Here is a 144179-nt window from a genome sequence, read left to right on the forward strand (position 1 = left end):
TGTTTGATCACCTAGGAAAATTTAATAAAGTGTCATTGTTAGAGAGGAGAACACTTAGTCTAGAAACCCTCTAACAGAATTCTGAGATGAATTAAAAGTTTCTAGAATGTATAAATGAGATCCTATTTTTTTTTATAGACATACATGTTATAAGAAATACAATAGAACAGATATAAGGGTTTGGAGTTCTCTGAATGTCCACTTCACCTTTTCCTGTATCTCTGCGCTTGCTACTTCCTTTCTCTTTTCTCCCCACTTTTCTATCTGTGGTTAAGTCCTTCTCATCAAGACTGTTCTCCAAACCCACTTCATTTTTCAAACTCTTAGGATTGGGTTTGGTTCTGCCTCATGTGTCCTGTCATAGGGCCCAATTCCCACGTCATAGTATGAATCCAATTATAATTTAATCTTCTCTTTACTTGGTTCTTTCCCTTACTCTGTTTTTAAATTCTTCTAGAGCAGGGGCAAAGGTCTTTAATTCTATGCCCTTCTTACATACTCATAGCATTCTGTTGTTCTTCACTAACCATTATTTGTACTTAGATACTTATATGTGTGTTCGTTTGACTAACGTCTCCCGGTCCCTAGACTAAAACTTGTGAAGACTAGGACACATGTGTTTTACTTTCATTTTATTTCAATGTTTAGTAGAATATTTGACATTTATAGTTGATCCAACAAGAAATGCTGCCAGGACCTAACTGAAGACCTGGGGTTGAGTTTATATTCAATACTTATCTGATGAATAATTACATGTAGATTTCAATTATAGCCTGAGCTCTTCAACTTACTATTGATACTTAATCATTCTTCATTGAACTGCTAACAGTGTTTCCTTATTTTTATAGAGTAGTGATTATAATATAATCAATACATACTATACAGGGTATCCCTAGGATAAAATTGATAGATGGATGGTAAAGAATGTATGAATTTTGAAGGACTTGGTATATGATAGTCATTATAATTAATACTAAGAGATGGGCTATACCTGTAGAGGTATTGAAGTGGACATACGTCAACCTGGAAAAGGTTTTTGATAACAGGGCTGATTCCCTTCAGGAATTTAGAGTAGATTGCTTTTCCCTTCGATAGTGAGAGAACGGCAAACATCAGATAATTAGTAGTACACTGGGCCAAAAGAGCTTCAATTTCACTTTTCCTGAAGACAAGTTTACTAGTTTCCTGTGGCTTCTGTAACAAAACATCCCAGATTTGGTGACTTAAAACAATAAACATTTATTCTCACAGTTTCAGAGTCCAGTAGTCTGAAACCAAGGTGTTAACAGGGCTGCACTTCTGGAGGCTCAGGGTGAGCATCTGAGCCATGACTCTTTCAGTATCTGGTAATTTCCAGCTTTCTTAGCTTGTGTCCACCTTCCTCCTATCCCTGCACCCATCTTCGTGGTGCCTTCTCTTACCTGTGCATCTAAGGACACTTGCTGTATTAGATAGAAGTCTCCTAAAAAAAAAAAAAAAAAAAAGCAGAACCAATAGGAGATATATATGACTTATTGCAAAGTACTGGATGGAGGCTGAGCAGTCCCAGGATCTACCATCTGCATGATGGAGAACCAGGAAAGCATGTGGTGTATTTTGAAGGCTTGAGAGCCAGAGAGCCAAGGGCACAGATTCTAGTTTGAGACGGAAATCTTGAGAACTTGGAGTGCCGAGTGTGACAGAAGGCTGATGGTCTAACTCAAACAGTTGGGCAGGGTGCAAATCCAACCTGCCTCTGCCTTTTTGTTCTATTTAGGCCCTGAAAGGATCATTTAGGCCCTGAAAGGATCAGATGGTGACTGTCCACACTGGGGAAGCTCATCCGCTTTAATCAGTCCACTAATTCAAATGCTCATCTCTTTCAGAAACACTGTCACAGACATGTGCATGCGTCTGTGTCCAACTTCTTTGTGACTTCAGTCATGTCTGACTCTTTGTGACCCTGTAGACTATAGCCCACCAGGCTCCTCTGTCCGTGGGATTTCCCAGCCAAAATTACTGGAATGTGTTGCCATGCCCTCCTCCAGGGAATCTTCCTGACCCAGGGATCAAACACACATCTCTTAGGTCTCCTGCATTGGCAGGTGGGTTCTTTACCAGTACTGCCACCTGGGTAAACCCAAGTAATGTAGGCATCCTTTGACTTAGTCAAGTTGACACCTAAAAGTGAGTATCACATTTGCTGTTGACATGAGGGCCAACATTGATGATCCAGGATGATCTCTTAATTGCAGAATACTTAATTGTGTCTGCAAAGACCCTTTAACCAAATGATGTATCATGCACAGGCTCTGGGAATTAGAATGTAGACATATCTTTTTAGGGGCCAGTACTAGCAGACTACAACAGTCTATACGAGAATGAGTAAGAAAACATGGCTTCATATAAATGGGCTGTTATAACCAAAGTGTTCTGGTGTTGCTGACTTTTAACACAGATAAATTAGGTAGTTATCTCTGTAGTGATTTTAGTTATATATCTAAGACACCTCTTTCAATATATACCCTAGAACATGGTCATTTCTTGTTATTTTATTACATTGCCTGATAATGAGACTTGCTTGAATTTTTATTTAGTAGATTATTATTACTGCTATTTATTTATAATTCATTTATTAATTATTGGCAGTAATAGTTGTCATGGGTTTGGACCTCTAGAGCAAGGAGTTGAGTTTGTCAGCACCTTAGCTTATGGCACATTATCATGGCCTGTGCAAGTCCCCTTTCTTGTGTGTGCGCTCGTCTGTTTGTATTTATGTGTTCTCTCTGATTCCTAGTCTTCACTCCTTTCCTTCCCCTCGTTACCATTCTAAGATGTTTATGGAAATCTTTATTCTTGGATGTATTGTTATAAACTGTGCTCTATTGTTTTGTGTGTGCATGCTCAGTTGCTAAGTTGTGTCTAGTGTTCCGCAGCCCCATGGACTAGCCCATAAGGCTCCTCTGTCCATGGGATTCTCCAGGCAAGAATACTGGAGTGGGTTGCCATGCCCTCCTCCAGAGAATATTCCCGACCCAGGGATCAAACCCAGATCTCCTGCATTGCAGGCATATTCTTTACCACTGAGCCACTGGGGAAGCCCCTGTTTTGTGTATACATACTTTTAATTATTAATTGGTGCCACACTAAAATTACCTTCTTACTTTTTTTGCTAAATACGATGTCTTAAAGATCCATTTAGTTGCTAACATGTGCGTATATACCTGTTTCTTCTAATAACTCATGTTCTGCATCCACTCTGTAAACTTCCTGTTCTCCTAGGGATGACTGCCCAGGGGGACTCCAACTCTTTGCCACCTAAATAACATGGCCACAAATAACCCAGTTCCCCTTGTGGGCCTGGATACATTTCAGAGGGATTGAAAACATGGAAACAGGCTTGCTGCTCCTAAATTAGGATGACCATGAGTTATTATTATCTTTGTGTTTAAGGCTGGAAACCTGGGGTAACAAGAGAATCCAAGTGCTTGAGGAGGAGGGACTGTTCAAACTGGGAGAGAAAACAATAATCGGAGGTGCAAGAATATTCAGCAAAACTTTGCCTTTTTCCCAAAGTGAATTAAAGGTCTGAGGATTGAATGGAAAATATAATTGATCTGCAATCCTGCATTTTTTATTTAGTGTCTATTTCTTAATAGAAAATTGGAGAAATATAGGCATTGATTTAAATCCCAGAGTCAAAAGTTCCTCTCTTCACCTGAGGCTATAAATGAATTTAGGGGCCGTGGTGACAAAAAGAAATACTCATCTTCTCCATTATTTCACATATCTTTGTCAGAGTCATCATGCTAAAGTTATCCCTAATTGCAGTCCTAGCATATCTGTCATCATTTTCGAGGGCCTCTTGTGTTTACTACTTTTCCACAGTATCTGGTATATCCAGGTTCACTGTCTATGTACCTTATTGTCTGCTGCATATGATAAAAAACACATCTTCATTTCTGCCTTCACTCCACTTGTTCTTATCTGACATGTGTCACTGTCTCCCTTAACCTCTCGGTCCAGTCCTTCACAATGCAAGCTGGAAAGTACCCTGACAGCAAGGAAATACCCGAAGGCCAATGCCCCAGGCCAGAGGAGTCAGATAACTGAAAGGGACACTAACTGAGAGCTCAGAGGGAAGGACAAGTCAAGCTAATTCAGCAACAGGAGATTCTGTGCCACATCCTTTGGTCACACATTTACTGCAGAAAACCTTTGGAACTCTTGAATAGAGGATCAGATATGCCCTAGCTTCGCCATCACTTAGAAGTGATGGATTCATTTACACAGCTTATCCAGATAATCAATCAGAACAAGAAGCCTGGGTGTTTAGAAGCTGAGTCATTTTTAACTTCTCTGGGGCTTTCACATTTCTGTGCCTTGTGGGCGTTATCTCTTTAGTCTGGAATTCCCTAAGCTGTTTGACAGGCAGACTTTTACTCATCAGCAGTACTCAGCTTGGTATCATGTTTCTGAAAGGACCCCTGGCTCTCCCCACCCACGCCCAAGAAGTTAGGTGCTGCTACCTCGTGTTCCTGCTGCGCAGTGAATTACTGATTTACTGCCTCTCCCACTCTGCTCCCTGCCCCTGTCTCTTCCCTTACACATGCTGAGCTTTGGGTCTTTCCTCTGTCTTTGAAATTCTGATGCCCAGCATATGATTTGACATATAGTAAACTCTCAGTATATGTTTGTTGAACTTAATGAACTTTATGTCTTGTGTTTTTTTTTTCTTTCTATTCTTTGGCATGCGGGATCTTAGTTCCCTAACCAGGAAATTGAACCTGTGCCTACGTTGAAAACACGGTGTGTTAACCACTGGACTACCAGGGAAATCCTGAACTTTATGTCTTTATATTTCTTTATATGTTAAATGAAGGAGTTGGGCCTGTGGGTATTTTTCAGATGTTCAAATGTTTCAAATGTGGGTAGTTTTAAAGTGGAAGAACCAGTTTTCTCAGTTAAAAATTTAAGGGAAGAACCCATGTGTTCTGGGGGAGTGGCAAGGGGAAAGAAAGTACTCTATTTGAAGTAAGGATGGGATTCCAGAAACCTGTCCACTTGACCTCTCCTCTTCAAACAGCACCAGGAGATGGAGAAATACAGTTACAACAAATTGGCCTAGAATCATGATTGCTCATTTCCCTGGCAGCTTTAAAAAAATGTAATTCTGTGAAAGTTATTCTTTCAAGTAGCAACATTTTTTTTTTTTATGTGAAATTTCTTTTTTCGGTGGAATTTTTCCTAAAACGTAAAAATACTGACCTGCCTCCTTAAAAAACAGAATGCAGCACTAACGTAACCGAACCTTTCCTTAATGACTCAGGCCCTCATTAGGAGCCGTCCCTGTTTCAGTGAGCTGAATTCACAAAGGCGTTGTTATGACGTATTTATTTCCCTGTATCTTCCCTGTCTGTCAGCTGTCATTTCGTCTGCTGTCACTTTTTCTGACCTAATAGCTCCCTGAGCTAAGCTCTTTTTCTCAAAGCCCCTGTGCTCTAAATTTTCTGTGAGGTAAAACAATAGAAAACAAAGTTTGTTGAAAAGTATGTGTGCACCAAAAAAAAAAAAATTAATAGAATTTGAGAAAGTCAGTGGCCGTTGTGTTGGCACTATGTGAACGTCATGGGGTTTACTTGAGGTACTAAGAGACTCGGGATTAATTTCTGGTTTCTCTGTCCTGGGTTTGGGGATTACTGAAGTCATGCTTCCACCTAAATGAGGTAGTTATATATGTTTTCTAGAGAAAATTAACCTTGGTACAATTTGAGTGAATGTACTGTTGAATGTACAAATCATTTTTAAATCAAGTAAAAATGTGGTGCAGTGGTAAAGAATCTGCCTGCCAAGCAGCCAAGCAGGAGACCAGGGTTCAACTCCTGGTTTGGGAAGATGCCCTGGAGTAGGCTATGGCAACCTGCTCCAGTATTCTTACCTGTAACTTCCCACGGACAGAGGAGCCTGGCAGGCAACAGTCCTTGGGGTAACAAAGAGTTGGACACAACTAAACAAGTCGGAGAAGGCAATGGTAACCCACTCCAGTACCCTTGCCTGGAAAATCCCATGGATGGAGGAACCTGGTGGGTTGCAGTCTATGGGGTCGCTAAGAGTTGGACACGACTGAGCAACTTCACTTTCACTTTTCACTTTCATGCATTGGAGAAGGAAATGGCAACCCACTCCAGTGTTCTTGCCTGGAGAATCCCAGGGGCGGGGGAACCTGGTGGGCTGCCGTCCATGGGGTCGCACAGAGTCGGACACGACTAAAGCGACTTAGCAGCAGCAGCAGCAAACAAGTAGGCACACACACAACAAAATACTTTTAAGCATAAACCCCTGATTTGTATTTATTTATAAATTATACATACTTCTGTTCTAATACATATATAAGCTTTAAAACATACTTGAGAATTGAAGTTACAAATGATGACATAAGAGCAAATATGAATTCTCATTCTACTGTTTCCTCCTCACATTCCAGAGAATTGTCCTGTGTCCCCCCCGGGAAGCACAATTGCACATCCAGTTGTAGACCTTTGGCTAAGGTAGCTATGCAAAAGCATTGACTTTGCTAGGCAGATAGGCCTCTAGCCAGCTGAAAAGTAATTTAAGTAATAAAGCTTTTCAAGACATTAAATAACATTTAAAAAAAATCTCCAGAACCTAACTTGTTGCCTGGAATATAATAGTTGCACAAGAAATGTCTGAATGTTGACTGGGTGATGAAGCTCAGGCAGTCCATTAGAATGCTTTATAAACTCTTTTAAGTAGTTCATTTCATTCGCTTAGCTCATGTCGGATATCTTTCACAATGTGTTTACATATCATCACATCATCATGAGTGTGTACATCACTAGACAGGAGTGGTTGTAAGGCACCATTGGAATGCACAATGGTTGTAAGGCACTTTGGGATTTCAGTGGCTTTGAGTCAGGGCTAGGGTATTTAATTCCAGTGGAAGGCCAGTCCCCAGGGAACCAGGATGTATCAGGATGACTATAGTGTGTGTGCATGTGTGTGCTAAGTTGCTTCAGCCATGTCTGACACTGTGTGACCTTCTGGACTGTAGCCCACCAGGCTCTTCTGTCCATGGGACTCTCCAGGCAAGAATACTGGAGTGAATTGCCATGCCCTCCTCCAGGGGATCTTCCCAACCCAAGGGTCGAACCCATGTCTCTTAAATCTCCTGCGTTGGCAGGCAGGTTCTTTACCACTAGCACCACCTGGGAAGCCCATGACCATAGTATGAGACATGATAAAATCTGTTTAATAAAGACATTATGTGATACTCCCTGAGGCATTTGGGCTGGTGGAGGGGCACAGGCAGTAATAGTACTAAATAAAGTGATGATTCTCAAAGCTCATCAGGTAACAGTCTTGTGGCATTGGGAAGAGGGTGGAGAATGGGGGAGGGGTTAGTAAGGACCCATGTGGATTGAGTTTCAGGGCTTAGCTGTGGTGTGGGCCTTCTGTTCTTACAGCATGCTTACCTTGGGTGCTTATGACCTTCTTGCTGGTAAAGTACCATCTGTGTGCTTGTATTCCAGACACCTATCCAGCAACCTACTGCATGGTTCCAATTAGCCATTTCACAGGTTTCTCAGACACTACATCATCTACATGACTAATTTAGCAGCTTTTCCTCCAAACATGCTTCTCCTGAATGTTTCCATCTCTGTAGGTAATATTGTCCCCCATCCACCAAGATGCAGAAGACTGCCAAGTTACTCTTGATTCCTTTAGTTTCTGTATCCTTTATCTCAGCCTTTTTGGGTTCCATTCCTACTGCTATCATCATCCCTCATATCTTACTTGGACTTCTGAGCCACAATCTCAGTGCCTCCAAATCATTTTACTTATTCCAGAGTGGCTTTTATAAGTAGGAATTTGGAAAGCATGTCCTCCTTTTTCAAAGTTGATTAAGACCTCTGTTCTTCCTTCAGCTCCATGCCCCATTTCTCTCCCTTGCGTTGGGTTATCCTCTTCCATTGAACTTCTTTCAGATTTTCAGTGATGCTAGGCTGTCCTCAGACCTCTGCATGTCCATACACACTGCATGGAGCAATCGTTTCTCTTGTTGGTTTCTTCTGGTAGCAGCAGAGACATAGCTTTTCCAGAATCATTTTCCTGATCCTAGACTAGACTGTATTTCCCTGCAAAGAAGTACTATCATGGTATTCCAGAACTTCCTTGTTGTCCCAATCGGCAGCTGTTATTAAGTGGTTGTATCTCCATATTTCCTTCTAGACTGTGAGCTTCATTGAAGGCAGTGGCCGCATTGATTATCTTCACCCATGACAGTGCCCCCTGCCCCCAGTACACATTACTGAATAAAAGAGTGAGAGGATACGGGCACTGTAGTGCTCATTAGGAACTAAGCTAAGTATGGAGACAGATGACTGAACAAATAGAGCAAGGGACTGGGTAAACGGACAGTCTGATGAACACTGAGGAGTCCACACTCAATTCCTGGGTGTCAAATACAAGGCTTATGGAGGAATACCTGAGGTTACCTAAAGACACGAGATAGACTTTCAGTTAGACTTGAACTGTAAATCCTAGCAGTGTAAGCCTGGCAAGGTACTGAAAGGGCTGATGTAAGAAGTCTTTGAGATAGTTTGTGTATAGACTGCACATGCATACCAGGCATGGTTACCTGTTATTTTGATGTGGCCCTTGTGACATCATTATGCCAAGTTCAACATTACTCATTAACGTGCTTCTGCTAATAATAATAGCTAATATTTTGAGTATTTTCCTCATATCTGATAATCTCCCGAAAATTATCTTATTTAGTCTTTATGGGACCTATGAAGAGGTACTCTTATCATTCTCATTTATGAGGCAACCAAGACATAGAGAGGTTGACTGACTTACTCAAAGTCTTACTGAGCAAGATACAGTATTTGACTGTTTTGGTGATTCTACCACACAGAGTCTCCTTTGTTCCTAATATTTTTATTTGAATTTCTTTCCCATTAAAGAGTAAGGTGTTTAAATTTAATTCAAGGAGTTTTTATTGAAACACCTACCGTGTGTGTGACATTAAGTATTGTGTGAAATTAAATTAACAAATATTTATCACTGACTATGACTTTCTAGAAGAGTGCTATAATTTCGTAAGTATTCACGGAGTTTAATACCTTAATGAGGATATTTTTTTAAAGGCAGAGAAATATATAAAATAGGGATAGAATAGAATCTAGATACCAAGTTTCCTCAGTGTTTGCTCTCCAATGGTAATGCAGTTGTCCTCAGAATTTATCTGTTTTCATCAAGTGGATTTCAAGCAGTCCAGGCCCCCAGACAAATTTTCAGAGAGTTAAGGCACTTTTACACACACCATTCCTAAAATCTCTAAACTTAAAAATAAAAAAAAAGCATTTATTAGTCATAGGTTATTGGACAGAATGTCATCTGCCTTTTGGGGCAGAATATGGTCTCAATAACTGTCATCAGAAATTTCAAAGACAGTTTTTCAGGTTTAATTGAAAGTAAGTTTGGCTATCCAGATTGTTTATAGGCAAGAAAGACGTCTTCTTAATCAATTGGAACCAATTCCAGTTGGTTTCTTGAAGAGATGAAATTCCTGGGATATTATTGCTACCCCTAGAAGGAATATGCGTCCAATGTACATCTTCTCCAATTTTGATAACATTAATGTGAATTACTCTTGTCCTAAAGAGTCAGGGAATGAGTTTATTCTAGCTTTCTACAAATTTTGCATTTCACTCTCAATGAATAAAGAGCAAAAGTTATCTGAAGTACACTGTATCTTCAAATTATTTTATAGATGTTATTCTTGGTTCATCAGATTAAACTGCAATCAGAACATCTCCTTTATAAATGGAGAGTTGTCAGTTTTTTGCTTCTGACCACAAGGTTATCTCCCCACAGAAGCCATCTGTGGAGATATTTGCCCTGATATAGCTGGGGCTTGAGACCAGGGCCAGAGCATCCTCAAGGGTGTCACCCTTTTCCTGGATGCCTCTTGAGTCTTCAAGCAGCTGCAACAGGTTTTTCCTGTCTGGGATCCTGTTTGACCAACATAAACAAAGAACTGGAAAACAGATAAAGACTTCTTCAGAGCCAGAGATGAAGAGATTAACCGCTCAGCTAGGGGTCAGGGTTTCAAAAATTCTCTTTCTGTAGTCTATCGGAAAGTGATACTTTTTCATTTTGCATTGTCCACCCTGAAGGCTTCTACTTCCTTCGAGGCATTCCCATAATGTCAGTGGGTCTGGGGCAGGAGTGGGAGAGGGATGGGGTGACTCTCTGAGTGGGGGGCACTCTTGGGCAGCCAGGGAATAGCCAGCTCCCTCCTTCCCCTGGGAGGACACTCCCACCCCACCCCGCCCAGCATCAACCCTGTAGGGCTTTGGCCTCCTGACCCAGACAGAGCCAGGCGAGGCACCCGGAGGCCGAGCCCGGGTCGCACCGCCCCCAGCCTCGGGGCAGAGAGCCAAGAGTTCGAGGCCTCTCTGATCCGGATATGATGAAAAGGCGCCACAGAGCGAGAAGTGTTTCTGGAGTGCAGGAGTGGTGGAAGGGGGAAAGAGAGGCACAGGGGCAAGAGTCCCCTCGGAGGGGAACCAGCCGGGCTGAGCTGACTGGAAAGAGGGGGCGGAGAGCACGGAGTCAGAGGAGCGGCTGCTGCCATTGCCGCCACTGAGGTGTCTGCTGAGCGGGACGGAGAGGCTGGGAGGGACACCCAGAGGCGGCTGCCTGCCGCCGTCAAGCCACCGCGACCTGCGGCCCCTGCCGGAGCCTCGCTAACTTTCCGAGGCGGAAGAGGAGGAGGAGGAGGAAAGGGCTTTGAGTGTGTTGGGGGGATGCCGAGGTAGGTGGTGGTGCTCTTGGCGGGAGGAGGAGGGGTCTGATCCCCTCCCCGAGCTGCTCCCAAATCCGATCTCCCTTCCAGCGCCTCCCCCTTGAGTGCCCCTCTTCTATCTGCTAGGACTTACTGCTGTCAACTTGCTGGGTAACAGTTTTCCTCCCGGGTTTCAAATCAAAACTTCCCCGGGGTGGGGTTTGGGGAAGGGAAGCAGAGGGGGAGGGAATGTCCCGCAGGGGTGGTGTGCTCTTCTCTCAAAACACTTTTTTTTTTTTTTTTTCCAATCCTCGCCAGAAGCATTCAGTTCCCTGCACCCAACACCTCCCAGCCCCTGGTGCATCGACCCCGAAGGGCGGCGAGCTAGGCGGAGGCGCGGCGAGGGCTCAGTGGAGCGGCCCATGTCCGGCGCGGGCGAAGCCCTGGCTCCCGGGCCCCAGCGCGGGGCTGAGGCTGGCGGTGGCCGGCTGGGCGCCCCAGCCCAGGGTGAGTGCCGCTTGCAAGTTGCAAGTTCCTTTGTCACTGTTGCATTTTAAAATGTGTTCGCACATTTACTGCTTGGAATCTGTGTATGGGGAATTGGTGCAAGGACTGAGCCTACCTCGTCGTAGTGAACTTTTGCATAGTTAGCATTATTCAATCAAGTTCTCCAGGATCACAGCCTCAGATCAACAACCGGATAAGAGGGCGGGATCCACTGATCTCTCCACTCCCCCTTCCTTTGGCTGCCGAGAAACTGGATGTGTACAGGATCACTTCTTTCTTAAACATATGCATTTCAGGGCCTAAGACCCAACAGTGTGGGCTCCTAAGCGCTTCCCCACCACTTAAGTTCTGTGTCTTCAGCAGATCCAGGACTGCCGCTGCTTTTTGAGAAACCTGCACTCTCCCTTCTTCATCTTTCTATTTCTTGTGGGCTCCTCTGCAGCTTTGATAATTCAGGTTTCTGTGACCAATTGCTTTGGAATGGCTCAGGCATATGCTTTCAATAACTGTTTTTGTTTTGAAATAAACAGGCTTCAAAAGAAATGTTTTCCAAGAATGAATTAGCTCTTTGTGTTCATCCAAGTTGTAAACAAATACAGTCTGTGAAAAAAAAAAAAAAAGTACTCCTGTTCCTGGGAAACTTCTATAAGAAGCTTATACACACACAAGTCAGACAGGATCTTCTCTTGAAGGTAACATACTTCAGGTTGGTGACAGAAAGGATCTTAATCTGATGTATCTTCCTCTTAGTGTGACTCTGCTTTAAAGGGTTCTGACTCATTTAAACTAAATAATTTTCCAGGGTTCAGAAACCTATTTTTAAATCTTGATTTCAAGCCTGATATCCTCCCAGCCCCCCAGCCTTAAGAATAATGTCATGAGCTTCTTGGGATTCTTTTTGTTAAAGCAGTAAAAAGGGGAAGAGAAGTTAATGTTGAACCCACAGTAGGTAAAAGCAGAAAACATCCATGGCTAAATTAAAATGTTCTGGCATTCAAAGGCTGTTAAATTGAATTATGTTTATCGTTGTTTTTTTGCTTCTAAACAGTGAGTCATTTTTTCTAAATACAGAAAATCAGAACTAGAGTGATAAACACGTTTTCCCAGAAGCAGCGCATGTTCTGCACATTATATTGCCAAGGCAGTTGTTTTCTTGTCATGAGGCATGTCCTCAGTAGTCATATGGGCTCCTTGATGGGTTGTTCAGGTTCACACTTGAGCTGTTAATCACTAGTGTTAACAAATGCTTATGTCAAAAATCAAGCTCAAACACACTAGAAAAACAGTTGACTTAGAACTAACAATATCTGCAATGTCCAACTTTAAAAATATGCATTTTAAAGTCAGTAGGAGTTGCAGTGATACCTAATCCATCTGTGCAGATGTAATGATTTAAGGTATCGCATGATATGTTTTTAGGAAGCCAACCTCTAGAATGTTCTGAAGAAAACTGTGGACTGCATGTAACACATTATCAGTGTGGAAACTCTTGGGTTATGTTTTACCTGAAAATTGACTCAGTCTCAGCAGCATTTTTGTTTGTTTGGTTTTTTAAATTAGTCTACTTTGACTTGCTGCATCCTTTAAATAGGCATCAATTTAATTGTGAATGTAATATAAAGTTAAGTTTTTTACAAAAGAAAATCTTCAGAATCTTGTTAAAAGTTTGTATCTCAAACAAGCAGATCTCATAAGTTGAAGGAAAAAAGTTTTGGATCAAGTGGGCAGGGAGAAAATTGTATGTAGCTGCCATGGTTAGGGTGGTTTTGTTGGTAAAGATGCTAGTGAAGAAACTTCGCCTGCAGGCCACACTTCTCTAAACTCTTTCTCGAGTTCTTTCATCCTCGTCCTTCTGTCCTTGGATTCTTGATCATCTTTTCAGAAGAATAATTGAATAATACTTTGGTAAGATATGGCTGCTTACTTAATAGAAACCTAATTTTAAAGCTTTATATATTAAAATCTGTGAGAAAAATGGAATATTATATGAAAGTTAGTAGAAAATGTCTTTTCATGAAGGAGAAGGATAAAATCAAGTCTTCCCCTGCAAACAAAATTAAATATATATGTGTGTTAATAGCATATATATGTGTGTTAATATGCATATGCATATATATGTGTATGTATGTAAAGACATATAACCTGTTCATGTATTACTGTGTTGTGAGGAGCTATGTGTACTACTAACTGAAGGCATAAAAAGTTAAAGTTGAAAGTAAATTTGGGTGGTCTCTAGTCTGAACTTCCCATCAAATCTAGGATTTCTTTCTGCATTTTTTCAGGTGGTTAAATGCCTACAGTGTAGCACATTCTGCTTATCAGCATTCATATTGATAGCTATGCAAGTTTTTCATGTTGAGAGCAAGGTCTCTTTCTTTGCAACTTCTCCCCTTTGGCTGTGATTCTTCTCCAAGCACAGTTCTGTTGCTCTGAAAGCATTAAAAATCTTATTTGTGCATTTTGAAAATTGTTACGGATAAGGATATAAGCGCATATGCCCCATGCTGGCAGAAGGAACCAGGATGGGTGTGGGAAGATGGGGAGCAGTGGGGACTGAGGGCCCCTGGAGAGCTCTGGGCCCAGGAGGCAGTGCTTCTCAGTCCAGCTCACTGTTGCCACTTGGGTTTAATATCTTCCAGTATTTCAAGAGATACTGGAAATATGGATTTTTATGTATCATCACTCCCTTTTAAAAGTTGGCAGCTAATTAAATCCAATTTTTATCCAGGCCAAATAAAACAACCACACCTGCAGGCTGGAAATGGCTCCAAAGAAGCTGATTTGTGATTTCTGTTATAGAAACTAGAAAGTAAATGTGTGATTTAAAACTATTTCCCTATTTATGGTGAACTTCTGAAAGACTGACTTGATTGACCTTCTCATGCGTGAAGGGTAGTTTGGGCCAAACTTCTTTTTGTTTTAAAAAAGACTGGATCTTGTATGCATGGTTCATCTAATTGTCATTTTTTTCTTTTTTGGGTCAAGCATCTTAAAATTCATTGTGCTATCAACCTTGATAGGCATTTGCTTTTTTGTGCACAGTTATTAGAATCCATATGGTTAAAGGGAAGTCGTTCAGTCGTGTCCGACTCTTTGCGACCCCATGGACTGTAGCCCACCAGGCTCCTCCATTCATGGAATTCTCCAGGCAAGAGTACTGGAGTGGGTTGCCGTTTCCTTCTCCGTGGTTAAAAGAGCCTTTTAATTAAATGCTTCCCTGTTTGCTACTTATAACTAGAAGGATCTTTAGAAATAACTTAGTCCAGTTGACTCACTTTCTAGAAGGGATGTCCGGAGAACTTAAGTGACTTGTCCAGGGTTTCATACATAGTCAGTAGAATCCAGTATAGAAGCACAAATTGTAAAATATATGTCATTGTGATAAATGTGGGTTAAAGTAGACAATCAGTAGAACTTTTTTTCCTACAGATGGGTGAATTGAGAATAATCAGCTTTGGATACTGTGAATCACTTTGCCTGTTCTGGTCCTTGCATCCTCCTCCCTCCCCCATTGCATTTGCCAAGATTTAGACTATTGGACTATGTGCTGGAATATTCTTTAATGTGATAATGTGTGATTTAATGCACTCTTCTCTCTTGGGAGAGTCCTCTGAGACTATTAGGCGGACTTTTCATAGCAGGATGCAAAATGCCAGTAAAGTTAATTAAAAATAATTTAAAATAGAAGCTAGGGAGAAAATCTTCAAGTTGAAATTACATAAGAAGAGCTTTGACTTAGAAGCTTAGCTGACTTGTCAGGAATTTATAGTGGCTAATCAGATTTCCTTTATGGGAAGCCTGTTTATTTCAATTTATACCACGTATGCTCGTAATATCCATATTCTTTGACTTTTACCATATCGTTTTATCCTTTAAGAATGGCATTTCTCAAGAGTGTGTCATCTTTGGGCACCTTCTGTCTCTGGTCCTCAATCAGGGATGATGTGCCTTGCAAGAGACATTTGGTAACTTCTGGAAACATGTTTGGTATGGTGGGGTGGGTGCTCCTGGGATGCAGTGGGTAGAGGCCAGGGAGAACACTATACACATCTTACCATGCACATAATACGGTAGCCCCTCAGAACAAAGGATTATCTGGCCTGGAATAACAGTGGTGTTGAGATGCTATTCTAGTCTCTCAAGGCTACCGACATCTTTGGCTCCACTCTAGACTTACAGAATCAGAATCTGGAGAGTAAGACTCAAGAATCTGCACTTTTGACAATCTCCAGGTACTCTTTGGGCTTCCCCGGTAGCTCAGACGGTAAAGCGTCTGCCTACAATGTGAGAGACCCAGGTTTGATCCCTGGGTCGGGGAGATCCCCTGGAGAAGAAAATGGCAACCCACTCCAGTACTCTTGCCTGGAAAATTCCATGGGCAGAGGAGCCAGGTAGGCTGCAGTCCATGGGGTCGCAAAGAGTTGGACATGACTGAGCAACTTCATTTCATACTTCATACTTCACTTAGGTGCTCTTTAATCTCTAGTTGAGAATCATTGTTTCTACAGGCTTTTGATTTTTAAAAAGTCTTTTTTTTTTTTTTTTTCTAGAAAGCCTTAAAAAAAATCTTGAGAAACGTCTCCTTTTCAAGTTCCAAACTTTAAATCATATCACTCCATGTGTACTGTCTCTTAGAGCTCGCCAGCATTTTTATCCCATATCCCAGTTAGTGAACTGAACTGAACTGAGGCCTGAGTCTTCATCCTCAAAAAAGTTTCCTGTCAAGATTATGTATACTATTGTACAAATATATATGAATATTAGATAATAAATACATAAATACACATTGAAAAGAATGAGATAAAAATAAGCCAATAAATAGATCTTTTAATACTTTGTTCTACTGCCTCAGTAGATATTTTTGTCCCGTCATCCTGGACTTCTCTCTAGGGATCTCAGCATTTTTATGGAATAATAAGGAAAGAAGTCCCTAATTTTCACATGATCTGTATTCACTTATAAGTTGGATTTTTGAAATCTGGATTATCCTTTCTCATAGAAACAGAATGATAAATTATATTTAGCTCAATAATCTCAAAAAGATGGTTGAAAATTTTATTAAATGTTATTATAGAGAACATACTCTTAATGATACTGGCAACCACATACAGGTAATTAAGAAAAAGGTAAGTGAAACATTTTCAATACAGGTGCTTTAGAGAATAGGCTTAACTGGAAAACTATAAGAAACTTTGTCTAGATTTGGAAGAGGATTGGGGGCATTTCAAGCACTGTAGACTTTATGCTCCAAATCCTTTTTCGCTTAAAGGAACTAATGTTCATTTTGTAAGTTTAGAGAAATGCAAGCCTTATCAGCTTGACATAGTCATGTTCCCTCTGCTTAAAAAAAAAATCAAATGTATAAGAGAAGGAGTAACTGGGAGAAACCTAAGAAGGGAGGGAGGAAGGAAGTGGTTAAATGATTATGACGATAAATTTAAGAAAATGTTTGGAGAGCTTAAATTATTTGAGCTGAGAACTGCAAATAAAGTTCTAAGGGACACTGCGGTATGAACTGAGCTGGATGGGACTGTGTTAAGGAAGGAGATGACAGCACAAAATCTTGAGATAGGCAGGAAGCACTGTTGACTTTGAAGTAGGCTCTAGTACATATTTGTGGAATAAATGATTGGGTAAATGGAGGGCTTGGTTGCTGTCCAGAACAAGTGTGAGTCATGGCAGCAGATGGCAAAGAATAGAAATAGTTTGGGGGTCAGGATGGAGGATGGGAATAGGGAAAGCATTTATTAACATATGTTTGTGTTTGTAATTCAGGGGAATTTCATAGCAATTTTCATCCGTTCCATACCCTTTTTGTTTGTTCTCACGTTGTTTATTTCTGCCTTACTCAGGTGCTCTGTGAATGTTCTGTTATATATATATATGCATATATATATGCACACACAATATATATAAACAGAGGTGATGCTTTGTGACAGATACAGAGAGGAAAATATTGATGAATGAAATCTGGGGCTTGCAGTATATTTGAGAAATACATTTATACATACTTATAAAGAAGATGGAAAGGTGCTATCAGATCAGATCAGATCAGTCGCTCAGTCATGTCCGACTCTTTGTGACCCATGAATCGCAGCACACCAGGCCTCCCTGTCCATCACCAACTCCCGGAGTTCACTCAGACTCACGTCCATTGAGTCAGTGATGCCATCCAGCCATCTCATCCTCTGTCATCCCCTTCTCCTCCTGTCCCCAATCCCTCCCAGCATCAGAATCTTTTCCAATGAGTCAATTCTTCGCATGAGGTATAGAGAGACACAAAGAAAGTGATGGCAAACAACATGGGAGAGAGGTAGCATCTCTATCTGGGGCATATTGGAAGAATCAAAAAAAGCTTATGATTTGAGTTGGACCAAGAATCATGGTCAAACTCCACACGATTTGTGGAGATAGATGTGAAGAGCAAGGTCTGTTACAGAATATGGAGGACTTCACTAAGAGCATTGTATGAGCTCTATTAAGGAGTTGAAAATAAGGTTACGTTGTAAAGATAAGCTAAAGTAATTTTGAGGAGGTCCTTGATCCTCCTGAGAGGAATCTGTATATCCTTTCTGTAGGCAGTAGTGCGCTATTGAAAGTTCTTGATAAGGGTAAGGATAGGACCAAATTGGTGTTCTTAGAAAATAAATCTGGTGGCAGTTCAGAGGATGATTTTGAAGGGAGAGGCAAGAGTGACGGTCGTGACTTTGCGGAAGGATTTTACAAAAGCCTGACAAAAGATGAGAGGAGTACCAGTGGGAGTGGAATTGAGACTGTGGATTTAAAACAATAGCAAAAGCAGGACAGTGCTCTACCTTGCTGTGAGAGAATGTTGAGGGCATTGATTTTTACTTACTCATTTTTGAATCTCCTAAAACTAGGCACAGTGACCAATTTTGTTCAATGGCATTTATGTGGTTCGGCATAATACTTAATATGGGAGATGGTGGAAAGATAGAAATTTAAGGTAATTCATAGGTTTGCTTTGTAACCTGAGTGGAAACATAGGAGGAGTTGAGTCTTCTTTTGATCATGTTGCTTCTATGCTAAGCCAGGATCACCAGTAGGCCACTGAAAAAGAGAATCTGTCACTAGGAGAGTGGTGAGGGTCAGGCTTACAGATTGAGTTTACCACCAAGTAGCTGATGGATGGGCCCAAGAGTGAGAGAGGATACTTGAGGACCAGATTTAGGGGAATGGCTAGCCTTTTGGGAGAAGAAGGAAAAGAATACAGAGAGAGAGTTTATAGGATTGGTCACAGAAATGTTAGATATTTAGGGGCCATGGAAGATGAGAAGAGCTGTAGTTTGTTAGAAGCAGGGTATAGAGAGGGCTGCTTTTGGGTGGGGAATTTTGAGCATGTCCATCACACACTAATGGAAAGAAAGCCATGGGACAGAAAGAAAAAAGATGAAAGAGCCTGTGGTGGAACCGTGGTGCAGTGGGAGTTTGTAATTGAAAGAGTAAAATCTTGGGAAGGAAGGGGATGATGATAAGACGAGTCTTTGGAAAGTTGGGAATGTTCCTCTTTGAGATGGGGATTGGAGAAAAGGATGATTGATCATCTAGAGAAAATTTCATATGAGTAAGAGATTATTGAAGGCCTCGATGTTCTCAGAAAAATAGATGTAACATTTGCTGAGAGCAAGTTAGGGTTAGGATGAGTCAAGAAATTTGAGATGTGTGGAAAAGATTGGGAAGGATTCAAGAGGGAGTCCATCTGGGGCAAACAAAAGGATTGCTCGGTAACACTGAGGGCTTAACAAAGAATGAATGGCATGAATTTTTAGTGGACACGGTCAGCATGGTTGATTGCTTTTCTCAGCAAGAAGCATTCAGGACCTTGGGAATAGAAGCAGATAGAATGGATTTTTGGAATTGGCTTAGGGTTGGAGATTGGCAGAATGAAAGCAGTGGGAGTGGGGGCAAGGGAGGAGTATCAGGCATGTGTGGGAAGAGTGTGTTTGTACCAACTGGTCTTGTGTTCCAGGCTATATGGGGAGCTGGAGAGACCAGAAGTACAATTAACAGGCTATGATTTCTGGTCAGCAAGAGTCATGCCTGTTGGCCTTGTTTGGTCAGTTCACATACAAGGATTTAACATATATAATTGAGTGACCTTTACAGGGCTAGTGGGGAAGCTGTGGAATTTTTGGGTGTGTAAGAGCCTTTCCTGTTTCTTTGAACCTTGTTTCCTGGATCATGTTGGGTTGATTTCATGGAAAGGTCTAATAACAGTGTGCAATGACTTTACTAGCATTATATTTTTGTAATAAAAGATTTGGGGGGAAAGGAAACATAAATTGCCACAATCTAAAAGGCCATTTGCAAGTGGAAAATTAGTTAGAACAACAGCAAACAGAAGAGGGAAACAATTCAGCCAAATTGTTTTTCTGAGTTAATGTAAGTATTCCATCCTATAAAGGCATGGGATATGATTTTTATGTTTCTATTCCTAAAAGTTTTTATTCAGTTTTTATTAAGGGGAGATTGATTCTGCCCTGGCTAGAGTCTAGATGTTTGCATAGTTGAATTCTGCTGCAGCCCTTCCTCCTGCCTTGATCAGTCCTGTGTTTTGGATGATTCTCTCTCATAACCTTTTTCTCTCTCATCTTTTCCCCCCTCCTCTCTCTTGCCATTAACACTGAAGTTTCTTAAGCTATTAGTATTTTCTTTTTATGTTAGCCTACACATCCTGAAGGAGCTAAGGTTTCTACTGTAACTTTTGGAAATTGAGTTGTATTTTATAGATTCTAATTGCTTAGAGTTCACTAAGCAGGAACTATGAAAAGAGTTATTTTAACATTAATTTCGTTTGTGGTTTCTGCTTGCAGTCCACTTCTGTTTTCAGATTCACACCCACATGATCTGAAGTAAGATGATTCATATGCATGTGCTTTTATGCCTGATTTTTACGTAGTTTCAGGAATAAAGTCTGAAATACATTTTCTTGCTAGCACAATATATCTTACCAAATATATCAACATATTTAAACTGGGAAACTTATGAACAACTATTTCCTTTGTGCCTACTATGTACAAAATCCTGTGACAATTGAAAATGTGTAACACACGTTCTGCCCAGAGAGAACCTGTAAGCTAAGTGAGAAAGAGGATAAGGTGTGTGTGTGCGCCAAATCCCTTGTCTGAATATCAGTTCAAGATAAGAGCCCTGTGACAGATTAGTTTACGGCCAGTTGCAGGGTGACTGGTTCAGTTCTGGAGCTTCTGGAGGTTAAGAGAATCTCAGGATACCAAGGGGTCAGTCTTGTCTGAGTTAGGCTGTGAGTGATCCGAGCTGAAGAAGACACAGTCTGTAGGTCTTTTTGGTTTGGACTGTGCAGAGTTGAGCTCTAAAAATGAGGCACCTTGTGGTTGGGCAGGTGACACCCCCTGAAGGCAGATGGCAGAGGACAAGGGAACCAGTTTCCTGTCCTCACTTTCTCTACTCATAGAAATAGTTCGCCTGCTTTTTTCATGGTGAATCAGCCTTTAATCTTTTGGGTCTTTATAAATATAGACCTACTTTGTTCTTATTTTTCTCGTCACATCACCCAAGCAGCGTGCAGGATTTTAGGATGATTTTCTGAGATTTTACTCTCTATTTCCTACTGAGATACAAGCTGAAATTATTGAACATGGGAAAGGTGTAGGAATTTGCAACATGAATATATGTACAATGTTACAATAACTCTATCAGGTTTTTACCCATATGCAAAATGAATTTAATTCTTACTGAGCCAAAGGTCCGTCTAGTCAAGGCCATGGTTTTTCCAGTGGTCATGTATGGATGTGAGAATTGGACTGTGAAGAAAGCTGAGCGCTGAAGAATTAATGCTTTTGAACTGTGGTGTTGGAGGAAACTCTTGAGAATCCCTTGAACTGAAAGGAGATCCAGCCAGTCCATCCTAAAGATGAGTCCTAGGTGTTCTTTGGTAGGACTGATGCTAAAGCTGAAACTCCAGTACTTTGGCCACCTCATGTGAAGAGTTGACTCATTGGAAAAGACTCTGATGCTAGGAGGGGTTGGGGGCAGGAGGAGAAGGGGATGACAGAGGATGAGATGGCTGGATGGCTACACCGACTCGATGGACATGAGTTTGGGTGAACTCTGGGAGTTGGTGATGGACAGGGAGGCCTGGTGTGCTGCAGTTCATGGGGTCGCAAAGAGTTGGACACAACTGAGCGACTGAACTGAACTGAAACTGAGCCAAGGAGTAACATATTCAATCTTTATTTTAGAAAAGCATTTCTATTTGTAAGAGAAAGTGAGGATAGGCCCTAGTGGTGGATATAGGCGAGGAAGTATAGATTTAAGAGAAATTGAGAGCTATAACTTACTAGCAGGTTCTAGCAATTGATTGTTGGGAAAGGGACAATAAGGAGAAAATAGAGAACTAACAGTGATTCTGTGAATACCATTGACCAATGTACAAACTACAGTTGGAGAAACAGGCAGGGACAGAAGAAAAGTGGAAATGTTAAGTTTAAATTGCTAAAGGTATATTGGTGTAGAGTTAAAACTTCAAATCTATAGGTAAAGCTAGGAACTGGGGTGAAGATAATGGATCTATAAGTTATCCTCTTGGAGGTGACTAAAACTGGAAGTTAATGAGATTGCAGAAATTGTAAAGCCAGAATGGGTTGGTGGTCTTAAAGGAGAATTCCAAGTAGGCACTGCCCCAAAGAAATGATCCAGAAGGCCAGAGAATGTATTGTTGAATTAAATAAGAGGCTTCTGGTTTTCTCCTTCAGGAGAATTACCAGAGAGGAAGCATCTCCCAACTTCTAATTCATATCCATCATTCTGAAGTCTAAGAAATCAATTTCAGTATACTGCAGAGTCTCTCATTATTGTCGTATTTGTGGCTTCACCACTATTTGTAATGCTCTTCTCCATCGTCTCTCACTTATTTATTTCAAGATCGGACTCAAATCATAGCTTAGAAATGCCTTTACAGATTAAAAAACTTCTTTGGTTAAGTTTTGACTTCCATTGGCCTTCACATTTGTAAATAGTGCTCAATATGGGTTGATACCTTAACCAGAGAGCTTGAGTTAGAATGTTCTTGATAAAATCTGTTGGTATAACTGAGAGGTAACAAAAGTTTTAAAAACTATGGCACTTAGAATAATGATGATGCTAAAGCACTAAAGATGGGTGTATAACCTTATTTTTAAAAGAGGGGAAGAAGGTAAAGTCCTCAATTTCTTTTATAATAGAGTTAATTGCTAAGTAGGGCGACTACTGTAGATGAGGTGTCTCTGGATTTCAGCAGTCATTAAGGTAAATTCTTTCAGGATAACTTTTTTAGATAAGAGTAAAAAGATTAAAAAGTAAAAAGATGGTGACTGCAGCTGTGAAATTAAAAGACACTTAACTCCTTAGAAGAAAAGTTATGACCAACCTAGACAGCATATTAAAAAGCAGGAACATTACTCCGCCAACAAAGGTCTGTCTAGTCAAGGCTATGGTTTTTGCAATAGTCATGTATGGATGTTAGAGTTGGACTATCAAGAAAGCTGAATGCCGAAGAATTGATGCTTTTGAACTGTGGTGTTGGAGAAGACTCTTGAGAGTCCCTTGGACTGCAAGGAGATCCAACCAGTCCATCCTAAAGGAAATAAGTCCTGAATATTCATTGGAAGGACTGATGCTGAAGCTGAAACTCCAATACTTTACCCACCTGATACAAAGAACTGACTCATTTGAAAAGACCTTGATGCTGGGAAAGATTGAGGGTGGGAGGAGAAGGGGATGACAGAGGATGAGATGATTGGATGGCATCACCTACTCAATGGACATGAGTTTGAGTAAACTCCAGGAGTTGGTGATGGACAGGGAGGCCTGGTGTGCTGCAGTCATGGGATCACAAAAAGTCGGACACAACTGAGTGACTGAACTGAACTGAAAAAGATTATCATGCTTATAAAAGTAAATTGAATGTGGAGGCTCTGTCACATGGAGGAAGGATTAGACTGATGGCAAAGAACAAAATTCTATAAATCAGTGAAAATTATAAGTCAATTTTAGACGATTTGGGGGAAGTCTTTGAATCCTTAAGAAGTCCTGACTTGAAGTAAGCTATTTTCTGAGGCGGTTTCCCTGTCTCTGGAATTATTCATGCCTGCTCTCCTTGCCTTCGTTCTGGGATGCTGGATGTTGATATTTTGAACTGAATTTATGTTATCAGGTTGGGTTAAGAGATCTTTATGAGCCCGTGTAACTCAAAATTCTATGAGCCTTATGAATGTTTGGCTTTAATATGAGTGAATTTGCTGGCAGGAAGAACATTATTGAACTTGTGTTTGAAGATGCAGGGGTCTGGGGTCAGTTATCCTGAAAATACATTTTTAGGCTGAGGAACTTTAGATTCTGATGTAAAAGGTGCAGGAGAGTAAGATGACTGAGGTCTCGTGCCCTGGTTCCCTGTGTCAGCTTGCGTTTTTCTAACCTCCCCACTACTTTTTTTTTTTGATGGAAAGTGCCTAATTCTTCTTACCCCTCATTTATTTAGAGCCCTGATTGTTGAGATATTAATTTGCACTATTGCTGCAGTTTGCACCCATCTGTTTGCATATTTGTATTCAATTGTGTATTCATATAATTTTAAAATTGTTCTCTGATTTGCTGTGTATAAAACCTATTGTTCTCTACCCACCCCAACTAAACTAGTTGAGTCAGTGTCATTTTTCTCATTCTTTCAAATCTAAACACATCATAAGCTTCTAACTGCATAAGAAGCCCTTTGAAGGAATGAATTTAGCTTTTTCCCAGAATTCTTACTATTTTTCAAAATAATGGCAATAACAATTAGTTGATTGAATTGATTTAAGCATTTAATTAATTCAACAAACATAGTATGTCTGATTATATGATAAGTTTTGTATATATATATAAAACTAAGAAATTTTGTAATATGCTCATTTCTGCTAAAAATGCTTTGGTTTTAATCTTAAAATGTTTTGGACTATGAAATTTTAATCTGTTTTAGAACATCAGGCAAAGCAGGCGGGTTTTGCAATGTTTCTTAAAGGTCATTAAGCTTAAGGGATTATTTTTTCTTTTTTCTTTATTTGGATCAGCGAGGAAGTGAAATTCCAGAGCCTCAGGTCTTCCTGAAAGCTGCCTTATCTTTGGTTTTTAAAGGTTACATTTGTAAAATATTTGTAGATTTCCACATTTCTTAGCCTCTGGGAAATAGAGACCCAGATTAAAAAAAAATTTTTTTTACTTTTCCCAAACATTTTAGTTTCAAATTATTTAAGATTTCATAATCCAGAATACACATAGATAATCTGAAATAATGTTGGTATTTGAATGGAAGAGTAAAAATGAAATTGTTTACAGATAAAGGAGATGTGAATATAGGTTTCATGGCAGTAAGAATATACATATTATATAGATTATAAGTGATCTCTCATAGGTTAAAATAAAATATTTAATTGATGTAGATCAGCATGCAGCAGCCCCAAATTTTATGCATAAAGAAAGCTACTAATACTGCTTGCTTTAAGAAATAAGTAAATTGTATACTGATTAAGTTTTATGCAGTTTTATAAGGATATCTGCCAAGCACCATCATTTATACTAGTCTTCCACAAAATATACATATTAAGTACAGATAAGTAGATTTGATGATTGGTTTGTGCATTTGAACTATGCCTAGTTCAAGAGAATATTTAATGTAACCTGTAAAAGTACTTTAAAATACATATATATATATATATATATATATATATCTCAAATATATAAATATATAAAATACGCATATATATACACACACAGAATAATGGAAACTAGGAGATCCAAGCCTGAGGGAAAATTGAAATGTATTGGTATAACTGCAGGGTCAAACCCAATGATTCAATTTTATCTGCAAATGTGAGGCAAAAAGAAAGCATTTTCTCTAATATAATTTTCATTGTCCATAAGGAAAAATATATATATAGCTTTTCAAAGGAAGAAATAGTTTTCCTTATATTCAGTCTGTAAACAGATTTCTAGCTTGGTTTTTATATAGGGATTACTGAGTAGATAGATACTGTCCTCAACACCTCCCTAAGGTTTTAAAAAGGTGCTTATTGTAATGACACTTAATATAGTATTAGTAGCAAGTATGAATGAGCCCTTACTATATACCAGACATTCTACTTTCCAGGCATGGTTCCATTTCTTTCCACATCCACCTTCTGATATAGGGACTGGTGTTACTACCATTTTAAAGACAAAGATTACGGAAATTGCCCAGGATCCATGTAGTTAGTGGTGGATCCAGGTCCCTTGATTTCAGATTCTGTGCTCTTAAACATTTTTCCAGTAAAATGCACAGTGTAAGGATAGTATTTCTGTCCCTGAGAGCCTGAGTCTTTTTATTTATCATTTGTTCTTATTCATTGAGTTGTGCATGCGTGCTTAGTCCAGTCTGACTCTTTGTGGCACCTCAGACTATAGTCCTCCAGGCTCCTCTGTTCATGGGATTTTCCAGGCAAGAGTATTGGATTGGGTTGCCATTTCCTCCTCCAGGGAATCTTCCTGACCCAGGAATCAAACCCATGTCTCCTGCATATCCTGCATTGGCAGGCAGATTCTGTTTATCAAGAAAGATTCAAATGTCTGGACTTTTAGACAATATTGTCTCTTTCTTGGAAAACGATGAGGCATGAACAGTATTGTACATGTTTTAAAAGTTCGTTAGGTAACTTTGGCAAGCTCATTTCATCCTGGAAACAGATTACAACATTATTAGATTCTTTTCTTACTCTTATTTGTTAAAACCATGTATCTGTTCAGATAATAAATATGCTTGACTACAAACTAATGAAAAAAAAAAAAAAAACCCTCATGAATACTTTGAATGATTGTCTTATAGACGTGAGTTTATTATTTCTATCTACAACGGGCAGAACTAGAAGTAGCTAAAGATCACTTGATGGCATATTTATACTTAAAGAACAATTTACTACTGAATCAGACTGACAAAGAGTAGAATATGATCCCTTATGAGGTACCATTCCTTGGAATTTTGGAGAAAGGCTGAGTATTGCAATGGGCTTTCTACCCTGGAAGAGATATGAAATTAGCTAATGGGTTCTGAAGATGAAATAAATAAAACATATTAATGTCCTTTGAAAGTTGCTAATACTGTAAGTATAAAATTCATTAATTTATTCTTTCAACAAAAGGAAGCATTTTCTTCTTCTTTACTTACCAACTACATATCAGCTGAATGGTTGTTAATATGGCATATATAATATTTTACATGTATTATTATCCAGTGTACTCTTTTATACATTTAGATTGTTCTCTCTTGTTAATCACTATTAAGTTATTTTATTCCCCAACTGTCTGAGATAAGTAAAACTCTCAAGTTTTAAAAATTAGATAATGCCAACTAGGCAAAATATTATAAAATTTTAAATCAAATGGAAATTCTATTTACCTGAATCTCATATCCTTTAGCAAGAATAATCAAGATTGGAGAGAGATTGCTTCTCACCATTCACGCCTTTCTTTAGAAAAATAATAAAAAATAGAGTATTGATCCTGTCAGATAGTCATTTCTGAGTATGACATATTATATTTAAATTGATCCTTTAGAATTCTTACCTTTTTCCTTTGACTGTTAGGTATAATTTATGCTTGTCATTTTCTTTGAAAATTAATTCAAACCCAGGGCTTTACAGAATTTTTCTATGATTTTTCTCTTCTCCATTCTAAACACCCTACAGTGTGTGTGTGTGTATGAAGTTTTGGCTCAATTGTTTAGCCTTTGTGCAGACTCGGATTTACAGAATTTTACAGACAACAAAGCCATCTCTGCAGCCATCCAGCTCAATGCCCTCATTTCTGGATAAAGAGAATGAGGCCGAGCCCCAGACACACAGCTGGTCAGTCTTTGACCCAGAATTAGGACCCAGGGCAGTTTTCATTTCCTTCTGTTTTGTAGTTGCTTGATTATTTTGTGTGTGTGTTTGGTCTCCCCAGCTAGAGGATTCATTATCAGGGAGCAAGCTTTTCCCCCTCATCCACTGATTCTTCTGCGTTTCCCTCCTTCGTGTGGGCAAAGGAGAATGTGTGGGAGCTAGCCTCTTGGCAGCAGATGCCAGTGGTATATGACTGTCCTTTGCTCTAGTGATATTTTTAAAGTGTCTTCAACTGTTGTATTAACATCTAACACATACTTCTTAATGTTCATCTATTAGTAGGACTGTTTAGTGTTATGTGTAGTAATTTAGGTTTTAGTGTTGTCCTAACATAGGGATAGAACTAAATCCCTCTATTTTAATCAGTGATTTGATAAAATTATATTTTCTGATAACTTGGACTACTGTGACAAAGGGATGAGAAGCAAGGCCTATATCTCAGTATTTGATGGGCTTTTCTAAATTTTCTCTAAATTTTACAGTACAGAAGGGCTTCCCTGGTGGCTCAGATGGTAAAGAATCTGCCTGCAATTCAGGAGACCTGTGTTCAATCCTTGAATTGGGAAGCTCCCCTGGAGAAGGATTCCCTCTTCTGGCAACACACTCTAGTATTCTTGCCTGGAGAATTCCATGGACTGAAGAGCCTGGGTAGGCTAAGTTCATGGAGTCATGAAGAGGTGGACACAGCTGAGCAATTAACGCTTCCTAAGTTTTCTCTAAATTGTATAGTACCAAAGAGCTTACCTAAAACAGTCCTCTTCAAATCTGGCCGTATATGATGGTGACACCCTCCTTTCTCTGTATCACCCAAATTGGGACCCTAAAGTTGGGACTTGTGCATCTTTATGTTAAATGTGGTCTACAGTAGAGAGCCAGTGGCTTGGAAGAACAGCATGATTGACATCGTGAAGATCCCCTTTTAAGAGAAATTTACTAAGTTGGGAAAGAGTGCTTGTATATATATAGTTGAGGAGGAAAGGATGAATATACAGAAACCTGTAGAAAGATAGATTGATTTTATGCTTCATTGAAATTATTTGATCGCCTTTGAGATCTTTGTGGTCCTGTCATATCTTTCAGGCCCAAATAGCAGTTGAATTGCACCTACAAACCTTCATAAAGCTAGAAAGGAATCAGTTAAACCAGGACCATGGCTTCTGCTGCTGTAATTCAGAAGTGATAGACAACGTAAACAGATAACAGAAATCCATTATTAGAAACTGCTATTTTCTCCTCTTAATGAGTAGTGGCTGACCCAAACCTATTGAAAGTTGTAATAAGATTGGCTGGACATCATGGTGCCCGTTTTGCAGTAATCAGTTAAATCTCATTCTCTCTGAGTGCATTTATTCAATATTAGATATAACTGCACACCATTTATGAGGCTGCCATTTTCATTAAATGTTAAAGATGTGTTAATAAAATAAAAATAGATATGTTAAAAAAAACACAAACTAGTCAAGTAGTCACAGAAGTTTATGAGTGAAGAATTGGTGAGTCAGTTTAAATTTGGAGTTTTTTCTGAGCCTTGCTCTGGTTCTGAGTGTTAAGGATCATAGCAAAAGCCTGAGAACAACTCTTAAGGACGTTTAGTTTTCAAAGGAGGCAATGCTGGGTAGATTGACGATTGTGATTTAATAGTAGTTACATAGTTATCATTTCTTGAATGTAATGAGACAGAGAATGATAATTTTTCTTTTACAACTTGAGAAGGACTCTAGAGATCATCTAATTCTAGAATTTCCCAGATAAGGAAACTTAAAAAAAAAAAAAAAAGCTAATTGTCTCAGTAAATATTCAGAGCAGGAGGAGCATTGTTTTCTTCTTAGCAGTGGGTCACTACTAAAATTGTGTGTGTACGAGCCACATAACATTTTCATTTAGTCAATGGAGAGTTGAGAGGGTCTGTGTTTAGCACTTGAATATTGGACATGATTCAAATGTGAGTCAAGTGTGTCTAGAGGCTTTATTCATACCTATTTTCTTTTAGTCAGCATTGCTTCATAATGCCCTGGTTTCATGAATTAATTTTAATGGAATTAAACTTGAACAGCTCAAAATTATATAATTAATTTCATTCAGCTTCAATTAGAGTTACTAATTGAATCAAGCCTACTAGCATGACACCTGGCGGCAGTCAGCTACATAACAGTAGCAGCAAGAAAGTAGGACTCTGCTGAGGAGAGAGTCCCTGTGTAGAGCTACTAGAAAAATCTTTTCTATTGATCATCTCAGAAAGGCCTTGGGTTGACTGTGGCAGTGGAAAGATTTCAGAAGTTGTTTAAAAAAGTCAAGATTTTAATTGAAACTAACACATCTCAGGAAGGTTACGTTTTTCCTAGGATAATGCTGAGTAAATGTTACATAAATCTAGAACATGTTGGTTTAGTATGGTTCTAATTTATATTTTACTTTTATCTGAATACGGTTTTCCTTTCTAAAAATACTTAGCATTGAAGACCCAATTTTTTAAAATTCAGAAATCTTAGCCTCTGGACTTATTCCTGAGTATCCATCTATTTTCATGTGTTGAAATGTATTTTATGGCAGAACTTTTCAATTGTGAAATCCCCATGGTACAGGAGAAATTTCTGCATGTGCAGAACTTTTTTTTTTTTTTCCTTCCACTGGAAATGTTAATACAGTTGACTAACAACTTCTGTTTGAATCTCTTTCCTTTCCTTGCTTCCATGGCTTGACATCATCTAGTTTTTCTTCCTTCTCTGATTCCTTTCTAATTGTATAGAACCCTCCTGATACTCTTCTTTTCATAGACTTACAGTTTTGGTGAGCCTATTCACTTGAATGACTTGGGCAGTCAAGTTTAGGAAGATAACTGTTTCAGCTATAACTTTGTGACTTGCAGATGTTCAAAACTAAACTCATCCACTAGACTGTTGGTTGGGCTATAGTCCATGAAGGTTGGGATGTGTTTTGTAATTGATTGTATATTCAACTGCATAATACAGTGCCCAAATATCTACTATATACAAATATATATTTTTATTTAAAAAAATATATATTTAAAGTATAGTTGATTTATAATGTGTTAATTTCTGCTGTGCCAACGTGCTCAGTCGTGGCCGACTCTTTGTGATCCCGTGTACTGTAGCCCACCATGTTCCTCTGTCCATGGAATTTTCTAGGCAAGAATACTGGAGTGGGTTACTATTTCCTTTTTCAAATTTCTGCTGTACAGCAGAGTGATTCAGTTATACATAGATACATATACAAATATGTATTTTATAAATTATTTTCCTGATCTCTAGGTTTTCCCAGTCAAATCTATTCTAAGACAACTCAGTCATCTCCAGCTATCATCTTCTTTGATAGACTGTGAATCCTCTAATTATTTTCTCACAGTTACCTCCTTTCCCATCTTCTTATCCAGGTGACAAAACCCTCATCAGTCTCCCTTTTAGTTTCCCTTACTCTGTTCTCCCTGTTAGATGCGTCCATCCTCCAGTGCTTCTTAAGGATTTAAGGACAGTTGAATCACCTGGGTCCCCCACCCCCAAATTGAAGTAGAATTTTAGGTTATGAGGCCCAGGAAACTATTTTTTAAGAAGTCCCCTGAGTGAGTTAAAGTACCCACTCCAGTGTTCTTGCCCAGAGACGGGGGAGCCTGATGGGCTGCCGTCTGTGGGGTCGCACAGAGTCGGACACGACTGAAGTGACTTAGCAGCAGCAGCAGCAGCAGCAGGATTGAGAACCTCTGGTGTGTATAAGTTTGTTCATTTCCCCTATGTGTGGCTTTGATTAGACAGTTCATAAAGCTACCGCGCCTACTGTCACTTGTTTATCTTACTTTGAAATTAGGTCCAGATTTTTCACCTTGGCATGCAAATATCCATAGCATGTCCCTGTTCAGACTTTTCTTATTTCCTAATATCCCTCTTTAAGTAGTTCACAGTGCAGAAAATTTGAACTCTTGCCCAAGTGTCTGCTTTTGGAGTTTGCCCTGCAATTCTTTCACTTGGAATGGCTTTTCTCTCATCTCTACTTTGAGAATTCCTGCTGATCTTAAAGATTATCCAACATGCACCATTTTCTATCATGCTTTTCTTGAGCTCTGAATTCTGATGAGTATCTTCGTACTTTGAATCTCTTTAGTGCTCTAGACCTCTCATGACATTCATTTACCCTTGTGTTATAGTCAGCTTTTTGCTTATGTTCCCAATAAGACATTACTTTTCCTTACTCATTGGCTTCCTCCCTGGAGAACCCATAAACTCACAAATAAATCTCTCATCATCTTTGATGCTTTCCCTGCCACCCTTGCCCTCTAATGTGTGGACTCACTTCCATCCTTGGTAGAATTGTTACACATTTTTCTATCATGGCAGATCATTTGCTATGTTTTGATAACCTGTTTACAGTAATCTTAACAGACAGTTTTTACAGTAAAATGTTTCTTCAATGCTAGTCATAAAGTGCATGTGTGTGTGCTAAGATGCTTCAACCCTATGGGCTGTAGACTATCAGGCTTCTCTGTGCAAGGGATTCTCCAAGCAAGAGTGGATTGCTATGCCCTCCCCAGAGGGTCTTCCTGACCCAGGGACCAAACCTGCGTTTCTTGAGTCTCCTGCATTGGCAGGCATGTTCTCTACCACTAGTGCAGCTTCTGCAGCGCAGTCATAGAGTAGATGCTAGTAAATCTCTATTGAGTCAATAACGTAGGCAATGGTTAGTAGAGGTATTGTGCCTATTTCTTTAAATTATGGCAGATTTATAGAAGCATTTGGGAAAAAGGAAATCTATAAAAATGAAAACAGAAAAATATGTAACATTTAATGATAATACTTTTTTTTTTTTTTTTTTTAGAAAAATGTGATAAAGAAAATACTGAGAGAGAGATAACTCAAGCTACCGATAGCTGCTTCACACATGGAGAGATGCAAGACCAGTCCATTTGGGGAAATTGTTCGGATGATGAACTCATCAGAAGTAAGTGTTTTTGGAGAAAATTGGAGTGATTCAGGGACATAACTATAATAATATGCTCTCAGTTAATCATCTCATATAATTCTACTAGAAATCTGTAAATCAGCAACTTACCTGAAAGTGTTTTTCATGCGTCTTTTAAAATATAGAAGTAAAAGCAGTGTATAAATAATACTGTCTGCCGGCTTTCATCCTGTCTTTAAAAAGGAAGTATTGAGCTGAAAATTTTGAACTCCATCCTCAGAGAGATTTAGACAAAACTTAATTCCTTCTTGAGTAACAACTAAGCAGAAGTTGGACAATTCTACGTATAAACAGACAGTGAAACTAAAAAGATAGAGATGAGGTAGAGGACAGTGAGTAGTATTTTGGTAACGCATGTGGTCCCTGTTCTGGCCAAATGATTCCAAACTGTTTTTTCACAGTTAACACTTTTATCACTACTTAGCTTCTTTTTATTCTCTTCCTCTTCTTAAAAGTGCTCTGTAGAATATGTAATAAGCTTTGGTTTAGTTTTGTTTTACTCTGGGAATGTCCAGAAACACCAGTATCTTTTAAGGGCTATTCAGAATCCATGTTGATGGCAGGTTGTGCTTGTTCTGGCCGCTAAATTCCCCCTGGTGGATTCAAGATGAATTTGCCACATAGTTAAAGATTCTGTGTAGTGAATGTACACATAGAAAGAACACCACTGTGCTGTGCCATGCCTGGATGGCCTTAGGAGTACTACATCTGAAATTATCATTTATGGTAACCAAATTATCCATGTCACTTTTCAAATTTTCAGAGAAGACAGAGGAAAATTTTATTCTGGGAATCAAATGTTACTTTACTTTTTTTTGTTGTTTTTAATTTAATTCTTCAGTTCAGACAACTCTATAATACTGAAACTTTTTTGTGTTACTTATTACATTTACTTTGAATAATTGAAACCAAATAGAAAAAAGCAGGTAGAAGGAAAAGCCAACTTTGTAGAAGAAAAAAAACCAATAAAAACACTGTAGAAGGAGACGTAAAGTTTTCAAGCAAAAGCTCTAAAAGTGACTGTGTTTTAGTTTAATTTTAGAACTATTTGGTTTTTTACACTTTTCTACTGGGGAAGGGAATAGAAAGGAAGTGAAACTCAGAAATTAGGAGCAAGATTTATTCAGCTTTTCCAAAGAATCAAAAAAAATTATTGCAAGTAAATATTTATCTCCAAAACATATATTGGTCATCTTCTTTCTAAATGTTGACACTGCTATTGTGAAACTTAAGGGTTTGTGAGATACTAGCATATTTTATCTGTGATTTTTCAGCAACAAGAGAGCGTGAGACAGGGTCTTACAGACAATTTTAACTTTACCTTTTGGGAGGCATGATTGTTTGCTTGTTTTTTTCCCCCTGTATTCATAGAATTTTAAGTATGTGTGTTTCATTAATTGATTTATTTCACCAGTTTCCCTTCCCAAGGCCCACACTTGGAAAAACATGAATAAGAACTCATAGGATAAAAACTAAAATATAACCACCGTTGCATAAGGATATGGAGAGTCATGTTGTGTTAAAAAAAAGTCATGTTTTAGTGCTATTTGATGAAACTCATTTTAGCCGCAGTACTCACATCATTAAAGTGAATGGATTTAAAACAGACTCCTCTCTCTTGTCTGTATTGATTATGGACAGTGATAAATATTGTAAAGTGCATGAAATAGTTTTTTTAATTGAGATAATGATGCAGCCTGTGTCATGGGGTACTGGAGTATTTGGGAACAACTGTCTAGGTACACATACTAACATACACTGAAAGAATCCAGAGAGAGAGATTTATTACCTCCTTTGAGAGAGTGGCTGGGAAAATTGACAGATGAATGGATATCAGAAGATAATGGCCAAAGACAGTAATGCTGCTCTTACTCAAAACATAAGTTGCCGAGAATTTCCACATATTTGTGGGTGACTTTGGATTATGAATTCTGATGACAGATTTCAGAAACTACATGTTTGTTATTTTCCCAGTCACACTTCTCTAGACAAAGGCTACTCTGTTGGGTCTACAGAAAAATTTGATATGTGGATTTTCCAAAATGGAACACTTTATGTCATCTTTAAAACCAACTCAAGCCTGGATAGCATCTGCAAGTTTGATAATCTGATAGCTTTTGCTGTTCCAACTCCCAGACACTAACGTCTGCTAAGCTAGCCTGACTTTCCATCTTTGGCTTTCCCCATTGAGTCCTTGGCCATCTCTGCGTCATTTAGCGTCTGTCTCTCTTAACCCTGCAGTTAGAGAGATGTGTGTTTTCCTCTTACTTCAGCATCTAGAGCATTTTTGGGGCCTAGTGCATCTTTTGTAATAACAATAGCCCTGGAAAGAAGGCTGTGGCTCAGAGCTGCATGGGGAGGAGGGGAACATCTGCGTGAGTCAGGCCTGGGCTGGCTCCTGTGCCAGGAGTCCTGTGCGGCTCCCTGAGCACCGTGGAAGAGGCGGACAGCTGGCTCTCATGGAATTGATTTTAGTTTCCCACTGTAGTGCGAGGTTAGCTGGATGGAGGGATCATCAGAAAAATAAGGCCGGCTGGGGTGTGGGAACATTTTCAAATGTGCAACCCACTCTTTTTCCAAGCTTCCATGGGACAGTTCAGCTGCATAAGCAAGAAGCAAAGGGGAGTGACTCTGCTGTTGAATACAACTTCTCTCTCTCTTCTTGAGAGTGGTGAGTGAGGGCTGGCAGCTAACATCTCTGTTGTCCCGGATGCCTGCTGCCTTTTTTGTTGGACATTTAAGGCATAATTTATAGGGGACTGTTAGCTGTCAGTGTGACGAGGCTGTTTTTACTTTTCTGAGAATAACTGGGCTCTGGAAAGTCAAGGGAGTGGCTGCTTTGGAAATTGTATTCTAATTAAAGGGTGTATTCTCAGGCCTCATAAACGAGATCCAAGCTGAGAATAATTTCCAAATTATTCTGTGAACTTTAACCCTGACCTCAGTGGACCACCCACTTGTGGCTCCCACTGGCTACAAGTTCTACACAGATTTCCAGCTATGTGTGCCTTCCCTGGTCCTTCTAGAAAACATCACAGGTGGCAGACCTGAGGGACTGTGCTCTCAAGGCCTGGATTTCAAGTCAGTTGTCCTTGAGTTGCTAACTTATTAGAATCCTTTCTTGAAGTTATAAATAAAGAGCAGAAATCCATATGGAATCAAACATTTCGAATAAATAGGCCACACACAATCTGGTCAGGGAATGTGCATTGTAGCTCTGTTTCTTATGAAATTTAAATTAAAAAGATATTTCCAACCACTGAAGTTTGTTATAAAAAAAAAAATCTAAATCAAATAAGTAAAGAATTAAAAACATAAGAAGGTTTTGTGAGGAAGTTTGGGAGAGTTTTGTTTTTTAATAATTTTTTTATTCTTTTTACAATTTAAAAGCCATTTGTATTCTGAGAAAAATATTCTGGTATTTAATTTCTGGAATGGGGCTTCCATTTTAGAATTTGTAAGAGTCTCTTTCTATGGCTAACACTGGCTTTTCCCCTCAGAGTAGCATATGTGGGACAGTATATAATTTGGAGCTATGCCTTATTTTAATAATCACTGGTCCTCTAATTTGGTGGAATAAATGTTGCAGTGAAGTGACATCCTCAATTAATACTAATTTTTCTATTTAATCCATAATATGCATAAACTGATAACAGGCAATAGGCAACATTTCATGTTTTAATTAGACTAGAAAAGGAATAGAAGTAACATTTTGATCTCGGTCTTTGGGGGGATTTCTAAGGTAGGAAGGAGTATATCTGTGAGTGTGTGTGCGTGTGTGTGTGTGTTACTGTGCCTATACTCATAGGCATGAGTAAATTTTCCTTTAATTTAGGTCAAATTCTACTATTCTAATTATTTCCTATGGAGAGCTTACATTTTTCTTCTTTCTAAAGTGCCTCAGGTGTCTCAGATTTTTCTAGGTCTTTCTGAAAATTCTTATTACTTAACTTTATCGTTGGACATCACTTTTTACATAAACGTCTCCTAATTCTAAATGTCATTACTTCACTCCAGAAATTTTCCTTAGCTTCCCTTCCGAAATAAATTTCCCATTAAATGAAACTATTTTGCTCAGCTAATTCTCTCCTTTGTGATCTTGTAGAATTCCCATGATCTGAAGCAAAGTTAGAATGCTCTACTTAAATGGTAATCCCCATTCTATTTAACCCATTTATTCATTTTGAAGAGGTTTTAGTTCTCATAATAGTAAGCACTTAATTGGTCGTAAAACACAAGCCTCTCTCTCTAATTCACAATCGCCTCCTCTTTACTGAGCTCCTACATCCTTCTACTTGAAATCCTCCTCTTGGCATCCGCTGAGTTTCCTCACAACATCCAGAGGCTTTGCTGTTAGGGACTCTCATTTCTTTTACCAGCCTTTGCTAACTTATTGCTGATCACCCATTAATGAATACCATTTCATTACACTAGAGAATGCTTCCTCTATGTAAAATACTGAAAAGCAGAGACTATTCAGGTGTACTGTTTATACTTAGAGCATTTTTAACTTTAAATGTAAGGAAAGAAAACTGAGAGGTTTGGATTTAAATCTTCTCAGTGGCACTCATGTTTGAACGCACATCACAGTATTATTTGGTTTTCTTTAGAATTCATTTTATACAGAAGAGGCATAAACAAGCTCTCCTCCCACCTCGCATAAGTACCACCCAATAGGACTGGGAAATATGGCTCTCCTGTTACGTTTCATAGTTAATTGGAGACTCTTGCCTTAATACTTCATGTTTCTTCACGTGGGAGTCCATATTTGGGAGCACGTCATGGTGACTTCCACCGTGCTCAGCGTTTACTCCTATTTGTTGCTCAGAAAAATTATCCTTTTTAATATGTTGACCAAATGGTTATGTAGCTACAGTTCAGATGCTTTAATTGTTGCTATAGAGAGGAATCTATAACCATCAGTTATTCCAAAACCAATTCATGGTTTGGTCTCAGGGTTGGGTGGATAACCATAAGCCATTTCTGATGGCTCCCCATATTGGTCGATGACAGCCATTTTAGACTGTTCTAGAATGGAGCTCAAGTTCCCTGACACACTTTTTCCTAGAGGTGCATTACTCCATGCTCATCTGGGTTCTGCCCTAAAAGCTAGGGAGAACCATTGTCCATGTTTTGTTTTAAGTACCTTAGGTTCAGGGTCCTAGAGAGCAATAGAAGCTGAATGCCAGAATCCAGACCCTGGATGCATCATTAATAATGGCATAGAGAAAGTTCCCTAAACTCTCTGAGATTGTATTTCTCATTTTTAGAATGTAGGTACTGATTCTATATACCTCATTGTACCATTTTAAAGGTTATATAAGAAAATGCATATTACATGTTGATTAGCACAGAGCTAAGTGGGTAAGCACTCAAGTGAATTTATCAGTTTTTATTATGATTGTTCTTGGGCCCAAGTATCAGTTATAAGGCTTTTTTCTCCACTCTCTGTGATGGGTTATGTGTCCAGACATACTGGGTACAGAGACCAGGTTTTTCTGAGACCATTAATACTTATAGCCATGACTGAGACCAGCACAGTTGCTGCTACATGGTTTATGCTTAATAAATGTTTGATTACTTAAGTGTATTGAATTAATGAGAGGAGGGAAGAGATTCTTTACCCATCTTGCTTCTATTATTTCAGGTTTAAGGTCCTATGATGAACATTGTAAATCATTGCCTTTTTCCTTTTAATCCTTCTAACCCCCTTCTTAGGTAAGCTTCCCAGGTGGCTCAGTGGTAAAGAATCTGCCTGCCGTTGCTAGAGACGCAGGAGACAAGGGTTCTATCCCTGGGTATGGAAGCTCCCCTGGAGAAAGAAATGGCAACCCACTCCAGTATTCTTGCCTGGAGAATTCCATGGACAGAGGAGCATAGCGGGCTACAGTCTATGGAGTGGCAGAGTCGGGAATGACTGAGCACACACACACAGCCTTCTAACTCCCAAGCTACACCTGGTTCATTTAATTAACTTTCAAGTTCCACAGATGCTCTAATGATGTAAAGCTGTCAAGTCCTAAGTTTGACTGCTATTCATTGATAAGGCTCTTTTGAAGCATTCTAAGTGAACTGTGGCAGCGTTCTGGATAATGTGTATTGTCTGTGGAGGTGGTTAGGGATGACACTTTGGTTAGAGCCTTTCCCCCTATTCCTTATTTTTCTTGCCTATTTATAAGAAAAAGTCTGAGACTGCTTCAGTTCCCTTCCTTCCTTCGTTTTTCCTTTGCTTGCTTTCTCGTTAACTCTCCACCTCCTCCTGTCTCTCCTTTCTTGTTTCTTCTCATATTTCTCTCTGCCCTTCTCAGTTAGTTTTTGTTTTGTATCTATAAAATATATTTTTAAATTATTCTTAGATTCCTATTTATGTTATTTAATGTATTACTTCATTTTTCACTTTTCACCTTTATCAAATACCACGATTCATTCAGTTTCCATTTTACATCCTACTGCTCTTTTGTTAACAGAGAAGGCAATGACATGGCACCCCACTCCAGTACTCTTGCCTGGAAAATCCCATGGACGGAGGAGCCTGGAGGGCTGCAGTCCATGGGGTCGCTATGAGTCGAGCACGACTGAGCGACTTCACTTTCACTTTTCACTTTCATGCACTGGAGAAGGACATGGCAACCCATCCCAGTGTTCTTGCCTGGAGAATCCCAGGGATGGGGGAGCCTGGTGGGCTGCCGTCTATGGGGTCGCACAGAGTCGGACACGACTGAAGCGACTTAGCAGCAGCAGCAGCTGTCTTGTTAAAGATTAAGATTTTCAGATATTCCTAAAATCTTTTGATCTTTTTGAGGTGAGATGAGATGGTATTGAAGTACAAGTGGTAGATGAGGGCTCAGTGAGGAAACCAGACTTACTCTTTTTCCACTTGGGAGTTCATTGAACTAGAGGGAGGAGCTGAGGCTTGGGAACTAGTTTAGAGACCACCATGAAAATGCTAACCACTGAAGAAATAAATAACCTTCAGTGATCAAGACCATAAACACTGTGGTCTAGATAATTTTAGTTCTCAAACCTCAAACTTCCTGGGTCTGAACACTCTGTGAATTTATGCGGAGATTAATACTTGTACAATGTGTTACTATAATGAATTTTCAGGATTAGGAATCAAACTGTAACTTTGAAACTGAATAAAAAATTGGTTACATTATGATGGGGTGCTAATAGTTTGCCGAAACTGTTGTGTTGGATACAGTGATGAATGATATGGGAGTGGTCTCCGCATTCAGAATTTAGTCTGGTGGGAGAGACATACAGTTCATCTTGAAATGATAGTGTGTGTTTTGAATGCTATGATAAGTAACTGCAGGTGGCTTTGTGTTCACATTTGTGAAACATGCTCAGGTAGAGGAGGGTCCGAGGGTGCTTTCCAGAGGAAGTGATGTCTGAGATGACACCTGAAGGAGTTGGCCAACTCAGGCAGAGCAGGGGCAGGAGTGGAGCCAGAGTGTTCGAAGCCTAAAGAATAGTGCACCTACAGGTCTAGAGATAAGAAAGAACGTGGCCAGTTTGAGGAGAGCTGGAGAAGTTTTGTGTAAGCTGGGATGTAAATTGTTAATGAGGAGTGACGAGATGGAGGGAAAGAATCTGTTAACAAAGGTTAAGGGAAGATGGAGGGTATGGAAGGTAGAAATGGCTTAAATTTATATTTTAGTTTATATTTTAGGATGATTGCTTTTCAGTAGATTAAAATGGTAAGGGCTGAAGGCATTAAGAGAACAACTGAGACTATTGTTATTAATCCAACTGAGAAAAGAAGGTAGCTTGGACTGGGGTAGAGTGGCAGGTGGGGTTGCAGGAAGTAAGTGGATTCAGCTTCAGTCAGTAAGATATCTTGGGTAAGGGACTGGCAGGAGCTGGAAGGGAGACCAAGGTTTTAGTTTGGGCAAATGATAGTGGTGATGAAACGACAGTGGGGCAAAGGGTTTAAGGACATTGTCCAACAAGGGCTTCAGGTGATGGGTCGTGAATATCAAATGGGTAGGGAAAGAAGTAAAGACTGGAAGGATCTTCCAAATAAAAAAGAAAAACCAATGAGACTAATGAATCCCTGAAGATTTCTTTTTTTTTTTTTTTAAGAAACAAAGTAAGTATAGATGCAGTAAGTGAATGGGATAGGTGGAAACAGAAGACGGATGAGAATGGGAAATAGGAACTTAAAGATTTCTGCAGTGAAACAATCCCAGGTGAGGACAAAGGACTGAGTGTGAACCTGAGGATGGGTGGTGGAAATAGCTTTTCCTAAATCTAAGACTTCAATTGGGAAGAGGATTTGGAAGCTTCATAAAAATTGCCATATTTGGCAAGTGAGAAAACAGAAATCCATGTTTCTACCAATCAACATGGCAGAGTTAGGGCTTTATCTGTGTTTTTCTTGCTTCTTAATCTCTTGAATTTCTCACAATAGCCTAGTGGCTTGGGATAAGGCAGTCACTTGGTTATCTCTGGCTCTTTGTTCCTTTGTGCTACCATCAGTCACCTGTTCTGAATGAATGCAGCTGAGGACTCTGAAATGAGTGAAAAATAATAAACATGATTTGAAGTTGCTGGTTATCTTTATTGGTAGATTCTAAAGAATCTTCTCCATCTAGTGAAAAGTGGTGGCTCAGATGGTAAAGAATCTACCTGCAATGCAGGAAACCAGGTTTGATCCCTGGGTCAGAAGCTCCCCTGGAGAAGGGAATGGCTACTCAATTCATCATTATTGCCTTAAAAATCACATGGACAGAGGTGCTTGGTGATCTACAGTTCATGGGATTGCCAAGAATCAGACATGACTGAGTGACTAACACTTTCACTTCACTTCAAAGGATTTCTCTATCTAGTAGACATACAGAATTATAATTTAAAAAAAAGATAAAATTGATCAGTGTGTGTGTGTCAAATTAATATATGTGTGTATTTATTTATTTTTCTTAATGGAAGATGTGTCCTCACAATACTTATCTCTGGTAATGTGAAATTGAGTGAGGATATACTGGTGAAGAAGACTCTATTTAATATTGTGTATACTTTCTTCTGCATTGCATTTTTTCCCCATGAGGTGAATTATTTAATTGTATTAAAAGCAATAATATTTTAAAAAGAAAATTCTCCTGTGTAGCAAAAATGATGAGGTTAAGGGGCTGATTTCCCAAAGCTACATTAGATCCCAGTTACCTGTAGGAAATGCTCAGGTCACAGGTAAGCCAGGAGATTCAGCTTTCTTTAGGGTCTGAAGAAGACAGGACCAGCTATGTCATTTTGAAGGTGGAGAACCGTGTAAGATGAGACTGCAGGGCCCCTTGTGGAAGACTTGTTATGAATTTCGCAATGGCAACCGCAGAGCATTAAACCAAGTGCACGGGTGCTTTTAAACTTGTTGCTCAATGCTCTTGCATGGGTCACATGCCCATGAGGCTAGGCCAATGAAGCATTGAGAGAGCAAGGATTTAGTTCTGGTATGCAAAAAATATTACCTTGTACCCATTTTGTAATTTTTTAGTAAGTTTCTGAAATTCAAGAATGAAGGAGTTTTTTAGGACTCGTCACCTCCATTGATAAGTTGTTAGTCCCCTGCATGAGTAGCTCATATAGCTATAAAAACAGCTGCCAGAAAGAAGGGAGGCAGTGGTTCCCAGCTCTTATCCAGCTCTTGGTAAAGCTGACTTCAGCTTTACCAAGGCTCAGTGCTGAGAATGAGGGGCTGTAGCAGATTGATGGAATTCCCCTCCACTCCTTTCAGGAGCCCCATTGCTCTTCACCATAGCACAGCTGGGAGTCAATACTGTGACTTGTCCCGTGATTCTTTAAAGAGTCCTTTAGGACTCAGTAGTAAATCTGAACTCCACGGTTCTCTACTGGAAACTGGATTCCTCCTAAGTCCCTGGGTTCTGTAGCAGGAGACACAGAAGTCAGGGAAATCTCTGTTTAAAACGCCCAGATGCTGGCATTAGAGGGTGAAATTGTATTAAGTGAACCAGAGAAGAGAATGGGTGGAGAAATTTGTTCTGCTTTGGCATGTTATTTAATTAAATACATTTTCCATGGTTCTTGAGAAAGTTCTCAAGATTGGGAGATTTAAGGAAAAAGATTCCCACAGTCTCAAATGTCACAAATAATTGATTCATGCTGATGTGATGATAATAAGACCGTATGTCTCATCTTTGGATGCTGCCCATACATTGCTTGTCTCTATGAGAAGGATTCATTCATGTGTCATATATTTAGAGGCCTTCTTTGCAGGTTATCGTCTCTGTATTCTTTCAACATTACCAAGGTGCTGTTATAATCACAAAGTAGAATGATAATGTAGGTTGCGTCAGTGACAACAGCATGCCTAACGATAGTGTGATCTGGGTGTAATTACCATTGTCCTACGCGTCCTCTGAGTTAGACTTTTCTCATTGCACTTCCCCCATACGCAGTAAATTTTTAGTAGTCTTACCCAATTTGCTCTGAATAAGAAAACTTAGTACTGGGAATGTAAAATTAAACCCATATTCTTACATATTTAAGTCTTCAATATTTTTTACTTGAACCAATTCAAAGGGGTTGACTTGAGGTCTGGCTTTTTGAAAAAGATCAAAAGCCATTCGGTGTTTATTTAGATATGCACAACTTGCCTTTTAATTTTTTAAACAAAAGATTCCTTTAAATTTATCAAATTTCAAAGACTATATATATGTATAATATAAGTATGGATATGAGTCTTTTTTTTTTTAATAGAGGATTGAATAATACTTTTGTCATGAAATTGAAATTTGTTTGGACTCAGACAAACTAATTCAAGGAAGGGTGAACAGCTAATTTCAGGCTACAGAATCTTTTCATCATTTCAACTTTAAATTTGAGTCTAGTTGCCATCTGATGCCTGGAAAGGTGGTTGAGGGGTGTTGGTGGTACATTGGTCCTTGTGTAAACGTGTGTTGGGTATAATATTGTTGTGACTATTCATGCCTTCAGCTCTAGCTTCTAGCATAATCTATGCTTAGTTCAGTTCAGCTCAGTCATGTCCAACTCTTTGTGACCCCGTGGACCACAGCACATATGGCTTCCTTGTCCATCACCAACTCCTGGAGCTTGCTTAACTGTTATCTTATTTGTCCTCTAAGTCAGGCTTCCCTAAGTTGACTGATGTAGAGCTTCTTTTAATTTCTTTGAAATCACATCATTTCTTGCCCATTTGAACTGTTTCACTCTAGCTATCTTACAAATATGGACACACCTTGGACCTTGCCACCGATGAGATCTACTCTATTCTAAGATTTTGAAATCAGAAATTAACTTTCTCATTTCTTCCTACATTTTACCTCAATTATGCCTAACCTGCTAACTATTTACTTTTCCCCCATAGTCTCTCATCTCCTCCTTCACTTCACCTGCCATTTTTTCATGGCCATCTTGGAGTTGCAAATGATCTTTTACTATCCCCTAAATTCTATGAACTTATACTGTATCTGCCAAACTTACACTGAAACTTAGATAGCTGACCATACCATCCGTCTTCTCACTTCATGTTCCAAGGGCTATGGATCATAGACCAGAAATGTTGTGTAGCAGGAAGAGGAGCTCTGTCTAAATGAAAGAAAGTGAAAGTGTTAGCTGCTCAGTCATGTCCAACTCTTTGTGCTCCTGTGGACTATAGACACCAGACTCCTCTGTCCATGGAATTATCCAGGCAGGAATACTGGAGTGGATTGCTATTCTCTTCTCCAAGAAATCTTCCCGACCCAGGGATCGAACCTGTGGTCACCTGCATTGCAGGCAGATTCTTTACCGTCTGAACCACCAGGGAAGCCCGTGGTATAAATATGTGGTCTCTAATGTCAACTGATACATCTCTGCTACTACTAGATATACAGTTGCTGGTTGACTTCCACTTGTGTTCTATCCTTGCCTTTTTATGACACTGTTTTATAAGGAATCCGATTATATCCTAATTCCTTCATCACTGAGACGTTGTAGGTTCTATTTAAGTATCAGCTCCTGGTGCTCAAAACCAATTCTATATAACTAATACCTTAGCCTACCTTAATCTGTCATGGAACAGTCAAAGACAGCTAAATTAGTCTTCTTATAGGTCACTTTTCTTAGTCCAGTGGTCTATTCTCAGTCCTTTTTTTTTTTTCTGTAAAATTTGACAGGACATGTTTCTAGTTTGAAATTCCTCTTCCTCCTGTCACTCTCTCCCTGCCTCTGTATTTATGACTGGCTTTCTTTTAGTCCCTAAGATGCTCTGAGTATCTTTGTTTATAGGCTTTTGCATTCCAGGTCTCCCTCCAGACTTCACTGTCACTTCCAAAAGGAGGCTTTCCCAGACCACTCAAACTGAAATGGGTTTCCCTATTTCTCTTAGTACTTTTTCCTTCCTGATGCTTGTCACAATTCGTAATTGATTTTTGCTATTACATATCTACTGTTTGCTGGCTTTACATTGAATTCCCAGCAATTAGCATTACTCTAGGATAACAATAAGTTTTCAGTAAATTATTTTGGATGAACTGTAGTAATAAAATAAATTTTACTTTGTCCTCCACTTCCTTTCATGAACTTTCCTCCTAGCCAAAATATGCCTCTCGCTCTTCCTTCTACCTGTTGAGGATTTCCTTCTCCCAAGCTTCATGTGAGTTACCTATATTTCCATATCTCCAGCCAGACATCTGTGATTTCTCCCTTGTTTGGATTTGCAGAGTGTTTATCTTCTTCTCTCCTAAAGGACTCATTAATTTCAAAGTTGTAGTGCCTGTGTGGATGGCCCTCTTCCCTGTCACTGAGCTGAAGGCTCCTTAAAGGCAGAATTGGCATCTCACTCAGTTTTGTAGCCCTCACCATGTCTAGCCCAGGGCCATGCATGAGAGTCGGTTCCCAGGACGTACATGTTAATTGTTGAATAAATGAAAATCAGTACCTTTTGACTATACTTAGCTTCTCTGTAGGAGACTGACAGCTTTGAATTGGTTAAGCTCTAGTAATTTGTCTTAAAATGTGGACTGACTATCTCTGCTTCTCTTAAGGAGCTAATTTCTCAGTCTACAGTTCATGCATATCAAAGAATGCTTTTTATTAGTTATATTAACAATGTTATTACTTAGAGCTTTTCACAGTTAATGAAATTTTTTTCATATTCATGATCTAACTTGGCCTATCAGCAACTTTATCAGTCAGGTGGAGTAAATATTATTACCTGTAGATGACATTGAGCTCAGAAAAGTCAAGCAGTGTGCCTAGGGCTGCAGAGCTGATCTTCAGAGTACCTAGCAGTGATTCTCACGTGGGGGTGGAGCAGAGGGAAGGCTAAGGACTATGCTGTTTGTGGTTCTCTAGAGAATGCATTAAAATCACAGGGGGAAATGGCAGTTTTCCCAGATTATAAACTTATTCCAAACTGAAAATTCTAATTCATTTCCTAGTTGATATTTATTGCCATTCTACCACTATAAATGATATGACTGCATCCTGCCTTTGTCTTAGGTCAGGAAAAAAGTTGGGAAAATTGCAGCCTACTGTACTCCTTTGGAATGTCATCTTTGTTAAATGCAAGACAGTTGCTAGGCTTAATATATACTTGACATGTTCGGAAAATGGCTTCTTTAATTTTCAGAACTATTTACTCATTGCCTCCATGAAAACTTGTTCTCATTCCAAGAGATAGGCAGAGAGTCTTGGCATCTGCCATTCATTTTGTGGTATGAATATAGGCGTTTTCCTATTGCAGGAAAAAGAAAGATCTTAATAATGGAAGCTGAACATCTGGGGGATGTGGATGGGCGGGAATATGATTCTACAGTCATACTCCTGTGTGCAAAGCAGTGGTTCTCATCTCCACATTAGCTTAAAAACAGGCCCCACTCCAGACCAATGACCTCAGAATCATTTGGGAGTAGGGTCTGGGCAATCATAACTATTAAAAGCTCCCCAATTAGTTCTGAGGCACAGCTCAGACTTAGAACTTTTAAAGTTTTCGATCAGATGTGTTGCCCTACAACAAATAAGCTTGTACAGTAAGCTGAAAATTAGTTTTTACATTTAAAGACTTTTTTTTTTTTTTTAAGTTGTGACTCTAAGACTCAGAGGATCTGATGGATATGGCTGCCTACTGGGGAGAGCCCAGGTGCTGGCCACTTGGCTTAGCCTTTGAGGAAGTTGTTTTCTCAAGAGATGTTCACATCGTTCAGAATGTGTTTCTTCTAATTTTGCTATGTAACACTTTAAGTTTTATAACGCTGGTAAGAATGATTATAATTTATACATGTAGCCTTGTTAACTGGCACAATGAAAAGACTTTAAAATTTGTGACAGTAAGGCATTATGGTGTATCTTAGTAATCTTGACATTTATTAAATCAAAATCAAGGTTTATATTATGTGGATCAGGTATTTCAAGTTTGAAAACCCTTTTGCCTGTTTTTTTCTGAAGAATTACAAATACTTGTGTCTTTCATCTTCTTTAGACACTCAGTCCTGAATTAGAATAAGCTGTCACTTTTAGTTAAAAATTTCTGAAATAAGCAGCCTTCCAAACACTGTATCAAAATGTTTGTAAATATACTGGAAAGAATATTTCCATGATAATTATAGCTAGAATTTGTTCTTTGAGTAGAGCAAAGTCTCTTGTAATGGAGATACAGTTTACCTAAGAGTCATATTAATAAGTAAAAAAAAAAAAAAGCAGCTTTTTGAATAATATATGAATTCATATGGTATCAGTGGTATCTTTGCATTTGGGACAATACATAATTAGTTTTAATTCTCTTTGAGAGGGAGATGTGAATGTTAAAATAAATTGCTGATGAAGCTATACTTTGGAGAAGACTGTATTTCAAAACTTTGTGCACTATCAGCTATTTCTTTCAATGATATGGAAGTGTAACCTCAGACTGAGAAGATTTATTGGGGGCAGTTTCAAACCATTCTTAGTATATAAAAGTTCACACTTTGCTACTTAGAACTGGGCACCATAAAGAAGAAGAATAGCAAATATTTATAGCCCTGCTTGGAAAACATTAGTTCTATACAACTTCTGGCACCATTGTTTGTAGCCAATAAACCAAATAATAATCATTTGCTTGTATAAAAATAATCAGTATCACAATATTTAAGCATTCAAAAGGGTTTGGTTATATAGTTATTATGAGTTAACTCTTTACAAAGTACTGCATAATAGACCTACTGCAGAAAAATAAGCACTTACAGAGTAAGAAAACTTAGATTTATACAATAAATATATTCTGAGGGAGGAAAGAAGGAATAGAGTTTGGAATAAATTGACTTTATTGAGTAAAAATGAAGACACTGCCTCTGTGGAATGAACTATCTTACTATCAGGAATAAATATTCCATACTTACACAGTAGAAAACCTAATCATTCTAACCTTGACGGACTTTGTTCAAAGGTTTCAATTTATCATGGACTTTAATCAAGTTATAGTATACCTAATATATATAGTAGAAGATCCTATGCAAGCGGTTTACCATCAACTCAATTTTTTGAGACACATAAATAAAATATTTCACTTTCATCATCATCATTTTAAATATGTTCAAGAGTTTTCTTCCTGAGAAATGGATTCCATTACGTAGCCAAAGATTCATCACTCTGCTCCTCATTGTTTTTCTCAGGTTTGCTTATTTTGATAAACACTGAGTTCATGATCAGCTCCTTGTCCCCATTAGGCCTACAGAAAATGACGGGTTTGTTACAATACTCACTGGGAAGAACTCTTCAATTTAGTTTGTTTTTCTGGTGACATCTACAGTGTTAAAGTAAACATATTTATGTGGAACCATTCAGAGTGCATATTTAATGTGCTAAAAGCACAAACATGTGGGAGTATTCATTTTCTGCATTTTTTTTTTAACTAAAAACAAACAAAAGCCCAACCACTACTTCTTGGACCTAAAAAACAAACTAGGATAACTTAGCTCACAGAGTCAGAATCTACAGTTCTGACAGGCTGAGTAGCTGCGATTATAGTTTGGCCAGTAATAATGACAGATTTTAGTGTCCATTTTAGTGTATGAAACAGTAAATTACAATGAGTTGAAAAATGGATAGTTTAGAGTCCTGGAATAACATTTCTTGAGGGGGTAAGGATGACGTTGTTAAATCATTTCAGGATAGTTTTATTATTTTCCCTTTTAGTTGTAGGTGTAGTGTTGTTTTTACTTCTTTGCATATTAATACAAATGTGAAAATAGTGTGGATGTTCTGTTGGAAAAGAGGCTTATTACTATGTACATCTTCACCCTCAGTGTATATCTATGATTTTTTTTTTGGCACACGATATTAAAACTTGGTCCTTTGGCTGGGGTCTGGGGGTGGGATGTGGGGGTGGAAACTTAGTTCCTTGCAGAATGTTATAAAGAAGTTTATTTATTTAGATGACTTAATTTGTATAAGTCTTCATAAGGGCTGCTTCAATTTTGAGAGTTTCCAGTTAGTCGGGCTTGATGGAATCCACTCTAGTATGCCTTGCAAACTAACCCTGAAATCTCACATACTATTAATGATTATGTATGAAGACTTTGGAAGAACTAGAGGTATAACTGATGATGGATATAAACATGGCATAGTGGTTTTTTTTAAAGTCAAGGAAAGTATATATTTGGCAAGCCAGTTAGCTTGGCTCCCAAATTCTCAATAGACAAAGCATTTGAAGGAAAGTGAAAATGCAGTAATAGTCAAAATCTTGACTGATTTGTCTCCCAGTTCCATCTTGACAGGAGTGCGCCTTCTGGTAGTAAAGCAGCAGCATGTAACAGTGGTGCTCAGAGAAAAGCTGTGTATGTGTGTAGAACAGTAAGGGGTGGAGTCCTGTGATTTGGATTCTAATCTTGCCTAAAACCCATTAGCTGTGTGGCACTGGGGAAGTCACTCACCATCCAGCTTCAGCTTCTGCATCTCGAGAATATAGATGGAAGGAGTACCTTCCCTCACTACCACGTGAGGTTGGTGAAGGGTCAAACATGGAAATCGAAATCGAAATATGAAGTCTAAGTTTATAAGTGAGTATTATATAATAATGATGAGAGTAACTAGTCCCTGGGTTAAAGGTCAAAACACAGGACCCCTTTGAGTTATGCCTTGAAAAGCATGGAATCTCTTCTGTAATTGCATTTTTAGGCTAATCCAGAAATGTATTAAGTTAGAGGACCAGGAAAAAAAAAAAAATGGTGTGTGATTCTCTGGATTCTCTCACTGGTTATCCTGGAGCAGGGGGAAGAGACAAGTTACTCAACACCTTGGCCTCTTTCATATGACCCTAAAAATAACTACCCAAAACAAATCATCAGAAAATGTGCACTGCACAGATCTTTCTTATCTTTAAAACTGAATATTAATTTTAAAATAAATGAAGCCTCTCAATCAGATAAGAAATATACACAAGAGAATGCTGTGCTATGTCTAGGCGCTCAGTCATGTCCGACTCTTTGCAACCACATGGACTGTAGCCTGCCAGGCTCCTCTGTCCCTGGGGATTCTCCAGGTTGGAATATTGGAATGGGTTGCCTTGCCCTCCTCCAGGGGATATTCCCAACCCAGGGATTGAACCCAGGTCTCCTGCATTGCAGGCAGATTCTTTACCAACAGACTTACCAGGGAAGCCCCATACAAGAGAATATTCTTCTACAAAAAGAATAGTCTTTTTGTCTTTAGTTCCTGGTACTACCTCTTGTATTAGTGTTTTCAGTATAAAATGGTGCTTCTACCTATGTTACTAATCAATTGGAATTCACTTCTGTGTGGATTTATGTGCTTAATAAATGGAATTCTGACTTATCTTAATGCTAAATTAACTACTTTAAAAATGGGAACCAATATGCAAATACAAAGATACCAACCATGTTCAGCTTTAACAAGTGTTAACATTTTGCCAAATTTCCCTGAGTCTTTTTCAGTTCAGTTTAAAAAATAAAACATGTTTTGTTCAACATGGCACATTGAACATATATCCCTTTCTCTTAGGAAATATCCCTTAAATGATAGTAAATTAATAATAATATTTAAAAAGACATGAATTTGAGGAGATAGAGAACAGACAAGGATACAACAGTGGATCAGGAATGTTAATTTTCTGGAACATGGAAAGGAGATGGAAAAATAATATCTGACTTAGTAGCACTGAAAGCCCCAACCAAGTGTCACTTACTCTTATGATGCAGTACAACATTTATTACCCACTAAAAGCTTAAGATTTTGGAGATACCAGGGCTCTTGGAGTCTGGGGTTAAATTTGGACTGGGGAAGAAGAGAGCAAGTGAAAAGTGTGCATACACAAAGCTTAGACCGTCAGATCCCTCCCCGCTCTGAATCTGAGCAGCTGTGTTACCCCCACTCCCACCCTCACAAACAACGAAAGAGTGATGCACTGGAGAATTTAAACCAGGGAGGCCCCAGACCCTGGGCACCCGGCGTAGCAGAGCACAAGGGCAAGTGACTTACCGGCCACAGGGTGCTTGTTGACAGTCAGCTCCCTGCATGACAAGACGGACACAGTCCCAGCCTCCTTTCCCCTTAATCATTGATGGTCATGAACCAAATATTACAGACCAGAGAAAAGTACTTATTTCCATATTTTCTTCTGTTCATTAGTTTTCCAATTTTGGGGGGAAAAAAACCAGATTTCACCTTACCTCCTGTGAGCTACCTACCACAGTCACTAGTGCGTCCCTCAGCTGTGGACCTTGTTAGATTAGTCATTGTTGGCTGTGCATGGAAGAGTGCTCTACTACCACCCCTTCAGGTTCATCTTGCTCCCAATGAATGTCTATGTTTATGGTGTCATACCTTCTCCCTGCCTCATCTTCTTTCTCTAGAAAAAGAAGAACATTTTAATAACCATGTTAATAGATATTATCTAGGTGGCTTAGATTTTAAATGACAAGGTCATAATGAGGTAGATACTTAAACTGATGCCTTTTCGAGATTGTTTTCTATCCACCATGTCCTATATACATTGTTTTTCTACATGTTGATAGTGAATCATGGATTTATAGTCTTATTAAAGTTAGGGAAGATACTTTGCAGTTCAGTGCGTTCATTCTACCTCTGTTTTCTCAGTAAGCAGAAAGAAGTAAACGTTTTTTCCAGAGGTAATCAACTAGTTAGTGTCAGAAGCTGGGGTATAATTTTGAAAATTATCTTTGATTATCAATGAAAATATCTGGTTACCCCTTGCGATTTGTAAACTGCAGTGTGGGATTTGAAAGTCCATATTAATAGAAAATAATTACTAGACATTAAGAGAAATTTTAAGGGCCCCTGGTAGATAAACTTATTCAACGCACTGTCCAAGTGCCCATTTTGGTCTTCCTTAAGAGTTTGCCTTCATGATAAAAATTGCTTTTGGTCAGCATTCTACCCATCTGTGGTTCTGTTAGGAGAAGCACGCTGATTGAAACCGCCCACCTTGGCCAGGCACCATAGTAACCATTTGCATGAGTTGTTTTATGACAGGAGATCCTGATAAGGAATACAGAACTAATAAGCCACCACCAATGGAAGAGTTCGGGAAAAGTCGAAAGGAGACACCGTGTGTCCGTCCACTTCCCAGAATCCCTCTCACTAGCATCCATCTTGGCTGAGTGATGCGTGCACCACCAAGAAAGACTCTGAATTAGAATGATTGTCCAAAGACCACCCAGAAACTAAACCCATCACCACAAAACCTGAGACTTTGAGCCACGCGCAGAGCAGTTCTCCTGGGTTCCCTTACCCTACTGCTCTCCATCTGGGTGCCCTTTCCCAATAAAATCTCTTGCTTTGTCAGCACATGTGTCTCCTCGGAAAACTCATTTCTGAGTGTTAGACAAGAGCCCAGTGTCGGACCCTGGAAGGGGTCCGCCTTCCTGCAACAGTTCCAGTATTAAATTTCAGATTCTCCAGTGGAGTATGCAAGGCAAAAGACAGGAGAATCCCTGGAGGAAGAGTGTGCTTTCTGAAACCTCACCAAGATGTTACTAAAGCATGTATATTGTTCAAATAAACCCTGTAGAGTTAGAAAAAGGTTGAGACATACTGCTTGAGAATTGTGTTTTAATTGAGTAATGGAATCTGATTTAGGGAATTGGAATAAAATATGAAGATAAGTACAAATCAGAGTGATAGAATTATTTCTAAAATCTGAGCAGATATATAAGGATAGTAGCAAGATTCCCTCACAACCATTCATTTTACTGTTAAAGAACTTCAAATAATTCATGCTATTCTCTCTAGCCTCAGAACAATTTTCACCCAATTTCAAGATAAATAGATTTACACATTTCAGGGAAATGGATTTATGTGTTTCTTTCTTGGCAGGTAATTACAGGATAAGATTTCTATAAATGTTTCCTAATATTCCAAATTGTTGTTTTATTTTACATTTATATACAGTTGATGGCCCCTTTATGTAACTTTCTAAGAACCCTTTTATTGAGAGTGTCTTGATTCATAGTTTTAAGCCAACTTCTGGTCAGTTACACTGAGAGTGGTCTTATCAGTGAATAATTTATCATCATAATGGCTTATATAGTAAAGAAGCATAATATATAGAAAACTATTGCCAGGAATTTTTCATGGAAGCACAGTTTATGATTTTTCTAATATATTTGTTTATAAATTGAGTTACACAATAAATACGTGGTCCAAAAGGCTGTGCAAATATTCTCCAGCCACTCTGCTTCCCGTCAGTTCAGCAGTGTGCTGAGCCCTCTTCTACTTCAGGGTTTGTCACAAATTGTTAGCCTGGCCTGGAACCCCATTAATCTTTGCAAGGCCCTGTCCCCTTCAGATCTCTGTGGAAATGCCATTCCTGGGTATCCAGACCAAAATATTTTCCCTTTTTGTTCTCTCCGATAATAGTAGTTTTCTTTTATAGCACTTACCATCATTTCAACTTGCATAGTCTATGTCTTATTTGTCATTTAATGTTTAGTCTCTTTTTTCACCTCTGTTTAGTCCCAGCACTTTAACCCACTGTTTTATCTTCAAGTGCTAAGATAACAATCTTAGTTTTGGGTGTTTTTTTTTTTTTTTTTTTTTTTTACTAGTTCCAGTTATTATCTGCATATTTTTGTCTACTGTTGGAAACAGAACATCATTCTTTTGATTAAAATAATACAAGGTCAGTGGTGATGAACAAACTTGACATTCTCATTTTTCCAGTTCTTGTAAATTATAGACACTAAATGGCTGTATAAAAAAATGTGTGTGGGATAGCTGTGGAGCTTTGGAGGATAAACACAGTTGCTACAGGTTCTAAAAATCATCAGGATTAAGTAGACGAAGCCTTATCAGAGGGGTCTGGGAGAAGGCAGTTGTGCTTGTTGTTGTTCAGTCATTAAGTCGTGTCTGACTTTTTGTGACCCCATGAACTGAAGCATGCCAGGCTTCCCTGTCCTTCAGTGTCTCCTGGAGTTTGCTCAAACCTGTGTCCATAGAGTCAATGATGCCATCCAACCATCTCATCCTCTGTCGCCCCTGTCTCCTTTTGCCCTCAATCTTTCCCAGCATCAGAGTCTTTTCCAGTGAATTGGCTCTTCAAATCAGGTAGCCAGAGTATTGGAGCGTCAGCTTCAGCGTTAGTCCTTGCAATAAATATTCAGGGTTGATTTCCGTTAGGATTCACTGGTTTGATATTCTTGCTGTCCAAGGGACTCTCAAGAATCTTCTGCAGCACACAGTTCAAAAGCATCAGTTCTTTGGCACTCAGCCTTCTTTATGGTCCAACTCTCACATCCATAACATGACTACTGCAAAAACCATAGCTTTGGCAAAGTGATGTCTCTGCTTTTCAATATGCTCTAGGTTTGTTATAGTTTTTCTTCCAAGGATCAAGTGTCTTTTAATTTTGTGGCTGCAGTCATTTGCCCACAGTGATTTTGGAGCCCAAGCAAACAGTATCTGTCACTGTTTCCCTTTTTTCCCTGTTTGCCATGAAGTTGTGGGACTGGATGCCATGATCTTAGTTTTTTGAATGTTGAGTTTTAATCCAGCTTTTTCACTCTCCTCTTTCACCCTAGTTTTTTGAATGTTGAGTTTTAATCCAGCTTTTTCACTCTCTTTCACCCTTGTCAAGAGGCTGTTTAGTTCCTCTTCCCTTTCTGCCATTAAAGTGGTATCATCTGCATATATGAGGGTGTTGATATATCTCCTGCCAGTCTTGATTCCAGCTTGTGAGTCATCCAGCCCAGCATTTCACATGATGTACTCTGAATAGAAGTTAAATATTAAGCAGGGTGACAATATACAGCCTTGATGTACTTCTTTCCCAATTTTGAACCTGTCTGTTGTTCGATGTCTGGTTCTAACTGCTGTTTCTTAACCTGCATACAGTATTCTCAGGAAGCAGGTAAGGTAGTCTGGTATTCCCATTTCTTTGATAATTTTCCACGGTTTGTTGTGATCCACACAGTCAAAGGCTTTAGCATAGTCAATGAAGCAGAAGTAGTTTTTTTTTTTTTCCTTTCTTTTTCTGTGATCCAACAGATTTGCTCTCTGGTTCCTCTGCCTTTATAAATCCAGCTTGTGCATCTGGAAGTTCTCAGTTCATGTACTGCTGAAGCCTAGCTTGAAGTATTTTGAGCATAATCTTGCTGGCATGTGAAATGAGTGCAACTGTGCAGTAGTTTAAACATTCTTCGGCATTGCTTCTCTTTGGGATTGGAATGAAAACTGACCTCTTCCAGTCCTATGGCCTCTGCCATAGGGTTTTCCAAATTCTCTGGCATATTGAATGCAGCAATTTAACAGCATCATCTTTTAGGATTTGAAATAGTTCAGCTGGAATTCCATCACCTCCACTAGCTTTGTTCCTAGTGATGCTTCCTGAGGCCCACTTGACTTCACATTCCTGGATGTCTTTCTCTAGGTGAGTGACCACAGTAACATGGTTACCCAGGTCATTAGACTTTTTTGTTTAGTTCTGTGTATTCTTGCCACCTCTTCTCAATATCCTCTGCTTCCATTAGGTCCTTGCCATTTCTGTTTTTTATTGTGCCCATCTTTGCATGAAATATTCTCTTGGTATATCTAATTTTCTTGAAGAGATCTTTAGTCTTTCCCATTCTATTGTTTTCTTCTATTTCTTTGCATTGTTCACTTAAGAAGTCTTTCTTATCTCTCCTTACTATTTTCTGGAACTCTGCATTCAGTTGGGTGTGTGTGTATGTGTTAAGTTGCTTCAGTCCTGTCTGATCTTTGTGACCCCATGGACTGTAGCCTGCCAGGTTCTTCTGTCCATGGGATCCTGAAGGCAAGAATACTGGAGTGGATTGCCATGCCTTCCTTCAGAGGATCTTCCCAACCTGGGGATCGAACCTCTCTTTCTTATGTCTCCTGCATTGGCAGGTGGGTTCTTTACCACTAATGCTACCTTCTTTCCCTTTCTCCTTTGCCTTTCGCCTCTCTTCTCAGCTATTAGTAAGGCCTCCTCAGACTTATTTATGTTTCTAGGTATGGCAAATGTACTTAAGATTTTATTTAAATGATTGAAATTGAGAGGTATAAAATGAACATTATTGTTTTCTTATTCCATTCCTTCATTCATTTTTTTCTAAATGACCACTTTCTAAGTGCTGGAGCAGATATTAGGAAGTGTTGGGCACTTAATAAATGCTCATTGAGTGACTATACAAGTGGATGAATGACATGCTTCTTCCTACAGAGGAGCCTCCTGTCTGGTGAAGAGAGCAGACCTTTAACAAATTTTGCTCTGGAAGCAGACAGGAGGGCAGTTTGGGGTCAGCATGGGACATTGCTGACCAATGAAACTGGAAGATGTCTCCTGGAGGACTTCTGGGAATGGCATTTTTGTATTCTTAAAAGAGACAGTTGGAATGAGCTCCCTCTTTTTTTTAAGGACTGTCATCATCTCTCAATGTGGTGTCTGGAGTTGTGTCAAGGAGTCTTGTAACTATGTGGGGAAAAGTCAGACGGGAAAGTAGACATGCCAAGGATGGCAGTGAAAATATAGAACCTGCGGAATTAATAATACTAGAGCTGTCCTATCTTTGGGTTTCTTGTTATGCTAGATAATACCTATCTGAAAGGCAAGGTCTTTGGAATTTTTGTTCACTGTAAATCCCTTATCCCTAGCACAATTGCTGGCACAAGAGTATGTACTCAACAAATATTTTTCAATAATGTATTTAATTTAGTATGCAGCCAAAGGTACCTTGATGAATTTCTTGTGTTTTAATGGCAAAATCAGAGGAAGAAATGTTTGCATAAACGGTCTCAATCACACTCATCTTCAGATGTGGTTAATGAGCTTGTTCCTTTGTGTTTAAGTCATTTCCTGATGCTTATGTTTGGGTAACATTTTATTGTCACAGAAGTTAAAATTATCTTGATATGTTGGTGAAGGCAAGAATCTAAAATTCACATTCTACCAATCAGGCTCCAAAAATTTAAAGCAGCCTTGTAAGAAGGTAGGGGGAGAGATTTCATCTTAGAAGACAAGATAATGAGAAAATATTGTTATTTTCACTTACACATTTTTATATTGAAATCTTTTCATTATGTTTAAGTTTATAATCCATTGTTCACATATGAGAATTTTAAATGTATATTTGTGAATCTACCTACACAGGCTTGGAAAATTGTATTACACCATTTTTCTGAAATTGTTGTTCATTTCTAGGATAAGCAGCCTTTTTATTCTTTATGGAGGAAATATAGAATCTCCTATTGGGTCTGGACATGACAATTAGGACGATCCTAGTCTTAGAGTCAATTCTGAAAACTTTGGTTGGAAACCTGTTTTTCAGATTATGTCAGAGACAGCATCATCTATAATGAGAGCTGTTATTTGAAGTAAAGTACAAAGGTTTCCTCGTCTTGGGTCGTATCTTAAAGAAATTTATTGAAGAGTGAAAAGCCATCCTAATAACAAACACTCACCAATGAAGTTTAACTATTGTGTGTTCTTTTAAAGCTCTGGGGAATTAATAATAACAGAATTTAAGCTTTTCTTCTGATTTACCTTGTATAAACTATTGAAAATAAGTTGACTTTTTAAATGTTCAGTTAGCAGTACATAGTTTTCTCTGATTCCATATCTCCTAACTGAAACTCAATTTGCATTGCCACTCCTGAAATCTCAAGGAGAAAGCAATTTTACTTGTACATTAAGTTGGATTTACTTTTATTATAGGGAGGAGGAAAAACTTTAAGCTCTATAATTTGGTATACTGACTTTTCCTAGGCTGTTTTCAAAAAGGTCACTTGACTAGTATTTTTGATGTATTTCCCTATGCATAGTTGATATCTGTAACTGAATCTTTAATTCCCTTGTAAGAGTGGGTTTCTTGAATTTTTCCTATAGCGTCACCATCCTCATATTATGCTTTTACAGCAATTCCCTAGACTCGTGAAGGTGAAGGAAGAAGTTTATAAGGTACTGAATACCAAACTGTTGCCTGATTTATTCAGGAAGGTTGTTATACACTGGGATCAAGTGACAGCTTAAAAGCTAGTATAATTTATCATCATCAGTTAATTTTCACTGGGTGTCCACTGGGTGCCGAACATTGTACAAGGCTTTTTGTCAGCTGGTATGCCCCTGATAAGGTTGATGGAACTCTGAGAAGACAGAATCTTGTCCTTAAGGCACTTGCTATGTAATCAAAGGCAAGTCAGCAAATGCCTAAAGTTGTCCAGCTCTGCATGCAAAACCTATGTAACTGCAAGTACTAATTTTAGAAGGGCTCTTGTCAGCAAATGGAGGTTCTGTTCTCATTATTACCTACACAACCACCAGAATAAAGGGGATGATGTTGGGTGGACCAAGAATAGGTATCTACAATGGTCCAGTCCCTGGCTGACTGGCACCCATTTCTCTGTATGTCTACACAGATACATTTTGTTCCCTACATATCACTTCAAAATATTCCTACCTAATGAGATCCAGTTTTCTTTTGAACAAACTGTGTACTCTGCCTGTCCCTAATGAGAGACAAGTCACATTCCTATGATACATCTAGAGCTAGTGTCATACGGTCATTATTCCACAGACTTCTGGGTGATCTTTATTCCTCCCAGGAAAGATTCCTCCTCACGAAATCTGATCTCAATCAAATCTGGGTGTAGTGGCTCATGTTCTTGGAAATTATGGCCTAAAACATATCTGACTGTATAATGGTGAAGGAAGTATAGGATAGCTGCTCTGTAAACTTAAGTACAGGATTGGTCTAGGGAGTGTCCCTATCACCCTGGTGCAGGATAGTCCAGAAGATGCTGTGGCCAGGGACTATCATGTGCGTTCTAAGTTGCTTCAGTTGTGTCCGACTCTGCGACCCCATGGACTGTAGCCCACGGGCTTCTCTGTCTATGGAATTCTCCAGGCAAGAATACTGGAGTGGGTCGCCATTTTCCTTCTCCAGGGGATGTTCCTGACTCAGGGATCGAACCCAGGTCTCTTAGGTCTCCTTCACTGGCAGGTGGGTTCTTTACCACTAGCACCATCTGGAAAGCCTAGAACTATCATAAGCATCTTTGTTAAGTTTCTTCCCTAACCTTGGCCTGGCTTCTGTGGCCAGTGGCTGTGTTTACCTGAGGATTCTCTGCTCAGAAATTTCCCCTTATTGAGTGTCCTTCATGGCCATCTCTGAGAAGGGCTTTGGGGAGGATTCCCTTGCAGGGGCCTTAGCAGTTCTTTTCTTAATGGTAGCATCAGGGATTGTCTTAAGGTGGAACAGTCATAATTCTTTATTTGCTAGACTAGGAATTTTTTTTTTTTTTCCCCTAGCTACATAACTTCTTTAAGATCTTTGTTGGTTGCTTATGAATATACCCCACCCCCACCCCCCCTTTTTTCCTTTAGAGGTGGTTGTGGCATGCTTTATTTTCTGGTAACTGGTACAAAAGTTATGTGTCAAATAGTTTGACTCTGGTCCCTTGACTTGCCACTTTTGTTTCAGGATTCAGGGATCCCTCTGTTTCCTTTGGTCTTGATTTAATGGCTTCCTGTCACTTGCTCTTCTTCTGCGGGTGGTGAAGCTTGACCCAGGTCATATGCTTCCTCAGGTTCCTTCCCCAGCTTGTATCCCTTGGGAGTGAGTCATGGGAACTGCTGAGTATGAGGGAGAGGCACTTGAGAGAGCCTGGAGGTTCAGGCTCCTGCCACTCCTGCACCCCTAATATCCCCTCATTTCATTTTCCAGCACATCACATTTACCTGATCAGCACCCTGCATTCATACTGGCACAAATAATATGGCTGCTGAAGTTCAGATAAGAGATCTGAACTTCAGCAGTCTAACCATTACTGGCTACCAGACTGTTTCTTACGGTTTTACATTTGTGAGTTGCACAAAGGCAAATGAGGGCTGAAATCTAGCCCTTGCTCTACTCACCAAGGCTTGCTCTCAGGCAAGGAAGGCTTTTTGAAATTTGTCTCTATTGAAGGGAGTGTCTGTTTCGATTTATAGGATACCTGATTTATTTGTGTGTTCCTGGGTTTGGCTGTATTGCTTGCAGGTAAAAAAGCTTTCTTTAATAAAACTGTCTGCTTTTTCTAGTTGACTTTCATGTTGGCCAGTTAGATGGAGTTTGTTGTTTTCTTGCAGCAGCTACCAAAAGCCAGGAGAACTCCAAAATACCAATATATGGGTAGATTTCTGCAAGTCCCCTAAAGCTCCAGCCTTCCTTTGCAGGTACTCTGAGCCCCAAGGACTGCAGACTGCTTATTTTAACTAGCCATTTTGCTACTGTTTTGTATTGACTACTGACATTCCAGCTAGGATGGTTGTTCAGTTGTTCAGTGTGTCCGACTCTTTGTGACCCCATGGACTGCAGCATGCCAGGCTTCCCTGTCCTTCACCATCTCCCTGAGTTTGCTCAAACTCATTTCCATTGAGTCAGTGATGCCATCCAACCTCATCCTCTGTCGGTCCCTTCTCCTCCTGCCTTCAGTCTTTACCAGCATCAGGGTCTTTTCCAGTGAGTCAGCTCTTCCCATCATGTAGCCAAAGTATTGGAGTTTCAGCTTCAGCATCAGTGTTTCCAATGAATATTCAGGACTGATTTTTATTAGGATTGACTGGTTTGATCTTGCAGGCCAAGGGACTCTCAAGAGTCTTTTCCAGCACTACAGTTCAAAGGTATCAATTCTTCAGAGCTCAGCTTTCTTTATGGTCCAACTCTTATATCCTTACATGAAACCTGGAAAAACCATATATTTGACTATACAGATCTTTGTCAGCAAAGCAATGTCTCTGCTTTGTAATACACTGTCTAGGTTTGTCATAGTTTTTCTTCCAAGAAACAAGTGTGTTTTAATTTCATGGCTGCAGTCACCATCTGTAATGATTTTGGAGCCCAAGAAAATAAAGTCTGTCACTGTTTCCATTGTTTCCCCAATTATTTGCTATGAAGTGATGAGACTGAATGTCATGATCTTCATTTTTTTGAATGTTGAGTTTTAAACCAGCTTTTTCACTCTCTTCTTTCAACCTCATCAAGAGGCTATTTAGTTCCTCTTCCCTTTCTGCCATTAAAGTGGTACCATCTGCATATATGAGGTTATTGATATTTCTCCTGCCAGTCTTATTACAGCTGTGCTTCATGCAGACTGGCATTTCACATGATATAAGCTGAATAAAAAGTTAAATAAGCAGGGTGACAATATACAGCTTTGATGTACCCCTTTCCCAATTTTGAACCAGGCCATCATTCCATGTCTGCTTCTAACTGTTTCTTCTTGACCTGCATACAGGATTCTCAGGAGGCAGGTAAAGTGGCCTGGTATTCCATTCTCTTTAAGAATTTTCCAATGTATTGCTATGATCCACACAGTCAAAGGCTTTAGAGTAGTCAATAAAACAGAAGTAGATATTTCTATGGAATTCTCTTACTTTTCTAATGATCCAACAGATGTTGGGAATTTGATCTCTGGATCCTCTGCCTTTATAAATCCAGCTTGTACATCTGGAGGTTCATGGTTCACGTACTGTTGAAGCCTACCTTGGGGTATTTTGATCACGGTCTTGCTAGCATATGAAATGAGTGCAGTTGTGCGGTAGTTTGAACATTCTTTGGCATTGCCTTTCTTTGGGATTGGAATGAGAACTGACCTCTTCCAGTCCTGTGGCCACTTCTGAGTTTTCCAAATTTGCTGGCATATTAAGTGTAGCAGTTTAACAGCACCATCTTTGAGGATTTGAAATAGCTCGGCTGCAATTCCATCCCTTCCACTAGCTTTGTTCCAATGATGCTTTCTATGGCCCACTTGACATCGCACTTCAGGGTGTCTGGCTCTAAGTGATTGATCACACCATCATGTTGATCCAGGTCATTAAGATCTTTTTTGTATAATTCTTCTATGTATTCTTGCCACCTCTTCTTAATATCTTCTGCTTCTGTTAGATCCATACCATTTCTGTCCTTTATTATGCCCATCTTTGCATGAAGTGTTCCTTTGGTGTATTTAATTTTCTTGAAGAGATCTCTAGTTTTTCCCATTCTATTGTTTTCCTCTATTCCTTTAAATTGATCATTAAGGCAGGCTTTCTTATCTCTCCTTGCTAATCTTTGGAACTCTGCATTCAGATGGGTGTATCTTTTCTTTTCTCCTTTGCCTTTCACTTTTTTTCTCAGCTATTTATAAGGCCTCCTCAGACAACCATTTTGCCTTTTTGCAATTTTTTCCCCTCTTTGGGATGGTTTTGATCACTCACTGCCTCCAATACAGTGTTACAAACCTCCTTACAGAGTTCTTCAGGAACTCTGTCTTTCAGATCTAATCCCTTCAATTTATTTGTCACTTACACTGCATATAATCATAAGGGATTTGATTTAGATCATGGTGACATCAGATCCTCATGACTAACAAAGAAGTTTTTGTTGAGTCTTAAGCCAACTTTTTCACTCTCCTCTTTCACTTTCATCAAGAGGCTCTTTAGTTGTTCTTTGCTTTCTGCCATGTGGGTGGAATCATCTGTATATGAGGTTATTAATATTTCTCCCAGCAATTCTGATTTCAGCTTGTGCTTCATCCAGCACATTTCATCTGACATTTTGCATGATATACTCTGCATATAAGTTAAATAAACAGGGTGACAATATATAGCCTTGACATACCCCTTTCCCAATTTTGAACCAGGCCTTTGTTCCATGTCTGGTTCTACGTGTTGCTTCTTGACCTGCAATCAGGTTTCTCAGGAGGCAGGTAAGGTCTTCTGGTATTCCCATCTCTTTATGAATTTTCCAGTTTGTTGTGATCCACACAGTCAAAGGCTTTAGAGTAGTCAATAAAGCAGAAGTAGATGTTTTTCTGAAACTCTAGTTCTTGCTTTTTCTATTATCCAACAGATGTTGGCAATTTGATCTCCGGTTCCTCTGCCTTTTCTAAATCAACCTTGAACATCTGGAAGTTCGTGGTTCACATACTGTTGAAGCCTGGCTTGGAGAATTTTGAGCATTACTTTACTAGCGTGTGAGATGAGTGCAATTGTATGGTAGTTTGAGCATTCTTTCACATTGCCTTACTTTGGGATTGGAATGAAAACTGACCTTTTCCAGTCCTTGGCCACTGCTGAGTTTTCCAAATTTACTGGCCTACTGAGTGGGCTTCCCATTGTAGCTCAGTTGGTAAACAATCTGCCTGCTAGACAGGAGACCTGGGTTCAATCCCTTGGCCGGTAAGATTCCCTGGAGAAGGAAATGACATCCCACTCCATTATTCTTGCCTGGAAAATCCAATGGACAGAGGAGCCTGGCAGGCTACAGTCCATGGGGTCACAAGAGTCCAACACGACTTAGTGACTGAACCAACAACCAACCAATATCGAGTGTAACACTTTCACAGCATCATCTTTTAGGATTTGAAAAAGCTCAACTGGAATTCCATCACCTCCACTAGCATCATTCGTAGTGATGCTTCCTAAAGCCCACTTGCTTTCGCATTCTGGGATGTCTGGCTCAAGGTGAGTGATCACACCATCATAGTTATCTGGGTAATGTAGATATTTTTTGTACAGTTCTTCTGTGTATTCTTGCCACCTCTTCTTAATATCTTCTGCTTCTGTTAGGTCCGTACCATTTCTGTCCTTTATTGTGCCCATCTGTGCATGAAATGTTCCCTTGGTATCTCTAATTTTCTTGAAGAGATCTCTAGTCTTTCCCATTCTATTGTTTTCCTCTATTTCTTTTCATTGATCCCTGAAGAAGGCTTTCTTATCTCTCCTTGCTATTCTTTGGAACTCTGCAATCAGATGGGTATGTATTTTCAGAGTACCTCACTCCACCCTAAACTCCTTCAGGGGTTGTTGAAATTCAATGGCAATAGCAGCACAGGCTTCAGTCTCCATAGAGGCAGATGGCAAATGCCATTGTTGTTGAATCCTTGGCAATGCTCTTGGTAATTGCCAATTAGTAATTGATGCTACTCCTGATGCAGGTTTTTATATTAGATCAGAGTCCTCCATCTTAGGATTTTTGACTTGTATTGTGCCTTACCAGAGAGCCTTATCATATTTGTTGTTCAGTTATTAAGTTGTGTCCTCATGAACTGTAGCATGCCAGGTACCTCTGTCCTTGACAGTCTCCTAGTGTTTGCTCAGATTCATATCCACTGAGTCAGTGATGCTATCTAACCATTGTATCCTCTCCCTTATCACATGGAGGAGGACTAAACGCACCCAGTAGCAGACTGGGTCTAGGACCTATGCCAGAAAGCACTTCTACACCTATCTAGATATCTCAATGTGTATGTTAAGTTGAAACCTAAGAGTATTGCATGCTTCGTAATGGGATGTCTTCTGATATGCTTTGTGGTCCTTCAAAGCTGCAATCAGTATGTAAAAACTGGATGAATCTGAAAATTTCAGATATTTGGAATTTTCAGTATATGCTTTTTTAGGTGCCATCCACCCTAATTTTACTTTTGTATATGCTGCCTAATGTTTGTAAATGCTAACTTGGCTAAGTGTTTTTGATATGTTATTTGAAAAGATAATATTTGATATGTTCTATCCCTTTGTGATAGAAAATCAGGTGATTTTAAAGTGATTACTTCTAAAAACAAATAATAGTTTAAAAAATCTTTCCCTATAAGCCTCATGGTGAAATACTAGCAAGGTCAATAAAATGTTTAATTAATGGTATGACTTTTGAAGTGAGGTGTAACTACCTGATACTTCCTAACTTACTATTGTTTTGAGAATTTTGAGAAAAAAACTTCTATTTGTTGAAACATAACATGATAACAGTAGGACTTTTCAAACTTCTGCTTGCCCACTAATTGATCTTAAAATAAAACACACAAAGGAAATCCCTTTGTACCTAAACGTATTCCATGTATATGTATATATGTGTGTGTGTGTGAGTCGCTCAGTCACGTCCGACTCTTTGCGACCCCATGACTGTAGCCTACCAGGCTCCTTTGTCCGTGGGATTCTCCAGGCAAGGATACTGGAGTGGGTTGCCATGGCCTTAGGTAAAATAGATTTTTGGATTGTGCTATCTTTTTATTAATGTGTTTTCAGGCATACAGAAAGCACTGTTTAGGCTATTTATTCTCTGTAAAATATTAACATATTTATGTATATGTTTACTATACAATTATAACTGGAGAAAGAAATGGCAACCCACTGCAGTATTCTTGCTTGGAGAATCCCTATGGACAGAGGAGCCTAGGAAGCTACAGTCCATGGGGTTGCAAGAGTCGGATACAACTGAGCGATTAGCACACACACACATAGAATTATAAATACTTATAAGCAGAGGTCACTTTATCAGTTAAATCAAATGATGGAAAATACCTATTGAGTCAGAGAACAAAGGAGACCACAGCAACCAGAGGCCCCGTCTTCACTATGGGATTATATAGGTGGACAATATGTTCTTTTAATAAATGAAGCTTGCAGACAGCAATCCATAATGAAACCTGCTAACTTAAACTGAAAATAGTCTATTCTCAAATGTATGGGTGATGGGCTCCTCTTATCCAGGTAAGTTAAGTAAAAACTATGATATTCAAAGGCTGGCATGAAGTGAAGCCAAATTTGTCATCCATTTGAGGATAAAAACATGATGCAACAAAAGCTCCACTTGGAGGGGATGTAATAAAGATTTGTATTATTCTTTGGTGTACTCCCTGGGGACTTTTCTGTAATACATGAAGATATTAAAAAGAAAATGTAGATCACTTTTGCTAATGGTCTTTATTTTTTAAATTTATTTCTCTGTATATTTATTTGAAATCTGCTTATTTACCAGAAGGTTTGGGGTTGACTTATAAGGGAGGAAAGTATCTGGTAACACAGAATAAAAAATAAAAGCCAACTAATAAATCAGAATCAAATGGGGTGTGGGTTAAGTAGGGGAGAGTGAGGAGGGAGAGATCAGTAGGGTGGAACTGGGAAGACAAACCCTTCCAGGTCCATGAGATCTATCATCTCCTCTCATTTTGGCAATGAACATCCTACTGCCCAGGGGGATGCAGTAATTTTCTCAAGCTCAGAGAACCAGGAAATACTGGCTCCAAAATTCAAGCCTTAGTGGGTCTTGTTTGTCAAAGCGTACACACTTCCCACTATTGTTGTTGCTAGTATCTTGTTGAAGAAAATACTTGTGTACAAATTCTCCTGATATTAAGGTGACTGACTGGTCCCAGTTTGCCTGGGACTGTCCTAGTTCTAAAACCATTAGTTCTGCCTTCCAGCACCTCCTTCAGTCCTGAGCAAGCTGGGATGGTTGGTCACCCTGCTGGATTTCCTTCTAGCCATGGTAAAGGTAGAATTTGACAGAGTTGTATCACTGTGCTAGAGTGGTGGAGTAAGGCTGGGATACTTTGCCTACAGAATCACAACATGCATGATTATCCCTCAGTGATAACTGGCTCCCACCTTATAAAGTTGAGCAGTTGCTTTCTAAGATCCAGCAGAGTCTATGTATTCAGCAGTGGTCTTTCCACTACTATTAGATTGTTTTGCTTCTTTTTCGCTAGTGAAGTATGATGTCTTTTGGATCTTTGGGGCTAGGGACAGTTTATGTATATTATATGTAGATGTACTTTACGTAGTTGTTCATAGGCATTGGTAGAAGCTATGTTTTATCATGAGTCGCAGCATTAATCCCATGGCTAAATTCAAGTTTATTTCTTATGTAACAGCATGAGATGAGCATTCCAGGTCAGTAAGAGGCTCTCCTCTGCTGCCATGCAGATTCTTGCTGTTTGGTTTCTCCAATATCCCTTAAGGTATTTCCCTCAGCCGTGGTCAAAGCTGGGTTGCTGCCAAGTGCAAGGAAAAAGAAGCATAAGGAGGACATACCCAAGTTGTAAGGTCTAGGCCTAGAAGTGACAGAAATAAATTCTTCTCTTCAGCCCTTCAGAGCAAACACGGTCACGTGGCTGAAACAAACTGCAAGGAATGCTGGGAAATGGGTTAGCGCCATAGCCGGGAAAGATGGGGAGGATGGATCCGGGAAACAGCTAGCAGTCACCCTCTTCCAGACTATACTTAAAGATGTTCAAGTACTTCCTAAATGTTCTTTGTGCAATGGAGAAAAGTGCTCAATTCTCCAGACTTCTAAAAGTTGTATTCTTTTGTTTGGGGAAGAAGTACCTCCAACCCCTGACATTTGATGATTTATTTTGCAATAATTAAAAAGGAATCACTGTTAAAATTGCTACTCTATATGAGAGCATCAAAGAACAATCCCCTCTATCCTGTGATATCCCAGTCACATAAGCACAGGATTTAATTGGGACTCTTAAATGGTCAAGATTCTAAAAAAAATTATAATTCCAAAATATATCTCAATATGTTAGTATACACATTAAGTAAAATGAAGATGGAAAAGATGTGATGGAAAAGTTTAGAAGCTTGAGAGAGAAATAAATTTCAGAAGGCCTTTGGAGGGGAACTAAGGGAACAGAAATTGCCAGGAGCTTCCAGACTGTGTGTTAGAATGCTGGGTCTGTACACTGAGAAAAGTTTGTTTCATGCTGATTCAAGTTGTCTAATAGCACATTTATTTTAGTTGATTTTAGCCTAAATTTACATTAAAACAATAAGTATCAATAATATAGTTTAGTCCTATTAGTGCATATTGAAATGAATAACTTTTAAACCTATTATTGTATGTAGATGTATATTTTATGTATATTTAATAAAATGCTATTTTGTTATAAGTATATATAAAGTCTACATGTGTATGTGTGTGTGTTGGGGGGTGGGTGGGTGGGTGTCTCTTTGTCTGTCTCATAGTTACCAAGGAGTAGCATAGTACTGGGGACCCAACAAAAGCATTGTAACTATCCCTAGGAAGAGTAAATTCGGTTTATACCAAGTCAGTTTCCCCCTTCCACATTCTATTCTCCGTTTTCTATTTTGATCATTTTGTTACTGACAATTTTAAATCCTAAGCGTTTAATTCAGGTGGTTTTTTTTTTTTTTTTTTTTGGATATGTGCAACAGCCATTTAAACTGACTAAATGGCATGAGAATTCTTTTGTAATTTTATTAAATCTGACTTGTGTAAAGAGACCAGCAACTGAAGATGACTTGCACATGCTAATAGATTATATGTTATAGCAGAACGTTGCTTTATATTGCTCCTCCAGCAGCTGCAGTCTCAAGTATAGTTATTACTAGCTCCAGTATCACCCAGTTTTTTTTTAAATTATCAAAAGAAGTTCATGCTATTGACTCATTACTCCCATACTTATTATTCTTATTGAAAATCACTAGATCTAATTCTATCGGTTTCCTTCCTGATTGAAAATATTTGAACCTAGAAAGCATAGTATTTCTTAAGACATTTGTAACTATTCATCATGGATGTTAAAATTACAATCATGCTGCATTGTGTGAGAAATGATTTTTTAAAAAATCTTTACACATATGGTAAGCAGGTGACCAATGCTATCCAGGTTTGGAGATGCTGAATGTTCAAATAACTGGTATTTGAAATTTTGATGTGTATTGCATTCGTTACTGAATCTCAAGAATACATTTTTTTTTTTTGCTCATATAGAGTAAGTTTAAAATGGGGTCTTTTGTGGAAGCACCCATCCTGTTTAGAATGATATAACAGATGCTGAATGTTCACATATCAAACAAAATGCCAGCTTTCTGTAGAAAAGAGGTGTCAAAAAGTTTCTTTGTACCTTTAACGCATGTGATTATGTAGTACAAAATGCAGAGTTTGTAAAATTTCTTGAATATACAGGCAAAAAAATGAATAATTCAAAACAACTCATAAGTTCTACATTCTATTGTCCCTTTATAACGCAGGCAGAAGATAGCAGTGCACTCCCAATAGAGCTGAATTTGCACAAGTTCCACCTCTGAAAATGCCAGATGGTCTAGGGTCTACTTTTGAGAGCTGTCACATATGTAAAGATTTGAAAAAAGAAAGACAGCTGAATGAGAGCAGTGGATCATTAAAGGGAGAGCGAGGGTCCCTAGGCATCACTTGTGTTTTAAGAAGCATTGTGTCGTTCCCATATTAGTGTGCTTTTTTTTTTTTTTTAAAGCCATACACAACTTTTACACAGTAAGGGAAAAAAATCTATTTAAAGCTAAGTAGTTATGGTTTAATCAGTCAGACGTTTTTGTTCTTTATTCAAGAATGCAATCATGTTTCTGATTTGGTTTTAGTTGTACATTTACTGTAAGATTTAAGTCACATCTCTGAAAAAGCATCAATGAAGTTGAATGTCTGTTAATATAACTCATATATCTAGGTTTTATCCAATTTTGATTTGCTTATATTTGCTTGCATCTGACAAAATCACAATGTTAAGAAATTGGAGTGAAAAAGGAATACTTGGTTATTGACCATAATACAAACTATACTAAAAATTAGGTGGCAGTGAAACAAAAATGAATGTACCATCATTTACCTGCCAACAGAAATAGATACAATTTTGAGGACTGAAATGTAGATAAATCATTAAGAATATGTTTGAATGTCACTCTGACCATATACAGTAATTTGCAAATAGTCAATTTTGATGGTAGGAATAGGTCAGATCTGTCGGTTTTAGAATTTGGTGGCAAGACCTGATTATCTTTTACCACCTTTATTTTTATTTATAGGCAATGCTTGTTACATAATAATTATAAATTGATTTTGGATTATGGAATATGACAGGGCATTTTTTTATTGATAAGTCTCCACAGCATTGGTCAATAACATTTCAACTTAACCCAGCTCTCAATTGCTTGAATTATTCTTTTCAGAGAAGAAGTGGTCCAAAACATTCCATTTATTTGGTGAGATTACTGGAAAGAGCTTTGAAAAGAACACCAAATTAGGTTTAACTATCTTCTTTGGCATCCCGTTAAATACATATGCATAACTGGTTCTATGTTCAATAGCAGTCATTAGGATGTCATTCTAGTTGATACAAGAAGTTACAGGAGCAGCAAATTAATCTCTAGATCAAATGATTGCACACCCATAAGAAATAGATCTCCTTTTGCACAAGCCTTGATTGTCAATTTTAGCCTTGAGAAGGACATATATAGTTGCTAAGCAGAGAAGTAACCATTTTCTTCTTTTTTTCTTTGCATCAGAAATTAGGAGGAAAACAAAACATTTTGATAAATTTTACAGCCATTACTCTGTGCTATTCCCAAGTATTAAATGTTTAGATAATTATTCTCCTTTGTCACTAAAAAACTGATTAAGAGTTCATATATTAGTTTTATAAATTGGGTATTAACATTAATAAACTTGGTATGAAAGGATGCTTTTGTTAAGTAAAAGAATAATAATAAACTTTTTTCTTACAATGTGTACATTCATGAGGAATAAAGTAGTCTGGTATGCTAAGATATTTTTCCTCAAGAGACATAGCATATGTGAACAAGAATGGAAGTAAACAATGTGTGCTAAAGACCTGTCTAATTTGTCAAAACTATTTATGAAGTCTTAGGTAGTCCCAAGATAACAGATAATTAGTCCATTTTCACCATCATCAGTTCTGTGTGTACCTGTTACAGTGTTGTGTGCTATACTTATTTCTAAGTCGAAGACCTCCTAGTATTCAGATTTAATTAACATTTCATAACTGTTCATAATCTTAAACAGAAAAGACTAATTAAAACAGCTGCTTTGTATTTTGAAATTCCAGGAAATGATAAAATAGTACAATTTGACACCAAATGGTTTTTGCTGTTGCTGTTTTTTTGCTGAAATTCTATGATTGATAACTCTGCATAGGACCTATACCAGCAAGATAAATGTTGATTTTAAGAATTCATTACTTAACCAATGTAAATAGATAACATTTGGTGGGGAGATCAGGACTCTGAGCTTCAAAAACCAGAATCCATTTTAGCTAATTTAAATAGAAAATATTTATCAGTTGCATATAGACTCTCCCAGGAATTTTACAGCCAAGGATCACGCCCACCAAATTGGTGCTTTCCTAATGAAAAAACTTACTACTACTGCATGCTTTGCCCACTGATCTGCTAGGAAGTGGACACCAGACACTGCACCCACTGCCAAGATCTACACATGCCTTCTTTACTGTCTCTGCTGAGAGGCTCTACCACCCGGGTGTGGCTGCCATCTTGCATCCATACTTCTGCATGTGAGTTGCGCTTCTGCTTGGTAGAATGTAAGTTACATACGTGCCTTCTAACTCGAGGACTATAGGGATGAGTCAGAGGAAGTTATCAAAATCCATGAGGATCTTTAGAAATGCTGGGCAGCATAGATGATCACTCGTCACTATGCTTGTTTTGTGATTTGTTGTCCAAAGAAATTAATTTTCCATTTTTAGTGTCATGCCAATAAAATATTTTTATATTTTTCTTTTAAATTCTTCATTTATAAACATTGAAAACATCTGAAATGTCTTTGTATCAGAGACAGATGCATTTGCATACACAAGTATTTTGGTGACTTGCTCTCCTGTTCCATTGGTTTATGTCTGTGTCTGGACCAATGCCATACTGTCTCAGTCCGTGTGTGCGTGTGTATTCAGTCGTATCTGACTCTGCGACCCCAAGGACTGTAGCCCACCAGGATCCTCTGTCCATGGGATTCGCCAGGCCAGAATACTGGAGTGGGTTGCCATTTCCTCCTCCAGTGGATCTTCCTGACCCAGGGATTGAACTCACCGTTCCTGCATTGGCAGGCCCTCTGCTGAGCCACTGGGAAAGCCCCGTCACTGGTGGTCCAGTGGTTAAGACTCCAAGACTTTCACAGCGGGTGTGCGTTCAATCCCTGATTGGGGAACCAAGAATCCCACATGCTGTGTGGCCGAAAAAGAAAAAAAAAGATTTGAGTGATATATATGAACCATTTATATGATTTGGGCTTCCCTGGTGGCTCAGATGGCCTGCAATGCGGGAGACGCGGGTTCGATCCCTGGGTAGGGAAGATCCCCTGGGGAAGAAAATGGCAACCCACTCTAGTACTCTTGCCTGGAAAATTCCATGGACGGAGGAGCCTGGTAGGCTACAGTCCATGGGGTCGCAAAATGTCGGACGTGACTGAGCAACTTCACTTTCACTTTTTACTTTAGTTACTGTAGTTTCAAGGTAAGACTTTATCTAAGTCAAATCCCACAATCCTGTTTTTCTTCCTTAAAATTTCCTTAGTGATTCTTGACTGCTCTTACTTATAAAATTTTTGATCTGTTTGTCAGGTTCCACAAATAAGCCTTTTAGAATTTTTATGGGAATTGCATTACATAAATTGGGGATAATTACCATATTACCAGAATCAACATACTTATAATCTTTTCATTTGTTAGTTGTTTTTTTTTTTTAATGTCAGTTATGTTTGGTCAGTTTTGCCATAGAGTCTCTCCCCGCTTTTTCCTAGCTTAATTCCTAGATACTTATAGGCTTTTTTTGTTTGTTTGTTTGTTTGTTGTTGGCTTGTTTTCTTTTGTTGTTTCTGTAAAGAGTTCACTTCTTGCATCTTTGCTAGTTGCTTGCTGTTGCCTTATAGAACTTCACTGAATTTAATATAGTTTATCATGTATACATCTTACTAAATTCTTAGTTTTTCAGACTGTATAGTCTCTTAGATTTCTCCTGGAATATTCAATTATGTATCCATCTCAAAAATGTTTCTTCTTTCCAGGACTCAGACATGTTTTTTCTTTTCGGTGTTCATTGCTTTTGCCAGCGTAGTGTCGCGTAAGATGGTAAAGGTAGGCATTCTTTCCTTGGTCCTGACCAAATGGGAGCACTTCTGCAGCACTGACTGTAAATTTTGATAAATGTGTTCTATCAGATTAAGGAAGTTCTCTTCTATTCCAAAGTTTCCATAAATGGTTTATTTTAAAATTAAAAATATATATATGGAAAAGATTTTCTTCAGAATTTAAAGTGGAATTAAAAAGAAAACAATATAACACACTGTCTTATCCAGCTTTGATGCTTGAATTCATTGTTCCTTTCCTTTCATCTCAAAAGGCAGTTGAGTAGTTTATCATAATCAGGGATACTCAGATAATACTGCAGTGTCTGTAGCACCCAAAATAGGACCTGGGACTTAGCTGTTGAATGAGTTTTGAATTACCTTTTGCAGATTTCCAACTTAAATTTACTTAAAGAAAAAAGAAGCACCGTTTTTTCCTCTTCTTTTTGTGTCCCTTATGTAAAGCTACTCTTGATGAACCCTTTCCATTTCTCTTTTCCTAATTATGCTTTCTCTGTATTCATTTGCGTGTCCCTCCCCCACCCCCTGTTAGGATCATGGATGAAACCCAAGAAAGTCTGTTACTGATTGGATTTTGATTATTTTCAAATACTCATTTTTTAAACTGGATAAATATTTCCTGTTTTTCTTTTTTTCACTTAGCCCAACCTCAGCGCTTGCCTCAGCTTCAAACTGCAGCACAGGAAAGTGAGGAGGAAATAAGCAAGATAAAGAATGGCCACCCAAGTCTGAGCAATGGCAATGGAATCCACCACGGGGCCAAACACGTATCTGCAGAGAATCGAAGACTTTCAGCACCCGTTTCTCAAAAAATGCATAGAAAAATTCACTCCAGCTTGTCTGTAAACAGTGACATCAGTAAGAAGAGTAAAGTAAATGCTGTCTTTTCCCAAAAGACAGGCTCTTCACCGGAAGGTAAGTGTGATGCATATGCATGTTTTACTTGACCAGATGTAAACTCATATTCACTAAGAACTATTTAATCAAGCAAATGTATGAAGAATGTTACTTTGACTCCAAACAGGAATTTTGGTAAAATGCAACTTCCCCAAAGGAAAGCCCAGGCTATAACGGAAGCATTGGCAGCTGACATCCTGCTTTAATCTGGAGTGAACAGTCATAACTTTAAATATAGCTGCTATACTTCTTTTTAAACCACATTTAAAAATATGAATACCATGTTTTGGTGGAATATGATTGTATGTATTTTTTCAGTCCCTGATTCAGTATGTAAATCTCTGAATCTGAGATACCTGCTTGTATTTTTCAGTTTTTAAATAGGCAAAACTAAAGCAAAAATTTGGTAATTTTCATGCTCTTGACAGAGAAAGGGCTAGGTGAACTCTTGCTTGACTGGCTAGCATCTTCCAGTTGCCAGTGCTGTCAAAGGCAGTGCCCCTCGCCCAGCTCTGCCTTGTTCCAAGCTCATGGTGGTCTGGCCTCTAGATCCTCCCTTAGAGGCACTGGGCAGTGTTCTCTGACCTCTCAAGAATTAGCAATTACCTCATTAATGAAATACTATGAAGCAGGAAAAGTTTTCCTTTATTATAACACAAGCCCATCTGATGGCATTGGGTTTATAACCTACAAACTCCTTTTATAAAAATGACTTGTGAATTTATGTTAAAAAGTCACTTTCCCTCAAGTTCAAGGTCCCATATTTCTCTCAGCATATATGCATGTTCCTCTGCTCTTTCTCTTCTCCTTTTAGCAGTTCATTGGTATCAAAAACTCAAATCTTATACACACACACACACACAAACGTGTGTGTGTGTATATATATATTTTACATATATATAATACAAATATTTTCCTTATTCACTTTTCTATTTAAATTATCATGAAATTTTAAATAAAGGAAATTCTGGGGATGCTTCTGTGAAGTTGGCCATGCTTATTCATCGAGATAAATTGAGTTGTAAATAGGAAATTGTATCGAGAGTTACTAGTCATGAGTGGGAGAAAGGATATTACATTTTGGCTACAGGTGTCTCAAACTCAACTGAGGTAAAGTGTTAGGTTGATCAAATGATATGATAATAAATGGTCTGCATAGTTCCAGGTCAGTGACACTACTTTCCAAACTAATTAGATTGAAAAGGACATGATTGACACTTTAAAATGAGTTTGACATGTAAGCTGCATGGTCATCTCTGAAGCATAGGTAGGCTGTTAACTAAACTGGCTCTCTAAGGAGTTGGGAAGGCAATGCAATTTTCTTTAGAGGATCTTTGCTTCTAGGTGATTGGGTGAAATAATTGAATGCAATTAAAATCTACTTGTTTTATACATTTGACTTTTCCTATTGTGCTCCTAACCTCTAATTTTCCATCTGATATTTACTGATTTTAAAGAATGGTAATATTTGCATGGCAGTCCAACTTGAAATAGCTTATGGAGTTTTACATATTTTTGCCTATTTTTTAATACCATCTCTGAATTTATTTCTAATGGAAGAATGCAGCTTTGTAACTAACATATGAAGAAAGAGGAAAACCAATAGTACATAGTGAAGTGAAGTGAAGTCGCTCAGTCATGTCCAGCTCTTTGCGACCCCATGGACTGCAGCCTCCCAGGCTCCTCCATCCATGGGGTTTTCCAGGCAAGAGTGGGTTGCCATTTCCTTCTCCAGGGAATAGTACATAAATGAAGTAAAATTCTGCCCTCCCTCCCTCTCTCTTCCTGCTTTTCCCCTCTCATGTTCCTCTTCCCCCCTCACCCACCCATCCTTATGGCTGCTGTGGATAAGGGTGGATAAAGGTGTGGATAAGGGAAGTTCCTTGTAATCCTTCTCTTATCACAAAATCTGTTCCATATTGGATTAGGGGAATGAGGAACAGCAAACACCAATGGAATTGTCTAAGTATATTTTACTATGTCCTGCCCACTTATTTCACTGCTTTGCTATACAATTTAACCTGATAGTACCTTTCTTTGTGATTACTTGAATTAAGATGAAAATTCCATTGTCCTATTTCATATTTTCTCAAAGATAGACATTGTCCTGCTTTTGCTGCTATTTAAGGTTATACCTTCAAATTTTGTTGTTTCTTCTGGCCTTCAGTTTTAAAGGTAAGTTTGTTCTCTGGGACTTTTCTTTTTTTTTTAAAGAAAATGCTTTGGTTAGAAACTGAAAAAGAAGTTAGTTTCAGTTCCAAGATTCCGTGGTGCTTGCTTTATAGCAGAGCTGCTTTGTTCTCAGAGCAGGTCTTTTGGTGTATAAAATATATGAATCATGGTAAGCAGAAATCTAATGTCTGTGGAATAAAACAATGGCAGAAATTTTTTTTAATTTAAAAAATTTAGTTCAGTATATTGACATATAATTGATTTACAGGGTTGTGTTAGTTTCAGGTGTATAGCAAAGAGATTCATTTAAACATATACATATTCTTTTTTACATTTTTATCTATTATAGGATATTGTAAGATATTGAGTATAGTTCTGTGTGCTATTTACCTGTTTTTATATAGTGTGCATATGTTAATCCCGATTTCCTAATTTATCCTTCCCCCACCTCCTTTCCACATTCATAAGTTTGTTTTCAAAGTCTGTGAGTCTATTTCTATTCTGTAAATAAAGTTAATTTCTATCATTTTCTGAGCTTCCACATAATAAACAGTATCATGATATTTGTCTTTCTGACTGACTTCACATAGTATGAGAATCTCTAGGTCCATTTATGTTTCTGTGAATACCATAATTTCATTCTTTTTATAGCATTATTTATTTTTTATTGTTGAGTAATAGTCCTTTGTATATATGTACAGCATCATCTTTATCCATTCATCTGTCAATAGACACTGAGGTTGCTTCCAAGTCTGGGCTACTGTAAAGAGTTTCTTTAAACAGTGACAGCATTTGGATTTCTGGAGGCCTATATGTGAGAACAGTAGGTCTTGAAGAGGCCTGATTTGTGATACTATTAAAAATGGATAGAAATTTAAAAAAAAATTTTAAGTTTACATTGTTAATGCCTATTCTTACAGCAAAATAAGCAAACAAGTAGCAAAATGGTATTTGCTGAAAACCACAAAAATACTTAACCTTGCCTGGTCTGGCAATCTGTTTTTTTTCTGGATAAACAGTGTTTGTGGTTATGATTTTTGTATTGCACATAAACAACAGTGATAACCAGAGAGGCATTTTTCTGGTTCAGATGATGAAATTAAATGTATAGCTATTTCATAGTGTTTCATTAAGGGCTGCTTTGACGACAGTTTGGGAAACACTGCTATGATGTGAGCCCATTGCTTATACAGAGGTAAGGATTGACTCAGCCTCACAATTGCATCAGTGAGTTGGTGACATCTTTTCATATGTCTTTAATGTGGATTATTTAAGGCTTCAGGACAAATAGACATGGGTTCCATCAGAGTTCTCTTTTTAAGCTATGTTGATTCAGTTACGAAGATTTGTACCATAGATTATTCTAATCTACGTAACTTTTCTACCTGCTTCATGCACATGAAGTCATTTAATCCTCCCAACAGCACTGTAATTCTATGAACTGTATGTAATTATCTAGTTATAAATGAGGACACTAAGTGAATGCACCAAACTCAATTAGTGCATGAGAGAAATGAGATTCACACCTAGATCATTCTGGCTCCATGGTCTAGCCTCGACACCACTGTGTTAGGTTGCCTTAAAGTTCTCTGAAGAAAGGTAATTTACTGGCCTTTCCAGCATCACATGGGATGTTGATATCATCCCAGCTGTGGGTCAGGCAAGGATCTTGTGATTAGTATACATTTGCCTTCTTTAAACTCTTCCAACTAAAATTTTAAAAGCAATTTTCGTACCTATGTTCTGTGTCCATTTTCCTTCCCTGCTAGACTGTAAGTTCCTGAAGAAGCTTGACTGGGTCTGAGTCGAAATGTTTTTCTTAAATTTACAGTCATGCCCAGTACAATAGCTTCATTGTTAATAAGTGATGCAATGTTTTATTCCAAACCACCTCCATGAAACTAGCACTGGAAAGTAAAATATGTGCTCATACTCATTTAAAATATGTTCTTTTAAAAAGTTCCTTTTATGCAATAGAGGAAAAAAAAATACCCATGTGGGGAAATACTGTATATTTTATTTGAATATTATTAAATTAGTAGATTCCTACTTGTTTGTATAATTAAATATTCATACATACATTACTTCAATTTCTTGATTGCATCACCCAGGTAGAGATTTTTTAAGACATGTTTAAGATTCTTGACCTTTGAAATAATTATAGTATAATTTAGTATCATATAATATTCAAATTGCTAAGAGCTTTCATTAGACTCTAATATGATTTTTTCCTTATAGGAATAGTAAATCCTAACACGTGTGCCAATGATGCTATTATGATTTTGTAAAAACTAAGTTTCAACAAAGATACTTTGAGGAGATTTTATACTTTTTAGTGATATTTGCTATTTAACATATTTCATAGTGGGCTTCTCTTGTGGCTCAAATGGTTAAAAAAAAAAAAAAGAGAGAGAGAAATCTGCCTGCAGTGTAGGAAACCCAGGTTCAATCCCTGGTTTGGGAAGATTCCCCTGGAGAAGGACATGGCAACCCACTCCAGTACGTTGCCTGGAAAATACCACAGACAAAGGAGCCTGGCAGGCTACTGTCCATAGGGTTACAAAGAGTTGGATGTGACGAACACTTTTCACTTTCATCCTGAAACATAGATTAAGTACTTACAGAGAAATTGCATATCTAGTCCCAGCAGTTCATTGAGTATAACTGTTGAACAAGAGTCAGGAGCATCATATGCATGGCAGTACTGAGGATCAGTCTTGTTTTAAATCAGAGAGGCCACATAGCCTAGTGGTCAGAGCACAAACTCTAGAGCCAGTCTGCTCAGTTCAAACATTGGCTTTACTAGTGGCCCATGATGTGTCCTTGAGTAGGTCACTTAACCTCTTTGTACCTCAGTGGCTTACTATAAAATAGGGATAAAATTAGTCACCTATATCATAGGATGGTTGGAAGAGTGTTTGAGTTGATACTGCATTCAGTTTGAGTTATAACAGAGCCTGGCCTGGATGAAGTACTTGGATGCTGTTATCATCATTGTCATGAAGGAGCACACAGGGAAGGAAGGGTCAGCAGTGTCAGCTTTCTAGACAAGGTAATGCCTGGATGGAGACCTGAAGGTTAACAGAAGGAAAGGGAGTTGAAAGAGGCATTCAAAAAGACTGAAGGGGGCCTGTGAAATAAGGTGTTTTGTTCAGAGAACCATCAAGTACTTTGCTGCTGAGGAGTCAAATTAGGAGAGGTGAGACTGGAAGGGATCAGTCCATAGGCAGCCTGGGAAGCCCTGTTGTGCTAATGTAGCCAGATACTTATGATTTCTCTAAAGGGTATCATTTTATGCCCATTGCATATTTTTTTGAAACATTATATTTCTTTTCTCTCCATGATACAGAAATTCCATAGTTGCAATTATGTAAACCCAGAATACTGCTATATAGTAAGCATCTGTACTTTGATCACCTTTATGATCTTTTTGTATTTTAGTAATGAACTATTACCATAGATAAAATGAGGAATTAGTTATAGACTTGGTGAATTGGGAATGCTAAGAAGTTCTTCAGGAAAGCTTTGGACATATATGGATGGACTTCAGCCCAGTCCTCTCCCATTTTACTGGTACCCTCTGCTTGTCTTTAAACTAGCCTCTTGACTTCTTACCTTTATGACTTTTCTCTGTCTTGTGTTTAGATTTTTCTTTCTCCCCTTTGCAGTGTATCTCCCCCTGCATCAGATCATGAGTAGGAGGAAGATAGCCATGACTCTGAGAGGCAGTCTGGGTGGGGCACACAGGCTTCAAAGGAGATGTACACAATTGAGCAGGTCAGTTTGAAAAGCCCACTAGGTGATTCAAATAGGTTCCACCCCCTCCTTCCTTGAGAATCACTGGTAAAAATATCTTTCCTTGACCTCACCACTTCCTCTTCTCTCCTTGCACTTGAAATTGTGCCTTCAACTGCAAGCACACACATTTAACGACATAGCTGACTGACTTTGCCACTTTTCCTTATATTTCTTATAACTTACTTCGCCTTCATGACCTCTCCATATTTTTTTCAGAACTCAAGCATCATCTCCTGATGCCCCAATTTTGGGCTGATTACTCTTCTTTTGGGTCCCCACAGTGTCTTCCAAATACAAAATGAGACTGGAGTTTAACTCTTTCTGCACTAAAATGTAATCTTACTGAAGGCAAAGACTTGGTTTTATCCATCTTTTAGCTTCAAGCACAGAGCCTGGTATGTGACTTATCATAACTATTTAGTAAATGATGAAGCAAGTAAGGGACATAAATTGGAGAACGCAGGCACTTACTCTTCAACATTTCACAGACGTCATAGTTGATATCTCAGAAATCGCTGCAATCCTCAAGGGAGATGAAATGGGGAGATTGAAGGGAGTGCAAATATTTGAGCTAAAAGAGGCCAAAAAAAAAAAAACAAAAAACTTCGAGAAGTACTAGTACTTTAGTGGAAGGATAATAATAGGACTTCATGATCTGACTATAACATTATAATCTGAGCCTCCAGAAACAAATTTTCTGTGACTTTGGCAAGATATATTGCTGTGTTCCTCAAAATACTTAATGTGCTAGGATGATGTTTTGTTTTGTTTTCTCAGGCACAGTGCCTTCCATTCCATGTCAGAATAATTGTGTGGGAGAAAGGTTTAGAATTCTGCTTTCTGATGCAATATTTGCCAGTCCATTGGAAAATAGGATTTTAATAATTTTCTTTTCTCACCCAGCAAGCTAATTGAAACGGTAATACAAAGAAGAGTGTGTGAATGTGTGTATGGAGAACAGGTATGATCAGCGTTGACTATGTCAAAGTATAAATTATTCTGTACATATAAATCATTGCTTATTTACTTGAAATATTAAGTCAACTGTTCTTTAAAAAATCATCTATCAAATTATAAGTGGTGTTACTTTAGGGCTGAAGGTAAATATTTAAATACACTTCCTTTTGAGTTTAGGAAAAGCACTTTGTAATATATGATCTGTAGTAAGTTATATCCATCCATTTAATGAAAGGCAAAGATTTTACAAGGTTCTAAAGTATATAATTTGAGATTTGAAACAGAAACACCTCAAAACTTCTTTTATACTAGTTGACACCTGAAAGAAGAGATAGACAGCTATCTACTGTGTGTGGACTCCACCTATGGTTGGTTTTGTACACAAGCTTAGACCACTGCTCTAAGAATTTGAATTAGCTTAGCAATGGCACCCCACTCCAGTACTCCTGCCTGGAAAATCCCATGGACGGAGGAGCCTGGTAGGCTGCAGTCCATGGGATCGCTAGGAGTCAGACGCGACTTCACTTTCACTTTGCACTTTCATGCATTGGAGAAGGAAATGGCAACCCACTCCAGTGTTCTTGCCTGGAGAATCACAGAGACGGGTGGGCTGCCGTCTCTGGGGTCGCACAGAGTCGGACATGACTGAAGCGACTTCGCAGCAGCAGCAGCACTCACACAGGAGGTGGGTGAGGAGGAAATAAAACAATGGAGATACAGATAGAGTGGCCGGGAAGCATTGGGGTGTGGGGTAGCTGAGTGAAGAGGCTATTTAGAAACCCAGCTTAGTGGAAAGAATAATAGGCTAAGTGGACAGAAGAACTGAATAACCTAATAACCTTATTAATATATCAGGGTTTTAATTTGTTCTTTGATGGTGAGTTTAGATGATGTTTTCATTAGGTGAAACAGTAACAGCTAAGTGCAGCAGCCAGGCTTATCCTGGATTTCAGTCCATTTTCAACCTCAAGAGTCATGCCGTGTGTGGGCAGTGAAGGTTTTCTTTAGGGTTTCAGGATTGTATCGAGGAGTCCTGGCCCAGAACTAGAGTAGCAGTCAGATTAATGCATTTTAATCAGGATTGTCATTCATTGTCTAGTTCAGTTAGTTCAGAAAGGGAACTGAAATTTAGGAAATCATGAAGAATAGCTGAATATAGTTTGAGGCTGACCATGAGATGAATTGTAGACCTGTTCAGTTTCAAATAATGACATACAATCCAAGAACATTTGGAAATATATAACTGGAACTTCAGAGAAGGAGTTAAAAGCAAGCACACTAATTTCTATTAGTTCTCTTAGAGGAGATATTTGAAACCATGCATCTGGATGGGATTTCTTAAGTAGAGATTTAAGAGCAAAGGTCAGATGACTGAAAACTGAGTGACTCAGGGATCACTGGAGGCCAGCCAGCTTGGTGGAATGGGAGAGTGGGTTTAGCTTGAGCACTGGGGAGACAATGCCATAGAAAGTTCAGACTTTTCTCTAAAAGTGATGTCAGAGTGTGGCTATGGCACTGATAAGATAGCCTAGGGGAGAGGTCAGAAAGCAAAAAGAAGAGGAAGATGATCTGGCCAAGAGGAGTCCACAGGAAACTGGAGAGGGTGGTGTCCTGGATACCAGGGAATAAATGCTTTGAGTCAAGGGAGAAGCTTGCACCAGCTATTGTGACACCTCAGTCGGATGAGAATTGAGATGATTCTATTGAATTTAACCGTGTGGATGTCATTTGGTGACCTAATTAAGAGCCATTTTTGTTTTTCTTTTTTTTTTTTTTTGCCATTTTTGTAGAGAAGTCAGAATGATACGGGTTGTGGAATGTGATAAAACACACTAATAACAATAGCTCTAGAAAGGCCAATGTCCAAAGAGGTTTTAAGATGGAAAAGATTTCTGTTTATATTTGGATGGAAAGGATCCAGGAGAGAGGGAAAGTTTGAAGATTTAAGAAGGTAATAATGATAACTTTATTGACAAGCCAGCATATCATTTAAATAAATGATATTTAGTGTTTAGATCTAGAGTTTGCATTATAGATCTAGAGTTCGGATTATGTAAATACACATCCATTATCAATGCATGAGAACTGAGCAACCAGAGAAGCATTTACTGAATTGTTAATGTAGGTGACTCCACTCTTTATGGGAGTATCATTGATAATTGCTTTCTAATCATGTCTTCATACCAATTTGGGCTTTCCTGGTGGCTCAGATGGTAAAGCATATGCCCACAATGTGGGAGACCCAGGTTCAATCCCTGGATTGGGAAGATCCCCTGGAAAAGGAAATGGCAACCCACTCCAGTATTCTTGCCTGGAAAATCCCATGGACAGAGGACCCTGGTTAGATGGCTACAGAGGCTACAGTCCATGGGGTTGCAAAGAGTCAGACACGACTGAGCGACTTCACTTTCTTTCACTTTCATACCAAGTTATCCCCTAAAAGTTACTCAAAAAGCATCTAACTCAAGTCCCCACTCCTCCTTCATTCCAAAAGTATTAATTGCATTTGAATGGAAGACACTGACCCAGCAGACATTTATGAATCTGAGTTCCAAATTCCTGATTTGTGTTTAGACCACAAGCTGATGGAAATTAATAGCTTCTTATAATTTAGATTGATAAGGCCCTTAATTGAATTTAATTGTAACTTTTACACATAGTATAGGACAGGAAATAAGACAGAACATAAACAAGTGAGTGAAAGTCGCCCAGTCATATCTGACTTGTTTGCAACCCCGTGGTCTATACAGTCCGTGGAATTCTCTAGGCCAGAATACTGGAGTGGGTAGCCTTTCCCTTTTCCAGGGGATCTTCCCAACCCAGGGATCGAACCCAGGTCTCCTGCAATGCAGGTAGATTCTTTCCCAACTGAGCTATCAGGGGAGCCCAAACAAGTAAACACACAGCTAAAGAGAAGAAAAGTGTGGGAAAGATGAGTAAAGAAATTACTGCAGAATCCAGTAGCTTAACTTTAAAATGTATTTAAAGTAAATTTGTGTTTTAATGTGGTCTGGTGGTGGTGATTTAGTTGCTATAAGTCATGTCAGGCTCTTTGTGACCCCAAGGACTGTACCCCGCCCCCCTCCCCCAGGCTCCTCTGTCCATGGGATTTCCCAGGCAAGAATACTGGAGTGGGTTGCCATTTCCTTCTCCAGGGGATCCTCCCAAAGAGGGATTGAACCTGGGTCTTCTGTATTGCAGGCAGATTCTTTACTGATTGACCCACTAGGGCGGACCTTAATGTGGTCTACTCTTCACTGAATTCCTATCACAAGCAAAAGCTCTAACTTCTATAAATTAATTGTGATTGTCTCTTACACAGTGATCACTTTGGTTTGTGGGCTTTTTTCAGAATCTAACAACAGTTAGGATTTGCAGGTTTCTAAGGTGGTAACAAACACCAGTTAGGTCTCTTATTATTCCTGAAGGTAACAAAAGACCCCAGATACCTTCAGATGTCTTATTCTAAAATGAAATATCTTTAAGAACTAAACAGTAAAGCAGGGCATAGATTATGGAGGGACCTAATGAACCATTTTAAGGATTTTGATTTTGGTTTGAGTGAGGTAGGAAGCCAGTGACAGGGTTTGAGCAGATGATGGACATGATCTGACTCACCATTTTTAAGCATCACCTGTCTGTCGTGCTGAGTGTAGACTGTAGGTACACAGTGGCCAAAGGAGGGCCTGGGGGCCTGCTGTGGGACTCTTGCAGTAACTCAGCTGAGAGATGACAGGGTTGGATCAGAGTGCTAATAGTGAGATAGTGTTGTATATGGATGTATTTTGAAGGCAGAGTAAGATTTATTGAAGGGTGATATTTCAGTGTGAGAGAAAGACGAGGGTTAAGGATGACTCTAGGTTATTTGGTCCGAGCAGTTGAATGTATGGAGTTACCATTAATAGAGGTGGGAAGAACAGGGTTTGGTTTTGAACAATTTGAGATGCCCATTTTCTTTCCAAGTGGGACAGTGAAATAAGCAGTTGGGTAGAGGAGTTTGAAGGTGAGAGGAAAGATCTGCACTCTGAGATGTTTTGTGAGTCATCAAAGTACAGAATGTTCAGTGGATGGGATCTCCTGGGTTGTGGTTCTCAATCCCAGCACCTGGGTATCTGAAGTAAGACCTTCTGGACAAAGGGAGTACAATGTGAAATATCTCTCTGGGCACAGACCCCAGAGAACCTAACTCAAGTGGAGTGGGACCAAGGCCTCAGCATCCTTTAGAACAGGGGTCCCCAACCTCCAGGATCTAATGCCTAATAATCTGAGGTGGAAATGATGTAATAATAACAGAAATAAAGCACACAATAAATGTATCGTGCTGGAATCATCCTGAAACCACCTTCCCACACACAGACCAGTCCATGGAAAAACTGTCCTCCACGAAACTGGTCTCTGGTGCCAAAAAGATTAGTGACCACTGCTATAGTTCTCCACAAGACTCTAACATGCATCAGGGTTAAGAACTACTGCCCAGGAAGCAAAGTCGATTAGCGATGCAAGAACTGAGCTCTAGACCTGTTCAATAAGTCAGAAAATGAACAGACACTATGAAAAAAAATGGGATGAGTAGTCAATGATGGAGGAGGAAACAATAAAGACTGTGTTTCAAGTTGGAGGGAGTGGTCATGTGTCAAATAGCAACTGAGAAGGCCAGTGAGGTGAATAAGAAGTGACCATTGACATCGTCCTGTGATTATTGGTGACCTTCATACTTTTGGTGTGGGATGGGAACAAAAGTCTCACTGAAGTGGTAGAGAAAATTAAATATGGCACAGCTAGGCTACTCTCTTCAAGGGGTGTTCATAAAAGAGAATAGTAAAAAGGCTGTGAGCTAAAAAAATATTTTTAGAGATGGGGTACATTGAATTTTCTTGGTAATGAGCTGGTAGAGAAGTAGCTGGTGGATGTTGCAGGACAAGGATGTCCTTGAGTAGCTGAAGCAGAAGAGATCTATTAGAAGGCAGCCCATCTGTAGTTATTGATATCTGTATCTATATCTCATCATCCTGCTCAGATTTTAGATCATTACCAGAAAGTGGCCAGCCATATTTTGAGATTATCTTTCACACTGCCTTCTTTGGTAGGTTCATACACTAAGCACTTGCTATTTATTTAACTGGTGATCTTTCAAATGACCAGTAGGATTTGACATGGTAGATTTACAGGTTTTCAAACTTTCCATCTATAACTGTTTCATCATTTGTAATGATGTAAAATATGCTAGAAGTTTCCATTCATTTTAGAAGAACTTTGAAAAAATTATCTCATAGTTACAATAATAGCACTAGACACTGCATAATACTACAGTTCTCAAAGGAAGAAATTTTTGGAAAGAGATACAGAATGTGCAGGATGTTTGGAATCTTCTGACGAAAACTGGTTGATGACTCATGAGTCTTGTAGTTTGTGAAGTATATACACAAGAAAAATATGATATTAATTTGCCTTCAAATATTTCAGGTGACTACAGTATAAAACTTTTATCTTAGATGCTCATGATAAATCAAAACATTGTTCTTATTTTTGTGTTTCACATTAGCCTAAGTTTTACCACCTTAACAAAAAGTATTTTTCACCTTTTAAAAAATTAGTTCCATTTTTTGAGGATAGAATATAATTATTTACCTCCTCTGACGAACTGAAGAAAATACTGGTGGATAATTTGTATCTCAATTCATGCCATGTAGTCCACCTATTGACAATCTAGAAGAGAAAATTCAAAAATTTAAGGCTAAATAGATTGTTCACATTCCTTTGTCTTTAAAACTATTTTGATAATAGTATATTTTATAGTATTATCTACAGATACTGTAGCTTATTGTTCTCTTTGGTGCTGTTATAATTTTTTTTTTTTCCTAGTGTTTTGTTACTAGGTTTTTTTCTTCAATTGCTTCCTTTGGGTGTGTGCCCCACCATACTCCCTCTACACTTGGAAGATCTAGTGTTTTATTAGCTAAATAGACACTCAAATGTTTATGAATCGAGAATTGTAATACTGGAGGGAAATTAATTTTGAACAAAGAATTTTTGAAAAAGGAGTCTTAAGGAACAGGAGCATGTCTAGAAGTATGTCTGTTTTGTGCACTCATCAGAGATGCTTCATCTTTAAAGATCTGGTTTGCAAGTCCAGAATTTTGATTGTCTCCTTTTGGTTATTTCTCCAAAGCATACGTTCTATACCTCTGTCCACCTGTCTGTTGATCTTTCAACACCCTGCTGTCTTATTTCTTTTTCTTTCTTTCCCTCCTGACTCATTTTATTCCCTTTGCATGATTTCATTCAACAATTTATTGCAGTTTAGAGGAACTCAAATGGCAGTGATTCATGACATTTTGAATAATAATACTTTAATACTCTTTTCAGATAGTTTTATTCTTCTGTGAAGTCACTCAGTCGTATCCAACTCTTTGCGACCCCATGGACCGTAGCCTACCAGGCTTCTCCGTCCATGGGATTCTCCAGGCAAGAATACTGGAGTGGGTTACCATTTCCTTCTCTAGGGGATCTTCCCGACCCAGGGATCGAACCCGGATCTCCCGCAGTGGAGGCAGACGCTTTAACCTCTAAGCCACCAGGGAAGCCTCTTAGTTTGTATGTTTGCAAGATATGACTCTAAAATTCTCTTAAAACCCAAGGCTTAACAACAATTTTTTTTCTAGGTTGAATTAGATTCGTTCAGTTGATTTCTTTCAGAGTATATAGTTACAGTGCTATTTGATTTTTTAAATTGCATTCTTAAATGACACTGCCTGAATCCTAAAACTAATTGAGGTAACACTGAAATACTAGTTTCTCTTAGAAGTTTTCTCAGTAATTTTTAATACTTACATATACTGTTTAACTATCATAGTTTTGAGGACCTTTTATATTTAATTTGTATAAACCTCAACTAGTATAGTATGAAATAGGATAGAGAGGAGCTCATGGTATAAAGTTCCCATATTTCTGAAAAAAACTTGTAAGATGAAAATTTTTTTTTTTATAGAAAGTTTCAGTTGAATACACAAGGAAGCTATTTGAAAACTGTGTTTATGATCCTCCAGTTCATAAGTTTTTAGCTTTGGGAAGAACCCATGGTGTTGATGGGGGGCCGGTGGGGTGGGTAACCTTAATGTCAGTAACCTTTAAACTTTGAAGGAAATTCTAAATGTTACTTAATTATAGATGAAAGCAATAAACAAGTTTATGGTTATTACAGAAATCATGAAGTATTAGTTATGTTAATCATTACTTTAAAATCCTAGTACTTATCAGATCATCTCTAGGTCTTGTTTTTAATATGTTAAAAAAGAAGTACTTATAATATTAAAAGCTGAATTATAATAACTGTTTCAACATAACTGGTTTCCATTGAAATCATCGTATTTCATTTTACACATTTAAAAATATTATTTTGTGTCCATGACATTGCAAATAAATAAGAATCCCTGCCCTAGTGCCCTTTGCATCCTAAGCATTCTTTGTAGTATAAATTTCCTTTTTATACTACAAGTAACATACTTGTTTTGTATACTTACATTTCTGTGTGCATGTTGTATAAGACAGAGAACACATTTTTGTAAATAACTTTTTAATTTTTACTCATATTAAGATATATCCAAATTTCTACTTTAAAAATCATATTAAATACTAAATTCTTAAGTAACTGTTGTTTGTAGTTGTCTTTGTATTTTAGTGATATTCTTTTACCAAGGCATTGTCAGCAATACCAGGGCATGGAGAAAATTAACTCTGTGGTTTTTTTCTCCACCGTTTTAGTGATCTTAATGTAATGCTCCATAAATAGGTATGGGAGAAAACAGATGAAAGAATCAAAGTCAACAATCTGGTGGACAATGTGTTTCAGATTAATCTTCTGAAAGGATTTTAATTGATAGGTAGCATAGTGTGGCCTCAGGCCCCCCTCCCAGCACAGGTTCTTGATAACATGTAAGGTCTTCCCTACTACTTGTACACTGAAGGGAAAATGGAAGGTGGTAGACATCTATCAAATAGATACAGGAACCAATTAGAAGAAAATAAAAGAATAATTAATAAACAGTTTGCTCAGGGAAACTAATCAAAGTTCCTATTTTGAAGGGGAAAATTCATACAAATAAATAGTAGTTGTCTCCTAAAGATTGAGAAATCCAAGAGTTTGGGGGAGATGTGCAGATAATTGAAAGAAAAGAGCAAAATGGACTTATATCCTATGACATATTAAACCTGCTTAAATTTCTACTCTGACTTCTCTTGGGAAATCAAATTGGAGAAACCAGACTCTCTTGGGGAATAACATCCCTATACATCACATATTTAAATTTGACACTAGAAGTTAAGTTTATTTTTTCTTAATAATTATGTTCGGTGAGGAATGCAGAAATTGCATTTGGAATGACAGAAGAGTAGTTACCGTAGAAAGAACTTTTCAACATCTGTAGTAGCTATCTACCATAGGAGGTGGCTTACTCTATGCGTTCTATAGAGTAGAGTGAAAGGAGAAGGAAAACCAAAAGGAAGCTTTGTCTCAGGGCGTGCAAATGAGCTTCAAGTCAACAGGTCTGTCATGTTCCCAGGCTTGTGGACTGAATTCTGTACAGCCGTCCTATTTTACCCTTTAACCTAGTGCCTTTGATTACTGTTGTTACTTTGTAATATAGTTAGAAATAAATATGAACATACTTGTTCTTGAACCCCAGTTGACCATTTTATAATTATATATATGGATATATATGCAATGATATTTAATATATATACTAGTATTTTATATAAAATATTTAAATATATACTTGGAATATGTATATTTATTTATATTTGGATCTCTTGACAAATCTCCTAACTTCAGACTCTGTTATTCTCTCATACTTGCCTTTCAGAACCCCAAGTCTAGATTGTCTGTCATTTTACCTTCTCTCTGTACCAAGGAGCTGAGTAGTACTCACAAAGCCTTGATATCCATAAAGCTGCTGTAAATACCCGGTGTGTCTTGGATCTCACCTTGATTCGCACATTGCCTCAGGTATCTGGATACAGCAGCAAACTGCAGAGCCAGCCTCTCCCACCTTCCACAGCGACTGTCTCATTTTGTTGCTACTCTTTCAACAAAGTTCTCTGAAACTTTCCCTCACTCTGCATGGGAAGAAGAGTCCGGCTGTGTTTCTACTCTCTTGTCAATCTCCTCTGCTACTCACCTTACTCAGTCCTTTCCTTAAACGCTCTCGTTCCCTCACATCTCTACATCTCTTCTCTTTTCATTCTGGACGTTCTCCCTGGGCAACTTGATTTTATTCACTCTTAAGAATTACAGCCTCCAGCTCTTACCATCTCCCAAGCTCTAGATCAGTGTTTCAAGCCACCTCTTGGGCATCTCCCTTTGAGTGTTCTCAGAAGCAAACTACCTCTGTTTTTTCCTCAGTAAATGGCTCCAGAGCCAGGAAGTCACACTTGACTTTTCTTCTTGTCTAGGGTCTTATCAACGCCTTCTAATCTCACCTTCTTATTCCTCACAGTCATCCTGCTTGACCCCACTGACACCATATTACTACCACTGATGCTGTCCCTGCCTCTCCATTTCTGAAATGGAAAATTTAAGCTTTCTACCTGGTTTTTCTGCTCCAACAATAGACAGCGACTCTTATCTCTAAAACTATCATATTCTTGCCTCTGTTTCTTTACATAGCCTCCCCACTACCTGGATCCACCTTTGCTTTCTCTTCACCTAACATGCCCTCTGACCATCTGCCCCTGGGACTTAGCCCAACTTAGACTCAACTTGTATTCAGCATCAGTTAACTTTCTGCTCTGCTTTGACTGCTTAACTTTGAATGCTGTGCTTAACACTGCTTTGTGTTAAGCCTAGCAGTGCCTTTGCTCCAGGCCAAGAAAAGACCCTGAGCTAGACTTTGGAATCTATTGTCTATAGATAATTGTACATTATATAATCATAGAAACTTAGTGCTTGAAAAGAATTTGGAGATCATTCCCGCCTCACTGTTTGCATATGGACACTGAGTGAAATACTTGTTAAAGGTCAGGTAACAGAACCTAATAGTGACAGTTAAGTCTGTCTTGCTAAGTTGCTTCAGTCGTGTCCGACTCTCTGTGACCCCGTTGACAGCAGCCCACCAGGCTACCCTGTCCCTGGGATTCTCCAGGCAAGAACACTGGAGTGGGTTGCCATTTCCTTCTCCAATGCATGAAAGTGAAAAGTCAAAGTGAAGTTGCTCAGTTGTGTCCGACTCTTAGCGACTCCATGGACTGCAGCCTATGGGATTTTCCAGGCAAGAGTACTGGAGTGGGGTGCCATTGCCTTCTCTGAAGTCTGTCTTAACTGACTGGAAAACAGGCTTTAATTTTCCAAATCCTAATAAACAGGATGATGCTTAGCTGTGCTACTCTTGAAGATAGCAAAGTAATTATAAAATGAAACATCTTTGCTTTTATGCCCCCAAGAAGGTCATTTCCTGTAGCTAGAAGCCTACTCAAAACCAAACATTCAAACAGCAACAACCACCACAGGCACTTAGAGCATTTCTTTTGGTAGTTCTGGCATTTACTGCCTGAACTGTCATAGTAGGAATGCGCTGTGGTGCAGGAAAACCTCAACTGGGGAGTGGCCTTGATGAGGTGCAGAGGATTAGGAAGCAACCAAGTACTGAAAAGAGAATTTTTATATTCTTTTGCACAATTTAAAGTATTACAAAAAGGCTACAGATTTTTTTTTTTTTAATTAGAAAACCAGGCTTATCTACTCTTGTCGATTAAAGAGTATTGCAAACAATGTGATCATAGATTTTTCTTGGCTCTGGAGTTGTTTGTATACTAAATTAAGGTAGAAGTATTTATACCTTATAATTTCAGTGTTCTGCTGCCCTGTTCATCTTTGACTTGTGTTGGTGTCTTAAAAAAAGAGAAAATCGGATGATATTGAGAGAGAACATGGGTGGAGAGAGCACACGATGTGGGAAGAGGAACAATGCCATCATTGATTCACAAATTAATTCCATAAATAACAGGATTTACCTCCTGTGCACAGCTTTGACATGTGCTTTGGTGTCTCATTTTGCCCTAACGTTTTGCTCGGCTTGTTCCCCTTCATCTTGCCTGCAGTGTCTGTTAGACTGCTGAGCCTCTTTGGTTGGGGCCTGGCTTCTCTGCCAGGGCCTGGGAGCACACCCTGGGCCTTCTCAAGTGAGGCTCATCCTGCCTGTGTGAGGCCTGTGTGTCCTGCTGGGATGCTGCCCTGCCTCCATGGGGGCTGCAGGAACTGCTGGGGCCCCCCAGCCCCTCGGACTCCTGCTAAGGAACGCTCGGGTGGCTGAAGTGGTGTTGTGTCTGGTCCCAGTCCTGCGGATATTGGCAGCTTCCTCTTAGTGTGTTTGTTTACTCCCATGCTGCCACAAAAACCTCACATCACATGGCCAACCCTGGGGACTCTCGAATAGCCACTGATATTAGCCTACAAAATTCCAAATGGGGAGTACTGATTCCAGATGGTGACATAGACTATCCTAAACTCACCTCCTCCCAAACACATACCAAATATATAACTCAAGAAGATTAAAGTTCCTCTGTAAAAAGGACCTTGGAGACTTGAGGTTTGGAAGCTGAACAACTCCTAAACATTAGGCAAATGAGAAAAAAAACCTACATCAAAGCAATTAAGTGGAGCTGAGACAAAATCTTGGTATAGTGACCCACAGTCAGAGGAAACTCAAAACCTGGAGCTTCTCCCTGAGGGTAGGGGGTTTAAACCTCATATCAGAGACTTTTAAGACCTGCAGAGAGATAAGTTCCCAAAACATATAAGGTTTGAAAAACCAATGATACTCTCCTTGCATGAGATCCACACGGTTACAGTGACTGAAAAATAGCTCTTAAAAGGGCTTGCTTGCTTTGACTCACCTGTCACCGGTGCAAAGACAACCAATTGAGAGGTGCCAGACAATATGTGAACGAGACCTATTTGCTTAACTTTAAATGTCAACCCGAGGGACAAGCATGTAATACACACACATCTAGGGCCTATTGAAGTTCTCTCTGGGGACAGAGGCTGGCGGGCACCATCTCTGTGTTCCCCTCCATCCAGTTCACTGGTATCTCCCATTAAGGGAACTTGTACCCTTCTCTGGGGCTTTTCCTGGTGGCTCAGATGGTAAAGAATCCGCCTGCAATGTTGGAAAACCAGGTTCAAACCCTGATATGGGAAGATCCCCTGGAGAAGGGAATGACTACCCACTCCAATATTCTCGCCTGGAGAATTCCATGGACAGAGGAGCCTGGTGGAGTATAGTCTGTGGGGTTACAAAGAGTTGGACATGACTGAATACCTTGATTCTTATGCGTGCTCCCCAGAGTTATCTGTATATCACCTGCCTCTGATAGCCACTGGGACTCCTACAGCGTACTACCTCACGCCAGTCAGAATGACCCTCCTTAAAAAGTCTACAAATGCTGGAGAGTGTGGAGAGAAAAAGGAACCCACCCGCCTATACTGTTGGTGGGAATGTAAATTGGTGCAGCCACTATGGAAAACAATATGGAGGTCCTCAAAGAAACTAAAAGTTGAGTTGCCATATGATCCAACAATCCCACTCCTGGGCATATACCCAGACAAGACTAATTTGAAAAGATTACTTGCATTCCTGTGTTCATGGCAGCATTATTTACAGTAGCCAAGACATGGAAACAACCTAAATGTCCATCAGCAGAAGATATGGTACATATATTCAATGGAATACTACTCAGCCATAAAAAAGAATGAAGTAATGCCATTTGCAGCAACATGGATGGCCCTAGAGATCATCATACTAAATGAAGCCAGAGAGACAAATACTATATCACTTACATGTAGAATTCAGAATTCTGTACAAATAAACACATCTATGAAACAAAAACAGACTCACAGACATAGAGAACAGACTTGTGGTTTTCAGGGTGTGAGGTGAGGTAGGAAAGAAAAGGAATGGGAGTTTGAGGTTAGCAGAGGCAATCTTACATATAAGATGAACAATGAGGTCCTATTGTATAGCACAGGGAACTATATCCAAAATCCTGTGACAAACCATAATGGAAAAGAATATGAAAAATTATATATATAATATATATATGTATAGTTGTATAACTGAATCTCTTTGCTGTACACAAATTAATGCATTGTAAATCAACTATCTATATATATATATATAAAAACTGGAATATTCATAAATGTGCAATGATTAGACAACATGCTATTGAATAACCAGTGAGTCAAAGAAGAAATCAAAAGAGAAATAAACTACCTTGAGACAAATGAATGGAAATACAACATATCAAAATTTATGGGACAAAGCAAAAGCAGTTCTATGTGGAAAGTATATACTAATAAATGCCTACCTCAAGAAACAAGAAAAATCTCAAACAGCTTAATTTATACTGCAAGGAACTAGAAAAATAAGAACAAAGTCTAAAGTTAGTAGAAGGAAGAAAACTACAAAAATCAGAGTGGAAATAAGTGAAATAGATAGACTCACCAAGAGAGATGACTCAGAATCAGAAAAGTAAACATAAATAATACCATATAAAGGAACATAGGATCCTATGAACAATTATATTCCAAAAAATAGACAACTTGGATAAATTTCTAGAAATATGCAGCTTATTGAGTCAAGAAGAAGAAGAAAATCCAAAAAGACCTATTTTGGGGAAGGAGATAGAATCAGTAATGAAAATTTAAAAAAAAAAAAAAAAATCCTTCCAATAAACAAAAGTTAGAACCAGATGGCTTTATTGGTGAATTCTTCCAAAATTTTAAGGAAGAATGAATACCAGTCCTTCTCAAACTCTTCCAGAAAATAGAAGAGGAGGGAATACTTGCACATTTTTATGAGACCAGCATTACTCTGATACCTAAAATAAACAAAGACACCAAAAAAAAAAAAAAAATTACAGGACACTATCCTTGATGAAGATGCAAATATCCTCAACCAAACAATAGCTAACTGAATTCAATACATCAAAAGGATCTTACACCACGATCAACTGGGGTTTATTCCAGGGATACAAGTATGTGATTCAGCATCCACAAATCAATCAGTGTGATACACCACATTAACAAAATGGAGGATAAAAATCATGATCATCTCAATAGATGTAGAAAAAACATTGGACAAAATTCAACATCCTTTGTGATGAAAATTCTCAAAAAAGTAGGCATAGAGGGAGCATACCTAAATATAATACAGGCCATATATGATATGCCCACCACTAACATATTCAACAGTAAAAGCTGAAAGGGTTTCTTCTGGGACTGGGAACAAAACAAGGATGCCTATTCTCACCACTTTTATTCAGCATAGTACTGGAAGCCCTAGACAGAGAAATTAGGCAAGAAAAAGTAGACATTCAATTTAAAAAGAAGTATAAATGCCTCTGTTTGCAGATGACATGATCTTATGGATATATGGAAAACCATGTATAGACACTTCCAAAAACTATTAGATCTAATCATTGAAGTCAATGAAGTTGTTGTATCCAGTATTAATATTAAAAAGTTTGTCCCATTTCTGTACACTAATAATAATCTATCAAACTTAAAATAATCCCATTTATAACTACATCAAAATGAATACCCAGGAATAAATTTAACCAAAGAAATGAAAGACCTCTATACTGAACACTATAAGACATTGATGAAAGGAATTGAAGAAAAATAAATGGGAAGATACTTGTGCTTATGGATTAGAAAAATTAATAATATTAAAATGTCCATACTATCCAAAGCAATATACAGATTTGGTGCAATCCCTGTCAAAATACCAATGGCATTTTCCACAGAAATAGAACAAGCAATTTTGAAATTTGTATGGAACTACAAAAGATCCAGAATAGTCAAAGCAATCTTAAGAAAGGAACAAAACCAAGAAATCATGTGGTCTGATTTTGACTATGATACAAAATTATAATAAAAAGCAGTATGGTATTGGCATAAAAACAGGCACATTAACTGATGAAACAGAAGAGCGAGCTCAGAAATAAGCCCACAGATATATGGTCCATTAATATGACAGAGGAGGTAAGAATATACAACAGGGGAAGGACAGACACTAATAAATGATGCTGTGAAAACTGGATAGCCACATTCAAAAGAACGACACTGGTTATATCAAAAGACATAACCACTATCTTATACTATAGACAAAAATTATTATAAGACTGAAGACTTGAATTTAATGCCTGAAACTATAAAACTCCTAGAATAAAGCATAGGTAGTCAGATCCTTGACACAGGTCTTGGTGATGACTTTTTAGATTTGATCCAAAAATCAAAGGTGTTGCATTTAAAGCAAAAATAAACAAGTAAGAGTACTTCAGACTAAAAAGTTTATTCAAGACGAAACCAGCGACAAAATGAAAAGGCAGTCTACTAAATGGGAGAAAGTATATGCAAATTTGGATTAATATCCAAAATATATAAATAATTCCTATAGCTCAATAGCAAAGAAACAATATGATTTAAAAACTACAATGAGATATCACTTCACACCCATTAGAATGGCTGTTTTCTAAAAGACAAGAAATAAGAGTTGGTAAGATTGTGGAGAAAAGGGAAGCTTGTGCACTATAGAAGAGAATGTAAATTAGTAGTCACTACAGAAAATAGTATGGAGTTTTCTCAACATAGAGTGACCATGCGATCCAGCAATTCCACTTCCAGATATTCATCTAAAGAAAATAAAAACACGAATTCAAAAACATACCCCAGTGTTCATTGCAGCATTATCTACAATAGCCAAGATATGGAAATAGCCTTAAGTGTCCACTGATTGATCAATTGTTAAAGAAAATACGGTGTATATTATACCATGGAATATTATTTAGCCATTAAAAAGAAGGAAATCTTGCCATTTGCAACAACATGGATGGGCCTTCAGAGCATTATGCTAAATGAAATAAATCAGACAAAGACGAAATATCATTATGGTCTTATATGTGGCATCTTAACAACAGCTATATTTGAAAAGACCAGGTTGCTGGTGGCCAGAGCCTGGAGGTAGGGAGGGGGGCGGTGGATAAAATGGTTACAGGGTGTCGAAAGCTATAAATTTCGCACTATAAAATAAAGAAGTTGTGTGGATTGACTATAATCAATAATACTGTATTACATATTTGAAAGTTTCTCTGAAAGAAAAAATATGTATAATTATATACGATGATAGATTTTACTGAGACACACTATGGTGATCATTTTGCAGCATATACAAATATGGAATCATTATACTGTATACCTGGAACTAATATACTATATGTAAATTATACATCAATAAAAATGAATAAATAGAATCCCATATGGCAAAAGTGTTATTTTACTGTTTACTATTTATAGTATTATCACCATTATCACCTGTTATAAGATAACCCAAGTAGGATACCCACATGGCTTAAAAAAAATGCTGATTCTTTTTCATTATATACCTTGGCACAATATTTAAACAAGCACAAATCAGAAAATGTGAGGCTGAAAGGTAAATTGTAAAATAAGCACAGTGGCAAAAATAAAAATGAGAAAATATTAAGCTTTTGGGAGAGATTTCTTACATCATTTTTATACAAATACATATTTTCTTATACTTATTTTTTGTCCTAAACATAGATAATATTGTGACCAACTTTAGCAGACTGTTTATGTAGTGATTCTTTCTAGGAAAATGCTTTTAAGATCTAAAGTAGATTTTGTTATCCAAAAGTTAAAGTCAACCTTCCTATTAATTAAACTTTTTGGATTAGAGATATTTCAGCTGGCCAACTAATAAAGTCAGCACTGAGTAGGTTCAAGTATGGTTTTACTGTCTTTGCTTTCTAGCTTCCTGAGAAAATAAATGGATAATAGTTTAAATATGGGAAAAGATTATTATTTTTAAATCTCCTGCTGTAGCCAAACACACAAGATTGACTAAATCTTTCCAGGCAGATTTCTGCTCCACTCTTCTGCAAATTCTCTTAGAATTGCCTTCTTGAGTCTCTTTTTTAAGTATTTGAACTAAGAACAGAGCCTTTAATAAACCTCCTTAGGTTAAAATAGAATGGCTCTATTTTGGTGTGGTAATCAGAGTGAACAATACATTGAAAGATGGAGAGTTGTAGCCTCTCTAGAATAAATATTGTACCATCGTCATCATTGTTATCACAGTAATAATATTTATTAAGTACTTACATGATAAATTCTTTACTGAGTACTTTGTTATGTTGTCTCTTTTAATCCTTATCTTAACCCTTTGAGAATAGTAACTTATTATCAGCTATCAAATATATGATTTTAAATATGTAGAGATTCAATAAACTAAAATAAATAATACTTGCACCATTGATATTTTTTCACTTTTCTTTTGCTGCCTCACTGCCCACATACTTTTCTTTTAATATGTTTTAAATTAAACACTTCTACTAATTCAGCATTTTGCTCCCTGGCAGATTTCTGTCTAAAGCTCCCAGGAAACTTTTTTTGTTGCACTTTTTGTTTCCTTCTTAGACTTTATAAAAGGTGACTCTAGAAAGGACTACGTGAATCAGGGTTACAGTTAAGTCATGACCAATAATCAGTGGATCAAATTTCTCCTGAGAATTTGGAATGTTTTAATCAATCAGCAGCAAATCAAGCAGCAGGATCAACAAAGAAGAGAATAAAAAAAAAAAACTGCTCTCCACTTACTGTAATTTAAAATATGAATGCACTTCCCATAGGAGGAGAAGGGACGCCAGGACTTGGACACGTGTTAGGAAAATGATCAAGGAGTCTGTCTGTGGGGTGGGGGAGAATGGTGCTGTTTTTCCTCCAGGTCTTTTGAGTTCATTGAGGAAAGATAATAGTAAAGGTTATTGTTGTTTCTCTAAGTGTGGTCTTGGTGCTGCAGTGGAAAACGTAACTTGCTCTCTTTCTTTTACCTCCTGACCTATCTCACTTTCTTCCCTACTAGGAAAATCTTGACTGTGTTTTGGCTAAGATGCATGGCCTCGCTGGGACAGCAGTGTGCCAGAGGGCTCTGTGTGGGAGGCGTACTTCAGGCCAATTTATGCAAGCAGCAGGTCATTCTAGGGCCGTAGGCCAGAATGCCGTGCGTCCTCTGGCTTGAAGACACACAGCTCCTTGGAGCTGAGCTACCGTGCCGTCTTAGTAAATATTTCCTGCCCCCACAATCACTTGAAGAGCGGAACTCCCTGGAGATGTCTGCATCTCATCCCTCACAGCTGACTTTCACAGAGGCCAGATACTAACTTAGCCATCCTGGCTGCGATTCAGGATGACCAAAACCCACTTTCATCCTGCTTTTGGATTTTATTGAGAAACAGTTGCAGCAAAGCAGTATCTGGGTAGAGGAATGCCTCTTACCCTGCATGGTGAGTCGCTCTTTGTCCTCCCAGGGTGGATGTGAGCCTCAGCAGCTAAAGACATGGAGTCACCTATGGGTTCTCTGACTCTGTAAAGCTAGAGTCAGGTTTGATCACAACACAGTTTCCTGAATTAGTAATTACACATAACTGACTGCTCATGTTTCAATCTGTATTTGCTCCTTGGCATATTGTTGGCCTGTTGGAAAAAAAATAATGAACCCATTTCTTTGTATATAGTTTACATGATGGAGACCTGATTAAGAAAGTATTTTCAAGCATTTTCAGTCATAGGAAATGTTATTAGAGATTACTCAAGATAAGACACATACAAACCTGCCTTTGCTCAAAAATGGGTTGTGGGTTATTCTCAGAATTCACTGTTCTTTGCCCTTCCCTGTACTCTGCTGTTTGGTGTCTTTGTTCCAAGAAATTCAAAGCACCTGTCATACCACATCTTAAAAGAAGGAAACTAAAAAAATAGACTTATTTAGAATACAGCTGAGTTTACTGTGCAGAGTTTTCTGATGGCTCTTTGGGTTCCTTTCACTATAACAAATTGCTTTTCTCATATTTGCCTAGTATTTGGGGCCACCAATGATTTGGGCAAATCAATTTGGGATAATTTTATTATTAAACTCATGTATCCTTACAAAAATAAATCTCAATCTCATTTTAAAGAGAACAAAGAGCCTCAAATCAGTCACAGATACTTCCACCAGTCATCTAAAATGCTGTTTAAGTAAGGTTCAGTTGTTAGCTTCATGGCATTGGGAAGCTATAACAGACCCTTGCCAGATATGCCAGCTGCATGGATTTAACATTGATGACCTTCCAAAGGACTCAAAGATTTTGTTTGGGTTTGTGTCTGCAAGTAATCCGTAATAGTGTTTTTTTTTTTTTAATCAAACACTGTGCCAAATATTTCCTTGTATGCTTTCTTTTTTAGCTCCTTGGCTGCTGATTTTTTTCTTTGTTTTCCTAAATTTACAGTAGCTGTCAGTCTTGTGCTGAATTCTCCTCTCAGTAATACACTGAATTGTGCAATTCTTTTGGGCCCAGTTTGGAAAAGGCATCCTTCCCAGAACCTAGTTGGCTTCTCAAAGGTTAAACGCTTTTGGCAAAAAACTACAAATATGACCGAATAAAACCATAAAAACGAAAAACCACAAGAACAGGGGGAAAAACAATTATTTCTGACGGTGAACTACATGGATGCAGAGGACTCATCTTTTTTAGTTTGTTTCTCCATTTAAGTCTTCTTAGTTTGTTAATTCTTATAATCCTCTCTTTGCTTCACATAAAACCAACAACTTAATGCCTTTTATGATTTTCCATCCCCCTGGGGATGAGAGGGGTGGTAAACTATAACTGCTATTTCTTCTTAGATTATTTTAACCTTTTCGTTACCTCCAGTTGCAATCAAACTACTGTTTCCAGAACACAACTGGAAAGAAAAATCCTTTTGGCAAGGAATACAAATCAGGTTATTACACTGATTTGATAGGATTTAGGAATTCATTTTTTGGCTTGTTCCTTTTTTGTTGTCATATCTGAGTAGTTTTCTACTTATAAAGTAGAAAATGGATGTGGTTTTGGTAGATTTCTCCATGAATGCACCTTGCTTAATATCACTTTAATCTCTGAAATGAATTTTGAATTGTGGCTTCTTCAGATTTGATTTTTCAGAGCAGCCCAAAGTGCTTTTCCAGTAAATTAGGCAGGATACGATAACTATTTTTGTAAGTTTTAATATTTGCAAAAAAAGCTTTTTAAAAATCTGTCATAACCGTATACCAGTAGAGTTCCTATTTACTCTGTACATTGCTCCTGTTCATACATTAATTTTTAAGTTTTAAATTTAGATTACTTTTGATTGAGACACCATCTCTGTCTTGGCTGCCTACCCTTTTTTGTCTATTTCACCAATGTGACTGGAAATTTATGAGTTCTCCAACTCATCAACTTTGCTCTTTCTTGAGGATAACATTTACTATCAGATCTTCATTAAAACTAAAATTCATCTTTAGAAAGAAAACATGAATTGAGGCTGAAAACAAGATCAGCAAGACAAATCAGCAGAAATTAGTTATTTATAACTGACCTCCTCCAGGAAGATGTACGAAGTGTTAAAAGTAGTTATTCCCATCCCAGCAGCATAGGCTGCTGGATTAGACCATGGATGATAGAGGGGGATCATGTGGGCTCCAATCCTGGTTCTGCTACTTCCTGCCTCTGTGACTTTGAGCAGATCTCCTCAGTTTTCTTGGAGAAGGCAATGGCACCCCACTCCAGTACTCTTGCCTTGAAAATCCCATGGATGGAGAAGCCTGGTAGGCTGCAGTCCATGGGGTCATGAAGAGTCGGACACGACTGAGCGACTTCACTTTCACTTTTCACTTTAATGCATTGGAGAAGGAAATGGCAACCCACTCCAGTGTTCTTGCCTGGAGAATCCCAGGGACAGAGGAGCCTGGTGGGCTGCCATCTGTGGGGTCTCACAGAGTCGGACTCAACTGAAGTGACTTAGCAGCAGCGGCCTAAGTTTTCTATAAAATCTATCTGTGGTAAAATGGGGATAATACCATTACTGCTTCTTAGAGATGTTATTTGAATCAAATGAATTAATGTTTTTAAAGAGCTTAAAATAGAATTTATTACCAAGTTTCATAAATAAAGTACAAGAGTGGTAAAAATGTCTCTTCTAAGATAACACATTAATTAATAAATGCTTTTCCTTCATTAATGCTAGGCTTATTATTCTACATAAAACCACCATTGGTATCCGTTATAGAAGTTACACTATGTTGTTGAACACAGTCTAGGAGTGTTTGATCTGTTTAGCACTAAGAATTTATTTTTTCATGTTTACTAAAAATACAAAGTTTAACAGAATTAAATTCTTTGTAGATCTTGTTAGCTAACTAGAAAAAGTTTGGAGAGAATCTGTTCTTGGCTTAGGGCTTCTGATTTTTGTATAACAACTGTCACTATTGTCTAAGATCTGGAACAGATTTTAATTCTCAAATGAATATGTTCTCTGAGCGGCTATGAATGGTTTAGCTGTGACTGTCACCCTCGTTCCTCTTCATCTTGAGAGCAGCTGATTTCATATCATTCACATTCAGTCACTCCTTCCTGACTACTTATTGGTTTCCCCTCCTGTTCTGTATATCAGAATGGCTGGACTCCCTTGTTCTGAATAAGACACTAAAACTTTTCTATTTCATTCTACCACCAAATTTGTTAACACCTCCTCTTTTCACTTACTCATTAGCCAAACTCGTCAGTCTTCCATTTTACATCCTTCAGTTCAGTTCAGTTCAGTCGCTCAGTCGTGTCCGACTCTTTGGGACCCCATGCATTGCAGCACACCAGGCCTCCTTGTCCATCACCAACTCCCGGAGTTCACCCAAACCCACGTCCATTGAGTCGGTGTTGCCATCCAGCCATCTCATCCTCTGTTGTCCCCTTTTCCTCGTGCCCCCAGTCCCTCCCAGCATCAGAGTCTTTTCCAATGAGTCAACTCTTTGCGTGAAGTGGCCAAAGTACTGGAGTTTCAGCTTTAGCATCATTCCTTCCAAAGAACACCCAGAACTGATCTCCTTTAGAATGGACTGGTTGGATCTCCTTGCAGTCCATGGGACTCTCAAGAGTCTTCTCAAATACCTTAGTCTATCTGATATCTCCACCTGGTATTTCCAGCTAAAGAAAAGATTTGATTGAATTTCTCTTCATCACTTCAAACTCTCAGTCTAAACATTAGCTCATGTGCATCTTATCTCTTAACTTCAAAAAGTCAGTACTAAGAGAGGACAATCGTATTTGACAAAGGACTGATGGACGGATGTCTTCACTACATGAAGAACTTCTACAAGTCGATAATAAAAACAGGCAATTCAATAGAAAAGTGAGGGAAATACATGAACATCTGTTTCAAAGAAGAGGAAACATGAATGGCCAAAAGCATGAAAAGATGTTCAAATTTATTAGTAAACAAGTAAATGCAATGCAAAGAAAACCACCATGAGATGCCATTTCACATGCAACAAATTGGTATATATGAAAGTTTCAAAGTTTTAAAAATATGACATTTTCAAAGATTGGTGAGGATGTGGAGCAGTGAGCATTCTCATACTTGGTTGTGGGAATACATTTTGGAGCAGTCACTTTAGAAACAAATGCAGTATTACCTAACTTGATTAAATATATGTGCATCTTAGAACCCAGCAATTCTACTGTCAGTTATTTAGCAAGTTGGCTCTAGGAGACTTGCACAAACCTGTTTCAAACATTAATGTTTGGAATAGCAAAGCACTGGAAATGACCAGAATACTCCTAAATAGGATGGATAAATATAATGTAAAACAAGTGAACTTTAACTACAAGAATTAAGAAAGGTAAATCTGAAATACATAATATTGAGAAAAGTGTTACAGGAATTTATGTGGTATCATTTCCTTTCTGATAGGTTATGTAGGGATATTTACACATTCATTGTAGTACAAAGTACAACAAAAAGCAAGGGAAGAGGAAGATGTACTTAGGAAGGGACCAAAGAGAGCTTCAAAGGTATTGTAACCCTCTATTTCTAAGGCTGGTGGGAAGGCCATTCTAAGGCCATTCTTTCCCCTTCAAGATAAGTTCACTACATATACTTTGATTTCATGATTAGTCCATAAATAATCTAATGTTCAATAACTGTGCTTAAGGTTTTCAGCATCAAGTAAGTTCTTATGGATTCCCCTCTTAGTTTTGAAATACAGGCCATCCCATAGCAGAATACAAAGTTAAGGTTGGACGTGTCCTTAGAATCAGTTAATACGGGTATTTGTTTGAAGGCATATTGAATAGAACTGGCTTGCTTGCCAGTTAAACACGAATTTCTTAATAGGAATAATAATAAAGTCAGCTCTATAATGTTTCAGATATTTTACAAATCATGATGATAATGTAATCCTAGATAAACTCTACTGAACTGAGACACATAAGATATCAGGCTAAAAGTTTATAGAAGGAATGTAGAAACAGGGAAAGTAGAGGCTCTCTAGAAACCCAGGACTTCCCAAGACTACGGACTTGGATCCATGGAGTTGATTTCGCTGTTCTCTTGTTATGATTGGATACTGTAGCCCCCCCTTATGTGTGGTTTTGTTTTCTGTGGTTTCATTTACTCACAGTACCAAAGTATTCAATAGAAGACTCTAGAAATAAAATTCATAAGTTTTAAATTGCACGCTGCTCCAAGTAGCATGACGAAATCTCATGCCACCCCCTCCATCCCACCCAAAACACGAATCATCCCTTTGTGCAGTGTGTTCCACCTGTTTGTATGTAGCAGCCCTCTTGGTTTCAGACCAACTGTCTTAATATCACCATGCTTGTGTTCAAGTAACTTTGATTTTACACAATGACAGCTCCAAAGCACAAGAGTACTGATCCGGGCAACTCATACATGCCACAAAGAAACTGTAAAGTACTTTGAGTAAATAGGTGAAAGTTCTCAATTTAATAAGGAAAGACACACACACACACACAAATTATACACTGAGGTTGCTAAAGTCTACAGTAAGAATGAATCTTCTATCTGTGAAATTGTGAAGAAGGGAAAAGAAATTCATAATTTTGTTATTTCACCTCAAACTGTAAAAGGTATGGCCACAGTGCATAATAAGTGTATAGTTAAGATGGAAAAGGCATTAAATTTCTATAAAATATTTCAAGGGAGACTACATTCACATAACTTTTATTATAGAAAATTGTTATAACTATTCTATTTTACTAGTAGTTACTGCTAATCTCTTTGTCCAGTTTATAAATTAGACTTCATCGTAAGTATGTATGCATGGGGGAAAAAGAGTATGTATAGAGTTCAGTACTATCCATGATTTCAGGCATCCACTGGGGGTCTTGGAATGTGGAGGACTACTGCACTACTAAAAACATTAGAGGAAGACAGAAACTCACAGTTTTAGAATTCTGTGATCATTTTCCGGTTGCTCCATAGACCATTTTATATGAGAGTGGGCTTGGCCCTGAGAAGGATGGGAGGAAACACCAATGTATTTTTTTAGCCTTTTTTTTTTTTCTTCTGGGTGAACCAGGCAGCTTGCACGATCTCAGCTCCCTGACCAGGGATTGAACCTGGACCATGGCAGTGAAAGCCCAGTTAGCAGGGAACTCCCAGCCTTTAAGTCTACAAACAACTCTGGAGTTTCCTTTTTGAGTTTTTCCTGACCCTCCTCCTTTTTGCCATCTGGGATGTAAAGTATGTATTTCCCACATTTCCCTCTTTTACAAATTTATAGATGCTACTAAGTTAGAGACTACAGAGAAACGGAATATTCAGAGGTGGGGGGGGTGGTTATGATGGAATGAATACACAATTTGATGAAACTCCATCAAAGGCACTCAATCTTAAAGCCAAATACAGAAACACACACGTCATGTCACAGTGGGATATAGATAGGGGATTGTTCTGTACTGTCTGTTGCTGTTCTTGGAAGCAGAATCCCCTCATTAAAGCATGTATCATATGAAATTTTTAAAGAAGGAAAGGAACACAAACACACACCTATATAAATAGTCCTGCTAAAAATTCATAAATATTTCTGAAATAAGACAAATGTCTTATAACATTGGTCTTAAAATTATTTTATTGCATGTGTTAAAGTCTTCTGGAAATAGACATTTTCTTCAGTTGCTCCTTTTACTTGACCCAAAATTCTGAGGAAAGAAGCTTAGAATATGGTGTACTAAATTTATTAGATTGTAATCTGTTAAATTCTCACTTCTTTCTATCAGTTCATGACATTAGTTGTTCAAAAAGGCATCATTAGAGATGTCTCAGTAAAGTACTTCATGCACAGGAAGTGGGAAAGCAGTGTTACTGTGTCATTATTCACATTTGCTAAGGTATGTATCCTTTGTTAGAGATAGGCAGAACTATCCCGGAAACAATGGTTGGGGCCAGGGTCTGTTTTTAATTCTTGTGAAACCAAAAAAATCAGGGACCATAAAATTGAGCCAGTTTTATTGGGAAATAAAATATGCTGATCCCAGTTTAATGGATTCCAATTTAGCTGTTGAATTAATTATTCAATAACATACTGAATGTATCATTTTAAATTTTTTTTCCTTGCAGTTTTAGAGCAGGTGGCGACATTGCAGTAACTTGTTTTCTGAAGGACTTTCCTGTCATTTAGCAGAGAGCAGTAGGATATAGGGAAGAGGGATGAGAGGCATAGAGGGGTAGAACCTAGAACCACGGACCAGTGCACCCTGAGTAATACTCTAACCCACAGGCACACACACATGTATATACAGTCTTTCCCTCCCCACCAAATGCAATATCTGCTTCTAAAGATTGTTCATCTAAAATTTAACCTGTTTCTTTTCATCCTTCCAACCCACAGAAGACTTCTAGGACCGCAGGTCATTAGGTTCTGGATTACTTCCTTTCATCAAGTATCATTCCGTTTACTGATGATTTATATATTTTGTGTTCCTTCTTTCTCTGACTGTGGTCTCCTCCCACCTGAAAATGAAGACTGCTGTGTCCACTGTATCCTGGCCTGCCTGTTCTGTGAATTCCTGACGCTCTGCAACATTGTCCTGGGACAAGCCTCGTGTGGCATCTGCACCTCGGAAGCCTGCTGCTGCTGCTGTGGAGATGAAGTGGGGGATGACTGTAACTGCCCCTGTGACATGGACTGCGGCATCATGGACGCCTGCTGTGAATCGTCAGACTGCCTGGAGATCTGCATGGAGTGCTGCGGGATTTGTTTTCCTTCCTAAGTATTTATCTTCTGTTTGCCTTAAAACTGGAGAGTATTTGAAGTTTTTTCTTTTGAGGTAAAAGAAAAGCATGTGGTAAAATTCTCATCAAACAACCCAGTACTTGCACTGTTAACTCATTATTTTAGGTAATCTCTGAAAGCCTTTTTTTCTCCCTCTAACCAAGTCCACATGGTTTAATATGTGAAATTTTAACTACTTTTAAACTTGTTAATAGGTTGCAGTGACTGAGGGACATTTTGGCCACAAACAGAAAAAAAGAAAAAAAAAATACAAAATGTCTCCTCCTTTTTATACTTATTTCTCTATGTTTCTTTTAACCTGTCTTAGGAGCCCCTTGCTCCAAATGTATTCTTTTCTGGTGGTTATTTAAATCAGACAATTCATTTTGTATGTTTTTACAGTGGTTAAAAGTAAGCATTCCTTAGGGTAAACTTTGAGAAACACACCCACACAAGCATTGGGCACCTAGAGTTTGTGTCTATGCTCTGCTTGTTCAACAGACACTGAGTGCCTGCTGTGTGTGAGCTGCTGCAGCGCCGAGATGGATGGCATTCAGCTGCCATCCAGAGAAGCAGAGGAAAGTTTAGGCAAAGAGACTTGTAAAGAATAAGCCAGCCCACAGGCATATGGAAGTCATGATTATGAGAGAGAGAAACTCAAAAGGCTGTAGGGATACACAGAAAGGAAGAGCTAATGTCTATGGGAATATTCAGAAGGCTTCGAGGAGAATGTGGCATTTGAAGGAGGCCTCTTGGGATGAGTGATTCATCTGCTGCTTGAATGAATTAGCTTTAGGACCAAGTTTTAGGTGACCAACCTGAGCTGACTGTGCCCTTGAGCAGTTACAAGAAAAATGCCTCATGTATGTATTTTCTTTAGTTGTGGCAATACATCTTTCTTTAAAAAAACTATAAAATTTAAGTTAACTAAAAATAAGCTTTTTTTTTTACATAATTTAGAGGTTATGATAAAGTTTTGATTAAAAACAATGCTTTATTAAAATAGCTATATCTTATAAACAATGTGGAGTACTTTTGAAAAGTTGCACTTAAATTAGGAAAAATTTTATATTAAAATCTCAGCATTTTGATTTTGATTTATTCAAACACTTTTCTTTTGAGAGCTTTAAGTATTTTGCAAGGGGAAGGGTTATTTGGTTAAGAAGCAAACCCCCCAATATTTATAAGCACAGTTAACCTTAAATACCAATTATTCCTTCCAGTGCAGTGGGAATCTTGACATCCATTACTATGACCAAATTTCAGTATTGCAATTTTACATTAAACCCAAATGGTGGGTTATAAAGATCCTTAAGTGTAAAGAAATAAGACTTATTAAGTTACTTATTAAGACTTAGTAAGTTACTAAGACATAGAGACTGTGTGGTACAGATGAAAAGGAGAGGGCGTTTTCCTACTACATGCTCTTCTGCTAAGCTTGATATCCCCAACTTGCAGTTTGGTTTGATTTAATGTAATACCTTTGTAGAAATTTGGAAGTATATCTTTGGATGAATAGTTATTTTTTATTATTCCAATTGAATATCAAATTGATAGTAAAAACAAATGCATATTTTTAGGAAGCCTTTTAGCAAATCTAGGCTTTTAAGATTTTAAAACCTAAAGCATGGGTATGTCACCAACAATTTTTCCTTTGAGATGAAATCTAGTTTCCACTTATATCATTACTTAAAAGGCTTAAAAAAAAATTAGCAAACTCTTGAATCCCCTTTTAGTGCTCTTTAAACACACATACACACACACACACACACACACACACTTAAATTGTCAGGCTTAAATAGAATTCTAGTCAACAGCTGTCTATCTTCCTGGCCCAAAGAGCATTTTTGATGTAACAAATGAAACATGAGAACATCTTTCTACTATTTCTTAGTAACCAGAATCTGAATATTTACATATATCCAAAGTTAACATGTATATATATTAGGATGTAAGAGTATCAACTTTATATTGATATATAAAACCTTCTAATGACCTGGAATCATTAAAATAGTATATCTGTTATACTGCAAAAATTTTCTGCCAAACTGTTTGTCTAATATTTGTGTATCCTGCTATTTACAATGATGATATTAGCACTTTTATAATAATGTTTCTCTGTAACAGAGAGCATTAATTGATAGAATTTTAATCTCATATTTATATTCACAGTACTTTTCCTTTGTTGTCTATTCTGCAGTCATACCACAAAGTACCTTGTATGATTTTTTAAAATAAATGAAAAAAACAAAAGTAGCAAATGTGAAAATATTTTCCATATGTATTTTAGAATTTCTGTATGTAAAATATTTTGTTGAATTATATGGCCATCATAAGTGCTCTAGTTTACAGTTACAGATTTGGTCTCTTTTTAAATGTGGAAACATAATCTTAAATATTTTTAAACTGGACCTGTATTAGCCTGAATATACTATTTTGAAATAAAAAAAAATGATTTCTGTAATCTAATTGATGGATCAATATTTAAATGAATTCAACTATAATTTAAAAGCTTAGGCTTTTCTTTTCTTGTTATATCCTTCTCTGAAAGATTTCTTAGTCTCATATGTAAATCACATGACTCATGCCCATAAATGAACTATGAAAGATTCAGATCAGTTTATACTGCAAATCATAGTTGACAAATGATTTCAAAACATGGTAAAACATGGTTTTCTGTTAAAACTTCACAGTAGAGCAAAATTCACAATTTTTACGTTTGTTTTTTAATAAGTTGCTTTTACTTATTTGCTTTAGAATTATCTCCCAACTTATTAAAAAAATGTGGTAGTTTATATGTGTATATACACACACACACACACACATATATATATATTTATATGCTGAAATTAAACACTAAAGATCTATGGAATTGGGTATTAATTTCAATGAATTTCACCCAAAAGTAAGTCATCAGAAGTACTTTCCACTAGGGTTTTTAGTGGCACAATTTTTAAGTAGTAGGAAGTGTTTTATTATTAGTATTTAACCCCTTGCATCACTTTATTTAGGAGAAGACATTTTACTTAGGAGTATAATAATTTTATTTTTGTGTTCTTATAGTGTATTGACTATATCCATTTCCCTCACCTGAAATAGCCAGCGTTTCTCTGAACAGTTCACGGAGTAACCAAGGCAACCTTATGTAATAACTTTTCATTCTTCATCTATACAAGCTCTTATCAGTGCCCTAGATTCTAATGTTATAAACGTCAAAGTCACTGCCTAACATAAATAAGATTCGAGTCCAGAGTCTATGGCTTGCCTTCTTGAATTCCAGTTTCAATGCCTAGATTTACCCAACCATCTAATGAATAAGTTTATTTATTAATAAGATTATTTTTCATACTATTCAAGACCTTTATGCCCTTTCCAATTACCTGTGATTTGTAGGCCTGTAGGTTTATTACATCTAATCTGACAGCCAAGATAAAATTTCATCAGACACTATAATATCCATTTTTCTCTTATTTTAATACTAATATAGAAAAGCATACCATTTTTGTTTTAAATGACAGTTAATATAGGGATAGAGTTTATTTTACACTTACTATTTATATTTTAAAATTGAGGCTTGGGTACTACAAGGCATTCTTTTTAACCCTTCATCTCTGTGTCCCATATAATCAATAAATTTATAGTGACTGTTTTCTTTAAGCCCCTCAAGGGAGTCAAAAAACCCTCAGGACGTTTCAACCTTTGGGAGAAGTTTGCCACTTCCCATGAGAAAACTGTTATTGAGGCTACTAATATTTACTTGTCCATTTCAGATTACTTTTAGAGGTTATGGTTAAAATGGAAGGGGCTGATGCAGACCTAACGTGGAGGGGTGGTTTTCGCAAAAATCATCACTGGTGACTAAATCTGCCATGTATTTTCACATTGCGAAATTCCCAATGAACACTGGCTGTCCTCTCTAAAGGCCTGTGAATCAGTATCATCCAAATGACCAAATTTTAATTAAGTTCAACAGGCAAACCTGGAGGTGAACAGGATTCTAAGCACAGCTACATCAAAGCCTCAACTAGAAAGAAGAATTTCTATCTAGGCAAGGAGAAATCTGCACCATCTCACTGTCATCACACTGGGACAACCGACTGACATTCTCCACCTGCCAAAAGAGTCGGACACAACCGAACAACTACACCACCACCACCACCACGAGCTGCCAGATGTCAGAGCGAGTAGGTCCTTGCCTTCCTACAAAGCTGCGGCCACTAGTTGTATTTCTCTTTGTTCATTCTTTATGCCCTTGATCCCTCCTCACCTTAACCCTTGCTAAAAGAGAATCTTGAGCTTATCTGTGAGGTGACTGTGAAGAAATCAATTTAGCTAAACATGCCTCAACATATTACTAACAGAGGTATAGATATATCTGTTGAAGATGAAGTATAGCTCTGCAATTAAGTGTTCACTTTCAGGCGGGTCTTTGAGGTTCAGTGGAGAATGTAATTATTAGGAAAACAGTGAAAAGCAAATGAACACAAATTCTCAGTTTAGCTTGAAAAACTGAAAAGGTTCTTAAGTTCTGTCTGATGCATAAAGCGGTAGAAGCAAAGGAATTACATTCCAAAGCCAAGAAAGAGGGTGTACAAAAGCAGCTGATCCACTTGACATAGTTCATAGCCTTTTGCAAAGGAATAAAAGCCCGTTGAGCAGGGAACCAAAAGATCTCATTATAGGATGAAGCCAGGCCATATTAAAGCTTGTGCACTAGTAACTATGTCTAAAAACAGCCTGCTGTTTTATATTGAACCAATACATTCTTAACTTGGTAGGTTGCAGTGTAAAGATGTACAGAGCCTGTCTGCTGGATGCTATGCCAATTACAGATGTGACGGAGTGGTGTCAAACACCTACAAATAGTTAGGATCTCAAGCAATCTTCGAGTGAAACAAAAGAAGTTTTAAAATGTCATCTCAAAACCTGGATAGCACAGTTCATCATGTGTGTCTGACTCTCAGAGTCTCAAGATCACCTTTATTATATAATTTAATGTGGACCTCATATGATCCCTCAATCAGAATGCACAATTCTTTCAAGGACATGAATAGTGCCTGAGAGAGAAGGAGAATATCTTTTAAAAGTAACACCTTCAGATGACAAGGCATCTGTGATCAGCTCTGCAGGAACTACGTTTTATTGGTGTTGAGGTGAAGAAGGAGGGAAATGCCCATGAATACATATTAGACTTTGTTAGATCATCAGAAAGAATAATTGGGCATATTTATACAATTACATTTTTAGTAAACTATTATGCCAGCTTAACGATAATACATATTCTGGTAAAAAGTACATTAAATGGCAATCCTAAAGCAATTCGGCTGCTGAGGATGTCATTTTTTTTATCTAATTATTCACAAATTAATGAATAAAATTAAATTCCAATCACTGAGAAAAATGGAGCAATGGTGAGAATCAGAACTGCAGATTAGTTAAAGCAAAGATATGCAATGCATAACAGAATTAAAGCATTTCTTTTATTCAAACTCAGTGCTTAAAAAAGAACAAATCCATCATCTTGAAATTTGACTTGTAGCTTGACATTAAAAATAATATGAGTAGAATTTTCAGTGGGGTAAGCACAAAACTAGTTCAAGTTGTGTCACTCTCAATTACTGTACTCAGGTGGTGTGCCCATTAAAATTCCCACTTGTGGGCTCCGCTCACTATGCAAATGGGGTCATTACCTGGAGAATTTAATTGGTTATGACACTGGGAGTAGGACTTTCCCTTTCAAAATAAACCTACTTACACACATTTTCACTAGAAATTTGATTGTTATATATATTTTGGATTGTTTTGCTCTATAAATATTTACTGAAATTGGACTATCTTTGCCTACTAATTTCTCACAGATAATTCAAAGTGGATCCAAATTACTTTGTGCATGTAGTTTTGTCTAGAAGACTGGCTAGAATGATTTTTATAAATCATGTTGCTTAACAAAATATTATTTTGAAACATCTTTGTATCTCTCAGTCTACATGTGGGTACATTTCCAATGAGGGTTTTCATCACTGAGTAGTATGTATGTTTTCTCTTTCATCATAGTTCTAAATGTTTACTCTGAGGGGCTTCTTCCGTGTTTCTGCTTCTTTGTCACTTAAAAAAAAAAAAGTATAGTTAAAACATTGACCTGCCTTCATGGGTGTGTAACATACATAGCATCACTGAGGAGCCATGCTTGTAACACTTGCAAGGCACTTACATTCACTGATAAGACGGGGTGAAGATGTGAAATAGTTGTCAGAATTCGTTCTAGAGAGAGTTCCACCAAGAGCCACGAGACAACTGAATTTAAAAAAGAACAACGAATCAGTACAAAAAGTACAGTTCTCCACACACCTGCCATCTGTTTTCACTGATTGTGGTGATTTCAACTGGAAAAAACCCTGAGTTTACAGCTAGATAACAAGAATATCGATAATGGCTGGAACTTACAACAAACACTGACATTACAGTATGGTTTAGTGAATGTAATATTAAAGTGGGCACCCAGGAATTTAGTTCCTAGGCACTGTCTCAACCAGCAGATACCAGAGTGAACTTGAAGCGGGAACGGGATTGCTAAAAGTATTAGTATAACCTCAGGGGAGCCCTAACAGTTACTTGCAAGAGAGGGGTCCTGCAGTCTAAATTTGTATTACTATACCAAGTTGTACAACAAGCACGGATATTACCACTAGCTTGTCTGGACCTAAAGAGAATATTTTTCTTTAAATGAAGAAAAGAATATTCTAAAATAAGAGAAATAATTCCAGGGGTGATAAAAAAAAAAAAAAGAAATACTACAAATTTGTAACTGGACAATTGGGCAGGAATTTTAACATCTGTAACTATGGGAAATTTCCCATAGAATATCAAACATGGATCCAGTCTCTGACATTCATTTTTCTGATATTTCTAATTGCGCCCGGAGGATAAGAAGGAGTTGGCGCATCCAATAAATATAATCATTTACATGCATGGAGCTCCCTTTGAAGTTAATAGGACCTATGGAAAGGGGAGTTACGCACCACGAAAACGGAATTCAACGTGTATCTACTTCTTTCTTTTTAACATGCAGCCGTGTTGCCAACACATTTGGATTTTCTTTCTGCTTATCTTTTCTTTGTATGTGATGTTTCAGTTGGAGTGGAGCAAAGTGCTCCATGTGTAGAGGAAAGATAGCCTCAAAGGCAGGATGTGATATTGACAAGCTTATAATCAGGGACCAGCTTTACAAGATAGTATCCAAAAGTGATCGGGCCTGACATTTGTAGAGCTTTTTAACTTTTCAAAAGGAAACCACATACATTTTCTCGTTTGATCTCTGCTGCTCTACTATTCATCTACGATATATGTTTTTACTTCCATTTTACAGATGAGAAAATGGGGACAGACTGCTTAAGTTCACTTCCTAGAGCCACACAGTAGCCGGTAGGATGTAGGAAAACTGATTTCTATTCCCAGGTCTTTCCATTAGAACAATATATTTTTAAAGAAATCCTATATATAACTTAATAAAGAGATTCAGTCACAGCTGCTTGGATTAAAACTGGAGTGAGGAAGTTGGGATCTGAATTTCACCTGCCTTGTTTCTTATCTCCCATCTTTGCTGCCTTTAGTGGGTATCCTGGCATGGGCTTTGAGGAAGACTGGAAATCATAGCTACCTAACTGTGCTGCTTATTTCTTATTACACACATTGACCCCAAAGTCACTCAACTCACAGTATTTCACTGTCTTGTTCCTGTTTAAAGTATTCTTGCTTGGAGAATCCCATGGACAGAGGAGCCTGGTGGGCTACAGTCCAGGGGGTCACAAAGAGTCGGACACGACTGAGCGACTTCACTATCAATGACTTTTTTCCTCTAGTTGGATGGATGAGGAGTCAAGAGTTAGATGTTCTTCAAAAGACTGTTTGCTGGTCATTCTCCATATGACCCTAAAGATCTGCTCTCTGTCTCTGCCTGCGCTGTGCCAGGATCCCTTGATTTCTGATTCCCAGTTGGCATTGGCTGATACCAAGCACTAATGGGAAATCAGAAGGTGGGAGGAGAGAGAGGTCAAGGTGTTAATTCTCACCTTGCTCCCAGGCCCCCTTCCTGCCAGGGAGTGATTTTTCACAACTCCATTCCTCCCTGTAAGGTGACTGTGTGCAGTGACCCCTCCATAGCTGCAGCTCCCTGATCTTGTCCCCTTCAGCATGGGGAAGGAATGTTTCCCATTTTTGCTAGTTCCTGGCACTTCAAAATCCCATGTTTGTTACCTTTTGACTGACTGTTCCTCTGTAAACAGTCCCTTTTATTAAATGCTCTTCAACTAAGCCCTTTGAGTGAGCCATCTGTTTCCTGCCAGTACTCTAATGAGTGAGAAAGAGTGAGTGTGTGTGTGTGTACAAATGCACACATTGTCTGAATCCAATACTGCTATCATATGTTTCTAAGATTTATCAAAATAATGTAAATTCTGGTGGTCTCTTAGATGTTTGTCTCTTAAACACAGTTAATAAAATCTAATACCACAAGAACTATACTAGATACTCCAGAAATGTACTTAACAATTTCAAGTTCAATGATCACACTGCTGCTGCTGCTAAGTCGCTTCAGTCGTGTCTGACTCTTAGCGACCCCATGGACTGCAGCCTACCAGGCTCCTCTGTCCATGGGACTTTCCAGGCAAGAGTACTGGAGTGGGTTGCCATTACCTTCTCCTCAATGATCATACATTTCCATGCTAATATTTGACACTAAAACTGGCTGAGGGTGGAAGAGGGAAAGAGAGGTATTACCAGGAGTGGTCCAAAGTTTATTGAGCTTTAGGATTGCTAGAGATAATGAGGCTTTCCTGTTTCCCTACAACCTAAAATAACCCAACAATATTAACATAAGCAGACCCACAATAGAAAGCTTAGCCTGGAAATGAATCCCTCCAGAAATGTGCTATTTGGAGACTCCATGTGATTATAACCAATGGTAATAAAACAACTGGATGTGACATCTATATGTCTTCAGAGTCACAGTTCTAATCTATAGTAGGTCCAGTATCACTTAGTCTTCTAGTTCAACCCCTCCACTGAAAGTTGGTAAACTGACATTTTAATTGATGCCTCAACATTCACCCAGTCAGCCAAGGATAATCTGTTTGTTCCAGACCCTGTGCTGGGAGTAGGGATATCAAGATGTCCATTGAAAAATTCACAGCTTAGAGAGAGAATGTACATTAATTTGACAGAATTAAAGACATAATAGAGATGGTATAATTTCTAGGAGAGGGGAGAAGTGGAGGCTGACTAACACTCCCCAGGAGAACCAGAAGTTTTCTTAGAAGAGGTAATATTTGAACTGGGATTTGGAGAAAGTAAGTAGTTATTGGTGCATTCTGAAATTGCAGTAATGTTGGAAAGGACAGAATTGGTGATGTTGGGAAAAAGCAGAACTGAGTTCAAAAAGGCAGCACTTTGAGTGCTTCTGAACTTCTCAACTTTGACCTGGAGGCAAAGTAAAGCCTTCTGAGGACTTAAATCAAGGAAACAGCAAGATCAAATTTATATTTTGATATAACTTTATTGGGGCAGCAGATGAATTAGAAAGGACTGAGGATGAACGTATCAGGGACTTAAAAGACTGTGGGTTCATCTACACAAAAGATGGTAAGGACCTGATCTGAGGCGCTGACTGTAGAAACACATGTGGGGGGAGGGGGGAGGGACTGAATTAAACACAATTCTGAAAGAGAACTGAAAGACTATTCCAGGTGAATGAGCCTGCTAAGTGTGCCCAGTGTTTACATACAAAACCAACTGTATGAACGTTAAAAGAAAGCCAAATTCATAGAGGTTTTAAAGTGCATACACTACGTGTTTTGCGTCAGCAATGTCATGTCTTCATTAAATGAGATGATGGATCTGAAAGTGCTTATAAACAGTTTCACCAATATTAGGAAACTGTCAGAATTTCATTGGGGTTTACATGATGGGTGTAGTACTATACATAGTATGCAGGTGGGTGAACCAGTGAGGAAAATGCCAGAGTAAAATGGTCCAGTTTCCTAGTATGCTAGGGATGTATGCTAATAGATGTAAGGCGGGGCCTGGGGGAAGGGGAAGAGAAGCGAGAGGCAAACAGAAGCAGAGACATTAACAAAGGATCCCCAGAGTGCCTGGCCTATGAGAGGTGTTCCTCTATATATATATATGCTGAATTAGTATGTGAACAAATGAATATATACGTATATATGTATACCACGGATTACTTAACATGCAGAACTGGATCTGTATTAGTACCACAAACTGGATGACAATTGTGAGCATAATAAGTGAAAGAGAGGAGAAATTTTCACTGGGCTACATGCACAACGGATAGATCATTTTTAACTAAATCAACAGATTGCTAACTAGTTACTGATTACTGACTGGTTGAATGAATCATTCTTTAATTGGCTTAGTAAGTCCAGTTCCCATCATAAGTCTTAGGTAATGTATAACCCAAATCTCTTTGGTTGGCCTCCAGCAGCTCTAAAATTAGTGAGTAAATCTTCCAAAGTTATATTCTTGCCAGCCTTTGTTTTTCTGCAAACCTGATTCAAATTTTCAACTGGGCCTGTTCCAAGTTCTGTGTTAGTCTAGGAGGGTGTTTACTGGCCCCAAGGGGTTGCCTAATTTGTCTAAAGTTCTGTGCATCACATATTATGTTTCCTTAGTTCTAATAAAGTGACCCAGACCTGCTTTAGCTATTCTATTCTTAGCAAAAAAAAAAAAAAAAAAAGTTGCAAGAGGATCATAGAATTAACTTCTGTTTTCTTACAAAATAATTATGTTAAAATGTAAATATTTAAATTCACATTACAAATACTAATGAATTTTCAAGCATGTCTCTAAAATATAGGTGCTAAGGACTGTAAGGGAGAAGGAGCATCACCAGGGCACAAGAAAGCCACGTGGGTTCTTTCATGTCCATAGTGGTGGAGGATGGTACTTGAAGGGGATCGCAATGCAGATGCCCAGGTAGAAGCTTGATTTGCATCTGGCAACTAGATCATAAAATATGAAATGAAGGTTTTTATCTGTTCATGAAAATATCAATTATTCAAAATATGGAGGAAAAGGTGATGGAAATCCAAACCAAAGCTTAAAAATGGTTAGATTCTTAAAATGTATATTTTGGTGCCTTGAGTATTTTTGTTTTCAGAGCTCATATCATGGAATTAAAGGAGACATGTGCTGAGGCTTTTAATATATTATGAAGTCAAAATGTCATTCACTTGAATTACATTTTCCTTTAAATAAAACATTTTGTTGTTTAGGCTCTTTGACCTAAAATATGATAAACTGTACTGAAGTATATAGGTGGTATCACTAATTAGTCAGAAGCTATCTCAAAACATATCTCTTTTTATAATATTTCAATACACAGTATTGGCATTTTAATCATTTCTTCTTTAAAAAAGAGTATCCACCTAAGACAAATAACTATTTCTATGGAGAGTAAAATTAATATTTAATAAAAGAAGACATGTTACTTGTATGTTTTCTTAAATTTCAACAAGTGTCTGATCTTGAAAAGTATCAAATGCCTGCATATATTCGTGACAAAAAAGTTGCATTCTTTCTATAATCACTTAAAAATTCCCATAATCTGTAAGTTGGTAGACTGTCTTGAGTTTTTCTAAATGAAAAAATAATGTGGGATAATGCACTGCATAATTACATTCCAAGTTTGCATTAATAAAGAATTATACTTGCAAGTTTTACAACTAGAAGTAGCACTGTGGTTGTCATATATTACAGTACACACAATTTGATTGTTACAGAGTAGGCATCTGCCAGAAACATTTCAGTTTAGCATGATGAATTTACCTTAGCCCTGTCAAGAATCACATTACAATGCCAAAGTATTGCTTTGAATATATATTGAAAAACAGAAATAAATTTGTTGAGGTAGAGTTTCAAATCCCCTCAGAATCATGTCATTACTGGTATTGTGGCTGGGCACACACAAGCTCATGTTACTCCAGGGGGATTTGCCAATAGTGAATGTCACTCATTTAATCAGGACAGCTAAAGAAGAGGTACTGTTGACTGTGGCTGATAGAGGAGTTTATCGGCATCCCAGCAAGGCTGTTAGATACTCAATTTACATAAAGGTATAAGAATATTTAAAATATAATCCCTTTCTAAGCCATTTAAACACATTCGCATGGAAAGTAGTTTACCTGCTGCTCCTTTTTCAGGTTAATGATAAACTTCTCTGAAAGATTTAACTGAACTCTAACTAATAAACACTGTATTTGTCTCGAAACACCTAATTGCTGGCATTGCTTGTTCAAACAGTGGAATTTACACTTCCTTGGTGTGTAAGATACAAGATTATTATCAGGTTACTGCAGAAGGTACAAACAATTGGCAGGTTATTCCTGAACCACTCAGGAACTATTGAAAAGTCCACGTCTAGGGTCTTCGGAAGCCTAGTAGACCACAGTCTCCTCTACCGGCTGCTTCAGAAATGCCAGGCAGAATTTTACTCTAATTTCTTGAAAGGCCTATGAATTCTATCAAAAATTTGCTGCGCACTTTGGAAAGATTTTATGGTGTAGACATGACCACATGATAGGTTTCTTATATCCACAGCAACTTTTAAAGTCTAAGATGCAGAATAAAGGCTACTGCCTTAATAATACCAAAGGGCCAGATCCACACAGGCGAGACTGTGTGCCAGGTTCACAGTTTAACTACCATAAAATTTAGCTGCCGCTTTCATTTGAGAAATGTGGCAGATAAAAGCAGTTTCAATATTGCACCACTGCATTAATGTAGATGTAGCACAGATATATTAAATTTTTTTCCTCTCAACACCATGCTCTAAGAAAGTAGTAAAAGTATTCTGTTTGCATGATACTGATTTTACATGTAGTCTGAGAAATATATGAAATGTATTTTTAAAGGACTTGGCTTATGAAAAGTCATATTTGAGGGAGTGTGGAATCAATTCACAGGGATAGTTTATGGTCCAGAAACTCCTATAAGGTAATGGGAGAAACTAGTATATCTGTAGTAAAAAAAATCTAACAGAAGAAAAATCATGAACTTCATCAAGGAAAAATAAAAATTATACAATATCTAAGTTGATATGTGCAAAGTATCAATAGTATTCAGTTAGTCTGGAAACTATGCTTATCATCAATTTGCCTTTTGTATCTTCTGACTGCTTCCAATTCAGCTACAAATACAAATATCAATCATATTCACATAAGCTAAGTATATAAAAGATAACGTTTAAGTATAAAAAGATCCCAGAAATAAGCTTTTTATGTTGTGCTGATAAAAATGTCTGTGTGTACACGTATATATGTACAACATATATATATATATATATATCCTTTTTTTAATGTAATCACCTATATATCCTAGAAAAATATCCAGAATAACTGATTTGAAAAATGTTTGCTGATTCTTTTCTAGCAAAATCTGACTATATTATGGGCATTAGAATCCTAGTTGTCTCCTACAAGGAAAAACTCATAGCAAAATAGTCTAGATAAAAAGAAGACATGGATAGGGAGAGAACAGATAAATACAATCATGCTGTAGAGAGACCATTGACAGTGTATCAAAGAGAAAGAAAAATTCCTAGAACATCATATCGTGGCACAAATGCTATCATGTCACTGCAAGACAGCGACAAAGAACACTGTGCTCATAGGGGCAAGTTCTTTTTATTAGAACTGTAAGAAATCCTTGCTTATATGAATTCAGAAACTTCAGACATCGTAACAGGTCTGGTATCTCTCCAACACATCTTCTATATTAATATAAAAAAAAAAAAGTTTCAAGTATTTTCTACTTGCCTGCTGTCATCTAGCAAGGTGAATTAACACTATAAATCAAATCAGTTTTCTCTGAACTTATTTGTAGGATGAAAGCATGTTGAGCTTTTCATTTGTGAAAATTTCAGAGACTTTTTGGCAGCCCGATACCACTGCTCATCGGGCTCCACCTCTAGCTTTTACATCAGGTAAAATATAAGAGACTCAAAGTGATGCTCGGCCTTCTTTTTGAGATTTAGAAGTCTGGACCATCAAGATTCTCAAAAGGAAAATTCCAGTTTGTAAAATGTTTTTTTAATCAATCTAGAAATGATCATTTAAATCACTGAACATTATTTTGTACAAGTCGCCTGTATGTACAAAAATTTTAAAGAATAAATTGAAATCTGAAATTAGATTAACCCTGAGCATATCATAATTTGTATCAACAATAACAGTACTTAAGAAATGTAGCACTAATACATATTTTTTAAACTACAGCAACAGCCCTGAACATGTCTATATCACCCGTATGTCTTTCTCTTTGCATTCTAACTGTAGACATTTTTCTTCTGACTTTCCTTTTATATTCAAGCTCCATTTTCATTCATCATTCTTCATTGCCTCCTCCAAATTGCCTGTTTATAAATATCTTAAGTCCATCATCCTCTTACCCCTGTGCTTCTCTTCAATGTCTCATTCTATCTCGATTCTCAGCACCAGTTAAGTTCGGCACACATTTTTAAGCGGCCACTTTCTACTATGTACTGGGAAGACAAGCTAAATCAGAGTTGGCTCCTGCATTTCTGGAGCACACAGTAGACTGAGGGAAATAAAGACGTGAACATATTATGAAAATGCATTGTGAGAAGATTTAGAGAAATGTGAAAATTGTATGGGACTGCAGAAGACTGAAGCTTGGGAGAAATGAGAATTAGGATGGAAATATCATTTGAGCCAGTTCTTGAAAGATGATCTTACATTTCCCAGGCAGACAAGGGAGAGGAGGGAAGACAGTTCAAACAGAAGGAACAGCATCTACAGATAATTGAAGTTGCAAAGAACATGCATGTTCTAAGATCAGAGAATGTTCAACATGGATAAAATACAACTTTGTGGGAAGGACAGGGTGGAAGATGAGACTGAGAATGTAAGCTATGGCTAAACTGTTTTTTTATGCCATGCTAAGTGATTCAGATCTTATTCTACTTGTTATAATTTAAAGAATGAAAAGGAAAAGACAGTTTCAGATTTGTGTCTTAGAGAGGTCATTTAGGCAAACAGATGAGAAGAAACTGGAATGATGCAGAGAGAAGGGATAACACGAGATCAGAGATGCTGGTCTGTTGTTATAGAGAGGTTGATGGTTCAATACTTAAGGCTCCCAGGTCTATGGCAGAGGGGCTAAAGGATGGGAGGGGTGAGACATTCAGGAGATAAACTGATGATTGAATATATGGGATTTAGTAACAGGATGAGAACGAGGCAGAGGAAAGAGTCAAGGATGACACCGAAGGTTTTATTTTCACCACCTTATGATCATGTCACGAACCAATATAAATGAATGCAATGTGCTAAGAAAGAGGGCCCCAAATACATGGAATATCCAGGCAGCCTGATACATGGAATGGGAACTCAAAAAAGAAGTCAGTACAAGAAAAGTAAATTTAAGAGTTATTTTATTTGGATAGGGTTGCTCTGAAAGCTGAGTCTGAAGCAAGAACCTGTATTTAGTTTATTTGGGAGGTGATCCAGAGAGCAGGATTGAGGGATCAGGGAGAGAGACAGGCGGAGAGGAAAAACCAATTTAAAGGTGTTACTGAGGTTGTCACTGTAGGCAGTGGGTCTCAATTCTGCCAGTACCAGCTGAGAACGACACAGAATGTTTCCCAGAAATGTGTATCTGAGGACAAGAGAGCAGGGCATTAATCTATAAAATCCTATTCCTTTGGCAGACATTCCTCAAGGGTATCAACGCCCCACACTTCCAAGCTGTGCTAACTCTGGCCCATCTAACTCTCACAGGTCTGAACTAGAAAGCCTGGTGCCAGTAAGGGCCAGTAAGGGGTGACTTGATGCCAGATTTGGTCAGCATGAAATAGATAGAAGCCCCATGGAACTATCGACCCCATTTATAGCTGAAAACAGAGGTGTCACTTAGCAAATGTGAATCAGGGCACCAGATATATTTACTATACCACAAATAAACATTTGTTGAAGCTACTCAACTTAATGAGATTATAAGAGTAAACACAGAGACCAGCACCCCTTGACCTGGTCAGATTTCACAGTAAACCAAAAAAAGTATGAAATATATCTGATTTATTTTTATATAGACTTTTCTGAGAAATAAGTCTAAAATTTCCATCAAATTCTCAAAGTGTTTCTTGATCCAGAAAAGTTTAAGAAACAAAAATTTGGAGCAAGAATGAAAGTACAAGAAATTATGGAAAAATAACATTTAAGGCTAACAGAGGAGAACATGGGGAAAGACAAATTAGTGCCAGACTTTTTGGAATCACAAAGGCTTGTGTTTAACCTAGGCTCTGTTTGAACCTGAGCAGATGATTACATTCTTTGATTCGCATGAGCTCTTATGTAAAATAGAAGTAATAACACTTAGATCACAGAGGTATTATGAGTCTTATAAACAGGAAATGTGTGCAAAGTGCCTAGGATAAAGTAAATACTCATTAAATGATGACTTATCAGAAAAGTAGAAAAATACCAGGAAGAAACTGTGTAACAGATTTAAGAAAGAGTTACAGAAAAAGAATCAAATGATATTGATAGTTTTCATTAGGGAAATGTATGAGAGGACTTTGAAAAGAGTTCATTGAATTTGATAATTTTTGTTGAAAACAATCAAAATACATTGGGTAGAGAAGGTCAGGAAAACAATGGGTTGAGGAGTAAAATACTGAATTATTAAAGGAGACACACACAAATCAGTATCTCACCCAGTATCAAGCTTTACAAATAATTTTAAGGATGCCGTAGATTATGTCCAGCTCTTTACAACCCCACGGACTGTAGCCTGCCAGGCTCCTTTGTCCATGGGATTGTCCAAGCAAGAATACTGGAGTGGTGTGACCATTCCCTCCTCCAGGGGATCTTCCCAAGCCAGGAATCGAACCCATGTCTCCTGCATTGCGGGCAGATTCTTTACTTTCTGAACCACCAGGAAAGCCCCAGAAAAGAAGCACAGATGAAAAAGTTCTGGGAATTCCACACAGCTTTCCAAGTCATTCCTCCTATAATAGACATTTTATCTCTGGTCCCAAATAACATGAGGTCTCCAAAAAAGGTTTTACAGTATTACTTGACACAATCAGGAAAGTTTAAGTTATGAAACATATCCATTTTACATGCAAGAGAATTCTATAATTTATGGGACATTCTCCAAGAGTTGTGCCTTATAAATCCAAACATAGGTCCTGTATATTTACTATAGTAATCTTTTAGTTAGGGACATCCTGCTGAGAGATTTCTGTAAATAAGGTCTCTTTCTTCTCGCAAATATTATTAGCCAGTTTACACATAAGTCCAACTGACAAGGAGTTTAGATGAATTCACTTTTCCTCATTTTCTTTTACCCAGGCATGCTTCCTATAACCAATGAGACTGAACGGATTATAAGCCAACTATAATACTTGAAGTCTTCCCTCCATAGCACCCTGTTCATTGCCCCACTTCTAACTCAAATGCCCAATCATACTCCTCTTTCAATTGTGTGTGTGTGCGCTCAGTTGCTCAGTCCTATCTGACTACTTGTGACTCCGTGTCTGGTAGTCTGCCAGACTCTTGTGTCCATGGGATTTCTCAGGAAAGAATACTGGAGTGGGTTGCCATTTCCTTCTCCAGAGGATCTTCACAATCTAGGAATCAAACCCACATATTCTGCAGTGCTGGCAGATTCTTTACCACTGAGCCAGCTGGGAAGTTCTCTTCCAAATAGATGAGCAATTAAAAAATATTAGGTATATACTTCCAGAATTTTCTTTAAATATTTACATTGTATTTACATTGAGCTCAAATATGGATTTATACTGAATGTGGTACATGTCTATCCATACGTATATTCTTGTCTTGTTTGTCCTTAACAGGATGTTCCAGAGATCTTCCCACATCGTATTCTAGAGACTTAGTTCAACTTTTTAACAATGTCAGCAGCTGTGAAGGGTCTGAGACTTTAGTCTATCTGCAAGTCAAATCTAACCTGCCACAATTTTATGGATGCTGGTAGACAATAGGCATCTTTGTAAAAGACAAAGGACTTTTTTTTTTTAACTAACAAGAACAACATCCAGAATATCAGCATTTATATGAATTTCCTGAACTCCAGTTCCCACAGGGTAACACAAAGAACAGGCAAAGCCCACAAATACAGAAGAGTGAGCGACCCAAGCTTAGAGAACCTAAATCTTTATTAATCAGCAGTAAGCAAACCAGCTATACTTTTGCCCTGGAGGAAGATATTACATTTATTATACTGAAATTTATAATACTTGCTTATAAACAAGCATGGCTTGTGCTCCAGACAGAGATAGTATCTCCATCTTGCAAGGCTATTCATTGCACGAACATTCTTGCAAGACTTGCAGAAGTGTGACCCATGCCATGGAGGACTGCCTCCCAACAAGTTTAAAAAATTTCACAGTATGGGCATTATTGAAATATTTTCCTATGAATGGCCATTAACAGTAAAGGTAGGACAAGTTTTTATTTCTTGAATAATTATTTTCCCAGGGTAATTTATTGAATGAACCAAACTTTTTAAGTTAATGTCAAGCTGTTCAATTATGTTTATTTGATGTGAATTCATTTTCTATCTTTTTATTTTATTTGCTTTCTTAGTGGTAGTTTCTCATGTGTTTTGAAGGTTTACTCTGAATCTTCCTCTTCAATGCATTTTAATTTTTTCTTTCTCTCTCTCAATTCCAGATCCCCCTCTTTACTGTCTAAGAATTTTTGAGTCATTCCATCTGATCCCCTAGAACCATCTTGTCAGAATTAGGTCTTAAGTTAATGACTAGAAGGAAAGGGCAACCCACTCCAGTGTTCTTGCCTGGAGAATCCCAGGGACAGGGTAGCCTGGTGGGCTGACGTCTGGTGGTCGCACAGGGTCGGACACGACTAAAGCGACTTAGCAGCAGCAGCAGCAGCTTCTGACTAGGGATATTTCAAATTGATTAATTGAGCCAATATTTGGTTTGGGTTCAGCATTGGCTTCAAAATGAGTTCCCTCCCTCTTGTTTTTCAAAGTATGTGTCATTTTTTAAACTACAATCTATTTGATTCAAAGCAGCTATTTTCATTGTTCTTCTCAAAGCACAGAGGGAGTAAAGGGCAGGGATAGGAAACAATGTCCCAAACCTTTGCTTTAAGAAATGAAACTGATGTAATACTCATTGTATTATGAGTAATACTCATTGTCAGTGAGCTTCCTGCTATTTTGTTCTGATCTAGGTGTGCAGCTCAGGAAGACTACAGTATCAGCTCTACTTACACTTTGCATATCTGTTGCTGCTGCTGCTGCTGCCAAGTCGTTTCAGTCCTGTCCGACTCTGTGCGACCCCATGGACTGCAGCCTACCAGGCTTCTCTGTCCATGGGATTCTACAGGCAAGAACACTGGAGTGGGTTGCCATTTCCTTCTCCAATGCATGAAAGTGGAAAGTGAAAGTGAAGTCACTCAGTTGTGTCTGACTCTTAGGGACCCCATGGACCGCAGCCCACCAGGCTCCTCCATCCATGGGATTTTCCAGGCAACAGTACTGGAGTGGGGTGCCATTGCCTTCTCCCTGCATACCTGTTACAGTAGTCTATTCCACAGAGCCATTCAGCTTGTCATGAGCTCAGATACACAAAGGAACCTATACATGCATCTGTATAAATGTGTGTGTATACATATATACAGTTTCTTCTAAAAATTGCATTCTGTTTTCAACATTGCTGTGTATCTTGAGCATAGGAGGACTTCAAAGGATGAACTTAAAATGCAACCTGGACCACTTGCCTGGAAGCAAATATAATAGAAACTAATTTATACAACTGAATAGTAAAAACCCCAACCAAAGAAAAAAACCTCAAAAATAAAACAAACAACAGCAATGAAAGGAATTTGATTCAACAATGGGCAGAGAGAATCTGAATAAACATTTTTCTGAAGTCATGCAGACAGCACACACATACATGAAGATGCTCAGTATCACTCATAACCTCAGAAACATATCACCTCACACGGGGTCAGTTTCAGTTCAGTTCAATTGCTCAGTCGTGTCCGACCCTTTGTGACCCCATGGACTGCAGCACACCAGGCCTGCCTGTCGATCACCAACTCCTGGAGTTTACCCAAACACATCTCCATTGAGTCGGTGATACCATCCAACCATCTCATCCTCTGTCATCCCTGTCTCCTCCTCCCTTCAGTCTTTCCCAGCATCAGGGTCTTTTAAAATGATTCAGCTCTTTGCATCAAGTGGCCAAAGTATTGGAGTTTCAGCTTCAACATCAGTCCTTCCAATGAACATTCAGGACTGATTTCCTTTAGGATGGACTGGTTGGATCTCCCTGAAGTCCAAGAGACTCTCAAGAGTCTTCTCCAACACCACAGTTCAACAGCCATCAATTCTTCAGTGCTCAGCTTTCTTTATAGTCCAACTCTCACATCCATACATGACTACTGGAAAAACTATAGCCTTGACTAGACGGACCTTTGTTGGCAAAGTAATACCTCTGCTTTTTAATATGCTGTCTATGTTGGTCATAACTTTTCTTCCAAGGAGTAAGCGTCTTTTTATTTCATGGCTGCAGTCACCATCTGCAGTGATTACACCTGATAGAATGTCTATAATCAAGATTGCTGGGAAAAATATCAACAACCTCAGTTATGCAGATGACACAACTCTTACAGCAGAAAGCAAAGAGCCTCTTGATGAGGGTGAAAAAGGAAAGTGAAAAAGTTGGCTTAAAACTCAGCATTCAAAAAACTAATATTGCATCCAGGCCTATCATTTCATGGCAAATAGTTAGGGGAAAAATGGAAACTGTGACAGATTTTATTTCCTTGGGCTCCAAAATCACTGCAGACATTGACTGCAGCCATAAAATTAAAAGATGCTTGCTCTTTGGAAGAAGAGCTGTGATAAACCTAGACAGTGTACTAAAAAGCAGAGACATCACTTTGCTGATGTTTCTGCATTTCAGATTCATATAGTCTGTATAGTCAAAGTAATGGTTTTTCCAGTAGTCATGTAAGGATATGACAGTTGGACCATAAAGAAGGCTGAGCACCAAAGAATTGATGCTTTCAAATTGCAGTGCTGGAGAAGACTCTTGAGTGTTTCTTAGATGGCAAGATCACACCAGTGAATCCTAAAGAAAATCAATCCTGAATGTTCATTGGAAGGACTGATGCTGAAGCTGAAGCTCCAATACTCTGACCACCTGATGTGAAAAGCCAACTCACTGGAAGAGACTTGGATGCTGGGAAAGATTAAGGGCAAGAGGAGAAGAGGGTGATAGAGGATGAGATGATTGGATGGCATTACCAGCTCAACAGACATGAGTTTGAGCAAGTTCCAGGTAATACTGAAGGACAGGGATGCTTGATGTGCTGCAGTCCATGGAGTCTCAAAGAGGCAGACATGACTTATTGACTTGATAACAACAAATAATCAAATGATAAATAACAAGTTTTGGAGAAGATGTGGAGAAAAAGCAACCCTTGTGCACTGTTGGTGTTAATGTAAATTGATTCAGTCACTATGGAAAACAGTATGAAGCTTCCCTCAAAATTAGTAAAAGAATTAACATATGATCCAGCAAATCGAATTCTGAGTATTTATCTGAAGGAAATAAAATACTAAATTGCAAAGATATTTGCACCTGTATGCTCATTGCCACATTGTTTATGATAGGTAAGACATGGGGAAAAAAAAATCTGTGTTCATCAATGAGAAAAAAATGGATGAAGAAAACGTGCTAAATACATATTACATTTATATATATTTGTCAAATACGTTTCACACAAACACACACACAAGTATCATTTAGACATAAAAAAGGAGGAAATTCTGCCATTTATAACAACATGAGTAGAATTTGAGAGCATTACGCTAAGTGAAATAAGTCAGAAAGAGAAAGACAGGAACTGTATGATCTCACTTATATGTGGAATCTGACAAAACAAAATCAGACAAAAAAAAAAAAAAAAGGAACTCAAACTCAGATAAGAGAACAAACTGGTGGTGGCTTGAGGCAGTGGGTGGAGAGTAGGCAAAATGAGCAAAGGTAGTCAAAAGTTATAAGCTTCCAACTTAAAAAAAAGGTACTTTTTACAGAATTGTGGAAATGTTTATGATGTAAGCCTTTACAAGCTTATAAATTGACACCTACAGTTTATGATTATTTTTCACATGAATTTAAATCCAACAGAATTCCTTTACTAGAAGAGCAACTATTAATTGTTTTGCCAACTTCAGAATTTTCTTCCAGGTCCTAATAACTTGATGACCTTAAATCACTTACATACTTACGTATATAAAATATTACTATCCACCCAGTCATAATTACCCAGAATCCAAATCCAAGTTTTTGGGAGGTGGGGACCATGGAGGCAGAAGAGTTGGGGAATCAAAATGCTTAATTTTTAAATACATCAGTTCAATAAAAATTTTAAAAGAAGGAAAATATTTTTTCAGGCCAATCATAACCATATGTAGATCCTAAATAAAAACAATTAAAAATAGAGAGTAGAATAAGCTCCAAATTCAGTGAAAGCTTTTATCATTTAGAAATCTGAAAAAATATAAAAAATTATTTCTTTTAAGAAACATGGTAACTCAAAATACAATAACAGCTTTTAATTTCCTACTGTTATTTGTAAATGGCATAAAGCATAATTATTAAAAAAACTTTCAAAGTTTCAATAAATTGTTAGGTATAATTAGTGAAGGACAATGCAATCAGATTTTGAAAGACTTTTCTCCCTAATATTGTATATTTTTTAACTTAGATTGTTCCTTTACCTAGTGACAATGTGAATTAAAATAAGTTTTATATCTATATATATATACACACACACACACACATATATATATATAAACAGCAGACCTACATATTCATATAGGAAATAATTAGATAAACATATAAAATACATCCTTTAACTAAATCCTTACCTTAGAATAAAACCTGGAATCTAGCCCCAGCCAATTTCCCTATTCTACAAATCCCTTTGAAAAGATAAGATTTATTGAGAGATGTTTTTACCTAATTCTTGAGAGAAGCTACCAGAACTGTAAGACATAAAACTTGTGTTGCTTATTTTACAATAGTTGCTATTTTACAATAGAGTAATGATGGTGCTCATTGAAATGTAGTTCCATACTGTTACCAAATCTGGTACATTTTTTCTAAATCTCTTTAGGACCTAGTAGTATATAGACATTTAAAATCAAACTTTTGAATTTCTGAGATCAGTAAAATTTCCAGAAACAGTTGTGAGAACAAGCATAAGATTTTCAACAATTTTTTTTTCTAAGAAAAAATAAAAAACCCTGCTATTTAATATCAAAAGATTTCAACAAAAAAGTGAATCAAAGACATAATGTCAAAATAAGTTACACGTTTTCTTAAGAAGAAGTGGTTTGGAAGCTTTATGACAAAACAAATACATATTACTTGCATTTCCTGTTTTGAAGTGAGTCCATGAACATTTCATTGTGGACTTATTATTCAAAAAATATTTACTGAGAGCTGTTGTCCTAGGTTTTGCTCTAAATTCTAAGAGATAGAAGTGAACAAAACAAAGTCCCTACTTTTGTAAGACTAAATTCCAGGGAGAAGAATAAACAAAGGTACAAGTATAAATATCAGCTGGTGGACCTCCCTGGTGGCTCAGTGGAAGAATCGGCCTTCCAGTGCAGGACACGCAGGTTCGAAACCTGATCCGGGAAAACCCCACATGCCACGGAGCAACTAAGGCCCTGCACCACAACCGTCAAGACTGGATCTAGAGCCCAGGATCCGCAACTCCTGAGGCCTGCTCCATAGAACCCATGCTCCACAACAAAAGAAGCCACGGCAATGAGAAGCCTGTGCCTCGCAAGTAGAGAGTGGCCCCCACTCGCTGCAACTAGAGAAAAGCCTGCAGAGCAAAGAAGACCAACCACAACCAATAAATTATTAAATAAAATGATCTTTTCAAAATCTCTAAAAAAGTAATATCAGCTGGTGAAATTCAGTTCAGTTCAGTTCAATTGCTCAGTCATGTCCAACTCTTTGCAACCCCATGGACTGCAGCATGCCAGGCCTCCCTGTCCAACACCAACTCCCAGAGTTGACTCAAACTCATGTCCATTGAGTCCATGAGGCCATCCAACCATCTCATCCTCTGTCATCCCCTTCTCCTCCCACTTTCAGTCTTTCCTAGTATCAGGGTCTTTTAAAATGAGTCAGTTCTTCACATCAGGTGGCCAAAGTATTGGCGTTTCAGCTTCAGCATTAGTCCTTCCAAGGAATATTTAGGATTGATTTCCTTTAGGATGAACTTGTTGGATCTCCTTGCAGTCCAAGGGACTCTCAAGAGTCTTCTCAAACACCACAGTTCAAAGGCATCTGTCAGTGCTCAGCTTTCTTTATAGTCTTACTCTCAAATCCGTACAAGATATTGGAAAAACCACAGCTTTGACCAGATGGACCTTTGTTGGCAAAGTAATGTTTCTGCTTTTTTTAATATGCTGTCTAGGTTGGTCATAACTTTTTTCCCAAGGAGTAAGCATCTTTTAATTTCATGGCTGTGGTTATCATCTGCAGTGATTTTGGAGCCCCCCAAAATAAAGTCTGTCACTGTTTCCACTGTTTCCCCATCTATTTGCCATGAAGTGATGGGACCGGATCCCATGATCTTAGTTTTCTGAATGTTGAGCTTTAAGCCAATATTTTCCCTCTCCTCTTTCACTTTCATCAAGAGGCTCTTTAGTTCTTCTTCATGTTCTGCCAGAAGGGTGATGTCATCTGCATATCTGAGGTTATTGATATTTCTCCTGGAATCTTGATTCCAGCTTGTGCTTCCTCCAGCCCAGCATTCTCATGATGTACTCTGCATATAAGTTAAATAAGCAGGGTGACGATATACAGCCTTGACATACTCCTTTCCCTGTTTGGAACCAGTGTGTTTTTCCATGTCCAGTTCTAACTGTTGTTTCCTGACCTGCATATATTTTTCTCAAGAGGCAGGTCAGGTGGTCCAGTATTCCCATCTCTTTAAGAATGGTGAAATATCGGATGGAAAAAAAATATAAAGCAGAATAAATGGAATAAGGTTTGCCAAATTAGAAAAGCTGTTTTTTATTTAATATGAAACAGTCAAAGGCCTCTTTAATAGGGCAAAATTTGTGCAGAGGCCTGAAGAAGTCAGAGAATAAAGCATGTTCTTGGCAGAGAAGAAAGCCAGTGCAAGGGCCCTGAGGCAAACACAGGCTTACTGTGTTAGAACCAATAGCAGAGAGCCTATGTGGCTGAAACAAAGTGAGGCAGGGAAAGACTACTTAGGAAAAGATATTAGTAGGTTCATGGGTGCTCAGATTCTCCAGGGATTGTGAATACTTCAGTTTTGAGTGAAATGAGTAGTACTTGGAGAATCTTGAGCAGAGGAGTGAAATGATCTGCCTTAAGATTTTTCTCTCCCAATAAAGCTTTCATTTTGAAATATTTTTAGGTTTACTGAAGACTTTCAGAGATAGCAGTGACAGTTCCCATCCATGTACATCTCACGAGTTTGTCCCATTGTTTACATCTTACGTGGCTTCTTTGTCAGGGTAAATAACCAACACTGGTGTATTACTATTATTTACCTTCCTTCCAGACGTATTTGGATTTCATCAGTTCCTCCGTTAATGCCCTTTGTCTGTTCCATGAACCAGGCAACGCTTTGAGTGGCTGTTTTTCTGACAGGTCCCCAGTCGCTTCTGGCCCTTGGTAGTTTCTTCATCTTTATTTATTTTTCGTGACCTTGACAGTCTTGAGTAGTGGCCAAATCATTCTCAATAGTATCTCCTATTCTGAATTTGTCTGATGTTTAGTTCATGATTAGATTGACGTTAGAGATTTTTAGAAAGAATATTCAGAGGTGAAGTACCCATATATGTTGTGTCATATCAAAGGGTTTATGATATCTACATGACATCACTGATGATCGTGACCTTGATCTTGGTTATGGTAGTATTCGCCCCATTTCCCCACTTATAATTACTGTTTGTTTGGTTTTTTTCCTTTCTTTATATCATCCTTTGGAAGCATGATTTATGTTTTAAAAGGATAATTTTGACTTATGTTTTAAAGGGATAATTTTTATTACTATTTTGAGAATAGAATGGATGTCAGGAGACAGTTGTGAGGCTGATGCTGTAAACAAGCAGAAACAGGGATGCAGCCTGCAGTGTGGAATGAACTTCCACGTAAATTAAAAGAAGGTGACTTTTCACTTGAGAATATCTTTGAAGAAGCCGTAATAATTATTAACAATATTAAATCTCAACCCTTAGGCACAAGACTTTTAAAATATACTGTTTGACAAAATTAGAAGAACACTTCTGCTTGCTGCAATGAAATGACTGTCTTGAGGAAAAAAAAAAAAATTTATATGATTGAGTTGTGAGCTCAACAGGCCACTTTTTTTCATGGTACACCATTTTCTACATAAAAGAATTATTAATAGACAAAGTACAGTGATCCAGACTTGGGTATCTGGCAGACATTGTCTTTTAAAAATGGATGAACTAAATTTGTCATGTCAAGGAACACAACTGGTGTTATTTGTTGCCAGTAATAACATTTGAGCTTTCAAGTGAAAATTAGAGCTTTGAACTTGTATCCAATATTCAAGATCTTCTTTTTTAAATTAAATCAGCCAACATAGCAACGAATATGACTATTAAAATATTTTACAATGAAATGTGTCAACATTTGGAAGATATAAATTTGGGGAGCCAGGTTTTCTATAGACCAATGAATGATGTTTAAAAATCATGTATGGGTCAAAGATCTTTCAAAGTGTAAGATAGGTCAATGGATTTTATGCATATAAGTACAAAAAGTTTATTGATATTGATTCAGATTTCTCATTGCAAATAATCTTTAAGTAATTACTACTATTTGCAGTTTTTTTGGTGAGACATAAAAAAGAATACCCATAACTATATGAAAAGGCTATTATAGTACTTTTTCTATTGACATATTCATGGGAGGTTAGATTTTCTTTCTGTATTTCAACCAAGCACCATACTGCAACCAATTGAATACAAAAGCAGATATAAGACTTTTTCTTTCTTCTATTAACTCAGGCATGAAAGACATTTGCAAAAGTGTACATCAGTGAAAGTTTTCTTCCTGAGTAATTTTCTCTTGGAAAATACTGTTGTTTTTTACACACAAAAAAATGCTATATGTGTTACTATATGGAGGGCTTACTATGACTGTTTTTGGATGAATTAATAAGTACAGATTTTTTAAATTTCTTGATTTTAATTTCTAACATAGAAACTGTTGACAGGTATAAGTGACATAAAGACACATTCTTTGGAGTTCCCAATAATATTTAAGGGAGTAAAGAAACCCTGAAAGTAAATGTTAGAAAATTGTTGCTCCAAAAGATAGTTCTGAACAGGTCACACCTTTTATATAAATCTTTAGTGACTTAGGCTTAAAAGCAATGGAGAGATCACATTAACAAAAAGAGCAACTGATGTGAATGCACAAAAAAATGACTACTACTCAAAAATACAAAAACAGTTATTAGGCAAAATGTCTGAGTGGGAAAACTATTACTAAAAATATTTACAGGCAAAGTATCATTATATTTTATATAGAAATATGTTGCTTTTTTTGGTTTTACTAGTCAGTCCTCAATTTCATAAAATATTCTCTCTCTTTCGCCCCCACCCTCATTTTGCTCAGACCTTTCCTTTGTCAGGAAAATATACTAATACTAAAGAGTGGTCATCTCTAATTGGTGACATTATGTGTGTGTGTGTGTGTGTGTATTCAGTCACTTAGGTGTATCCAACTCTGTGAGACCCCATGGACTTTAGCCCACAGGCTCCAGTCCATGGGATTTCCCAGGTAAGAATACTGGAGGGGTTTATCATTTCTTCCTCCAGGGGATCTTCTCAACCCAGGAACTGATCCTGCATCTCCTGTGTCTTGTACATTGTCAGGCAGATTCTTTACCACTGAGCCACCTGGGAAGTCCAATTGGTGAGATTAGGATGCTTTAAAGAGAAGGCAATGGCAACCCACTCCAGTACTCTTGCCTGGAGAATCCCATGGATGGAAGAGCATGGTAGGCTACAGTCCATGGGGTCTGTCCGCTTCCTTCAAGCACTTAGCACTTCATCAACAGTAAAATACATATAACTTTCAAAAACAGAGTTCTAGTTGTTAGTAAATTTATATGTGTCTTTGATTATTAGCAATTCTGATGTAAAAAATAAATATACTTGATAAAAGACACATGCAAAACATTGGTCTAAATAGGTTTGGGTAATGGATATTGATTTTAATTATTTTTGTCTTATCAGACAAGTCAAGAATTGTTACCATCTGGTTGCATATGAAAGATTGGCCCAATATTCTGAATTGTAGAAGAATTTCAGTAGTTTGCTGTGTTCGTTATACGTATTTCAGTACAAGAGGATACATAATAAATAATATTTTGAATTCTTAAAATTTTATCTTCATATTTACTTACATGTTGACATTTTAATAGCTCCATAATTTTTAACAATTAAAATTTTTAAAGATAGTTTAAAATGAAAAACTAAAACATTCTATTTTATGTCTTCTCTGCAGTGAAGTGAAATTGTAACATTTCTGTCACACAAACCATAAAATTCATCAGCAGAACTTCTGTGTAGTAACTTAAAAATCTTGGTTAATGTACAGTTCGAATTTTTTATTTCTTGTTGAAAACTAGCCAGATTCAACCTCTTTCCCCCAAATAGTTCATATTTTTAAAATATGTGCTTTCAGAGGACTTGAAATGAATGGCTTGGCACCGTTCTCTGTTAAATACTCTAGTACTCTGAGAAATTAAACGGTGATTTTACTACTAGTATCCTCAATTTTTAATTTCTTTAATCTGCTTCAGTGTCTGAAAAATAGTTGAGCTTCTAGAGACCATTGACATGCAATCGCCTGTGAGTGTTGTCTTTAGAAATTCTTGTTACACTCAACACCCAATAGAATACTCTCTTAGGTGATCGAATTTGTAATAATTATACTTGTTTCTTATTGTGTTATCCAATAACTAATGCCTCCGTATTTCCATTTTTATGAGGCAGTGAGGTATCCTTTTCTATTGTAGTTTCCTATAGCTATGAGTCAGAAGAAATATCTACCATTTGAATTTCTTCTCTTAATGCTGAAACACAGCCTCAGTTTCCTCCCTTTGTTTCCCACTGTTCTTCCACTTCTCACTTGCTTTTGGTTTCTTTTATTTGTTTGCATCATTTTTTTTTTTTTTGAGAAGCCTGCCTCAAAATATATTGGCAAGATAGATTGTCGTCAGCTCAAAAGTGACAGTTACCTTTAACTTGAGTGTGCTTTTCAGCTTCCTTAACCAAGCCCATGAGTAAATGGTCACATCTGTTGTTGAACAAGTTAGACAACAGTACAGAAAAGCATTACTTAGGGGTAGTTCAACCCTTGACGATAATTCTCCTAAAAGCAAAAATCTAAGGCAGTTGAAGGGAAGTTGGTATTTTCCCTTTCATCTTGCCATTTGGTTTGATCAATTTGTCTTCTTTTGTAGAGGTACTGAAGAGGTCTCATTTTCATGTTTATTTCTCCCAAATGGAACACAACTTTTGATATGCCTTTATTCAACTTTGTTCCTACATACATTTTTATTTTAATCAAAAGCTTTCTTGGAGTGAGCGAAGGCCACCTACAGAGCTAGTTTATGTCTTTAAAAAGCTTTGTTTATCACCGAGCGTGGTAGTCTATCATAGAGGATTCATTTCAGTTCAAGGACATAGTATTGTCTTGACTGGACTTATGCATCAAAGGGAAGAATTAAAGGGTTCTGATGAAAACTTTGCACCTGGCACACAGGTGGCTGAAAGTATGTGCCATCCTTTCTTGGGTCCTTTTGTCACCTTTCTTAGCTTTCTTGTTTTGAAACATGATAATAGTAGTATTTGAGTTTTCTGGGATTTTTGTTCTATATTGCATGCTGTGAAAGGATTTTTCTAGGTTCTGCTTCTGGGCTCCCTCTGATCTTGTGATGTTAAACACACTGCTGTCTTCCCTCGGCATTACTCTCATCATTTTCTTCTCCACTTGCTCCACTTCTATCCTGTGTATGTGGGAGGGGGCTGTATAGAAGATGTGAGAGGAAATTTAGTAGAATGGCAGAGTAGGGGGATGTCAGGGAATCACACTGCTGAAAAAAAGGCCTCCACAACTTCTAAAAGAAAAAAGGATAGGCTGTGCCGGTCTTTGCATTTTTTTTTTTTCCAACATAACCACAAAAGTTAAACTTTTTCCAATGAGGCCTTTAGAAAAGACATACTGTCACTTATCTTTGAATTTTGCTATCATCTTGTTTCTAGAGTTGTGTCTCAAATTCATGAAAATTCATGGCTTGTTTTCTAAACAGTAGAGAATGATTTATACAACACAAATCCCATATTTTCTGGTAAGACTAGTGTCATTTTGACCTTGAAGAACTGTGCAAATTGTTATGAAAATAAATATTTCAATAAAGCATGACATCATATCTTGATTCATTTTACACTGTGTGTGTTTAAGGAAATATTAGAACTTCCTTCTGATAGTTTTAATACCTTGGGAAATATGTTGACTTTTGCTTTCTGTCTTGACCCAGGTCATGTTTAGAAATTCCATTTTGTATTAGAACCAGATTTAGTCAGTCAATAACAACAAAGGAAAGGAATGTTGAATTTCTTGGACTAGATATCACTTAAATATTTTTTTTTCCTTTGCCAGTCATTTTGGTGAGAAATATATACACAGATGGAACACAAAGGCATTTAAAATATTGACAAACATCCTGAAGAATAATTTAATAAAGATCAAATTTCTTGCACATAGGATCTTTCTGGTATCACTTTCTGCTATTCGGGGCTTCAGTTTAATCTTTCTTTGATATTATTTTCTGGAATGATTGGCTGGAATTATATAATTAAAACAATCTGCACGTGCTAGCATAAATTTGATTGTTCTAGACATTAGGACTAAAGCACCAAATTTAATACGAATCATGATAAGCTTTGATGGTTAAAGAAAAAATAAAGTCAGTTCTGGGGAGTATTTCATATTTCATCATCATCAGAAGTTTCTTATCTTCATTAAAGAACTTAGCACAGTTTCAGGCACATAGTAGGAGACAGAAATATAGATGTAGTTTTGTTGAATCAATACATGAAGATATACATTAAGTGAATTAAGTAGCTAAAAATTTTCAGAAATTTTCATTGTAAGAGAATCAATGCTTGAAAATAAACATGTGGTGGGCAACTAAGAAAACTGGAAAATAAAAGTGAGCAAATCATAAGCTGACAAAATTAACTTTTTTCAATTTCCTAGCAAAATATTAGTGTTTGTGAGTAATAACAAGAATGTTGCTAAAATCTCAACTCTGGCTCCTAGCTGCTTCATTCAGTAATGAACACAGTGTGATGGATTTATATTTTAAAACATCTGAGATAAATTATGATTGCTTTTATTAACATATTCCAATATAAAGAAAACCATTTGCTGTAATTAACATGTTGGTTTATTTTCTCAATCTCTCTTCTCTCTCTGTCTGGAGGTCCAGGCATATTATAATTGGCTCAAAGAAGAGCTTTCTTTAGATTCATTTACTGTTTATTCATTCATTGTTTCTTTTACCCACACCGCCACTTTCTGCCTCAATCTTCTTAATATAAATTCATAAATATAAATATGTGCATATACATCATATTTCTGCTTTATTGACTATGCCAAAGCCTTTAACTGTGAGGATCACAATAAACTGTGGAAAATTCTGAAAGAGATGGGAATACCAGAGCACCTGACAGGCCTCCTGAGAAATCTGCATGCAGGTCAGGAAACAACAGTTAGAACAGGACATGGAAAAACACACTGGTTCCAAATAGGGAAAGGAGTACGTCAAGGCTGTATATTGTCACCCTGCTTATTTAACTTAAATGCAGAGTACATCATGAGAAACGCTGGGCAGGAGGAAGCACAAGCTGGAATCAAGACTGCCAGGAGAAATATCAATAACCTCAGATATGCAGATGACATCACCCTTCTGGCAGAAAGTGAAGAAGAACTAAAGAGCCTCTTGATGAAAGTGAAAGAGGAGAGTGAAAATGTTGGCTTAAAGCTCAACATTCAGAAAACTAAGATCATGGCATCTGGCCCCATCATTTCATGGCAAATAGATGGGGAAACAGTAGAAACAGTGGCTGACTTTTTTTCTGGACTCCAAAATCACTGCAGATGGTGACTGCAGCCATGAAATTAAAAGACGCTTACTACTTGGAAGGAAAGTTATGACCAACCTAGACAGTATATTAAAAGCAGAAACATTACTTTGCCAAAAAAGGTCCATCTAGTCAAGGCTATGGTTTTTCCAGTGGTCATGTATGGATGTGAGAGTTGGACTATAAAGAAAGCTGAGCACTGGTGGACTGATGCCTTTGAACTGTGGTGTTGGAGAAGACTTTTGAGAGTCCCTTGGACAGCAAGGAGATCCAACCAGTCCATCCTAAAGGAGATCAGTCCTGGGTGTTCATTAGAAGGACTGATGCTGAAGCTGAAGCTCTAATACTTTGGCCACCTGATGCAAAGAGCTGACTCATTTGAAAAGACCCTGATTCTGGGAAATACAGAGGACAGGAGGAGAAGGGGAAGACAGAGGATGAGAATGATTGGATGGCATCACTGACTCAATGGAGATAACTTTGGGTAAACTCCGGGAGTTGATGATGGACAGGGCGGCCTGGTATGCTTCGGTCCATGGGGTCGCAAATAGTTGGACATGACTGAGCCAACAAACTGAACTGAACTGATACATCATATGTATGCACATAATTTAAATGTGGCTTGAGTGTTTTTTCACATACAGCTTTTAATTATAATAATTGAGTACTTACTATCCAATTATCGCACATCGGATAAAATATTTGTATTTTCCACTCAGATCAAGTTTTTAGGATTCATCCATGCTGCTTTATGCATGTCTCACCCATTGCTCCTGCCTATAGATCCTGCTCTCCTACTATCACTTATATATGAATGGATAAATTACTTAAACTAAACCTCAATTTCATCTATAAAATGGGAGAGGATAATATCTACCTCATAACTTAAAACTAAACACAATTAAAAATCCATTTCCTCTGTTGCACTAGTCACATTTTACCTAATCAGTTATGTGTGCCTAATTGCTACAATATTGGTCAGTCCAGATACAGGACTTTCCCATTACTGCAGAAAGTACCATTGACTGCAATGTTTTAGAAACTCATTCTAGTGGCAGGAATGGAGGATGCATTGGAAGGGAACAAAAGTAAAGTCCAAAAGAACATCTTGGGAATCCAGCCAAAGGCCTCTATGAAACAGAAGTGGTAAAGATAGAGAAGATGGGATAGATACAAAAGACATTCTTTGTAACTACTTCTTTGAAAATGTATTTATAAATGCATTTTTTCCTGAAATTCTCCCTAAGAAAATTAATTAATAGAATTATCAATTATTCTGCCAGTGGGACTTTAAAAAAAGTTCTCAGTAGATACTTCCAGATTGCTTTAAAGGAATCTTGTACATATTTGATCTCTTTCTTACCCATTGACAACGAATGTCCTTACCAAAAACAACTTTTCCAGCTTGATTATGGCAACATGAAATCTCATTTTTAAAAAACTTTTACTTTTCCTAGTTTGTCTGTCTTTCAAAATATCTTTTTGATATACAATACTAATTTTCACACAATCAAAATTGTTAACTTTTCCTTTTGCTCTAATAATATTTGCATAAATAAGGACTTCTTTCAGTTCAGTTCAGTCACTCAGTCCTGTCTGACTCTTTGCAACCCCATGGACTGCAGCACGCCAGGCCTCCCTGTCCATCACCAACTACTGGAGTCCACCCAAACCCAAGTCCATCGAGTCAGTGATGCCATCCAACCATCTCATCCTCTGCCATCCCCTTCTCCTCCTGCCCCCAATCACTCCCAGCATCAGAGTCTTTTCCAATGAGTCAACTCTTTGCATGAGGTGACCAAAGTACTGGAGTTTCAGCTTTAGCATCATTCCTTCCAAAGAAATCCCAGGGCTGATCTCCTTCAGAATGGACTGGTTGGATCTCCTTGCAGTCCAAGGGACTCTCAAGAGTCTTCTCCAACACCACGGTTCAAAAGCATCAATTCTTTCGTGCTCAGCTTTCTTCACAGTCCAACTCTCACATCCATACATGACCACTGGAAAAACCATAGCCTTGACTAGACGGACCTTTGTTGACAAAGTAATGTCATTGCTTTTTAATATGCTGTCTAGGTTGGTCATAACTTTCCTTCCAAGGAGTAAGTGTCTTTTCATTTCATGGCTGCAATCACCATCTGCAGTGATTTTGGAGCCCCATAAAATAAGTCAGCCACTGTTTCTACTGTTTCCCCATCTATTTGCCATGAAATGATGGGGCCAGATGCCATGATCTTAGTTTTCTGAATGTTGAGCTTTAAGCCAACATTTTCACTCTCCTCTTTCACTTTCATCAAGAGGCTCTTTAGTTCTTCTTCACTTTCTGCCATAAGGTTGGTGTCATCTGTATATCTGAGGTTATTGATATTTTTCCTGGCAATCTTGATTCCAGCTTGTGCTTCCTCCAGCCCAGTGTTTCTCATGATGTACTCTGCATAGAAGTTAAATAAGCAGGGTGACAATATACAGCCTTGAAGTACTCCTTTTCCTATTTGGAGCCAGTCTGTTGTTCCGTGTCCAGTTCTAACATTGGCTCCTGACCTGCATATAGGTTTCTCAAGAGGCAGGTCAGGTAGTCTGGTAATCCCTTCTCTTTCAGAATTTTCCACAGTTTATTGTGATCCACACAGTCCAAGGCTTTGGCATAGTCAAAAAGGCAAAAATAGATGTTTTTCTGGAACTCTCTTGCTTTTTCGATGTTCCAGTGGGTGTTGGCAATTTGGTCTCTGGTTCCTCTGCCTTTTCTAAAACCAGCTTGAACATCTGCAAGTTCATGGTTCACGTATTGTTGAAGCCTGGCTTGGAGAATTTTGAGCATTACTTTACTAGTGTGTGAGATGAGGACTTCTTTAGATGACAATATATACATTGTGGATCTCTGAAGTGTTCTGCATGTCAATGAAAATCATGATTATGAGAGTCTTTGGTAGGATCAAGGAGTATGGATGGGGTAACATTTGGGAAATTATTACAATAATATAGGGATGAGATGTACTTTGTCTCAGGTGATGAGTGTAGAAAAGAGAAGTGAGGATTTTATATGAGAACTAAAGGAATCATTAACACATTCCAAAGACTGCCTCTCTCTCTCTCTATGTATATATATGGGATCAAAAGCTAGAAATCAGGAAGACTTCCTGTTTTAACCCGGGATAACTGACAGACTTGTGGATTCATGATTCAGACAATTAAATTGGGTGGCGAAAAGATAAATTTAGAAATACTGATTTGGGGAAATAGACACATGACCAAGTGAAGACTAGCAGGGTTGGAGGCAAGAAATCACAGCCCAATTAGAGGAAAGCAGCAGCAAAATGACAGTAAATTTAGAAGAGGAAGAATGTACCTGAATTAAGAAAATGAATGCACTTTCTGAAGGAGATGTTTAGAGAGAGCAGTAAAATCTCCAGGAGAGCACAATTTCCTTTCACCCCTCCAAAGTCCATATTGTTTTATACGCACATGGAAATGACTCCATGAGAGCAAGCATACCACACAACTCTGACTTTCCAGGTGAACAGCTCAGAGCGCGTCTTCATGAAAATGATGTTGCTCTTTTTCTCTATACTGCCAGAGCCACCGCAAGTTACCTAGCCCCACTCCTCATCTATTGTCCACATGTGTGTGTGCTTAGTCACTCAGTCATGTCCCACTGTTTGTGATCCCATGGACTGTAGTCCGTCAGGCTCTTCTGTCCATGGGGATTCTCCAGGCAAGAATGCTGGAGTGGATTGCCATGCCCTTCTCCAGGGGATCTTCCCAATGCAGGGATTGAACCCAGGTCTCCCACACTGCAGGCGGATTCTTTACGATCTGAGCCACCAGGGAAGCCCATTGTCAACATGGAAGTTCTAAAGTCTCTGAGCCAATCACAGCACTTTTCTGTGAAATCCTGAAGTGAAACCCTGTCCTCCAGGCTCAACTTGATTATGTGATTTACACACAGTCATTTGCTTTCACACCCATTGGTTCCCTACAATCCCCACTGGTTTTTGCTTTTCCAGCCTCTAGGCTTCTTCCTGCCCTACAACATGCCATGCCCACTTACAACTCAGGACTCTGGTTCTACCTGTTCCTTCTGCCTGGAACATGTCTACTTCTTATCACTTGGCTAATGCTCTCAGATTTTAAGTCTTTGCTTACATTTCAATGAATCTTACCCTGACTATTTTGTCTGTATCCTTTCTGAGTAAAACAAATACTTCAGAACCATACTTTTATTATTATTATTGTATATCCCCTTCTAACATAATTTACTATGCTTATTGTCTGTTTTTCTTTCTCTAGAATGTAACACCACATCCCTCCTCCTACCCATCTGAAGGGCCTGGCACATAGTAGAGATTCAGTAAATATTTCCTGAATTATTTCTTTCCTCTAAACTGAGTATCTTCTGTTAACTACTTTTTCTATTAAGTAACTTTGCCATATTTACCAGAACTCAGAACCATGTTTGGAAGAATTCTATTTTTAACCTTGTTTTTCTCAAAGTGAACTTACTGAGGCAGTCATCTCAATGCTGGATTTTAGCATTTGCATTTTATATAATCCTCTGGCCTGCTTGTCTAAATGACATGTGTCAGGAGAATGGTGCTTACCAGCCACTCACACCTGTCTTGTTAATGTTTGATGACTTGGCTTATTTTGTCTGGTTCACTTCACAATTTCTTGAGAAATTTGGCAGAGCCTTTCCCAATGGTGTGAAAGCATTTTCTATGGGTTTGCTGATGGTGTGACTATTTCCCTCTGGTGTTGCAACTTTTGAGTGGCTTAAAATAAAAGACCAAATTATCCCTCTACCTGGCAGTTTTTATTGCTGCACTTCATCAACTCAATCCTACTAAAATAATTAACTTGTTTTACTAACATGCTTATACAGGCATGGTGAAAAGGAATCTGCAAAAATGCCACAAAATAAAGTACCTTCTTTATTGCATCCTTGGCATTTGTATAGAGCAGAAGACTTCTCTTGCAAATTCTCCTCAATTTTCCGATAAAATGAAAGTCTGTCTCTTGAAATTTGAAAGTGGCAACAAAAACCACTTAAATCCAAGAAAAAACATTTTTAATATTTTAGAAAGGCCTTGAATTGGTATCATGTATTCAGGTTCTGAAATCACACCATCAGTGGATGAAAAAAGGCTCAAGAACAATTCAGGCTCATCTTTCCTTTTCAGATCCAGGCTATTGTCTCGTCTTTCTAGAAATTTAGTATGCTTGTTTCATATTTGTCTAATTTATTTACATAATTCTTGAATTATTTGAAATAAAGAGACTGAGTTATAAAACACCGAATTCCTTGTCCAGTGTCTTTTCCATAGTATTCCAATTTCCATTCATATATTCTTGTTTTTTTTACCTTGAACACCTACACCAATGGGGAAAGTCTGACTCAAATCGTTGCTATCAGGTAGAAAAATATTATTTTCTGCAGTTTACAGATCAGGCAACTAAAATCTAGAGACTTTATGAAACTCAATGTTACAGTTAAATTGTTCCTGGAATTCATGCTGCTCAATTCTTCAAGCCCTCCAATTTATAACGACATAAACAAAACTACTTAACATTAAGCATAATTGCAACTCATCTCAATTAATCTTCTACTCCAATGAACTGTTATTTTGTT

The 144179-nt window shown here is 38.0% G+C and overlaps 1 protein-coding gene across 3 annotated transcripts; it reads left to right on the forward strand.

Annotated features, from left to right (window-relative positions):
• The first annotated feature begins 10370 nt into the window (after positions 1–10370).
• On the forward strand, positions 10371–108739 carry MDFIC (MyoD family inhibitor domain containing). Of its 3 annotated transcripts, none has more exons than XM_027539579.1 (5): positions 10371–10822; positions 11111–11299; positions 32050–32172; positions 72945–73217; positions 106021–108739. In XM_027539579.1, the coding sequence occupies exons 2-5, from the start codon at positions 11215–11217 to the stop codon at positions 106266–106268; spliced, it is 729 nt and encodes a 242-aa protein (XP_027395380.1). In that variant the 5' UTR covers positions 10371–10822; positions 11111–11214; the 3' UTR covers positions 106269–108739. The 3 variants fall into 3 exon arrangements, with proteins under 3 accessions (XP_027395380.1, XP_027395383.1, XP_027395382.1); XM_027539582.1 differs by having other exon boundaries at positions 10387–10822; positions 11114–11299; XM_027539581.1 differs by having other exon boundaries at positions 10820–10963.
• Positions 108740–144179: the final 35440 nt, after the last annotated feature.

This window comes from Bos indicus x Bos taurus, chromosome 4 (genome assembly GCF_003369695.1).
Source record: "Bos indicus x Bos taurus breed Angus x Brahman F1 hybrid chromosome 4, Bos_hybrid_MaternalHap_v2.0, whole genome shotgun sequence".
NCBI lineage: Eukaryota > Metazoa > Chordata > Mammalia > Artiodactyla > Bovidae > Bos > Bos indicus x Bos taurus.

Excerpts from the sequence above, each read along its gene's own strand:
- MDFIC (XM_027539579.1), top strand. The coding sequence starts at position 11,215 with ATGTCCGGCGCGGGCGAAGCCCTGGCTCCCGGGCCCCAGCGCGGGGCT. Across the intron at positions 11,300-32,049 it reads GCTGGGCGCCCCAGCCCAGG|AAAAATGTGATAAAGAAAAT; the intron begins GTGAGTGCCGCT and ends TTTTTTTTTTAG. Across the intron at positions 32,173-72,944 it reads GGATGATGAACTCATCAGAA|CCCAACCTCAGCGCTTGCCT; the intron begins GTAAGTGTTTTT and ends TTTTTCACTTAG.